The sequence below is a fragment of the Haemaphysalis longicornis genome, unplaced genomic scaffold, assembly GCF_048455015.1.
Source record: "Haemaphysalis longicornis isolate Haplotype H1 unplaced genomic scaffold, Haemaphysalis longicornis Haplotype H1 scaffold_6, whole genome shotgun sequence".
NCBI classification, from domain to species: domain Eukaryota; kingdom Metazoa; phylum Arthropoda; class Arachnida; order Ixodida; family Ixodidae; genus Haemaphysalis; species Haemaphysalis longicornis.
In genome coordinates, this window is record NW_027526407.1 from 193,094,511 (window position 1) to 193,238,689 (window position 144,179).

Sequence of the window (144,179 nt, forward strand, 5' to 3'; positions counted from 1 at the left end):
TCTTTTCAAGCATCGCGTACAGCCCCAAAAATTGTTTTGTGCAGAAATCCTCGGTGAACCTATGCGGAATATAGTCAAAAGCGTCATGTGAGCAGGAAAATACAGAACGCCTACCTGTTATTTATAAGCCTGCTGATGATCACGTTTTCTGTAGATTCCGAAGTCACAGAGGGACCACTTTCAGGGCTGTTTCTATATCTGACGAGAGAGCCTGAAATTATATCGTTTCTTTACTACGATCCTCCTACATGTGCGGTAAACATGTTGGCCTTGCTATTGGAGGTGAATGCGAAGCGCAAGAGAGATACGTACAAAAGCACAGAGGGGACAGTGATACGTCCGTAAAGCTTATGTTCGATAACTTCTATTCGTGGTGGACGCTTCACAAAGTGGCCGTGCAAATATACAATTTTTTTTGGAAATCTGCATTGTAAGCTCTACTCTATTTTTATTACGCTTTGTTAAGTTATGAGGCAATGGTTAGTTTCCCTGTGGTAAATTTTTTTTTGGGAGCGCGAACGGCTGAATGCGCTCAATCACACACAAACAATACAAACCTCGCTAACTTTCCCGAAAAGGAGACCCTTAAAAGGCCATATCCGATTTTTCGTGTAGCTATTTCATTATGTCATGTTACATCTGATCACTCGTTGCATTCTTGGTGAAGTGTTAGCAAAAATTCGAAATGTAAATTGTCACTGTACGTTCCAAGATGGTTACACTCATGGCGGTCAAGCTTAATGTAGATGCGGGATCGTAGCTTCAAACTACCCAGCTTGGTGTTAGCTTAGATGTTTTGCTTCTCTTTTTCAGCTTCACTTTGAGCAGCTACCCTTCAAAGTAGGCATTTTTTTGCAGCTATACTCTTGAGCACGGCAGTGGCTTACGTTTCCTACGGCCAGAAGTCAGAGAGCCTCATCAGTAAGCCAGCGTGTTAGCTTAAACCTAGAGTACCGCGCTTATAAGAAGGTAAACCGACAAACGCTGGCTGGTTCTGTATGCACAACCCATGCATGTACGTATTACTGCCTGCTCCGGTATATCACTCCGGTATATCACTCCGATATATCACTCTGGTATACCTGCTCCGGTATATCACTCTCTTACCGAAGAGGCATCTAGCCACCCTCGTGTAGTAGTTGGCTGCCACCTTCCGTAAATAACGAACTCAACTCTCGGCCCTCAGTCCCCACTATATCCAGAGCACCTGTACATGGTGGTGGTCATGGCAGTGATACCGAAGGCGCCGTTAAGAACTTGGTCACGACAGGCTACCTTTGGAACTTGACCATGGCAATGTTCAACGGACGAACTCTGTGTAGCGAAGGAAACACATCTGCACTACTCGAAGAGCTCTCTGATCTATGGTGTGACATTACAGGTAAAGAGAATTTAAAGTGGCAGCATAAGGCCTCATAATGCTTGCTAGTAAGAACATTCAGTGCTAGAGTCGGCCCCAAAAAATGTAACACAAAAACACGGGGTTTCATTTTTACTCCACAGAAAAATATCAAAAAACATCGATGAGTTTTTTAGCATTGACGAGAAAGTCGTGGCTGTCGTGATCAATATAAACAATCGATATAGGTAAAGCAATTACAGGCGCTATGCGCAATCGACCCACTACAATGATGTAGCCGCAGAAACCTTCTAGGAGAACGCCGATTCATCAGTAAAGAAGGCAACAACAGAGTTCAAGATTGTGATGGCAGAGTTTCAGACAAAGGCCGGAAATAAACAGATGAGAGAAAGGTAAGAGTGAAAATTGCGATAAGAGAAACGCATCAGTCTAGGCGATACAGTGGTGGGATTTTCAAAGAGAAAAAAACCGAAAAATATTACCCCTCTTTCTGCAAACAAATGAACCAGAAATAGACAAAAAATTCACCAAAGAACAACGAAAACAACATTCGCTTCATTTTTGGTGCCAAACCAGGTGTCGCGGACGACAGTGAGGTGCATTTAAGATTAGGAGCGGGGATCATAACATGCTTAGATCAAGCTAAGCCCGAATCTCAGAAGTGAAAGAAACACACTCATGAAAACTAGGAAAGCCCGCCGAGAATCAGTGTGAGATTGAAGGATTTAAAAACCTCCTATAAACTGACACTCGCATTCCAACAAGCCTAACGAGGTCAGAATACACATTTTCAATGAGATCCTAACAAAGTACTCAGTAAATCAGGAGCAGCTGTGGGAGACGCAACATGTAGAGACCAAACTAGAAAACTGAATAAGAAACGAAGGAAATTATTTCCAAACGTAATAATAGGAAAGTGTCAAACATGGAAGACTTGATTTTATAACCTGATATATCAAAACTGATTAACAGCAACAAAATATAGACATCCGCGCCTATAACATGGCAGTGATCAATAAATGCGGCAAATAGGGGGAAGCTTGAAAGAAACTACGAGAAAGCTAGCCATCGATGAAGACAGGATGTACGCACTCAGAGACGAGCAGCGAAATAATACGCACACGTTGGGTGAGATAATTAGAGTACCAGAACGATTCTGCACCAGCCTGTATACCAGCGACGTTGGACAATGGGAACCTACTGAGAATACAAGTCAATTTGCGATGTTCTACTAGTAACTAAAAGGGAAGTTTGGAAAGCTCTCGGCGCACCTCTATTCATACTGCGTAATAATACGCCGTTGCTTTATCAGCAGAAAGAATGATAAGAAAAAACTCAGGGCTATTATATTGACAGACTCTCCCAGCGAAATCAAAGCCCACCATTACAGAAATGCAGCTGAACTCCTAATTGGATATATAAATCACAATTTATAAACAGCCGAAGGACAAAGATACAAAATAACTTTTGCTTGGTTTCTGCCCATGAAAGAATCACTGGAAACGATAGAGCCGATGCATGCGCCACCGGGCTAGCACCGGAATCCTAAAGCAGGAACAAATTCTTCCCAATTAGGGCACGAAATACTTACGGACAAAACTTATAACCAAATTGCAGTCCTTCTAGGATAATAAAACAAACAACAAACTTAAGATAGCACACAAACTCTGTTACAATGTGAATCAAGCAGATATGAAGGACACCTACGAGGTCATTCTATACCAGCTCTGTATTGGACACACCTTACTGCCACACATGTTTTTCCTGATCAAACACGTAATATGAGATTTGCAAAATATGGCAACGATCTCAGACTAAATCACAGCCTACTGTCATCTGCAATGTTGGAGGTCCTCAAGAAACAAGAATTCCTCAGTTATACAGCCAACACAATGCCTTTTCTCAGAGTGTACTGTTGCCATATATATATATAAATATGTATATATATATATATATATATATATATATATATATATATATATATATATATATACAGAAAGAAATATCGGCAGTCTACAACGCCAAAGAAGGCATAGGGGAATGGCTGGACTATTTTTTACAGTAAGTGAAATTATATTTTTTTTATATTAATTGAAGCGAGAAAGAAAGAAAGGAAGAAAGAAAAACACGCGCCCAGAGTGGGGACCGAACCCACGCCTTTCCCCACTCTGGGCGCGTGTTTTTCTTTCTTTCTTTCTTTCTTTCTCGCTTCAATTAATATAAAAGAAATATAATTTCACTAACGGTAAAAAATAGTCCAACCATGCCCCTATGCCTTCTTTGGCGTTGTATACAGCCGACATTTCTTTCTGTATTTCCTAACGAGCCCCTCATTTTCTAACTATATATATATATATATATATATATATATATATATATATATATATATATATATATATATATATATATATATATATATATATATATATATATATATATATATATATATATATATATTTATATATATAGATACATATACATATCTATACATATATACACATATATGTATATAGCGAATAATAAATATAAAATGAGGGGCTCGGTGAAATAAGACAGAATATGGGTTGGGAGTCAAGAAAACCTCGGAAAGCAAAAGGAGTATGCTGTAGGTGATAGAAACGGATGAAGAATTTTTGAGTCAAGAAGACTGTGGTGAAAAAACGTCCGCCGGGTGGGATCCAAACCTACGATCTCCAGAATACCGGTCTGGTGCGATAACCACTACGCTACCGGCGGGGCTGTTTCCCCAACACTTTCTAGGGTATTTATGTCAAGGTATTTTTTGTATCCTGCACTTGGGGGTGGTAGCCAGAGCCACTCGGGCTACTCGGGCTGAAGGGGACGTTTTTTTCAAACACCGGGCCTTGACTCGATTGTCTACAACATGTCAAGGGTGGTCGACCAGCGTTGAACCCTCTTAAGCTACATATGGCACCAAGACTGCCAGAACGGAGGCCCTCGCTATTCATGTAGCGAATCAGAAATCGGAAATGAGGGGCTCGGTGAATAAGGACAGAAAAACGGTTGGCAGTCAGGAAAACCTCGGAAAGCAAAGCGGACTTTGCGGTAGGTCATAGAAAAAGATGGAGAGTTTGTTGAGTCAGAAAGAAAGTGGTGAAAGAAGTGGTGACAGTGGTGAAAGTGGTTGCCCCGGGGGTTAAAAAGAGGTCCCCTTCACCCCGAGTAGTCCGAATGGCGCTGGCTACCACCCACAAGTGCAGGAATAAAAAAAATACCTTGAAATAAATACCCAAGAAACTGCTAAGAAAAGAGCCCCGCCCGTAGCATAGTGGTTTTCGCACACGACCGGTATTCTGGAGGTCGTGGGTTCAGATCCCACACGGCGGGCATTTCTTCCCCACTTTCTTTCGGACTCAAAAAATTCTTCATCTGTTTCTATTACTTACCGCATACTCCCATTTTTTGCGAGGTTTCCTTGAATGCGAATCCTTATTCTCAAGCAGCACAGATAGTCTGTCCAACGACCCGCCCGTCTATGCTCGCTTTGTGGCACGTCCGGCCAGTATCCAGTTTCTGGCAGCCACTGTTTAACCGTTAACAGCTAACATTGGCATCAGCTAACATCGACGCATCAGCTCGGTGGTATTCACTCCCTCGAGAAATGGAGAGCATTGGAGACATCGACGCGGCTTAGTTGTCCGACTAGAAATGGCCCTGATTCACAGAAATTAACTGGCCTCCAAGGGCGTCGAGCAAGCGGCCCCCACGCCGGAGCTCAACCGGCGCCATATCAGAGACTCCCCACCACAGAAATACAAGAGGCGCAAAAGCGCAAGTTGCCTCCAATTCTTCCTGCAATAATGCAGCAAAATCAATGTTGAAATATGTTTTTCGTACTAAATATATCAGAGGCTAAGCTTGTGCATTTGTGGGCTAAACGTCGTGCCTTGTAGCAATTTTTGATCTGATTTTATGACTGCCTATTTAAAAACAAGTGTTACTTTATATTCGCTATCACACAGAGCCTTGTCAGTTGTGAAGCGTGGATTTCAAATTATTTGCGGTGTGTGATGCTGAGCTCAGCTACACTTGGGATACAGATTGCTATGGTTGTAGAAAGTACGCATGAGCGACCAATAGACAAGTGTTCTTAAATTTCTGTACTCTGTTCAATAAAAGTTGGTTGAGTTTTTGCGCTTGTCCCGCTCTTTCTGAATGTATTGTTTTTTCGCGCTAAGTCAGCGTTTATTAATCAAGATGAGCGACCTCGCCCAACAACAAGCTCTTCTAAAATGGCGTGTTTGTGCTCTTGACTGTGCTACTCAGTTGCCTGCTTGCACTGCACGCAGTGGTCGTCCACGGGCCTCAGTACAGTTAACGTACTGTGGTTGAACTCCAATGCCCGTAGCATGGCCGCACATCCGCCAGCCTTAGCCCGGCTGGAGTCAGACAACCGCATCATGGCTGACCTGCGGTGGCCATTCTTCGACCGCTCATGGGAGGCTTTTGAATGGCCGGAGCCGTTGTGCGGGAATCAAGCCGTATGAACGTAAGCCGGTTCACCGGCCGACGGAGACTGGCCATTGGAGAGCCTTTTGAGTACGGCCATGTCCGGCAAAAAGGCCCACATTTGGACACGGGCCGTACGCGTCTGCCGGAAAAAGGCCGGATGGAAACTCACTTTCCAAAGTACATCAGGTTGACTTAGGCCAAACACTCCTTTGCTGCCTGGGTTCTGTCTTAATTCACCGAGCCCCTCATTTCCGATTTCTGTATCGCTACATGAAGAGTGAGGGCCTCTGTTCGGGCAGTCTTGGTGCCAAAGGTAGCTTAAGAGGGTTCACCGCTGGTCGACCACTCTCGAAATGTAGACACTCGTGTCACGACCCGGGGTTTAAGAAGTACGTCCCCTTCACGCCGAGTGGTAAGAATGGCGCTGTCTACCACCCACAAGAGCAGGAAAGAAAAAATACCTTGACATAAATCAACAAGAAAGTGTTGAAGAAACAGCCCCGCCGGTAGCGTTGGGGTTATCGCACCAGGCCGGTATTCTGGAGGTCATGTGCTCGGATCCCACTATGTGGGCGTTTTTTCAGCACTATTTTTCTTACTCGAAAAATTCTTCATCTGTTTCTAGGACCTACCGCATACTCCGCTTTTTTTCTGCAAGGTTTTCTTGACTGCCAACCCTTATTCTGTCTTAATTCAGTGAGCTCCTCATTTCCCATTTATGATTCGCCACATGCATAGCGAGGGCCTTTTTTCCAGCCGCATTGCTGCCAAAGGTAGCATTATAGGGTTCAACGCTGGTCGACCCCTCACGACATGTCCTGAACACTCGAGTCACTGCCCGGGGGTTAAAAAGAAGGTCCCCTTCACACCGAGTAGTACGAGTGGCGCTGGCTACCACCCCGAAGTGCAGGAAACAAAAAATACCTTGACATGAATACCCAAGAAAATTGTGGGGACACAGCCCCGCCAGTAGCGTAGTGGTTATCGCACCAGGCAGGTATTCTGGAGGTCGTGGGTTTGGATCCCACCCGACGGGCATTCTATGACGACTTTCTTTCTGACTCAAAAAATTCTTCATACGTTTTTATGACCTACCGCATACTCCCCTTTGCTTTCCGAGGCATTCTTAACTAGCAACCCTCATTCTGTCTTAATACGCCTAGCCCCTCATTTCCCATTTCTGATTCGCTACATGCATATCGAGGGCTTCTGTTCTGGCAGTCTTGGTGCCATGGGTAGCTTAGGAGTTTTCAACGCTGGTCTACAACTCTCGACATGTCGTAGACACTCGAGTCACGGAACGGAGGTTGAAAAGAACGTCCCCTTCATCCCGAGCAGGCGGAGTGGTGCTGGCTACCACACCCAAGTGCAGGACACAAAAAACACCTTGACATAATTACCCAAGAAAGTGATGGTGAAACAGCCCGGCCGGTAGCGGAGTTGTTATCGCACGAGACCGGTATTCTGGAGTTCGTGGGTTCAGATCCCACCCGGCCGGCATTTTTGCTCCACTTTCTTATATATATATATATATATAAATATATATATATATATATATATATATATAAATTATATATATATATATATATATATATATATATATATATATATATATATATATATATATATATATATATATATATATATATATATATATATATATATATATATATATATATATAAATATAAATATATATATATATATATATATATATATATATATATATATATATATATATATATATATATATATATATATATATAGACTGAAAAGATAAAAACTCACACAGAGCGCGAAAAAAATAAGGTTAGTAGAGACAGAGACAAACGAGAAAGACTTAGAAAATAAAAATAAGTTTACTGACGTTTCAGGGAGAGGACTCCCTTTCTTCAGAGTACAAAATAAGTTCGTTTCAGAGCTATATATACAGAAAATGTAGCAAGCGCGAGGGCAAGGTAAGAGGAGGGAGAGTTTGTACAAAATGGATTCATGGTTGGTGGGTAGCAAAAGAATGAACGGAGAGCGGGAAAATTAATTACAACAAGGATAACAAGAACACACAGTCACGCGGTACGAACTTGGAAAAAAAGAGAGAGAGAAGAACCAAACACAGAGAAAAAAAAATACATAATTAAAAAAATAATAATAATGATAATAAATAACAAGGTAATTTTCCTCCCCCGTGGCAACGGGGGTGAAAGAGGGGTCAAAACAAGATAGGCCCATGCCCGTGTTTGACATGGGCAAGAAGATTAGTCCCGCGGAAGACGTTCCAAAGAAGATATGCACACAAAGGGCGAACATCTGCCCATTCACACCCGTTCTAGGAATCCAAGTAAGGTCATTGAAACAAGAGATACGTGGCTTCTGTCGGTGGGAGGCGGGGGTCGCGCCCAAAAGCAGTAGGACAGGCAGTTTCGACAGGAAAGAGTGTACATTGGTATACAAAGAGCGAAAAAAATAAATAAATAAAAAATAACCAGGTAATTTTCCCCTCCCTTGTGGCAACGGGGGTGAAAGAGGGGTCAAAACAAGATATGCCCATGCACGTGTTTGACATGGGCAAAAAGATTAGTCACGCGGAACAAGGAAACGAAGATATGCAAATGCACACAAAGGATGAACATCTGCCCATACACACCCGTTCTAAGAATCCTGGTAAGGTAATTGAAACGTGAGACATGTGGCTTCTGTTGGTGGGAGGCGGGGGTCGCGCCCAAAAGCAGTAGGATAGGTAGTTTCGACTCGAAATGAGTTTACATTGATAGGGGAAAAAAGACAAGGTCAAACAAGTCATGAAAAAAAAAAAAAAAAAAACAGGCATGTGCACGCGTATAACGCGGCAAGTGGTATTCATCTGCCCGGCGCATGGTGCCAGTTCAGGGAATGCCGAGGCGGTCAGCAACGAATATTAGAAAACAACAATACAAAAAAGAAAGAGGACACGAAAACAATCACACACGCTCGCGTTCACAAATTAATTGCAAGGTGAGAATATCAAAGCTAAAAATGGTACTGCAGCCTTCTACCCAGAACGCAATGTCCAGACTTGTTCATCGAATTTGCTTCAGTGAAGCCATTGTGCTAAAAAACGTCGTGCTAGCACGAAACTAAACCCAACTACGAGAGCTCGCCAACTAATGGGAGAATATTATTGAGGGAAAGAAATGAACAGGCATAACACTAGCCTGAGAAATGCAGCCGAAATTTTAATCGGAGGAAAGACAGGTTAATTTCCCATAACTTTCATTTATGCCAAACGACGCTGATTTAAACTTATAGATAAGGTAAGACTCACGAACCTCGCGATCGTGATGCGTTTTAAAACTAGATTCAAGAATTGTGGCCTTCAGTTGTTCAAAAGAATGACCAGGAGTGTTAACATGCTTTGATAGAGGCAAAGAAGGGCAGGTTTTTGCATGGGAGCGGTGATTGTTAAACCTCAAACGAAAGGGTGTTTCAGTCTGGCCGATGTATTGTTTGCCGCAGAGGGTGCATTCCAGCAGGTATACGACGTTGGCGGAATCACAGTTAAAGTTCCCTTTTACATTCACATAATAGTTTGAAGCTGTGCTGGCGGCGCGCTGTGTGGTGGTCATTTGTGGGCATACCTTACACCGTGGTTTGTTTCGTTACCGCATACCTTACACCGTGGTTTCTAATATTCGTTGCTGACCGCCTCGGCATTCCCTGAACTGGCACCATGCGCCGGGCAGATGAATACCACTTGCCGCGTTATACGCGTGCACATGCCTGTTTTTTTTTTTTTTTTTTTTTCTTTCATGACTTGTTTGACCTTGTCTTTTTTCCCCTATCAATGTAAACTCATTTCGAGTCGAAACTACCTATCCTACTGCTTTTGGGCGCGACCCCCGCCTCCCACCAACAGAAGCCACATGTCTCACGTTTCAATTACCTTACCAGGATTCTTAGAACGGGTGTGTATGGGCAGATGTTCATCCTTTGTGTGCATTTGCATATCTTCGTTTCCTTGTTCCGCGTGACTAATCTTTTTGCCCATGTCAAACACGTGCATGGGCATATCTTGTTTTGACCCCTCTTTCACCCCCGTTGCCACAAGGGAGGGGAAAATTACCTGGTTATTTTTTATTTATTTATTTTTTTCGCTCTTTGTATACCAATGTACACTCTTTCCTGTCGAAACTGCCTGTCCTACTGCTTTTGGGCGCGACCCCCGCCTCCCACCGACAGAAGCCACGTATCTCTTGTTTCAATGACCTTACTTGGATTCCTAGAACGGGTGTGAATGGGCAGATGTTCGCCCTTTGTGTGCATATCTTCTTTGGAACGTCTTCCGCGGGACTAATCTTCTTGCCCATGTCAAACACGGGCATGGGCCTATCTTGTTTTGACCCCTCTTTCACCCCCGTTGCCACGGGGGAGGAAAATTACCTTGTTATTTATTATTATTATTATTATTTTTTTAATTATGTATTTTTTTTCTCTGTGTTTGGTTCTTCTCTCTCTCTTTTTTTCCAAGTTCGTACCGCGTGACTGTGTGTTCTTGTTATCCTTGTTGTAATTAATTTTCCCGCTCTCCGTTCATTCTTTTGCTACCCACCAACCATGAATCCATTTTGTACAAACTCTCCCTCCTCTTACCTTGCCCTCGCGCTTGCTACATTTTCTGTATATATAGCTCTGAAACGAACTTATTTTGTACTCTGAAGAAAGGGAGTCCTCTCCCTGAAACGTCAGTAAACTTATTTTTATTTTCTAAGTCTTTCTCGTTTGTCTCTGTCTCTACTAACCTTATATATATATATATATATATATATATATATATATATATATATATATATATATATATATATATATATAGTCACGAGTGTGTCTGCTATGAGACGTCGCCACAAAGACGACCGCGAGGAAAGCCTCCTCTACGTGGCCTGTGTAGAAGAGTTCGTGGAACGGCTCATCTTTGAAACGCTGATTTGGCTGATCGGCGCTTTGCGTGAGACTACGCCTTTTTGGTTGCTTTCTTTCTAGAGGCATAAGTTCGCCGTTTGTCTTTGCCCCAACTTCGCCTGATGCACTTCTTGCAACGGAACACTGGTAGAGGGGCTGGGTCACTGCCGAGGTTGTTCGAAAATCAAGTGTGAGTTGTTGGACTCCATGGTTTACGTTTCGTTTAGCGAGCTTGACGTGCCTGAGCGTTGCCGTGCATGAGGCCCAATTCAGGTGTTCGGCCCAAAAGGCGACGGCTGCTGCGATGGACAGGCGTGTCGATGAGATGAGGACTGACTGGGCTAGATGAGCTGCTGCCGGTAGGACTGCTGGACATACTCCGCTCCTTCCCAGTGTGTGCACCAGTGTGCACTCTTGACTGGCCTAAAATGGCAAACGTTGCTTGTGTACCTCGATGACATTTTTGTCTTCCGCCAGTTTCGAGGAGCACTTGGAAAGACTTTGCTTGGTCCTCCAGGCATCACGTTCCACCGGACCGAGAAGTGCGGTTTCGGTTACGAGAAGCTCCGCTTTTTGCTCCACGTTGTTAGCCACCAAGGAGTACAGCCAGACCCTGACAGAATTGCAGCTGTCGCTGATTTCCCGAAACCTAAGCACAAAAAAGGCGTGCGCCACTTTTTGGGATTCCGCTTATATTACCGCCGATTTATTCCAGCCCTTTTTCACATCGCAGCCCCCTTAACCCACCTAACCCGAGATGATACCCCATTTGTGTGGAACAAGGAACAGCAAACGGCATTTAATGAGCTGAAGCAGTGCATGCTAACACCGCCGGTTTTAGCCCATTTTTACGAAGACGCAGTGACCACCATCCACACGGACGCAAGCAATATCGGATTAGGAGCAGCTTTAGTACAAAACTAAGATGGTGCCGTAAAGCTTCTAGCTTTCGCAAGCAGGACACTCTCCCATGCTTAGTCGAACTACTTGGCGAATGAGAAAGAATGCCTTGTGGTTGTATGGGCGGTGTTCAAATTTCGGCCTTGCCTGTATGGACGGCCGTTTCAAGTCGTAAGCGACCATCATTCACTATGCAGGTGGACGAGCCTTACAAACGCTTTAGGGCGCCTTGCGTGGTGGAGCTCCAAAAATTCGACATAGCCGTAGTTTATAAATCTGGACAACAAAACTCCGATGCGGACTGTCTCTTCCAGGCTCCAGTAACGCCTGCAGACGATAAAGAATACGAAATTCCGTTCTTAGGAGCTGTGAAGACGACCACCATGTCCCAGAGGCAGCGCAAAGACCCAGAACTGCGACCACTCAGCGCCATTTTGGAGGGACAGACAAGTAGTGTTCCAAAAGCCTTCACAAGAGGGTGTTCATCCTTCTCGTTCGGAACAATGTTCACTTAAATAGGAACTTCACCCCTAATTGCAATACCCACCTCCTAGTCGTCCGTGCAACGCAACGCAATGAAATATGCAAGTGTGTCATGGAGAACCCACCGCGGGTCATCTGGGCTTCACTGGCACAATAGCCAGAATCCAGGTGAAATATTATTGGCCAAGGCTTTCCCTCACCGTTAGAAATTTTGTCCAGACGAGCCCTGATTGTGAACGACGGAAACCGCCACCGGGACGACCAGCCGGTTTGCTTCAACTAGCTCAGATCCTTTCCCACTTTCAACATCTGGGAACAAATTCGTAGTCATTACAACCGACCATCTCACCCGCTATGCCAAAACAAGGCCTTTACAACGAGGAACAGCTGCAGAAATGGCCCACTTCTTACTCGAGAACATCGTGCTCAGACACAGCGTTCCATTGATTGTAATGAGAGACCGCGGAAAAGCGGGACTTTCCATAAAAAGACGCCCGCATACCATCCACAGACCTACGGTTTCACCGAGCGCATGAACAAAACGATCGTGGACAAGCTGTGCATGTATGTGGTTGTCGAACATAAAACCTAAGATACGATTCGGCCACAAGTAACTTTCGGATGCAACACGGTGCGGCAGGAGACGACCCGAACGTCATCCTTCAGATTACTCTACGGTCGCAAAGTGTCGACCATATGGACGCTTTGCTACCACATGCCGACAGCGATGACCATTTGGACACGGAATAGGCACGGCAATTTGCTCGCGTGCGCACAAGCAACCAGGAACGCCATGACGCCCACCGCCACAATCTCCACGACAGGCACGCGGACGTCAAATATATATATATATATATATATATATATACATATATATTATATATATATATTTATATATATATATCAAAGTTGTGGTCCTTATTGCCAGTGCTGTTTCGCGTTTTAACGGTGTTTTATAGTGCCGAATGAGGTATGATTGCATTTTTTTTCCAGGAAAAAATATTTGAAAATTCAAGTCGAGAAAAAATGCGCCGTTTTGTCCGGTAGCGGGAATCGAACCCACAACCTCCTCATAACGCGTGCGGTGCTCTACCATTGAGCTAGTTCCGCGGCGACTCCCTTCTCGACTATACGGCGGGGTTTTGTATTTACGACTGCTCAGAGCCCGGTCAACTAGCGCCGCCCCTCGACCACGCCGGGAAGACGTAGAACGTCTTTTTCCCAGCGGCCGCACGTAAGACGTGGTCGGAAGTCGGGGATAGCCAAAGGCATTTCAGAATGCTGAAGCCAGAACCCTCGTAATGCACTTTGTAGAACAGAGCCGTACGGGACGAGGGATTCCGTAAGGACACATATCAAAGTTTCAGTCCTTATTGGCAGTGCTGTTTGGCGTTTTAACAGTGTTCTATAGTGCCGAATAAGGTATAATTGCATTTTTTTGCAGGAATTAATAATTGAAAATTCAAGTCGAGAAAAAATGCGCCGTTTTTTCCGGAAGCGGGAATCGAACCCACAACCTCCGCATAACGCGTGCGGTGCTCTACCATTGAGCTAGTTCCGCGGCGACTCCCTTCTCGACTATACGGCGGGGTTTTGTATTTAGGACTGCTGAGAGCCCGGTCAACTAGCGCCGCCCTCGACCACCGCGGAAAGACGTAGAACGTCTTTTTCCCAGCGGCCGCACGTAAGACGTGGTCTGAAGTCGGGGATAGCCAAAGCCATTTCAGACTGCTGAAGCCAGAACCCTCGTAATGCATTTTGTAGAACAGAGACGTACGGGACGAGGGATTCCGTAAAGACAAATATCAAAGTTGCCGTCCTTATTGCCAGTGCTGTTTGGCGTTTTAACACTGTTTTGTCGCGCCGAATGAGGTATGATTGCATTTTTTTGCAGGAATAAATAATTGAAAATTCAAGTCGAGAAAAAATGCGCCGTTTTTTCCGGGAGCGGGAATCGAACCCAACACCTCCGCATAACGCGTGCGGTGCTCTACCATTGAGCTAGTTCCGCGGCAACTCCCTTCTCGACTATACGGCGGGGTTTTGTATTTACGACTGCTCAGAGCCTGGTCAACTAGCACCGCCCCTCGACCACCGCGGGAAGACGTAGAACGTGTTTTTCCCAGCGGCCGCACGTAAGACGTGGTCGGAAGTCGGGGATAGCCAAAGGCATTTCAGACTGCTGAAGCCAGAACCCTCGTAATGCATTTTGTAGAACAGAGACGTACGGTACTAGGGATTCCATAAGGACACATATCAAAGTTGCAGTCCTTATTGCCAGTGCTGTTTTGCGTTTTAACAGTGTTTTATATAGCCGAATGAGGTATGATTGCATTTTGTTTTTGCAGGAATAAATAATTGAAAATTTAAGTCGATAAAAAATGCGCCGTTTTTTTCGGAAGCGGGAATCAAACCCACAACCTCCGCATAACGCGTGCGGTGCTCTACCATTGACATAGTTCTGCGGCGACTCCCTTCTCGACTATACGGCGGGGTTTTGTATTTACGACTCCTCAGAGCCCGGTCAACTAGCGCCGCCCCTCGACCACCGCGGGAAGACGTAGAACGTCTTTGTCCCAGCGGCCGCACGTAAGACGTGGTCGCAAGTCGGGGATAGCCAAAGCCATTTCAGACTGCTGAAGCCAGAACCCTCGTAATGCATTTTGTAGAACAGAGACGTACGGGACGAGGGATTCCGTAAAGACAAATATCAAAGTGGCAGTCCTTATTGCGAGTGCTGTTTGGCGTTTTAACAGTGTTTTATAGTGCCGAATGAGGTACACATTGCATTTTTTTTGCAGGAATAAATAAATGAAAATTCAAGTCGAGAAAAAATGTGCCGTTTTTTTCGGAAGCGGGGATCGAACCCACAACCTCCGCATAACGCGTGCGGTGCTCTAAGATTGAGCTAGTTCCGGGGCGACTCCCTTTTCGACTATACGGCGAGGTTTTGTATTTACGACTGCTCAGAGCCCGGTCAACTAGCGCCGCCCCTCGACCACAGCGGGAAGACGTAGAACGTCGTTTTCCCAGCGGCCGCACGTAAGACGTGGTCGGAAGTCGGGGATAGCCGAAGGCATTTCAGAATGCTGAATCCAGAACCTTCGTAATGCATTTTGTAGAACAGAGACGTACGGGACGAGGGATTCCGTAACGACACATATCAAAGTTGCAGTCCTTATTGCCAGTGCTGTTTGGTCTTTTAACACTGTTTTATAGTGTCGAATTAGGTATGATTGCATTTTTTTTGCAGGAATAAATAATTGAAAATTCACGTCGAGAAAAAATGCGCCGTTTTTTCCGGGAGCGGGAATCGAACCCAAAACCTCCGCATAACGCGTGCGGTGCTCTACCATTGAGCTAGTTCCGCGACAACTCCTTTCTCGACTATACGGCGGGGTTTTGTATTTACGACTGCTCAGAGCCCGGTCAACTAGCGCCGCCCCTCGACCACCGCGGGAAGACGTAGAACGTCTTTTTCCCAGCGGCCGCACGTAAGACGTGGTCGCAAGTCGGGGATAGCCAAAGTCATTTCAGACTGCTGAAGCCAGAACCCTCGTAATGCATTTGGTAGAACAGAGACGTACGGGACGAGGGATTCTGTAAGGACACATATCAAAGTTGCAGTCCTTATTGGCAGTGCTGTTTGGCGTTTTAACAGTGTTCTATAGTGCCGAATGAGGTATGATTGCATTTTTTTTGCAGGAATAAATAATTGAAAATTCAAGTCGAGAAAAAATCCGCCGCTTTTTCCGGAAGCGGGAATCGAACCCACAACCTCCGCATAACGCGTGCGGTGCTCTACCATTGAGCTAGTTCCGCGGAGACTCCCTTCTCGAATATACGGCGGGGTTTTGTATTTACGACTGCTCAGAGCCCGGTCAACTAGCGCCGCCCCTCGACCACCGCGGGAAGACATAGAACGTCTTTTTCCCAGCGGCCGCACGTAAGACGTGGTCGCAAGTCGGGGATAGCCAAAGTCATTTCAGACTACTGAAGCCAGAACCCTCGTAATGCATTTTGTAGAACAGAGACGTACGGGACGAGGGATTCCGTAAGGATACATATCAAAGTTGCAGTCCTTATTGGCAGTGCTGTTTGGCGCTTTAACAGTGTTCTATAGTGCCGAATGAGGTATGATTGCATTTTTTTTGCAAGAATAAATAATTGAAAATTCAAGTCGAGAAAAAATACGCCGCTTTTTCCGGAAGCGGGAATCGAACCCACAACCTCCGCATAACGCGTGCGGTGCTCTACCATTGGGCTAGTTCCGCGGCGACTCCCTTCTCGAATATACGGCGGGGTTTTGTATTTACGACTGCTCAGAGCCCTGTCAACTAGCGCCGCCCCTCGACCACCGCGGGAAGACGTAGAACGTCTTTTTTCCAGCGGCCGCACGTAAGACGTGGTCGGAAGTAGGGGATAGCTAAAGGCATTTCAGACTGCTGAAGCCAGAACCCTCCTAATGCATTTTGTAGAACAGAGACGTACGGGACGAGGGATTCCGTAAGGACACATATCAATGTTGCAGTCCTTATTGCCAGTGCTGTTTGGCGTTTTAACAGTGTTTTATAGTGCCGAATGAGGGATGATTGCATTTTTTTGCAGGAATAAGTAATTAAAAATTCAAGTCGAGAAAAAATGCGCCGTTTTTTCCAGAAGAATTCTTCCAGAAATCGGTGGTAGCATGTGCTCAATCTGACAAACCAGTGTACGCCATCTTCACCATTCGTTGTATGAAAAGTGGCGACAGCAGCTGTTTTTAGGGTCATCGCAGACGCTTTGAAAGCTGACCACGTGACCCAATTATTGTGGCATAGCCAATGTGCCACTTTTCTGTCTTTAGCTACACGTTGGCGGAGCAGATTGCTTCCTGAACTGCAGAGACACGCATGAGGTGCTGGCCGAACGTTTTTGAAAACTCCACAACGACTTGCAATAACACAGGTCAAGTCTGTCGTTTTAGCCCACATAGAACAGTGTCCATCATTCGTCAAAAAAGGGAAACCTGAGCACAATCCTAACGAGAGGACCTTAATTTCGTGTAAGCCATGCTTATTTCGTGTAAACGGCTCTTTGGTGATCTCGTATATTCACCTCATTTTGCAAATCAGTGCTGCGAAAATCAACGAATGAGAAAAACATAGCGTAGCGCAAAAGATCGAAGGAGTCGTCCATACGAGGCAACGGTTAAAATCTTTTTTCGTGAAATATTTTTAGCTTTGTATTTGAAGCAAAAAGGAATACTGCCGTATGTATTCACAGCGAGGACAAGGAGGGATGCCTACGAACTCGTCCAAGGCTGGACTGCATTATTTCAGAGCATTTTGTTTACGGGGCGATGAATATGGCCCCTCTTTCGTTTGTCAAAACTCGGTACGGGTGTGAGTGAATGGTTCACTCATCTACGTCCATGCTGATGCGATGTTTAGGAAGTGTTGTCTGGGGCACTTTGAATGTTAAAGCGAAACAGTCGGCGAACGAGTCTATAAGGCGGCAAAGCTGTTGCGACGATTTCAGCGGTGGGCTTACGTCTTTTTTTGCCAACCTTGTAGGATTCGTTATGCAAAGACAAGACATTTAGACTGTGTGGAGTGTTCCCGTCAGTTATTGCGTCAAGGTAATAGACTGCTGTTCTGTGCAATAATTCGTAACGTTCCTTTCTGAAGTTTATAAGAATTGTTTGTTTTGCTGTTAATGAGCTGTGCACACCTGTCCCCGCAGCCTTAGTGAAACTTTTTTTTCAGTGATGCTGCCACTGACCTTAACAGAGCTTGCACTCGAGAGCAACGAACATGCTGGTTCAAGGAGGCTAGGTAACTCTTTCTTCCAAAATTCGAGCACTGGTCTAGACGGGTCCCTATCGTCATCGACAGGCCGATGGCTACTGTGAAATGCGACCTACACAGGCTTAGAAGGCAATTAAGCAGTTCATTCACATGGTCGAGAACTTGTTACACGGGCTCCTGCTTCTTTTGCTCCTAACCACAGCATCCCCACCCCCCTCAACACATAAACCGACATTACACTCCACCACATCCTGATTCCTCGAACCCTACCACTTCCTTACAGCTCTCTTCAACCAGAGGAGACCCACATGTGGCGCATCATCCAAGTACACACCTCCTTCACAGCACAATCATACAGCATCACCACACCCACCTGTTACCCTCACCATCACTGTGGTGCACTGGACACACACTTTCATTTCTTCTACCAGTGCCCCGAATATCTCTACTCACCCCTCCCGACCCCCCTAGCCAGGGAGCAGGGTATGCACAGCTCCGTAGTTCGGACCAGGTTTTAATGACCACCTAGTGTCTCCAGATTGCTGCGGTCCTGGGCGAGCCATCACTGCCCCATAAGGGGGAGCTTCTTTAGTAAACGTTACTTCTCTCTCTCTCTTCCGCTGGCGGAATTTCCGACCATTCTTACTATCTCTCTGAACGGTTTTTGCAGTGGCGTAGATCACCGCCCAACCGGCATTTGTTCGAAGCCGATAATAGGGCGTCCGCCACCGGCCGTCGTTCGCCACATCCGTGGCTGCTGCACTATTTTTTCACTGCATGGGAGTCGACCGTTATGAAGAAAAGCCCGACCATGTCAGCTTAGGTCTGTGAATACTCGGACAAGCTTATTCACAGTCTCACCCATTTCTTATTTATATAGTCAGTCGCTGTCTATAGGATTTTGCAAAGCATCCTATAGCTCAGAGAGGATTAGGCCCCTAAAATATCTTCCAAATAGATTCAACTGCGAATAAGGCCCCCTTTTTCATCACCTTAGGGTCGCACAATCTTTTGTTGAGGTTGGTAGCGTGGCCATTGGATTTTCCATTCGGCTGGGTTGAAGTAGGCTTTATCCTCTGTCTTTGGCATTGTAGAAATTTGACTTTAGGCTGGTATATTCTGGACTTAAAGTACACTCTGCTTGCATTCAGATATTTAGTTGATTTTTTCTATATTTTTGTTAGGAAAGGAGCAGATATAATAAAACCTTAGTGAAATATTGAAGAGAAGAGCACCAGCTACACTGTTTTCTCAGTCTGAGCCTCTCAAGTGCGAAGGTGGGGGCCAGAGCACGACGACGGATGAGTGGCTGCTGGGTATTCTTTCTATGCTCGTTCTTTTAGCCTTAGCCAAGTATTATTGAGTTTTTTGAGCGCATCCACTGATCTCTAGCGACGCGGCGACATCTCTGCACCATTCACGGTTCGTCGGCTATCAACAGGATGACGTTTCTGGCCTGCCCAGTTTTGGATCCAGCTCACCGTTCGGTAGGCCTCACATCCCAGTCGGTGTACCACTGCCGCATTCGGCTACGCGCGTCTATGTGTCACGTGTCGGATAAGCTCAGAATAGCTCAATTCACGCATCTAATAGCAACGCGGACTGCTACAGACGCTGCTACGGACATGGCACTACACGACTCACCACAAATGGAGGTAATGCCATCACTCGCGATCCTGCGGCTGACCTGTCCAGACTAGCGAAGCACCTGCTGGACCAAACAGCTCCAGCAGTCCCGACCGTTGACACAACTGCGCCAACAGCCAAGCGGGTGTGTACACCAGCTGCAAATGCGTCATTACCACGGTTGGATAAAGAAGCCACATCACCGCTGGCCCCACCCCCCAATGGAGTGACCGGTGGTTTCCACTACGCCTAGGGTAAGCCTACAAACCTCTCGACGTACATAATTGCGATCAAGCCTCGGAAGCGCTTCATAATTTTCTCTCTTCCAACGAAGACATTCAAGCAGACGCTCGACAGTTGCCTAGGAAGGTCTGTGTTTACCGGCCACGCTTACCACAACCGCACCAACTTAATATCAGTATGGATGTCGTCTCTGGAGGATGTCGAGCGATTGTGCTCCCTGGATTGTATACCTCTTACGCCTGAAAGCAAGCTGTCCATACAAGCGTACCTCCTATAAGAAACGGATATCAGTCGCTGTGTCGTGTCCGGTGTGGACCACGGAGGAAGTCCAGAAGACCTCCGGTCTGGAAGTCGGTGCACCACCCACCAGGTGCTCCTTTTGGGGTACATGTGCTCCGGTCGTGCTTGCATTGTTACTATACCAGGCCCGCTGGAGCCACCCGACCGTTTCCTGCACAAGGGCTGCGTACGTCGCCCTCGTCTATACAAAGCCGGAGTTGTCCCCTGTTATCGATGATTTCTTCAGGATCAAGAGCAGGTCGTGCCCATTCCCTGCATCGGAACCACCGGGTACCGATGCATCAGAACCAACAGCTACGCCGTCGGCTGAATTGCTACAGACCGAGTTTGTGTGTGGTCTGTGCTCTACAGATGCCCATGCCATCACGGAAAATATTCTACTAAATGCAAAGCCTTTCGGGCTAAGAGACGCGCGTGGCGACGCCAGTCTGGCCCCAACGGAATCCGTACGTCGAACCGGTTTGGTTGCTCGTAGGAGGAGAAAAAGCAGGACGCAATGGTAGAGAAGAAAACATGGAACCTCCAGAGCTCTCAGTCCGTCACTACAAAATTTGGCCGGCTTACATACCGCGACGTTTCCGCCGCTCCCGTCGCCAGCGGACTAAGCAAAGCCGAAGTACAAAGGAACCTCCTCATATGGACGAGGTGGTTGAGGTACACCATCAGTTGGCCTCACTGCAAGCTGATGTCACGAAGCTCAGCCCGCGTCGTGTCGGGTAATTCGCATCCCGCAAAGTCAGCAGCCTCCACAACAAGGTCATTCCAACCAGAACCATTTTTCGTCCTCCAGCCTTACCCCGTCAAAGCCAGTCTCCTCGGCCCTTATCCACAAAAAACTCCTACACTTTGTGGTGTAGAAGCTACTGCACTTGGCGTCGGTGTTAGCAGCCCAACTCGATTATGCCTAAACAACTATACTTGGTGCAATGGAACTGTCACGGGCTCACAACCTATACTGGAGAGCTTCGGAAACGTCTTAGCTGGGAAAAACTTTGTGCTTGGGCATTCCTATTACAAGGGACTATTTGCCAGCCTCACTTTTCCTATTTCTCCGCTAAGCTAATCCATGCATACCTGATAGGCGCTGTGGCCAAACATGCTTTCGGCCAGGCAAAGCCGCAATATATGTACTTACGCCTTAACCACAAACTCTTATGCCCTTACACACGAGGTGCACGGTATGGAAACAGGTGTTTGTGGCTGAATTGCAACTGCCCCGATGCGCTGTTTTTCTTGTATCATGCTATGTGCGCCCAAACCGCGCAAGTGCACCTTGGCTAAGATTGGGCTGGCTATCCTCCCGTTCCCATTCGAACCCACCGTGTCAGATTATTGTGGCTCGGGACTTTAGGGCTCTTCATTGTGACGGGGGGCACACTACCTACAGTGAACGCGGGCGAGGGTTACTGACCTATTTTAGTTATGCCAACTTTACGCTACTTAGTGACATCGCGTACCCTACGCGCCGATGTATTCATCCTGGGAGGCAACCGTACTCACCGAACTTAACATGGTGACTTTGGTGTGATACGGTATTATGGCTGCGACAAGCAGACTCCTAGGGCACTGATAATCACCCTATTACGATTGGGATAACCCCAAGCTCGACGCGTCGCCTTCTGCGAGCGGCACGGTGGTCAGTTGGGTTGACGTTCGGGGTAAAACCGACAGAAACATCATGGTGCTCAGCCAAGATCCCATCGCTCCTATTAGGCATGCTCTGAATGATGCCTCTCAGGAAACTTGAATAGAGGGGTCCCGGCCCAAGCCTGACCTCCGACTTTTGCAGCTATGGGCCCAGCGCAAGCACGCTGAAGTGGCTGCCTTGCGAGAGGCCTTGTCTGTGGAGGCTCGATTACGCTTACAACGTCTAACTACAGCTGCCAGGCGTCATGAGAAACATCTGTCAAGGAAGCGATGGCTTATCTGTTGTAAATCGCTCGGCCCATCCGCGACTACATAATCTATATGGCGGACCTTTCGTGCGACGGAAAGTAGAGGCCGCACTCCGGATGCTGCAGCCTGTGCATGTTTTCATCAGCCAAGACTACCGCCCGGTTCGCCACCGATGTTGCTGGAGCCTTGTATCCTTTCTAAGACATTCTTCCCCATGCCCGTTTCCTTGGTCCCAACAGGTTGGCTTACCGCCCTCTGACAACGCAGTTAACTCAATTCATGTTTCATTTCAATTATTCAAGTATTATGTCATTCATTTATTCCAATCATTGATATTCTGTTGATTCAATTCAGATTTATTCAAGTAAATTTGCTTTTACCATGGCTGAGTTCCTTGCTGCGATTTTACCAGGCAAAACTCCCGACGACTCTGGGACCGGACGGCATTATATATGAGGTATACGAGAACATCGGTGAACCAGCGCTTACCCTTCTCCTCGAGTATATCAACCAGGTTTCGCTCTCTGCCTATATACCACAGTCATGGCTTCCCGCCAGAAAAGACAACCGACCAGAAAAGCCAGAAAAGACAACCGACAATAGTCCCAATTTGCGTCCAATAGCCTTCACATCCACGATTTGGAACCTGTTGAAGCCGATGCTGGCGGGGCGCCTTCATTGCTGGTTAGACACCTTCCAATGGTACAAGCGGCCCAGATAAAGTTTAGACCTCGTCTGGGTACAGAGGATGGGCCAGGCCATTTGTCCTCAATCAAGCTATTAGGTGGTCATTCACACAAAGTGTGGACAGTGCTTGCCAAGGACATCCACAAGGAGTACGATACGCTACCAACGGTGAAATCCTAGAAACTTTACGACGCCTTTGTCTACCAGACAAGGTGTGCGCTTTCATGAAGAGCTTTGTAACTGAAATACAGTCGAGCCGATATACAACTATACCACTTAAAATGAATTTTCGCTTATAACGAACAAACCTCGCGTGACCATCAAAATATACATCAATAAAATGACCGAAAATCCAACGTACAAAGAACGTCTTTGAGCTCTGCCGATCGGTTACAGCGAAGGGCTGGTGTAGTGGTGTGGGTTCAAATCACTGCCTCTGGCCAGCCATGCCGGCGCAGGTCGCTTTTCCGAAACTCCTCGCAAGCAAAACGGGCAAATGGGGATTTCCCCGACCTCATCTCAGGCAATGGGTGGCTACATTGCTTCAAGTGCAGGAAAGAAAAAATACCTTCACATAAATACCCGAGAAAGTGGTGGTGAAACAGCCCAGCTGGTAGCGTAGTGGTTATCGCATCCTACCGGTAATGCGGAGGGCGTAGGCTCGGAACCAACCCGGCGGGCATTTTTTCATTACTTTCTTTCTGACTCAAAAAATTCTGCAACTGTTTCTATGAACCATCAAAACCTCCCCTTTGCTTTCCAAGGTTACTTTGACTGCCAGCTCTTACCTTCTGTCTTATTTTCACAGAGCCCCTCATTTCCCATTTCTGATTCGCTACATGCTTAGCGAGGGCCTCTGTGGTGGCAGTTTTGGTGCCAAAGGTAGCTTAAGAGGGTTCACCGCTGGTCGACCACTCTCGACATGTCGTAGACACTCGAGTCAAGGCACAGGGGTTAAAAAGGTCCGCTTCATCCCGAGTAGTCCGAGTGGCGTTGGCTACCACCCCCAAGTGCACAAAACAAAAAATACCTTAGCATAAATACCCGCGAAAGTGGTGGGGAAACAGCCCCGCCGGTAGCGTAGTACTTAACACAGCAGACCGGCATTATGGGGGTTGTGGGTTCGGATCCCACCCGCCGGACATTTTTTCACCCCTTTCTGACTTAAAAAATTCGTCATCTGTTTCTATCACTTACAACAACCTCGTCTTTGCCAAGATTTTTTTGACTGCCAACTCTTATCTTCTGTCCTATATATATATATATATATATATATATATATATATATATATATATATATATATATATATATATATATATATATATATATATATATATATATATACCAGTGCGCGAGGTATTTGCGAAAGCTTTTACTTCTCGCCATACACACAACCAGCCTCATAATATATATCTAGGCGTAGGGCTTCGTGTTCGTTTACTCCTTATCACTCCTACTGCGCAGTTTCTTCAAAAATGGAAGTGTACAAGATAAAGTAGGAAATAAAACGCCATATATTCTTCGGCGACCTACCCGCGCACCCCAGCGACTTGGGAATTGCCACCTTTCTGAACGCAGTGAAGTCTTTCGTTTACAAGGTTTGGAAATAACTGATGTGTTGTGGCAGCCACGTGGCATATCTGGCGAGAAGAAAAATCGCTATAACCCCTTGATTTCCGCCGTGATTCTGTTATTCGTTGTCCGCAATGAGGGTGATGTCATGCCACTTTTTTTGCAGGACTACAGGTTAATTTTGCAGGCAACGTGTATGTGCTTGCCCCTTGTCGCAAAGCCATCAATTGAAAGTGCTTCTAAAGGAATACCTTTGGTGTTTCAGCAAGATTCGGCTCCTTTCCCCACCGCCTGCGTCCCCCAATAGTGGCATGGCAGAAGCATCTGCGACCCCGTAACCGCCAACTTGTGGCCTTCTAGTTCTGCGGATCCAAATCCGGTCGACAACTATGTCTCGCGCGTCGTTGTGGGAGAGGCCAACAAACGCCCGCATAATGCAAAAGACTCGTTGCAAGGAGCCACTTCTCACTCAATGGCCAACATCTCTAAGTCGCACAAGATCCGTGCATGCAGCCGCTTGCGAAGGCGAATGGAATCGCTTATGGGGCCAAAGGCGGATTAATTCAGTAGTTATGGAAATAAACCAAGAGAAGTCTTTCGCAAAGTTTGGTAAAAATATGTCAGATTTTGCTGGAGATGTCCTGTTGCGCCTGACGGAAGCATTCTGGTCTCAAATAGCGCGATATATATATATATATATATATATATATATATATATATATATATATAGTCGAACAAAAGAAGTTTCCAATGGTCCAGAAAAAATATCAAAAAGTAGAGTCCGACGCAAGTCTCAAAAAACAAAAACAAACATGTTTACTAACGTTTCGACTGGTGGTCCAGTCTTCATCGGAGTAACATTTACAGTACACTGCAGAACGCTTTTATAGGTGCGTGTGGAGAGAGGAGGAAGTTGCGCTACAATGCGCCCTCTTTGAAAGAAATCATACGTCATCATTCAGCAAAACAAGAAAAAACGCAAGACATACACATGAGAGGGAATGCACTGCCCTCCCTCTTTTTTGGGAGAAAAGGTGCGCTACAATGCGCCCTGTTTAAAAGTAGTTATTGGCAGCAAAACAAGCAAAACAAGAAAAAACGCAAGACATACACATGAGAGGGAATGCACTGCCCTCCCTCTTTTTTGGGAGAAAAGGTGCGCTACAATGCGCCCTGTTTAGAAATAATTATTGGCAGGTGGTACAACAAAGAGAAAAGAAAAATGCAAAGGGGCGTCTAGGAAGGAGGTAAATTGGCGCCTCTCCTCATAGGAATTAACAGAAGAAGCGGGGGCGGGGAAGAGAAAGGAGTAAAGGCGGCAGAACGAGATAAGGAAGTGGGGAACGCGCGTCAGCACGTCATCGCTTTTCGTCTTAGGAATGTGTCAACAGAAGAAGCAGTGTACTGTAAATGTTACTCCGATGAAGACTGGACCACCAGTCGAAACGTTAGTAAACATGTTTGTTGTTGTTTTTTGAGACTTGCGTCGGACTCTACTTTTTGATATATATATATATATATATATATATATATATATATATATATATATATATATATATATATATATATATATATATATATATATATATATATATCCTTCCACCATGGCGGCACCCTTCGCTACCCCGGTGGCAGGGCCTTACACGTATGCTACGATTTGTGCGCAGCCACCCCCACAACATTTCAGCCGCTGCAGTACGCCACAAGTCAGCAGGTGCTGCCATATCCTCGTGCAGCAGCTCAAGCCCCCAACCCATGGCGCACGCCCGATAATCGCCCCATATGTTTTGCGTATAACGTTCCCGGGCATGTCGCATGTTTCTGCCGACGCCGACCGCTTCAGACGAGTGACGTTCCTCCAGCACCCGCCTTTGGTTCTCAGCCCCACTCAGCGTCCGTTCCTTCTGGCTCAACGCCTGCTTCGTATTCACCCGACGGGTTTCCCTTTTCTGGCCGCCGTTCTCCTTCCCCATGCCGTCGTTCCATTTCCCAGATGCGCCCCCGTGTGAACCCTGCAGCCGAGGGAAACTAGCAGCCGCAGTTCCTGAGGCACGAGCTGCGAAACTGTCGAACGTGCTAAGTCTTCATATTTCGCTTTGTAATGTAATTGATGTGATTGTGGATGGTACCCCGGCACTCGCGCCTATTGCCACTGGAGCAGCCGTATCTGTGATTCATGAGACTTTTGCCGCAAGATTCGCAAAGTGATGACGCCCCTTTCAAGATTTACTCTTCGTACTGCCAACACACAGCCCGTTCACCGCCACCATTACCATTCAAGCCATTCCCCACATCGTTGAACTTGTCGTCCTACGCTCATGCTCTCACGACGTCATCCTCGGCTGAGATTTTTTGTCACGTAACCGCGCTGTGATCGACGGCTTCCCTTCAGAAGTTGAACTGTTTTCACCTAATGATGGTGCGGCGGAGACTAGAAGCGTGAAATTGGTTGCTGCCGAAGATGCTTCCATTCCCCCATCCTCTTCCCTTCTTGTACCTGTATCGTCACCTGATGTTCCGGACGCCACCGTTCTCTTCACGCCATCCAGTCTGTTTTCGTCGCGTACAAACCTACTCTTGCCGTTCGCTGTCCTGGGCATCAAATGTGGTTCGAGCATAATGTCAATTTCTAACCCGTCCCCTTGTCCGTCTCGAGTGCTTCGCGGCGAATGTCTTGGGTGCGTCGAAGTTGTTGCGCCACACCTCGTTGTCGACATCCCGAACGAGTCAGCCACAGGCCATCTCGACGCGCTAAGCCCTGACACCACTTTCGATCCGGCAGTTTTTCTGCCTTCCATAGATACTGGCCTCACCGCGGAGCAAACAGACCAGCTCCTGGTTCTTCTACAACGATTCCGCACGTCCTTCGACTCCCACCAAACAACCCTAGGGCGCACGTCAACTGCTTGTCGTCAGGTTGACACCGGGAGAGAGAGAGCAACTTTTATTTAGCGTATTTATGCGTGGCAGTGGCTTCTCAGTGCAGAAGTCCAAACGCTATCTTCGCACGTTCAGCCCTGTCCATCAGCATGACCTGGTCGGCGAGGTGTGCGCTGGACAACGCAGTCTCCCACTGCTCGAGGTTCGGGCTAGAAAAAGGGGGTGGCAAGTCCGGGTTTTGACTGCATTTCCAAATTATGGGATACAGGGAGCCTGTTTGTCCGCAGAACTTGCAATGCGGTGAATGCTGGTTAGGGTATTGCTTATGAAGTCGAACCGGATGAGGGAACGTGTTGGTTTGTAGCAGTCGAAGCGTGGATCCTTGGTGGGGATCCTTGGATCCTTGGTGGATCCTTGGCTGGGCCGTAAAGGGTTAACTGGGGGTGGGGCGGTGAACAGATCCTTCGTTCGAGCCTGTAGTGCTGCGTAATGTCACGGTAGGAAACAACGGGGGTGGGGTCAGGATCTCCTTCCGTGGCCTGGTTGGCGAGTGCGCAGGCCGTCTCGTTGGCGAAATCGTTGCCCGCGAGAGAGGAGTGTGCCGGGGCCCATACTATCATGACCTTCGGTTTGGGGGGTTTGCGCTCAGGAGGCGGTGTTCTGTTGGAGTCACAATTCCCGCAATGTATCTTCTGCAAGCCAGCTGTGAGTCAGAGATGATTGTAGTTGCCTGGGTTTTAGTAATAGCCAGCGCTATGGCCACTTCTTCCGCCTCTTGACTCGATGTTTTTGGAATAGTTGCGCTGGTGAGGCATTTGTCTCTTGTCGTCACCACCGCCACCATTGCTTTCTTCTTTTTGCAGCTTGCTACGTCTGTATACACTGCTGCCTCGTCACTGCCATAAGTCTTATCTAGGGCTTTGGCCCTGGCCTGTCGTCTTCCTTCGTGATGTTTGGGATGCATGTTCCGAGGGATTGGCCTGATTTGTATGCACTGCCTCGTATTTGACACAAGAGCTCTGGGTTGTAGCTGACCCTGGGGGGTCCACTGAAGTTTCCCAATGAGCTTTGTGCGAGCTGGTGTCAGTTCAAGCCTTAATTTGTGGCTTGAGAGGTGATCTTCGATTAGCTCGGATGTGGTGTTGTGGAGGCCTAACTTTAGCAGTAGAGCTGTCGAAGCGCTGATGGGGATTCCTAGTGCCTGTTTGTAGGCTTTGCGCATGATGACATCGATTTGTTCCTCTTCACTCTTGGTTAGAATTACGTAAGGTGCAGTGTAAGTAATGCGTGAGAGTATGAAGGCCTGGACCAATCTGGTGGTGTCTTGCTCTTTCAGTCCCCTCGGTCTGGTGGCCACCCTGCGTAGCATCTGAGTGACTTGTTCTGTGATATTCTTGAGTTTTTTAATCAGGCCGGTGTTCCTTGTGTCCGCCTGAATGTCTAATCCAAGAATTCGCATCGCTTTTGTAGGCCTGATAGCATGACCTTCCAGCATGATTTGTATATTGTCCTTGTCTTTCTTTCGGCCTCGCCTGCGCACGACCAGAAGTTCCGATTTTTGCGGTGCACATGTTAGTCCGCACTCTTTACATACTCATTGACAGTATCGGCTGCTTGCTGGAGCGTGTCTTGGAGGCCGCCAATGGAATCTGTGCCCGTCCAGATAGCAATATCGTCGGCGTAGAGGCCGTGTTTTATGTTGGGAATTTGGTCTAATCGGTTCGGCAGCTCAAGAAGGGCAATTTTGAAGAGAACAGGGGATAGGACCTGTCCTTGTGGGGTGCCCGTGTCTCCGAGGGTAATTCGGTCCGAGGAGACATCCCCTATCTTTATGATGGCTTGGCGGTACGACCGGAAGTCGGCAATGTAATAGTACATCCTTTCCCCGCAGCCTGTTTTTGCCAGCTTATGGAGGATGGCTCCTGTGTGACATGTTATGAAAAGCCCCTTTAAGGCCGAGGGCCAGTATGGCCCGGGGCGAGTTTCTGGTGGCAGGGCGAGTATGTCATCCTTGATTTGAACGAGGATGTCCTGGGTTCCCAAGTGCCTCCTGAAACCGAACATGGAGTCAGGCATTTGCTGCGTGCCATCAAGGTGTTGCTAAAGCCGCAGAAGAATTATTCGCTCCATTAATTTTCCCACGCAGGAGGTCAACGATATCGACCGAAGATTATCTATGTGGGGTGATTTTCTTGGTTTTGGAAGAAATCGCACCTCCGCTGTTTTCCACGAGATGGGAAGTTTGCCTGTGCGCCAAAAGACGTTGAAATACTCCGTGAGATCTTCTAGAGCCTTGTCGTCCATTTTAGCCAATATCTTGTTGGTGATTTGGTCTGGTCCAGGTGAGCTGGAGCGTTTGCTGGCAGTAATGGCTGCACGGACCTTGTACATTTCTATGTCCATGTCCAACTCAAGGTAAGGCGTGCCCTCATAGAGAGCAGGAGGGTCTCCCTTTCCAGGACGTAGGTAATTGTTCCTCAGATCTTGGATGAGGTCATCGGTCGTTCCTGGGTACAAGTGCATCGTGCGCGCCATTCTTTTACTGGTTTCTCCCTTGTTCGTAAGAGGGTCGATGAGATGTCTCAGCAAATGCCACGTTTTGCGAGTAGAGAGCGTACCCTGAAGGTGGTCACACAACGTGAGACAATTTTCTCTGCACAGGTGGGCAGCGTACTCAGCCGCCTGTTAACTTAGTTGCGCTATGGGCTTCTTGAGTCGGCGGTTATGCCTCTGCCTTTTCCAACGTATTCAGAGGCTGTGCCTGGCTTCCCAGATATGCAAGAGTTTGGTATCAACGTGTGGCACTTGGTATGTCATGGAAATCGTTTTCGTGTTTGGTTTTGCATCTCTTATGACACTTTCCGCCCACTGTTCGTAGGATTGTTCTGGCGATGGGTCGCGATCTTTCCTTTCTTTCCTGAACTTGTCCCAGTCAGTAAATTTGACCCTACCTATGTGTGACCTGTAGTTCACACCTTTGATTAGGATGTTTATAATGTCGTCATGGGATCCCAAATTCTCCATTGTGTTGGTCCACGTGGTGTCGAGAGAGCCTCGTAGAAGGGACAAGTCTGGGCATGTGTCCCTATTGACGCTATTTCCTGTGCGCGTTGTGGTCTGCGGGTCATTTAGGAGAGTGAGATCGTGTATTTCTATGACGTTGAGCAGATCTTTACCTCTTCTGTTGTTATACGTGTAGCCCCAAAGTTGGTGTGCTGCATTAAGGTCTCCCACTATGAGAAGAGGGGCGTTGCTGGCGAGTTGAAGGTCTTCTGGTACAGTTTCTTCAATGCCTGGTCGGTTTTTAGAGGGTCTGCAGTAAATGTTACGAATGAAGACGCTGTTTTGGCAGTTTGATGTTTTGGCAGTTTGAACGAGCTCTACGAATGTGTGCTCACAATCTCCTTGCGGAGTGAGATGCTGAATGGCTGCTATGTTGCTCTTAACCAAGGTTGCTGTAGATCGTCGAGAGGGATCTGTGTAGGTAATGTATCCTGGAAGCTTACTTGGACTGTTCGTTTCTTGAAGTGCAATGATTTCGGGCGTTGAGGTGAGTGTGGCTAGGTACTGTTGTAGCGCTGCTGATTTCTCTTTAATTTCACGGCAATTCCATTGGAGCAGCGCAGTGATGTCTTGCCTATTTGTTTGTGTAGTCATCGGGGAAGGAGACCGAATCCTTCTTTCACACGTGGGTGGGCGGGAGTATGGAGCCTGCCTTCTGCGGAGAGCAGTGTTTTCTACCATCTCCAGTCTCTGTTCTATCCGGTCGATGCGAGTTCCAAGTTGGTCGACAAGAGCTACTACTTGATCAATGCAGACACCGTTCTCCGCTACCTTAGTCGTTAGCGCCCGTAGAAGCTGGTAAATTTGGTCAGACTGAGTTTTCATCTGGGCTTTGAGTGCCCTGCCTAACTCATCAAGTTGGCTGTTCTGCTTGTCTGAGAACGCTTTGAGCACGTCTTCGAAGGAATCTCGGTGTCCTTGCGATTGAACAGAAGACGAGAAGGCTTTAGTGGTGTCCTCTGGCACTCTATTGTTCTGCAACATTGTTTTTACATGAGCTATCGACGTGGGATTTGTGCATGTCACTGGAGTGGGAGAGGTGGTTGTGTCCATGGCTGCATCATTTTCTGCGGCATTACGTGATGGTCGTTTGCGTTTGTCTGTGACCGAGTCCTCTCGGGATTTCTCTAGTTCTGCTAGGCGGCTTTCTAATGACGCAATAATCGACTGTTGTTGCGCCAACTGTGATCTAAGGGTTGTGCATTCCTGACACGAATGTGGATCTGCGTGTTTTGAGTCGTGGGTGTGGGATCTCCTCGAGCAGTGAGAGACAATACGCCAGCCCAGCTCACCTGTTTCTCGTCATTTCCGGTCCCCGCTGCCTGGTTTCGGGACCCGGATCTGGATCTGGTGCTTTATCTCGCGGACGCTGTTCTGGTTTGGTGTCTGGCTCGGCCTCGCGTTGGCTCCTGGTCCGCTCGCCAAGCTCGCTGATCCGCTTGCGAAGCTGGCTGGTCCGCTCGCGCTGCTCGTTCTTCCGCCTTCTTCCGCACCAACTCCCGTTGACGGAGGATGAAAGGCTCCAGAAAACGTTTCGGGCAGCCCTTGGTAGCCGTGAGATGGGCCCCGCCGCATAGCGAGCAAAGGGCCTTGCAGTCGTGTTGGGGTTGCCGTTCCTTGGCGCCACATTGATGGCACACACGTGTATTTGGCTGAGGGCATGCGGTCTCCCTATGTCCGAGTTCATGGCACTTGTCACACACAGGCACTGTCTTTTTGTACAAAGAGCACGGGTACTCTGAACCGAAGAGGGTAACGTAATAAGGGACTTTGTGTCCTGCGAACGTGATTACAACAATATTTGAATTTTCCACTCTTCTATATGCGTAGATCTCGTGTTTTGATGGAGTCATCAGGCGCGAGTCCGTAGAGTTGCACTGGATAGGTCACGTTGCTAATTTGGATCTGCTTGACCTGGCTCAAGGCTTTTCCAGCGTCCGCCGTTGGGGTGCTGACCGTAGCGATGTTCTGCACCGTGTCGTAACGAACGCGCATGTTGGTTTTGCGCCACGTTGAATGTATTGCGTTCAGCAAGGCAATCGACACCTCGGCTAAGTCCAGTTGCGCTATTTCGAGACCACCTTGTGGTCGCAGCACGAGTTTGTAATCGTCCCTGGGAAGGGGAGCTGGCCTGTGAGCAGTCTTGGGTCTAGTCGAAGGATTTGAAGTAGTCGACGGCGGCGTTAGGCCTACCGCTGTCGTGGTTTTCCGCTCTCGTCGCCGTTGAGCTCGGGAGACGACATCAATTCATTCTGCGTTGAAGTTTGAGTCCGTAAGTTCATCATAGTTGCCTTCACTTGGGTCTTGTAGCATTGCGTTGTCTTCAGTTTGACTTGCGTCACTGCTCAGGAGCACCGCTGAGCGGTCTTGTGGGTCGACGGTCGAGCCCGGCATTGGTCGTGCTCGTTGCTAGGCCTACCCCGCTGACGAGACCTAGCTCGGGCCGTGGTATATAACTGCCGTAGATTGGCTGAAACAGCACTTACAGAGAAGTGAAAGGTGTCCTCCGGTGCACAGAAAGTAGCTGAAGCACGACACGAATTTACGGCACTTTTGTGTGAAAACTGTGGAGCCGATACATAAAACGTGCGCTCGGTGTAGGACCCCTGGTGGCCGCCCTGACACCGGGAACCACGCACCTCTGCGCCAGCGACCATACCGGGTGTCACCCAAGGAACGCCGCGTTATCGAGGAGCATGTAGGCGATATGCTGTCCCGGGACGTTATTAGACCCTCCACGAGTCCGTGAGATTCTCCAATCGTGCTCGTCACCAACGATGGGTCTATTAGATTTTGCGTGGACTATAGACGTCTAAACAAGATTACGCGGAAGGACGTGTACCCGCTACCTCGAATAGATGACGCGCTGGACTGCTTGCAAGGTGCCGAGTTATTTTCTTCATTAGATCTGCGCTCGGGTTACTGGCAAGTACCCATGGCAGAGGCTGACCGACCGAAAACAGTGTTTGTGACACCGGATGGGCTCTACGAATTCAACGTCATGCCCTTTGGACTGTTTAATGCGCCAGCGACATTCGAACGAATGATGGACAATGTTCTGCGTGGGCTTAAGTGGCGTATCTGTTTATGCTACTTGGACGACATTGTCGTGTTTTCACCGGACTTTACGACCTACCTCCAGCGACTTGACCAAGTCCTTACGTGCCTTACTTCGGCTGGCCTGCAAATGAACCTCAAGAAATGCCGTTTTACTGCCCTCAGATTTACTATATTAGGTCATGCGGTATCTAAAGACGGCATCCTACCAGATCCAGCCAAGCTGCGTGTGGTCCGCGAGTTCCCTAAACCAACCACAATGAAGGAGCTTCGAAGCATTATTGAGCTTTGCTCCAACTTTCGGCGATTTGTCCAGAACTTCGCCATTGACGCAGCTTATCATCGCACCATTGACGCAGCTTATCGGTGACGCCAAAGAAGTTTTAAACTGGTCAACGGCTTCCGAGAGAGCGTTCGACAACTTACGAAGGGTTCTGGGATCACCGCCGATATTGCGCAATTTTGATCCTACCGCGCCCACTAAACTTCACACGGACGCCTGTGGTACCGGTCTCGGCGCTGTCCTGGCTCAACGCAAGGCTGGTTTTGACGAGTATGTCGTGGCGTACGCAAGTCGCGCTCTGACAAAAGCCAAGTACAACTACTCCGTCACAGAAAAAGAGTGCCTTGCAATCGTTTGGGCAATTAGTAAATTTCGACCCTACCTCTATGGCCGCCCTTTCGAAGTAGTCACGGACCACCATGCTTTATGCTGGTTGGCATAGCTGAAGGACCCGTCCGGTCACTTCGGCTCCAGGAGTACGACGTTCATGTTGTTTTACCGATCAAGAAGGAGACTCACCGACGCAGACGCCCTTTCTCGTTCGCCATTGCCACCAGAAGACACTACGTTAGCGCTGGTGTCGAATATCGACGTGTCGTCGCTACAAATTGACGACATGGCAACCGAGCAACAGAAGGACCCTTGGATAGCTTCGGTACTAGACTTCCTTGCAAACCCTACAACGCCTTCTGCATCTCGCACACTGCGGCGCCAAGCAGCGCATTTTGCCATTCGAGAGGAGCTCCTATACCGGCGTAACTATTCCGCAGAAGGCAGCACATGGTTGCTAGTAATACCGCGTCACTTGCGCTCCCAGATATACGCATTGTTTCATGATGACGCCCAGTGTGGGCATGCTGGCACACTAAAGACATATCAGCGCCTACGCCTACGCTACTACTGGCGAGGCATGTACACGTTCGTCGCGAAGTACATTCGCTCCTGCACTGACTGCCAGTGTCGTAAGACCCCTTCACGACACCCCACTGGAGAGCTGCGGCCGCTACCATGCCCGGAACGGCCTTTCGATCGGATTGGGATTGACCTCTACGGACTCCTTCCAAGCACTCTATCAGGCAACCGTTGGATCATCGTCGCGGTGAATCACCTGACTCGATACGCCGAAACAGCACCCCTGGCCACCGCAACGGCACGCGACGTCGCCATTTTTCTACTCCGGCGTTTCGTCTTACGCCACGGTGCGCCCCGAGAGCTGCTTAGCGATCGAGGCCGCGTATTTCTCTCTCACGTCGTGGAGGCGCTGCTAAAGCAATGTCAGATTGTCCACAGAATCACGACTTCATAAGGCCCAGACAAATGGCCTTACTGAAAGGTTCAACCGCACCCTTGGAGATATGCTCTCCATGTACATATCGTCCGACCATTCAAATTGGGACATCGTGCTAACTTTCGTCACGTACGCATATTACACCGCCACGCAAGCGACCACAAGCTTTTCACCGTTTTTTCTTCCATATGGACGTGAGCCGTCTTGCCTGATCGACACTATTTTCCCCTACCACCCCGACACCTCTGATTGTGCCCCTGTTTCCGAGATGGCGAGGTACGCGGAGGAATGTCGACAGCTAGCTCGCAAGTTCACATCAGACGACCAAGGACGCCAGAAGTCTCGACATGACAGCTCCGCCGCTGCACCAACGTTTGAACCTGGATCCCTTGCACGGCTTCGTGTGCAATGCCCCACTCCTGGTCTTTCGGCTAAATTCCTTGCTAAATACCACGGTCCATATAGGATTCTCGAACAAACATCGCCCGTGAACTACCTCGTCGAGCCCGTGACTCCCACCTGAGACCTTCGTCGTCGAGGTCGTGAAATAGTGCACATTGAACGTTTGAAGCCCTACTGCGATCCCCTCGTGGTTTCGTCCCCTTAAGTCGCCAGGATGGCTACTCTTTTTGGCGGGGGGTGATTGTACTGGAGATAATAGTCTCCGACACGACGACATATATTGCGGTTAGTGTGCGCCAATCTCCGCTGTACAACCGACGGGGTATGTACCGGGGGAAGGACTATTATGGGCCGCATAATGATGGCAGGCGCAAGGTGCTGCGCGAGAGAAGAAGAGGCACGGTCAGCATCGCGTGGCTCGCTCTAAGAGAACGCACCGAGACATCGGTCTGCGCTCCCTTAACCGTCTCTGGTCTGTGCCTCTTTCCAAGCGTCTTGCCGATCCCCAGCTATAATCCCCCTTACAATATATATAAATTGTGCTAATGGGGTTCTTGCACTTTGGGGAGCGGGTTCCTGGGGAGCGCTCGTCCGTGTGTATTCTTTCCGTCCCTTGTGTTGCTGCTGCGCTACAATAGTTCACTATAAATTACCAACTAGCCAAGTCTACAGCTTTTTATGCACCCCGCCGCGGTTCTCCTGAAAGGCACTGAGCCCCCTCAACCACACCTTTACTGGGAGTCCCGTTATGCCAAGGGCCACTCCCCGGCCGATCCAGCTGCGCACACCTAGTCCCGCCGAGTGCGCCATCTCTTACCCTCGATCATGTCGGGCCACAACTTCATCCTGACCCTGAACATGTGCACCCCGTGGGATTGCCTCCCACCACTGTTGCCTAGTTACCACAATATATATATATATATATATATATATATATATATATATATATATATATATATATATATATATATATATATATATATATATATATATATATATATATGAATATAAATATATATATATATATACAATCAGAAACGGAAATTAGCGGCGAGTTAGAAATAGGCTGAAAAAAGTGTTGGAAGTCAAAAATTTATAAAAACAAAACGGGAGAAGTTGCACATGATTTGTTCTCGTCGAAACTGGTGCAGATTCGTCACAGAACAAAAAGTGGAGAAAGACAAACCTGCCTCCAACCGGCATATATCGCTCCACCTTTTAACTAATATCTTTATATATTTCAACAATATTGAATGACGTACCATTGGCTTTCCTAGGTTTTCTATAAATATATATATATATATATATATGCACAATGTGTGTATGAATTTACAGAGTGAGTTTTTAGACACACAAAAAAAGCATTTGTGTATAACATTTTCTTTTGTGTCTTTCTCGTTTTCGAGCCATCAATTTTGGATGTCTCTTATAAGTAGGCAAGCAAATGGCTACCTTAAGGTGCGCAGAATGCCTACGTACGAAGAAATAAAGTTGTCTTCCTGTTATGAAGTAAACATGGTCTGAAACGCAGCTTATTATTGCCACCTTTTTTGTTAAATGGTGAACATTCTTCAACTGCCACGGCAACTATCACTTGCCGACCTTATGTCGTCTTTACGGGCCGATGCTTGTTTCTATTGCCATTATGCATGCTGAGCAAGCATGATGGTGCATGCTGATGCATGCTGACTCACGACCAACAATCAAATTGAGAGAAAACAAAAATCGCTAATTGCAAGGTAGTACAGTGGGTGCAGTGCGCTTTTAGATACTACATTCACGTCTATGCTGAACGTTTGAATATATATTTTTTGGCAGCGGCATCTGCCGGCGACCTGTCAATGCGAAAAGCATATTCCTTTTAACTCTTTGAAGTACTTCAATATTGAAGCATCGCATCCACCAGAGTAGTTAACTCTACTGTTACGGTCATGGCCAGTGGCACAAAATTTTTTCTTGTTAGGATAATCGCATCACCCACAGCGTATTATACATACCTTGTAAGTTTTTCACCTTCTGCGGTGTTGACCAACTTAAAGATGTCCCACTTTTCGGGGAGAATTTTTGTGTTTTCAGCTTAAATGTGAACCGCTTAGATTCTATATACCAGAAGTGAATATTGCGAGTTGTGGGAGTTCTGGCCACAGGTGAAGAACATAAAACCCTGAGGGTAAACTAACAAACTATACGTGTAATGCGGCAAAACCTTGACTTGCTTTTATAGGTTTACAATGAGCCAAATGTTGCGAAAAACTAGGATAAGAGGTGTTTTGATTGCAACGGTTTCAATTCCGTTCACAAAAGTAGGGCATACAGCCTTAGCATCTGTATTTTACAGAAATCCTCGGTGAGCTTCTGTGCCACATACTGAAAAGTGTCATGTGGGCAGGGAAAGCCAGACCGCCATCCTATTATTTTAGCAGCTGCCGATTATGATAGTTTTTGGGGAGGCTGATGTCATATTTTGACCACTTTCAGTTCTCCTTACACATCTGAAGGGAGAGCCAGAAAATCGATCGTTTCTTTACTGCCAGCCTGCTACACGTGTAGTATCCATGTGGGCCCAGCATTTGAAGCTGAATGTGAATTGCTATAGACACCCATACGAGAGCTTGAGGTTGCAGTCGTACGTTCTAGAGGCTTCTGTTCGAATACTATTCGTGGGGACGCTTTTCGGCAGAGCTGCGCAAATATTAACATTTTCATAAGTAAACTTGCCATGTGACTTTTATTCTCTGCGCAATATTTTTTGTACAGTTCTAGAGCACCTTTTAGTTTCACAGTTATAATCTTTTTTTTTCATGCGAAAATGGCCACGCACGCTGAAAAGTGTAAACACGGAAGACCATAATTTGTTGGCGGAGCTATCGAAACTGATTGACAGAAACAAAACAAATAACCCAGAGAAATCTAGTCATGAATAAATACAAGATTTACGAAGTCATGAAGAGGAGAGAAAGATTACCCACCATTTAGGCGAGATAATTAAGGTGGCAGAAAGATTCTGCGTGGGGCTGTATACCAGCGATGCTGGAACAGGGGAAGCTATTGAGAATACAATTTGAATTTGCGATGTTCCAGTAGTAATTAAAGAGGAAGTTTGGAAGGCTTTAAATGGTCCGCAAATAGCAAAACCTTTAGGTGACAATTATATTTACGGAGGTTTCTTCAATAAGGGAGATCATTAGGTCATAGATCATTAGGTCATAGATCATTAGATCAAAGAAGATCATTAGGATTACTGCCTGTCTATGCCCACTACATGGCAAAAGCTTCTCCCATAGGTCTCTGATTATACTTGCCCTGTTATAACTGCGACCAATTTATACCCGCTAACTTTTTGAGCTCATCTGCCCCTCCTGCCACACTTGCCTCCTCTAGAGACGTACTTTTTTATACTTGATGACCAGCGGTTATCCTGCCTGCGCAATACATCAATGACATCCAGGAAAATACCAAATGAGGACGTAGTTCTGAGCAGGCAGACAACTCACCAATAACGACAGAAGTGAAGAAGGATTTTAAAGAAATGCAAGGGGGCAAACCCCTTGACGAAAATCAGAACAGCAGACCTCTTGATGTGTGGCAGGCAAATGAACTATAACAACTGGCAAACTTATATACACAAAGCGTAATTATTGCGAGTTTAGGGGAATCTGGTAAGAGCGCGAACATCATCTCAATGCATAAGAAAGGTGACTTGAAGGACTTGAAAAATTACAGGCCGATAAGCGCACTGTTAGTCATCAAAGAGGTACTTAATATTGTTATCTAACAACATTTTTGGTGCTTAGGTTCCAGTCAACCTAATGAACAAGCAAGTTCTCGTAAAGGGTATTGAACCCTAGGCCATATTCATTCGATGAATCAGATGATACTCAACCCGCAATTATATCCTTTTTATATTTTGAGAAAGCATTTGATTAGGTCAAAACGTCATCAGTTATCGAGGCAGTAGATATTGTACTGGAGAGAAACAGGGTAAACGTGTTTAAACTAAAAGCGATAGGCAGGAGTCCTAAGTCCAAGATTCGTTGAGCTTTCACAGCCTCAACAGCCCTCAACACAAGCAGGCGCTGGTCATTGAGGTAGGAGCTGGTCAGAGGTCTATCGCAAAGCTCGTGAGAAGAAATAGAGGTATTTCTCGAATGTAGTAGGGCGTGCGCGCCGCCCCCTACCATAATAAAGAGCATACGGGGGTATCGCAGAAGCGGCACAGCGGGGAATATAAGGTGCGGTGCAATATATGGCATTTATAGAAATGGGGAAAAGTATTCGTCTGGAGTGCACTGATATGCCGTCGTCCTCTTTCATTAGGTGTTTATGCGGTGCTGGTTAGGTGATACGTCCCAACTTATATTGGTGTGTTATCTCGTGATACGTGATAAGCGGGGTTGGCATCTTCTGCTCGCTTCCCAAAGTGCGGCGGGATAACTCTCGGGCCAACACGAGCGGGTTTTCTTCGCCCTGGACTGTTGACTGGGCGGGTGCCTTAATTATCATGATGAATCTCTCTGCTTGAGCGCCGGCAGATGATTTAGTGAAATGTCCGGTGAATTCGGCCGCACGAGAAGTTAGGTTACGCTTGCTGCGGATCTGTGGTGATATCTCTGGCTTTAGTTTGCCTTATGGCGAGAATGATTGTTGATTCGTCGTATGTAAGGGGTCGCATCTGTGTAGGGTTAGGATGCTGACGTGCTTATTTTGCTGGACAGCCACGGCTCTCATTGCTTTAAGGCCGGGACAGGAAGACGCGTCCGTGTATGCGGTGGCTGGTTCCCTCCCGTGGTATATTTGGATGGGCTTGGCTTTTGCTTCCCTGTGGCCAGTGTAATGCACGGGTTGCATGTTTCTAGGGAGCGGTGAAAGTACAGCTGTTTACTGATATTGTGGTCGAGATTTCCCGCTTGAGATGTCTGACACTGCAGAGCGGATGTGAGCCCCAGACAAGAGAGAGGATTCCTCCCTGTGCTTTTTTTTAATCCTAGCATCAATCTTTGGCTCGAAAGATGGGGGCGTCTATGAGCTCGTCAGCCTTATTGTGCCATCCGAGCTTCAATAGCGTGTCGGTGGTTGTCCTGACGGGAAGCCGAGGGCCTGTTTGTAAGCCTTCCCAATGATGACATCCAGCCGTTCTATGTCTGACTCTGAGGGAAGAGTATAGAGTATGGCGTATGTAATTTTGGAGGAATCGAATGCTTGGACGAGGCAGAGAGTGAGCGACTCGCGCATTCCCCGGGTTTTGGTGGTTGCACGCCTGATCATAGGTGTGACTTGGTCCGAGGTATGTTTCAGCCTATTTATTAGGATGAAGTTTGTTCGATTGCTTTGAAAGGTCATATCAAGGATCTTGATTTACGAGGAGGGAACAATGGTGTGTCCCTCCTAGTGGATGGTGGCAGTGAGTAGCCTCTGGAGAGTTTCGTTTAGAAACAAGGAGGAGCTTCGATTCTTGTGTAGCCGGTTGAAGGCCGCAAGACTTGGCGTAATTATTCACCGTGTTGGCTGCAGTTTGTAGGCGTTCCTCTAGCTCGCCTTGGTATCATGTCATAGACCAGATGGCAATTTCATCTGCATAAAAGCCGGGATGTATGCCCGGAATTGAGTCCATTAAGGGAAGGAGGCCGAGGAGCGGATTTTAAACAACAAATGGGGATCACTACCCGTTCGGGTGTGCTGCGGCTGCCCAGCAGGATCGTACCTGTGGCTAGGTCTCGCACTTCCATTATTGCACTACGACCTGTGAGGAAATATCCAATTATAAGCCCGCAGTGGAGAGTATTTAGTTGCAAGATGATTGCGGCGTGGTTAAGATTGCGAAACGCCCTTTTATATCCAGCGCAAGGATGGCTGTAGGTGAGTGGCTGGTGGCAGGCTGCATAAGCTCTTTCTTCAGCTGGAGTAAGTGTGTTGCGTAGACAGACGAGGGCGAAAAACTTATCGTGATTTCGAGAAACGTTTGTAGACTGTTTAAAACGATGCGTTCCAACAATTTGCCTACGCATAACGTGAGAGAAACAGGTCGAAGGTTATCAGTACTTGGTGGTTTATCCGGCTTAGGTATGAGCCTGACTTCCTATGTTTTCCTTTCATCTGGGAGTAAGCCTGTCTATCAGATGTGATTAAGATATTCAGTCTTCTCCAGCAATGAAGGGGTGTTCAAATTAGTCCATTCCTTGTTGGTTATTTAGTCTATTCCGGGCGCTGTATTTCGGCGAAGCTTCCCAGAGAGGTCGTAACCTTATGCAGATGGACGTCGTCGTCCTAGGAAATGTTGGGAACACCAGAGTATAGGGGAAAGAGCTCCCTAGGGGGGAGCGGGGAGATAACAGGCCGTAAGAGTGGTGAGCAGGTTTCGTTTGTTTTCCAAGTGTTGATGAAAGATACTGACCATTGTGCGTTGGGATTCCGTATTGCTCTGGCCGGGGTATATAAGAAAGCGCAGCAGCTCCCGCGTATTCGAAGTGTTAAGGTAGTAAAGAATTCTGTCGCAGAGGATAGGCCAGTTTTCTTTGCACAATAAGGCGGCATAGTGCGTAACTTCCTCTGTAAGTTGAGCTATGCGCTTATTAACTTACGGTGAATCTTTTGCTTCCGCCAGCGTTCAATTAGACTGCGGCGAACTTCCCACATGTGGAGGAGCCACGCGTCCACGCACGGGGCGGTGTTTGACGTCTCAATTGTTTTTTTGTGGTTTTGCACGTCCTGGCTTAGACGGCATACCCTTTCTTCAACAGTCAGTGGCTCTGTGCCTTGTATGGTTTTTGACAAGATGGCGGGGTCACTTCCTAAATACTCACCGAGGTGAGCCCAGTCTGCAGTTAGGGATGTGACGACTGATAGCAACATCTCGTGAAGTGTCCTTGGTGACGCTATTGCCCATGCGCGTGTGGGAGGCTAGATTTGTCAGATGAGTTAGGTGATGGTATTTGATGACGGCATGCAAAGCATGACCACGTGTATTAGAGTACGTATAGCCCCAAAGCTGTTGGACAGCGTTTAAATCGCCCGTAATAGGACCAGGATGACTTTCCGCTTTGCGGATGGCCTGAGTGATGAGTACGTGGACGCTTGTGGGAATATGTTTGGGTCTGCAATACATGTTTAAAAGGAAGAGGCTGTGTATTGGTTTTTTATCGCGCGGGATAAGCTCTAGCACGTTTCCCAACTTCCTGTTTTGCTGTAGGGCGTGTTGTAAAGCAGTGATTTGTTTGCTCACCAGCGTGTGAAGTCTATCGCTGGTGTTTTCTCCGTACGTCACGTATCCGGGACGGCGAGAGAAGTAATTGGTCTCTTCAAGTTCTATAATATCGAGGGGTGAGGCAACCACCGTGACGAATTGAGAGTGAGCCGCACTTGTTTTTCAATCCGCGGCAATTCTATTGCCATGTGGTGGTTTTGTGGTTGAGGGTTTGTTTATTTTTATGAACGGCCATCTTCCGTCAGACGATCCTGTTGGGGGGAGAGAGGAGTAGGTTATTGAAGGGCTTCATGTCCCGACCTGTTAGGCAAGCGGGGCGAGTGTGAATGTGAGATTCGAGCTTTACAAAGCGTATCCTTTTTTCTTGCCTGTACTTCAGAATGGTTCAAATTGTGTAATTCTGCGATTTGCGGTGCGGTTGTGAGCGGTGATGGCTTAGGTTCGACCGGGTTTGGTGGTGAGCGCTCTGTCTGTCTGCGTTTCTCTGGAGTTAATTGCAGTTGCGCTTGTTGCCTGATTTAATGGCGAAGCTCACGTAGTTGTTCTCTAAAACTGGTTATTTCTGCTTTAGGGGGTGCATTGCCTTCTATTAGCCGCGCGTTCACAGACTGAATTTGTTTAAGCTTAGCACCAAGAGGTGATGGGGAACGAGGGATAGGAGAGAGCATCTGTGCCAATTCATCTGCGCCATGACGGGTCTCTAGCCTCTGGGTGCTCCGCCGCCTTCCTCGGGAATTTGGGCGTAACCAAGATCGCGAAGTGCGACGCCCCTTGCCCTAGGACAGGCGTCGACCGCTCCGAGATCTGTATCTTGATAGGGATGAGTGGTCACCTTTCTGGCGAAAGGGCGTTCTCGACCTCCGCTCTTTGTTAGGCTTCCCCTGTTTCCTCTGGTTGACTCGTGCCAATATACGCTTGGGGCAGGTCATGCTAGCCGTCGGGTGGTCGCTGCCGCACAGGGAGTATGTTGGTTTGCACTCGTGAGGCTTCGACGTGAGTCGTCGGGTTCCGCTGTCCCTGCAAGTCGACACAGCAGGCGGATGAGGGCATACGTTCATGCGGTAGCCCACTTTGTGGCATACGTTTCAGTGCGCGACGGTGCGTTTGTAGCGATAACATCTCGTCTTCACTCTACCAACATATATTTTGAAAGGCACTTTCTTTCCCGAGAAGGTGGCAAGGATGGTGCTTGAGTTCCCGAGACTGCGGCACGGGAAGGGTTTGTATCCGGTGTGCTGAGATGGCCTCCGTGATTTATTCAGGAGTTGCTTTCTTGTGAATATTGTGTATCACGCCCTTACCGGAGTTGTCGGTGGAGATGCTATACGACGCAATGGCGCAGGCGGTTTCAACAATAGTCAACTTTTTTATTTTCCTCAGCACCATGGATGCGGACTGGTAGAGAGTGCTTGCTACAAAGATGTTGTGGCCCTTATTGATGCCAATATTCATGCCTGCAACATGGTAGCGTTGCTTGGCTTCTCGCAGTATGGAAGATAAAAGAACCATAGGGCTCACCTTGCTCACCACGAGACAATTTCGAGGACAGATAGCCAATTTGAAGTCGTTGGATGGGAGAGTTGGCGGTTTTGGCTTGCGCGTCTGGCAGCTTTATCGTAGAGCTGGCGTTGGCGGAGTTAAGCTTCGAGTTTGGGCTGCGAGGCCTGCTTTACTGTTGCGGCGACTGGTTCGGTTCGTGTATTGAATCCAAAGTGCCGTGTTGTTTTCATCCTCTTCTGTGTCATTTTGAAGGTCCCGGGACATGCGCACATCCAATCCTTCGTCGTCAGAGTTGACGGGTTAAGGCGAGTGGGGTGGCTAGGCCATTTCGGTGGCGTTAGCGTTAGCGGGGCATCTCCGCCTGCAAACACACCGTTGCAGAAGACAGGAAGTTTTTCCACAACCGGCCGAAAATTTGATATCTTCGGGCTCCTGGTAGCTTCAGGGACGTGATAAAAACGTTCTTCGGTGTCTTTAAATGAGCATTCAGCAGATATTGTTCCTTGTTGGGGGGCCGATGTTGCTACCATCTCAATGCTTCAAATGCCGAAGATTATTCCTTGTACTGCAAAAGCTTGCTGTGCATTTTCGTAATCATTGAAGAGTCAGAAAGTGCCCCTAGCCGTGAAGAACGCTAACATTGCGCTGATTTATAAGAAGGAAGATCCCAAGAACCTCAATAACTAAATACCCACAAGCCTCGTTTTGTAGGATGTTTACCAAAGTTTAGGAGAGGGTGCTCAACCGTAGGTCACATCCACGTCGTTGATCAAGTAATAGAAAAATCTGCAAAATACATTAAACCACAAACAAGACTTTTGTAGGTTACTCTAAAGCGTTTTGTTTCTTACTCAGCGCATTCGTTTGAGAACCACAAAAAGACCAGGGAATTGGGGAATCCTACATAAGACTTCTACAATAATATCTCGGTGAAGAACTGCCTGGTTAACGTTTAGGAAGCAAACCCATGAACATCGGAACAGGACGGGAGAAAAACAGAGATATTATTTGTACAAAACGAGTCAGATAATGTCTGGAGGGTGTATTTAAAACATCAGGCTGGGAAAGCACACGATAAGGGATAAAAACAGAATACTTGAGCCATTCCATATTTGCGGACGACAACGTCTTGCTGAGTGAGACCGCATAACACGTGCAAACAGTGCTAAGGAACTGAAACCGGAAAGTATGGACGTAGATCTAAAGATGAGTAATGAGGAGTAAGCATGCAAAGAACGTCTGCATCAGCTCAAAAAAGAAAACCTTAAAAGACGTAGCAGAATATAAGTACGTAGGTCGCATTGTTAGGGCTGACCCGAACTACAAGAGCGAGATTGGGCGCAAAATGGCTATGGGCTCATGAGCACTCGGTAAGCACTCTCTAATAATAAAAAGTAAGGACCCTTTGTCACTCAAAAGAAAAATACACATCTAGAGCATACTGCGTTGGATAACATACGTTGCTCAAACTTTGCGCCTTACTAAACAAATAGAAATCAAAGTTCAGTCGGCTGAAAGAGATATAAATCAAATAATTTTAGAAACAACACAAGGCCACAACAAACATGCTACTTGGATGAGAGAGGAAGCTAGAGATGACTATATCATCGTTCAAATACCCAACAATATGTGAAATTGGTCTGGCCATGCAATGAGATTAACCGACAGGCGGATAATTACAGTAGCGGACTCTACGAAGAGATGGGTATAGAAGGGGAAGGCAAATAACATGATAGATGGATGAAATACCATATTTTAAGCGTAGCCTGTGCACTGGAGTAGCGCAGTGCAGGAGTGGTTGCAGTTCAGTGGGAGAGGGCTTCAGCCTGCAGGGACCTGAGCAGGCTGATGTCGATGAAGAGGATGACCAGAGGAAAAATGGTCTTCTGTTGCAACGTCAGACACTATTTTAGCTTCCGAAGAGTATCTTTTGTATGTTTTTCTGACATGGTGACCCCTAATTGTCTTTTCTGCAGTACACATTTATGGAGCTCAAATATTATAGGTATTCATTTATCTGTAACCATTTGCTTACACAATACGGGCAACATTTTGATCAGAAATATTAACTTGTCTGAGCAAAGAATACATTTCCTCATCGGCCTCATCTGTTATAAAAATCTCGCCTTACAAACAAATGAGTATTTATCTAATTGCTTTGTCTGTAATGTGTAAACTGCCTCTTCATGCCAAGATTCATTTATTAGAAACGCACCAACTTTGTACGGCTGTTTTATCTTTAGCTTGACCAGGCTTAGGCTCTTAAAAATTTTAGAACTTTACGTACAATTGTTTGCCAAAATTTCAGAGTTCATGCACTAAAACTACCTGGCGGGAATAAAGAAAAGAACCATTTACCGAAAACGAAAACCGTGAGGCCTAAAGGACAAAATAGATGCCTGTGAACACCCACAATTACGGTACGTTGTTAAATGGAAGCGGCTATAAACAAACTCTAGCATACCTGAAAAGAACATTTGGTGATTTTTGCGCAGTGTTAATTTTATTCTGAGCCATCGGCCATGCGGGCCTTGCACAGAAACTGTGGAGCCCCTCAGCTCGATGACTTGTAATGATATTGCGGGAATCTACTTAATGGCTTTCTGCCTGCGAAAAAGAAACCTGAATGAGAGATATGCATGCCGAAAAACACGGGTAATTAAACCCAAATAATTGCGTGAAATGAAATCTTTTAAGCAGGAAATATCGCTCCTGTTAATCGCATTGTGTGGGAGTAAAGGAGCCCATTTGACAACCTTTACCTCTAATAACACGGATACGCGGGCTAGTTGGTTTGACATCTTAACGGTAACATTTGCGCACTCGGTACGGGGACACAGAAAAAGGTGACACGAACACAAGCGCAATTAACTGTAATAACACGGATAGGCGGGATAGTTAGTTTGACATCTTAACGATAACTTTGGGTTCGTGTCACCTTATTCTGTGTCCCCGTATTGAGTGCGCAAAATTTACCGTTAAGATAACCTTTACCTCCTATTACCCAAAAATGACAAAAAAGAAAACTCACAAAACGAATCTTTTAGGGATGATAATGAGATGGCCCTTGCGCAACTGAATATCCGTGCGACTGCACACGCCATGTAGTTAACGGGTTTAGAAGAAACGTGGTGCCTTCAACGCAACCTAGTTTAATAAATCCGAGCGATACCTACTACGATAGACTTTGAACCAAGAACAAAAGTAGTTATAATCGAGCTCTAACAAAACCGATGAACGTATTGCAAAACACAATTTTATATTTTTTAATCATTTCAAGACGATATTGCCAGAATATATGCGCCTCTTATAAAACCTTTTGCACAGAGTATGAACAACCATAGTGCTGATAACTCCGAATAACTCCAAAGTAACTCCAAACCAAGGAACGCGTTGAGGCCGGGCACAGAAAGGGAGTAAGGGCCTAACGACGCAAAGCAAGCAAATAGAATTGTTCGTACGTAAAGCAGGTCATTAATACAATAGGCTACACTCACGAAATTGCGGTCTCATCTGAGTCATTCTCAAATTAAAAACATAGCGCAAAAATGGAGGTATTCAAAAAGTTGATTTATTACGAATGGGGTTCAGAAGTTTAAATTAGGCGTTTAGGGGAATAAAATAGGCGTTTAGGGGGAAGATATACGGAAAAAAGTACTCCGGTCGCATGCCGCCGCGCGAGGGACACGAGTAAATGCAGAGTATTGGGGGTGGTCACGTGGCGTAGTTGGCGGTGTTAGTTGTAGTTGTTGTCGTACGGGTGCGTCGACGGCGCTTGAAGGCCAAGTACGACGAAATGCACGAGGCGTTGGAGCACGGGGAGTTTGCGAGCTTGGACGAGTTCCTGCGCGCCTTCGATGTGCGGTCCGGGGAGGAGTACTCAGAGATTCTGCGGGCTGGCGCTTCGCGTCCGTGCGTGCTTCACGCGAGGACCCCCGCCGAGAAGCGCGTGAACGCGTTCAATCCGTCGATAGGAATTGTTGTCGACTCCAACATGGACCTGTAGATCATCCTCGACAACTACGCGTGCGCGGCGTACGTCGTGGACTACGTCAACAAGGCCGGTCCCGGCATCTGGTTCTCGTAACGCGGGGTCCGCCGCTCGCCGCTGACGTTTCGAAGCCGTGTCTCGCTCTCGTTTCGATGGATCTGCAGCTCGACGCTGACGACTGGCGGCGGCCTCTCGTTCACGACGCTCGAGATCGGCAGCTTGACGCTGACGCTTCGCCGCTGCCTTAGCGCGCGCAGTAGAGGGAGAGGAGGTAGCGCCTGCTGCTGCAACGCCTCTTTCAGCGCCGGAGCCCGCACCTGTTGTTGAGAGCGGACAATGCCGAGGGACGACGGGTGACAGTGCGAGGTAAAGAAATGCTCTGCATTTAAAAACTGCCCAAACATGTGAAAGTAGCACCAGGAAGTGTCAAGATGGCAATAAAATAAAACTCAAAAATAAAGGAAAGAAATTCTGGAAAGCATGCAGGCAAATAAAACAAAAACAGAGAAGTTGGTGAAGGAGAGGCAGTGGATGGGAAGGCACTGATAGCAGGGTGTAGACAAGCTGGGATCTTTTTGAAGAATCCCGGCAATGCCTGGGGCTACCATGGTACACGGTCAGATTCCCAGATGAATAAGTGTAAGGCGGAACAAAGATCTTCACGGCTAAAACCCAGCGCCTTCGTGCCGAAAGATAGGATTAGAGAAACAGACAGTAACTGCGAATTTGTCAAACCTCTTTACAATGTATCTTTTCCGTATAGAGGAGTACTGTCGGCAGAAGACGAAACAATATTCAGCTGATTCTCAATCGTCTCAACATTCACACAGTGGTGAAGGGGCAGATTGCAGCACCTCAAGTAATATTTGAAATTTGGGACACCCCCCCCCCGAAAGCTGGTGAGGTAAATTAACAAGCCGGTGACTGACTAATCCAGCACTTCTATAAGTGCCTGAAGTGTTTCAGGCCGTAACTTCCATACGCAGAATAAGCCATAAATTGTAGCAGGTGGAATTTTGGAAAGCGGGCCGAGGTGACAAAATGTATGGGTGGTACAACCTCCACCTCCGGGCCATTCAATGCTATGGCCGCCAGAGTAACTGCCGCTTTGTTGAGACAGGTGTCTGCGTGTCCAAGTACCCTCAACAAACGAAGTTTATGTAAAGACTTAGGCAGTATATGCCATAGGGCTCGACGTACGGGAGATGACTTTGGGCACGATAGGGAAGTGCAAACAGAAAGAGAACCTGTAAGCATAATTGCTTTTTGTGCAGCAGAACCCAGCTTTCTAAGGCCCGTAACAAACCTTAAATATTCAGCATGAAAAGATGTAGTAAATCAAGCAATCGGGGCCAGAGCCAAACTCTAAACCTGGAGAAAGAATGCCAACTCCTGCCTTGCCATTCCGAACCAAGGTGCCGGTTGCAATAATGACATGGGAGGGAAAACCGGTAAGGTGATCCTGCAAAAGGCCTGATACGAGACTCAATGGGAGTAATTTAGCATAGCTTCACACCTAGAGCATTTCCTCTTCGTCGAGGTCTTGACGCTGCCAAGCGTGCTCCATAATTTTTCACACTTCGCTGGCCAATCCTCACAATCACCCTCCCTTTGAAGAGGTTCGTTTTCTCAAACAACCTGCTAACCTATTCTGACGGTACGGAGGTCATCCATCAGCCATGATGCGGAGAGTTCAGTGTCTCTAACATCACGCGCACACACGCAAGCGCGATTCTCAAATTAACCACTGCAAAAAACACCCCCATTGATAAAAATAAAGAGAAAGCTACAGTCGAAGCAACAGTTACACAATTACTCTGACAACAATAAATGAAACATTCATTGCAGTGGTAAAACAAAACAAAGAAAAGTTATAAAGCAAAGTAAAGTCAAAGAAAAGTCATAAGCCCCTCCTTCCGTTGTAGGTGGAAGACTTTTAATCATGTGCAGATGGCCTGCATTTTTAATAGCACTACCAGCCAATACGTACACAAGGAATATTCAAGTTTCACATGCAATTCTTCCAACATTCTGTGTATGCTAGAATGTTCATTATGCCACCAGTGGTACATTGGAGAGAGGAGTCAGCCTACGAATTTACGCCTGAATGGACATTGGGCGCGCACTTATAAAAGGGCTTCCATAGCAGGTGCGCAACACTTCAGCCAGCTGAATCACAATTTCGATTATCTCAAGCTCTATATTCAGCCGTCAAACTTTAAATCTACAGAGGACAGGAAAAAGACAGAATCGTACGTAATCCATAAATTAAATACCCTTCGGCGTGGTGGCATCAATGCATAAAAACAGCTTAGTAACCTTACGGTATCTCAATCACAGATAATAATAGGCCTCGTACAAAAAAAGGGAATTTCGCATTGCAAGATATACATCCCATCATTCCCAAAGCTATTGTGGTGACGGAACTTTTTTTTTGTCCTGTCTTTCCCCTAAACGATTTTCACCTAGCACGAATTGTCGCCTTCTTCGGCTTTCGGCATTTCGCCTCATTGTCAACTTTACATTAATACGAAATATTCCTTTTAAACTTGCGCATAGCTATCTATGGACAGGGCCTCCACACGCCCCTTTAAATCGTCTATGGACACGGGCCTTCCAAACAGGAATTCTTCGTCGGATTATACCGGCTGGCGTTGTTTACGAGTTTTATCTCTTACACGCAGTACAGTAACGTCGCAATGGCCCCCACACGACGCCCCCATTTGGCCCCGAGATTGCGGAAATCTCTTTTAAGATACCCTAGCATCACTGCAGTGCAGCTTAAACCATTCCTTCCTTCTTTCTCACCCCCCCCCCCCATCCTATCTCTATCTGACCTCCGGGGTCCGGTCATATTATTCACATTTCCTGTTCTGTGTCCGTTTTCGCTCCTTTGAAGCGACAGTTGACCCACTCTACTTCCCTTCCGCCAGCCTTGATGCAGACACGCTGCCCTCCTTGCTTTCCAACTCAGCCTCTACCGATATGAACAGTATGCCAGTGCTAAACCCTCATTCTCAACAAAAAGACGAGTAACCTTGTCGAAATGACGGCTGATGACTGAGACCGCTATCTTTTCCAAAGTATTATTTCTATCTTATGGCCCTCTTAAAAGCCTCATCGTTAGTCTCTCTTCTCTCCCTCTCTCGCTCTTTATATATATATACATATATATTTATACATATATATATAAATATTTATGTGTGTGTACATATAGTCGAGTCCACTTATAACGATACCATTTATAACAATATAGCGGATATAACGATGAACAGCTATGGCACCGCCAACTTTTGTATTCTTTCTATGGTAAAATAAACCGCTTATTAAAATGCTAAACTGCCACGATATCAGATGTAATGATTAAATTCGGTGGTATTGTGCACCAAAAGTGCAACAGTGACGACTCTAATGACGCGGTTGCGCAGCTACTCAGGTAGTGTCTTCGTAGGAGGCCCAATGCGTGACACAGTACCTCGGGGAGTTTGTTTCCGCCAAGGACATTTACCTCAGCTAAGTGAAGCACCTATAGATGCTTTTGGAAAAGATTTTCGGTAGTTTCACAAGCAGCAAAGAAATATGACCGACTATATCCGCAAACTTTTAGCAGTAGAACCGCCTTGCTGGAATGCGAAAAAAATGTTTGGAACTCTGTTCTGTCTTTTTATTTCGCAACGCGCTTGTGACAATTGTCTCTTATAACGATGGCATTTCCTTGGCACTTCGATATTGTTATAAGTGGACTCGACTGTATATATGTATATATATATATATATATATATATATATATATATATATATATTAATATATATATATATGTATATATATATATATATATATATATATTAATATATATATATATATGTATATATATATATATATATATATATATATATATATATATATATATATATATATATATATATATTTATATATATATCATAGACACTTGAGTCACGGCGCGGGGATTAAAAAAAAGGTCCCTTTCACCCCGAGAAGTCAGAGTGGCGCTGCCTACCACCCCCAAGCACAGGAAAAAACATTACATTGACATAAATACCCCAGAAGGCGGGGAGGAAAATCGCCTCGCCGGTAGCGTAGTGGTTATCGCACCAGACCGGTATTCTGGAGGTCGTGGTTGCGATCCCTCCTGGCGGGCATTTTTTCTCCGCTTTCTTTCTTTCTTTCCAAATTATTTATCTGTTTCAATCACCTACCACAGCCTCCTTTTTGTTTTCCGAGGTTTTCTTGACTGCCAACCCTTATTTCGGTGATATATATATATATATATATATATATATATATATATATATATATATATATATATATATATATATATATATGTCTGGGTGGTCTCTGTATAGTACGATTTAAAAAGGGAAAACACCGAAACAATATTAATTGAGGTTACTACTTGTGTTTTTTTGTTTTCCCCGAATTTCAGAGTCACTAAAAATACAGCATTTCTGACATACACTCGAGCTTGTTTGGTTTTAAACTTGCTTCTTTTCTAACTACTTACATTTTGTCATTTGAAGGCGACATGCCTTAAATTATGGTTTTTGATTCTACCCTTTGTTATCACAAACTGCGCACTATGAAAATTTCTTCACAAGAAGTGCCCCGTCAACATCTAGCTGTTTGCTTCGGCAAAAGCTTGTTTTCCTGACATACTAAGATTAGAAAAATAGCTTGCGTTGTTTAAAGTTTCAAATATAAAATTTTGAAATGACTACAAAAATTCAACTTCCAAAACATAAAGGCTCGTCATCAGATATGTATTTTTTTGCAGAGAACGACACGCCTTGTTAAGCACTCTTGAGGTCAGAGTGGGGATTTATATGATATTTCCCAACATTATTCTCGTTTAAAAAGGATGGAGAATGTTCTCTGTGGTCACATTTTGTGAGAATTGGTTGCAGTGAAAGCACATTATTTTACAGGCAACTAAAGTATCCGCATATCTAGCATAATTCCCCAATCCCTGGGAGCTATACACCTGCGGCTATGGCAAGTCAAACAAAAATTATTTTTGTTCTGCTTATTGCACTGGAGGTTCTCATCATACACACAACGTAAGTGTCTCACCCATTGTTGCGCAGCCCAGCCAACGTTATGGGTATTTCTCGTTAGTGCCGGGTTTGCTATTAGGAACAATATCGCCTAAATATTGTTTAAAAAGAACGATCTTGCTCGTTGCTGCATTTCTTGCCGCAGATTACCAAACTTTATGCCAAAGAAAAAAAATAGCTATGCCCAGCCAGGTGAACTGGCAACGTTGGTCAGGAGGAAAGGCAGTAGCCGGACATTACCATCCTCGTCTGATGAAGCCGCGGAGTAGCCATGCCTCGCATCATATGGGTGACCCTTACTATCCTTACTTAACATCTTCCAGAAGGTTCCCCGTTTACAAGATTGAACTTCGGTGAGTTTTAGGGCCACGGGGAGTTTTAGGGCCATCCTGCAGCAGTTCTGCAGAACTATCTTTGACTCTACAGCCTAGCCCCCAGGGGATTGGGTTAAAGGCGCTCATCACTTCCCCCAGCCACCGACCAGAACACACAGTGGGCCCTTTCCCTGCTTCAGGTTACAGCGATTCCAGACCTTTCCCGGCCCCTTGGTGCGTCTCTGCAGCGTGAGTGAAGTAGTTGGTTGGGGAGCTAGTTCTGGATAACTCCCTGCCACTCAGACCCCTACCCTACAAGAAATTGCGTTACAAAGGCTCATCAGTTCCCTAGGCTGTCCATCAGCTCGCATTCTGGGCCTCTGCCTGGCTCCGGTTACTTGGGTTTGCAAACCTCCCGGCCCCATGAGTACCATAAAACGAACTGTACGACATGTGTGGAGTGGTTAGTGCGCAACATTGACACCGCGGCCTCCTTTCACGCTGGATTACAAGTACGAGCTACTGTTCCGAGCCGTTGCGCGATTCCCATTTTAGGTGCTTCAGCGTGAGATAGTCATAGTTTAAAACCACGTATCGTTTCCAATGACGCCAATATCTGGAACAAATTATTTCTTGTAGTATCGAACAAGAACAAGTGGAGTTTGAAGAAAAGTGAGTGGTTCTAAAGGCAAAGATTACGTTTAGGACCCTAGAAGAACTGGTTATTCTCCATAGTCCTGCCTATTTTCGCATAAAGAAAACCTAACAAAAACCCATTGAACTGAAAACGTTGGGTACTCCCAAGGGGTACATCACCGGCGACCCAACGTGGTAACCACGTACGGAGTCTGGTCAATATCATAGAGGGAGGAGCAATACGAGTCGTTTCTTTACAGTAAAGGCGATTTGTGTCCTACTGTTCAGTACGTTAATAACGTGACACGAAAGAAGTTCCACTAGGAGGTTCTGTGTTACTGTTTCTAGGTCACTTTTTTTGCGGGTATACAAAATTATAAGGTGCTGGTCGCAAGTAAAAATACGAACAGTTCGAGAATTCAAACACCGAGCTTCTAAATTCAGTCGTTCTATTTTACCTGAGAAGTGTGTCGTTCTTCTGCGCCACCCGCAATGTATTCATTGTCATGATTCCGGCTGGAGCGGTTGCCGCCCCCCCCCCCCGTCCTAATACTTTTGTTTTCTCATGCTACCCGTATAAAGGTCAATTCTCAAACACTAAAATGTCTTTCACATTTAAAGCAGCCGATGTGCTTAACGTCTGTGTTCCACACGTTTTAGCAAGACGAATACTTTTTTCAGCAACACAGTTCAAGCAGCCTATCGGCCGTCGCTTTCCAAGAAGCACTGCTCAAAGACACACGTGAGCAATTTTTCTTCTAATTTTACCAGCTTTTGTGGTTTTCCGAGGATTTGCTGACAATATATACAACATTATACCCCACCTGTTTATAACATTTCTAAAATAGGGCAGATAACGAGGTACCGGGCAAAAAGCAAATACGGGAAAAAGATGTGGGTTTGACGATGCTGAAGTTTTAACTGCACTTTCTTGAAAAAACATTTGCGTAAAAATTATGACCAACATTACACTATCTCCCATAGACACCGTTGCGAAAAATATTAGGTAAACTAACTCTAAGAATTCTTATGTAGTGGGATACATTATCAGATTTTGCCGCTTTTGGTAGGAGGGAAATAAAATGTAAACTTAGATTTATTTCCATACAAATCCACTGCGGCAGCGAGTTTCTAAGAGACCCCTTATACAAGTATTCATCTTTGTTCATCTGATGTGCCTTATTACTTGCCTCCGCAAAAAATTCTAATACCTTAAACAGAGTGCGCTACCCGTCACTGCTACATAAATGACACCGGTGTATTCAAACATTGGGTGCATCATGGGAGAAAACAGGGCGTGTATAAATTTAGTGTTTCTAGTTTGTTAATAAAATTGTCACAATGTACCCTGTTGAGCCCTCTATAACACCATAAATGGTTTCTGTCTTCCTTCTGAAAACATAATTATTAGGTAGCAATGAAAACGCATTGTAGTCCTAGATTTACAAATTAGGCACTGCCAAATCTGAGTTCACAGTAATGTCTGTACGTAAGCAAACGCTTTTTGAAGTCCACTGCAAGAGTCATAAGTATTCAAAATAAAACACAGCATTCTAAAACAAAGGTATCCGGCAAAACGAAAGGCCCATTACTCAAACCATAATTCCCCGCATCCACAAGCGTTCTGAAAATACTGACGTGTGGAATCGATGCAACATGCCGGTTTTATCATAAATGTTTTCTATGCTGACTGTTTCGTTCTGTGTGAGGGCTGCCGCATTGGCAGCCCGTATCCCTGACGCAAAGAGGACATTAACGACCTGTCGTTGTGTGGCAACGTCGCCCCGGTATATGGAGTCCACCCAAAAAGGCTACCAGTGAGGTTGGATGAGTTTAATGAAGAAGACAAACAAACAATCAAATGACATGAAGAAGTAGCACACGAACCGTCCCCGGCTCATGTGAATAAATGAATAGGCCAATTTTATATTCTGCATTCCATATTCGTGCGACTACCGAGAGGTTGCATGTTATGTGAAAGGAAATGCATGTAGACGTAGATATATATATATATATTGTGGTAATCCGGCAATAGTGGCGGGGGACAATTCCACGGGATGGACATGTGCCGGCTGAGGATGAGGAGGTGGCGCGAGAGGAGCGAGGATGGAACATGGCGGACTCGGCTGGGTGGCGGACTCGGCTGGGCTACGTGTATGCAGCCGGATCGGCTGAGCGGTGGACCTTGGCGGAGCGGGACTCCAAGTAAAGGTGTGATCGAGGGGGCTCAGTGTCTTTCTGGGGAACCGCGGCCGGGTGCAAGAACCCCGGTACCACATTTGGCGCCCAACGTGGGGCCGGCCGTGGTTCCTAGGAAGGGCATTGTGGTCTTCTTCCTCGTTTTGGTGTTCCGCGGCAAATGTGACCGACAGCTCGCTGAAGATGTGGTCAGACACGATCGACCTGGCGGACCAGTCTCTGGTGGTGGACATCTCGGATGCCCTCAGCGAGAGGGACAAGGTCAAGTTCACTGTCCACACCAAGACGACGCTGTCGGACTTCCAGAAGCCGGAGTTCTCTGTGCTTCGGCAGCACGAGGAGTTTATCTGGCTCCATGACGCCCTGGAGGAGAGCGAGGACTACGCCGGGATGATCATTCCCCCGGCCTCTCCGCGGCCGGACTTCGACGCCTCGCGGGAGAAGCCCCAGAAGCTCGGCGAGGGCGAGGGCTCCATAACCAAGGAGGAGTTCGCCAAGATGAAGCAGGAGCTCGAGGAGGACAGCTGCTGACGACTGCGCCGGGCACCACCCCCGCGGAGCAAGGCCCGCGGACAGGACCTTGCCACGTTTGGACCTTCTGCGAGGACCCCAGGGTCTTAGGAGGCCACCTGTGGCACCGGTCTACTGCCATCCGGGCTGAGCCGTGGGAGTCCCCCGAGAGTGCCGACGCGACCCGCGGAGCAAGGCCCGTGGACAGGACTTTGCCACGTTTGGACCTTCTGCAAGGACCCCAGGGTCTTAGGAGGCCACCTGTGGCACCGGTCTACTGCCATCCGGGCTGAGCCGTGGGAGTCCCTCGAGAGTGCCGACGACTGCAGCCGAGGGCAGCCAACGTCGGCCTTTTCTTCGGAGGGGGGGAGAGTGTGGTAATCCGGCAATAGTGGCGGGGGACAATTCCACGGGATGGACATGTGCCGGCTGAGGATGAGGAGGTGGGGCGAGAGGAGCGAGGATGGAACATGGCGGACTCGGCTGGGTGGCGGACTCGGCTGGGCTACGTGTGTGCAGCCGGATCGGCTGAGCGGTGGACCTTGGCGGAGCGGGACTCCAAGTAAAGGTGTGATCGAGGGGGCTCAGTGTCTTTCTGGGGAACCGCGGCCGGGTGCAAGAACCCCGGTACCACAATATATATTTATATATATATATATATATATATATATATATATATATTGTAAAGTTTATTATAAATTAGTCCAACAGCTTGGAAGTGGAACTTCCTTCTTCAGGGACAATCCTAGAATGCAGGCAGAAACCTTATGCACACTGCAAGCGAGGAATTTCTGCCTTCCTCTCCCTCATCAACGAGGAGAACACGCCAGAGACAGTAACAAATCTGGTAACAACACGGCACTGGCGGGGCTTGGGACTGCGGAGAGGGTAAAACTAAAGAGAAAAAAGAGAGGAAGAAACGGAAAAAGAACAAAAACAGGAAAGGCAGTGGCTATAGTGAGAAAACGGCATGGGTGGGGGAAAGGAGCGGGAGCAAAGTTTTGTGTCGGCTCACTGCGGCTCTGATGAAATGGAAACTGACGAACAAAATACAGACAACGCATGTGAAGAGATTGGAAGAGCGGAGCGCTGGTGTAGTAAATAGAAATGCGGTTTTGGCCCGGAACTTGTTTTGTGGGTTAGCGCAGAAGAGACCATTAGGCGGTGAGGCATTGCTGAGGCATTGCACGGTCAGGCATTACACGGTAAGGCATCGCAAAAAGTCCAGGAGCATATCAAGAGGAGTGACTTTCTGTGCTGCCCGGCCAATCTGGTGAAGGATGGAGCGTCCCGCCGTAGTTCTGCTCATTCGGAGCTTCTAGATAGAATGATGGCCCTCTATCAGCTCTTCTTCTGTATTGTAGAGGCCCGTGCTAAGCAGCCTCTCTGGGGACGCACTCATGGGAAGAACAATGGCTTGCTCAACCGCCTTTCACATCATTATATGAAGCCTCGTTATGTCCTCCTTGCCGACAAGAAGACAGCGGGTAATGTTATTTATTCTCGAGAGGACAGAAGCTTGAAGTAATCGAAAGGTATTGGATTCCTTGAGGACTCGCTTCTTGGTGGCAACTCGCCTGATAATGTGTATGATTTTATTAATTTTACTGTGTTTGAGGCGCTGCAATGATACGTCAGACTTGGAGTTGGCCTAAAGATGTAGGCCCACGATCTTGATTTTGGGGCTTTGAGTGATGGCCTGGCCATGAAGGCGCATTTGATTATGTTGCTTGAGGTGCCATTTTGCATGAGGCCGCATGACAAGGAGCGGAGATTTTTTGCGTGAACACTGAAGCCACAGGCTTTAGCACAGTGGCGTACTAGAAGTGAGATGACATGGGTTGGTGTGAGCTTCCTTTAATCCCAATCTCGTGGCATCCAGCGAGAATGCAGGGGTAAACCCGTAGATGTGCTTGGTGAGTGCACCACATGTCTTCCCCGTATCCGCGTGGGCTCGTAGCTGAATCGGTAAGACAACGGACTCTGGATTTGTTACTGTATTAGTTCCAGGTTCGGTTCCTAGCGGTGCCAGTGAACTATTTTATTTGTTTGCGAGAGTTTTCTGTTGACACCAACGGTAGCGCAAGAACCGTTGGCGGGTAGAGGTAAGAAGCTTTGCTTTAAAAGGCGAGAGGCTGCCAGCTGCCCTTGATCTATTGCTAAGTACAGGGCCAACCGCGGTACTGGATACGCCGGTCATCAGCGCGAGCGGGGTGTCCGCTTTTGAATGGGCCAAGAGAGCGGCGTCCGCTAAGGCACTCTTGATAGCCGAGAACGCCTCTTAAGCAGCTTGGTCCCAAGGCAGCGCCGAATCACCAGATTTAGTACCAAGAAGGGGGTGTATGGGGGCGAGAAGGGTGGCACAATTTGGTATAAAACGGCGTTAAAAATTTACCAAGCCGAGGAACTGACGAAGTTTCGTCACGGAGGTGGGCTTCAGGAAATCTCTTATGGCCTCAACTTTTGCAGAGAGAGGTCTGATGCCAGTGGAGTCGAGATGATGGCCAAGGAATTGCAATGACGACACGCCGAACTCACTTTTCGCCATGTTGAGGTCGACGCCGTGTGCAGACAGCCATTCAAGAAGGAGGCGAAGATGCTGCAGGTGTTCCTGCAGGGATAACTGGCTACGAGGATATCATCGACGGACGCAAACACGAAGGGTAGCCATGCGTGACGAAGTCGATGAATCTGTGAAAGGACTACGCTCTATTGCGTACTTCAAACGGCTTGCGGACATATTCAAAAAGACCAAAAGGAGTCCTGATGGCCGTTTTTGGGACGTCTTCTTTGGCGAAGGGAATTTGATGATATCCGGAAACGAGGGCTATTTTGGAGAAAATGGTAGCACACTGAAGGAAAGCCGTGAAGCTTTGAATGTTGGGGAGCGGATGGGTCGGGCACAGTCTTGGTGTTAAGGCACCGATATTCCCCACAGGTTTGCCAATCATCTGACTTCTTGGGAGCCATGTGGAGTGGTGAGGCCCAGCTGCTTGATGATGGGCGTATGATACCGAGCTCCAACATGTGATCCAACTTCTTGGGAGCCATGTGAAGTGGCGAGGCCCAGCTGCGTGATGATGGGCGTATGATACCGAGCTCCAACATGTGATTCAACTCGCCATGGGCGACCTTGTCTTTGTCAGGGGCAAGTCGTGGGAGCCTAACGAAGATATGGGGGGGGCCTTTCGTGGATATGTGGTGACGAACGTCATGCTTGACAGGTTTATTCCAGTCGGGCAGCGGTGTCAACTCCGGACATTCCCACACCAAGGCCGCGAATGGCGCTTCGGCATCATTGGATAAGAACGTGCCACATATGTAGTCGCCGGCACAGCAATGCCTTGGATGGAAAGGAATGTGGTAGCATCAAGGAGACGTCGTCGCTTGACCGCTTGACGTCGTTGTTGACAAGGAGGCCGTGATGCGTGAGAAAATCGGCTCCGATGATCACGCAGCCGACGTTAGCCACGATAAAAATCCATTGAAAAGCTCTGCGGAGCCCCAGGTTCAATGTGAGAGAGTGTTGCTTGTACCCAGGGATCCTAGTGCCGTTAACAGCTTGGAGGTACATGGTCGCCGAGGGGGACAAGCGCTCCGACCGTGTAGCGGGCAGGATGCTGACCTGGGCTCCCGTATCGACCAAGAACCTTTTTCCGGTTGTACGGTCAACGACATAGAAAAGGCGACACTCACTGAGGCCTTGACCACTGGTCGCCGTTAGTGTTCGGCCACGCGGTTTCCCGACCAGGACCACTGAAGCCGAGTGTGGCGAGTCTGGTCGCCAAAGTTATGGTGATAATAGCAAACGCCTGTTCCTGGAGAGTTACGCCGGAAACGCTCGGTCGAATGTGATTGGCGGCGAGTGGACGAATGTTGACATCGATGCCCGCCTGGTGTCGAAGTTCCCTAGTGCGTACCGGCCACGATGAGCTGGTCGAGGCGGTCGCACAGCCGGTCCACATAGGATGGAGCATATCGCTGTTTTGTAGCATGGCTGGACGAAGATGAAAGCGCGGCGGCAAAGGCAACTTGAATGGGTGGGGTCACAACGTCTATAACCTTGTCAGCCAGGGCAGCGAGCGCATTCAAATCTGTTGTGGAAGAAGCGGCCAAAACCATCTGCACGTTAGCTGGAGGGCGCAGAAGAAACAGCACGCGCATCAAAGCGTCGTCCCTGGTGTGTGCACTAGGGCAAATAAGTTGCCGCATGTGTCGTAACAACTGATTCCGTCGCCGGTCGGCGAGCTCTTCCATGGACAACACTCGCCGCATAGGCGAGTGCTCGGACAGGGCAGTGCGTTCGAGCAGGGATGCTTTAAACTGGTCGTATGGCCTGGCCGGTAGAGCGGCGCTGAACGCAGCTACAATATCAGCGACCTCATTCACCACAGTGGCCGGAAGAGACGCGATGACGCGGCGGTACTTTGTCGCCTGCGACGTAATCTTGGCCTGTTCAAAACTGCACTCCACATGCAGGAACCAGGTAATAGGATTTTGATCCCAGAATGCTGGCAGCAGGAGCGTCGCGGTGGATGTGGCTAGAGTAACCGGTGGTGTAGGCTGGGTCTGGTCACCTTCAAGAACAGGTGGCAACGGCAGGGTCTGGTCGCCATCAGTCATGGCTCCCCTTCCTGCCCGGTGACGAGAAACGGTAACCCAATCACGTCCGGGTCACCAATTGCAGAGCGCCGATCAGGCGCGAGAGAGACGGCCCTAGACGTCTGTCCGCAACAGGAATGTCAATTTATTCCATGCGCGTGGCTCTGAATGCCCACGCCAGCACCCGTGTTAGATAATGATGATGACGGAGGGTAGGTGATGTTGATGATGGGTGGTGCTGTGGTGAGGATGATGATGATGATGCCGCTACAAAGTAATAAAGGGTATGGTTAGGTGAATTTCACCCCTCTCTGGTTTCACTATTTATAGAGAGATGTGTGTGAATTTAGGCGTCGTCGCATGGGAAATATTTGTGGCTGCCGTTGAAAGGTTTGCTTCCCAACAACATTCACAGAGTGGATTGGCGCGAATGTTTTTTCTCGGTTGCTAAATCCTGACACGAAGATAGCTAGTGATATGGACAAAATACCAACTGCATTTCTGATAAGATACGCAGAATGGGTATCATTTTTCTTTGTTATTCTTTTTGAAAACTCTCAGAAATATTCTATTTCAGAGGACTGGCTCTGCGCAATAGTCACACCTTTGTTTAACGCCGGCAACCAAATTATTATACGCAACTATCCTCCTGTGTCACGAACGTCTGTTTGCTGCAAAGTTTTAAAGCATAATATTTCAAAAGATATTATTATTCACTTGAAGGCCAATAAACTACTTCATGACTGTCTGCTCAGATTTAGAAGCCAAAAAGACCACACTACAGCAATTGATTCAAACAATTCAGGATTTGAGCTCGGCTATAGACAATTGCCAACCGGTTGATGTAATACGTGTTGCTTTTGCTAAAGCCTTCAAAGTCGTCAACCACGCTAAATTGCCTTTTAAACTGCGAGAATGGGGATTCAGTGATGGAGTTTTCAATTGAATTGGCCCCTACCTGAATAACAGCAAGAATGCGGTTAGGATTGATGGTTCCGTACCAGCTGCGCCAGATATGTTTTCAGATGTGCCTCAAGGCTCTGTGCTTGCCCCGCAGTTATTTCTATTGTACATAAATGACAAAAGCTCTATTGTAAAGCCTACTGTTCAGATGAAAGTTCATGCTGATGAATATTTGATTTATATGCCAGCAAGCTGCTGTGATTTGGAATTGTGGTGTTACAAATGACATATGCAAATTACTTCAACAAAATAGCGTATGTACACATCACTAACAAGAAAAATATTATACGTTTTCAGTACAACATCGGGAGCAAAAACCTCTGTAAAACTTCGTATTATAAATACTTTGTGGCAACAATTACGTACAACTTACCTTGGCATCGCCATATTGAATCGCCTTGTTGCGAGGCATTTAAAACACTTTTTTTTTCTACCGGCGAAGTTATATAAAATACCAAAATACGTTAACATTCTTGCATACAAACCATATATTCGGCATACACTGGAGTAAGCCTCCGCGGTTTGGGGCACTCACCACAAACACTTGGTCACCAAATTCCGAGGCTGGTAGCACTGTTTGTAGGATGTAGATACAGCAGGCTGGATTAGGTAACTGATATGCTAGATTCGTGCAATTTCAATCACTTGAAATTAGAATACGGAAATAAAAACCTAAAACAATGTTTTGAATAACTCAAGGTCTGTTAACATAGCTATAGACTAGTACATACGCCATCCCAAAAAACTTAGCGCGAGAGTGAACCGTGATGCTCCAAATAAACCTTTCAAGGCTGGCACTGACATTTTTCGGTGATCACTTTTTCCGGATGCTAGAGACTAGTGGAATCGTTTACCAAACCGATGTGCAACCTTTAGACAGTGCAATCGATGCTTATTTTAGTTATAGTTGAACTACGGCAGTTCTTTTTTCGGTGAAATCGATGCTTATTTTAGGTATAGGTGAACTACTGCAATTCTGTTTTCCTGCAGGCATTGCTTTGTGATTGCCATTTATTGTTTTTCGGTTTTCTGTTTGTACTCACAATTGTACTTCCTCCCTCTTTATGACACTCAATCAACGATTGAGAGCAATAATCAATTATAATAAATAATACAAAATTTGCAGAGGACATTTACGTTTAGGTCTTAAGATGTAACACGCGCTAGCGTTACCTCGTCGTCAAGGGAGAGCTTCCAACAGATCGGCGGAAGTCGCCATTCATGCTCTCCAAGCGCTACATTTTAGCCTAATAACACTAGGAAGAACGAATTTATCCGGCAAAAGGAGCTTCACTGCGCAGGAGCGGCATTTGTCGAAACCACGTATCAGTTTTTTTTTCTCTGCAGCAGTATCATTGTCGGCAAAAAAATACACATAAAATACAAAGCGCACGTGAGCTTGCGCCGTGTCAATGGCCCCTGCTTCTAACAGCTCGCCCTCTGTGATGGAGACAACCCTCGCATAGGACGAGCTGTACCTGCATTACGGGTACAGGTAGCGGTAAAGTGGCTTGTACCTGTAATACGGGTAGGTGCCCTGCACCACGAAGACGCACAAGTGCTCATGATGACTGTCACGACCTCCTTTGCCAGCTCGCGTCAATAATGAGGCGCGACAACAGTGTTTATTTTTGCAAGGTGGGTAGCCAGTCCGCGTGCACAAGTGCCGAAGTCGTTGAAGTGTCTCAGAGTAACTGGGTTTCTAAAACAAAATATTGCGCCAAAAACAAGCAAAAATTCAGCCGATTGTCATTTCGTTCATTCTTAAAATGCCAAACGCAAAATTTTGCATACTCGGCACGTTGTGTTCATTGTTTAAACCGCGCAGGACTAGGCTTATTTGATACGCTTTGCATGTACCCTCAGCGGTGACTTCTTTTTGGTCCACCTAGAGCTCTCGTTACAGCGACAATAACTCCCATTACAGCGACAATAACTGCCAACCGCTACTTCGTGTCCCCCTGTTGTTGCATCTCCTCAGAGTCATTTGTTCCATTTATTGCAGAGTCACCCACTACCCTGTAGTAATATCATCTCTCGTTTTATGACTTTTACGTACAGCGAGACACAGTACAAGGAACGTGGTGTAACGTTCGGGGTATTATTCACAACTATGTTGTTACTTTTAGATAGATTTGCACCGCTTGCACCGATATCTTCTTTTGTTATTTTGTGCAACTTTCTCATTGGCTAGGCTAGTACACAAAAACGGCATCGCAAAGGTTTAACTGGTCGTGGTTGTCCCTGTAATGCGTGCGTCGTATTTCCCGAGGCCTTCGATCATCCAGCCACCGGATACCTAAAAGATGGTGGTAGCGGTGGCGGCGGCATCGAGCGCTTGTCGATAGCGGCCTTGCCGTTCGGTTTGGCATTATCAGAGCACAAATGTTTTAACTTAACTTTTTACTTTAACTTAATTGGGAGCATTACCGACACTTAGTTATTATAGCGTTTTTTACTTTGCTGGATACATTCAATTTAATAACTGTTTTACCTCCAGTCGTTATCTACTTGTAATAAACGAAAGCTATCCTGGCATTGCTCCATGAAGAAGTGGGTATTCTTGTGAACACAAGAACGGTGAAGTCTGGAAAAAATTAGGCAATACCCAAATGCGGAGCGAAACATGGCGCAGTCGAGAAACGCTGGAACACAGTCTCACAATAGCTGAAGCGACAAAATATTGTCGCGAAGTGGAAGTCTGTTGATGTTTTCTGGTGGTTTTTAGTCATGTGCCCGCAGACAAGGCCCTTGCTTCCAAGTGCTTTGTGTGAGAACGATTAGGACGCGGCTAGGCCCTGGCTCCCTTTTTTTCTGAGATACGGCTCCAGCGCATGTGTTTGCCCGTCGGCAGACCAGGAGACGCCGGCTATTGAGGGCAGCGAGCCATCCTCTCAGCTTGTTTTACCGCGCCGCAGTGGCATTCCATTCTTCCCGTGTTGTGTGCGCTGGTCGCGTTCGGGCTCCTTGTCCTCAGTGTTCTTTAGACGACCTTCCTTTTTTGCCCCTTGTTTACTTTAGTGCGTTTTGTCTAAACTACTTTCTTTACACCCATGGTTCCCCGAGCACGCGTTTGCGGGTTCGGCCTTGTGTCTGTGTTTAATTTTTTCTTTTCACTTTGGCGGGCACATGTCTGATTGGAGCTAAGAAGCGTCTCGCCGGTTGGCTGCAGAAAGCCTTGTTTTATTAGGTCCGCACGCTCCAGGATGCACTTTTTCCCCCAATACATCCCCCACCGGACCGCTTGAAGCGAATATAACGCGGCTCCGGCAGCTATTGAGGGCGGCGGGCGGCAGTTGCACCAGGGGAGCCACTTGCTGCCAGTCGTCAGGGCCAGACGCCGGGAGCCCTTCGCCCGCCAACAATGCTTCGTTAAGTACTCTTGATTGCCTGCTTTCTCCTATTTTTATGTATTAGTTCCAACGTTTTCCCTCTATGTTTTAAATCGAAGTGTCAATATTTAAACAAGTTAACGTTTTGAACCTCTAAAATGTTCGATTGCTTCATCGCTGGACTCGTCCTCCAACAGCAGCGGTGCTAGACCAAATTACGCCGTTACAATATTGACGTCAGGTTAAGCAGGATGCAGCTTCAGAAACTCTAAATCAGTGAAATGTATGACATGCCCAACTACATGCGTCCTCTGAATGTTTGCAGTGGCATAACCTTCTTTCTCCGCTTCGGGAGAACACCTACTAGGGCAGGACTTGCAAATCGAGCCTGCTCACAACGACTCTGGATGTTATTTCTGTGCGATGGTTCACCTTGTGTATAGAAATTGTATGGAAGTAGTAGAAAACAAATATGCAACATGATGCGTATTCAAAAACAGTGAGTCCCAGAATGCACCTACTAATTTATGAGATTATTACAAAAACGGCTTGAAAAAACCAAAGTATAAGAGAACAAGCAACGTGTGCATAAAATATTCGCTACAGTAATTTTATGAATCTGTAGAAACTCCCAACTTCAGTTTCTTTCTTCTAGCCATGTGGCAACACTGTATATCCGCCTCGAGCTCGCTGAGTAGGTAGCAGCACTATCGAAATAAATTCAGTCGTTGTTTGTTCCTCCCAAGGGGATGGTGTAGCTCTGTCTGGCGTCTTTGAAAGTTTTATTATTTGGTGCCGAAAACGCGCGAAAGTAACAACGCTTGCCGTGAAACAACGAGGCTATCGGCGGCGACGAGACATCAAAATCCAAGGACATGAAAAACGCACACAGACGTGGAAGTGAAACGCGAGTTCACTCTGTCGCGCCCACGCACGAAGACTAAGATGTCATTCCAACGAAGCCGAAGAGCCAAAAGGAGCCTACCACGCCACAACGGGGCTATGAACGGGTTCAAACAGAAAAGAGCCGCATTGCGAACTCAGGTGACGAAGCTGATTTTCGAAGTGAAGTCAGCGTTTGAATGCCACGCAGAAAAGAAGGTCCTAAACTTTCTAAAGGCTAGGATTAGTGCCCTGAAAATACAACTAAACGGAGTGGAGGCCACCCTTTGTGTTGGAACACGAAGCCGAGAAGAACTACGCCCGCACCATAAAATACGATGACTCGGTCGTCACTTGCACAGCGAGGCTCGAACAGGAGCCCCAACAATCACAAAGAGCAAAAACAAACAGAGAGCGAAGCAACGCGGCCGCCTTCAGGCGGTAACCGGAGCTCTGAGAGTTCGAATGTGACGTTGTCGAAGCTCGCGCTGCAACGATGTAGCGGGGCTGTCACGGAGGGGCAGCTGTTCTAGAGCGGTTTCGGCAGGCTATTTACGATAACGAATCTCTTTCTAACCCGGAGAAGTTCTTGTACCTACATAAAACACTCACTCGGAAAGCTGCATCGGCGGTAGCTGGGTTACAAGTGACAGGAGCGAACTACGCCAACGTCATCGAGCTTTTGAAGAAGTGTTTTGGCCGCTCGGATGTGCTTATCCAGGAACATCTCACCAAGTTACTGGGCTTGCCTACCATACGAAGTGAAAATGTGGTTAACAGCCTACGTCGCCTCTACGATCACATGCAGCGCAACCTGTCGGCACTCACGGCTCTGGGTGTGAAGAGCGAAAGCTATGGAGCGATGCTTTGCTCCGCGCTGCTGCGAACACTGCCAAGCGAACTTCTAATCAAATACCACAGGACTCGTTCCGCAGACAAGGAAGCCAACAGATTGCGCATAGAGAGATTGCTTGATTTTTCAAAAATTGAAGTTGAAAGTAAACAAGCATTGCAAGTTGGCCGACAAGACCACAAGAACCCCAGTGTGAAACCTCGTTTCGAAAATGGGAGCCTGGAGTCTAAAGCGTCAACGGCTTCACCGTATTCAGGAAGTGGGTCGCGGCGTATGGATCTATGTGCAGTTTGTGCTGCAAAGAACCACAGAACAAAGGAGTGTCAAGCACCACTCTCTCTGGAAGTAAAGAAGACCCTGCGGGAGTACGGTAGATGCTTCCGCTGCGCTGTCAAAGGCCACACATAGAGACAGTGTCACAATCAAAGCGTCAGGCGCAAAAATTGCGAAAAAGGCACCTGACTCAGACGTGCGACCCTGCGGGGAAGAAACGTGAGAGCATAGAAACAGAGCTGCGCTTCGCTACGGGCAAGAACGACAAAGCGTCTTTCGTGCTTCTCCAAATGGCGCAAGCCTGTGCAGAAGGATGTGCGCGAAGAGCCCTGCCCCGCATCCTGTTTGGGGGGGTAGGCAGCGTACCTTTGTGACCGAAGAACTTTCTCGCGAACGGCAGCTGGAGATTCTTGGGGAAGAAGATGTCACGATATACGCCTTCGGAGGAGCCGCAAACATCATCAAGGAAAAACGCTAGCGAGGGCGACTTTGGCTCAGGAGCCAATAGTACGGAAAAGAGCCTTCCATTGAAGCTCTAGAAATTCCAGAGATTTGCACTGGCCATCTCATTCTTCCTGAGCATATCGTTCATGAAGTCAAGGCTAAGATAAGGGAACTGGCGCATGTCACCGTGCCCCCAGCCCACTTGACGAGAACTGGCATGTCCATTCTCGTTGGAGCTGACTACTACTGGACTCTCGTTTCTGGCGACATGCAGAAACTGCAGGAAGCTCTGGTAGCGGTCAACACTGCGTTTGGGTGCACACTTCACGGACCAATTCCGCGCAGCAGCTCAAGTGCCTGCTGTTCGACCGCTGCTGTTTTCCGGACCCACGTTTGGGGAGAAACGCACAGCCTGTCTGTCGAACTCAAGTCGTTTTGGGAGCTTAAGAGTCTGGGCATTACCGAAACACTCGCCCAATAAAACAAAAAGGACCATGTTGTCAATCAATTTACATCCTCCATCAAGCTCCTTGACGGACGCTATGAGGTTGGACTGCCTTGGAAGCAAGTGAATTTCTAATTAGCTTACAACGAAGCTGTAGCAAAGAATCGTTTGTCCAACCTTACTAAGAAGCTAGTGAATGATGAACGGATGATGACTGAGTACGATGAGTCAATACCTCAGTACCTGCAGCAAGGATTTGCGGAACAAGTACCTGCAGAGGCTGACCTCTAGCCCGAACAACGAATGAACTACATGCCACATCGACCAGTCTTCAAATCTGTGAGTCCTACGACAAAAATTAGAGTCGTGTTCGATGCATCGTCCAGTGGTGCAAGGTGGGCTTCCCTAAATGAGAGTCTGCAGGCAGGACCCAATTTGAACCCGTACCACCTTTCTGAAGGTGCTACTGAACTTCAGGATTCATCGCATCGACCTCACTGTTGACATTGAAAAGGCATTCCTGAAGATATCGGAGAGCCCTGATGATCGCGATGCTCGGTGATTCCTTTGGTATGAGCATATTCCAACAATGAACGATCAAAGCCCACCGATGGAAGTCTGGAGAATGACAAGAATGCCTTTTGGAGTGACGAGCAGCCCGTTCATTCTCGCCGCCACTTTGCACCATCACTTGTCGAAGGCGGGCGGCCAACCCGAGACGACAAAAAAGATCGCGGAAAGCCTCTACGTGGACTATCTAATCACCAGAACGGAGACTGAACACGAGGTTGAAGATTTCTACTGTCAAACCCTCAAAGTCATAAATCTTTAGAGCATAACGCTACGGAAGTGCAGCACGTATTCGAAGACATTGCAAGGATTGCTGGACAATGACAGGACAGGATGTGGCGAAAGCCTAGAGAAATGCCCCATGGTCAGCTGCTCACGGGTCTTCGAACTCGTGTGGAACAAGGACAAGACTCCTTGGCCTTCTCTTTAAATGCCGTTCTGGACTTCTTGGATCAGAATAGCAATACAAAACTCTTCATCCCTCAGCCATCGGCACGCATTTATGACCCGCTTCGACTCATTTCCCCAGTAACACTGACCGCGAAGTTGCTGTTTCAGACACTCTGGGAGCGGGGACTTGAATGGGTTGCCTCTCTACCTGGAGACGTACAGACAGCTTGGAAAGCAGTGGCACACACAGCTGCATCATTTATTAGAAACACAATACCCAGAAGATGCAGTGGTCTCAAGGACTGCCAAACTGACGTCCACATTTTCCCTGATGCAATCCCCAAGGCATACGGAGCTGTAGTGTACTTGTGCGCAACAGGAACAAGCAAATCGACCATGACTTTATTTTATCAAAGTTACGTGTTGGGCCAATCAAGAAGCTTTTTCTTTCAAGACTGGAATTGATGGAAATGCTGGTGGGTGCCATAATGAAGGAATATTTGACCCAATTTCTGAGCCTACAAATTGCAAGGTGATACATGTGGACAGATTCTAACGTTGCACTACACTGGGTCCGAGGGTCAGCGCGACTCTGGCAACTCTTTGTGGCCAATCGAGTACTGGAGATACAACAGCGAACTGATCTGGATACGTGGAATCACTGCCCCGGAGCGGAGACCCCAGCTGAATTGCTGACGAAAGGAGTGAGCGCTAAGACCCTCAAGAAAAATATGGTTTCGTGGAATGAACCAAGCTGGCTTGTTGAACCACTTGCGGCCTGGCGAAGACATGAGGATGTCGAACTGACTGAAACAGAGGAATAGAGAACACCAGTTCACGTTCAAAATGTAGCAGTCGAAGAAACGGTCTTGACAATGAAGCAGTACAGCTCCCCTTGTAAGCTTGTTCGAGTTGTCGCCTGGGTGCAGCGTTTCTTGCATAACTCAAGAAACCGAAGCAAGAACCACACGGCGCATCTGACAACAGATGAGATTGACCGAGCTCAGAGGCTTTTGATAGCGCAAGTGCAGCGCAAGGGTTTCCCCGAAGAGCTGCAATGTATTCAATGGTCAACCCGCTTGGCAAGCCACTCTCCTTTGCGTCACCTGGGTGTCTACTGCTACCAAGAGAGAATTTTAAGGGTCGGAAGACGTCTTGACGACTCCGCCCCCTCCTACAGCACGAAGCATCCGATCGTTCTCCCTGCTCGCAATCATTTCACTGAGCTCCTGATATGCGCCACCCATCGCCGAGTTTTAGCTGCTGGCGCACTGGACACGTTCCCGGAGCTCAGGGAACAGTACTAGGTGGTTCGTGCAAGACAAATGGTCAAAAAGGCATTGAACAAATGCTTTACGTGCAACAGTTTCAACAGCCGCGCTGCCACCGAACCAGTAGCTCCTTTGCCACGTGAGACTCAGGCTCTGCCGTTTGAGTTGTCTGGCCTTGACTTCCCAGGACCATTGAATACAAAGGATCAGGGCAGGATCAAAACATCATACATACTGCTTTTCGCGTGTGCGGTTACGCACGCTGTGCACTTGTGCACTTGGCGTAGCGTGACTAGTTCCAGCTTTCTCGTTACATTGAAAAGGTTAATATCAAGACGAGGAGTTTGTCGAACCATTCTTTCAGACAACGCCAACACGTTCAAGCGAGCATCACCTGCCAAGACAGGTGTGGAAAACCTTAGTGGTAGACGATGTGCTGGTCGGACGAGATGGACGTGGTACAGCGTGTATGGTGCGTCTACCAAGTGGAACCATCCTCAGAAGACCGATTCAGCTATTGTATTCTATAAAAGGTACCTTAGAATGATCTGAAGCTCATTCCGGGGTTGAGTATGTAGAAACCCCCAACTTCTGCTTCTTTCTTCTAGCCATCTGGCGACAAAGAATATCCGCCTCGAGCTCGCTGAGTAGGCAGCAGCACTATCGAAATAAATTCAGTAGTTGTTTGTTGTTCACAAGGGTTTGGTGTCGCTCTGTCTGGCGTGTTTAAAAGGTTTATGAGCGGCTCTTCCAGGACAAATGGCCGTATGGATGCAATGAAAGCTTAACGCAGAGAAGCTGTAAATGGCCGCCATTTTCGCTGGCGAGTAATGTTCCGGTTTAAAAGAATGTTCAAAAGAAGTACGAATGAAACCATTGCGAGTAATCAAGATGTTTCGCAAAGCAGCTGGAGCAAAATAAACTAGTCATGCTCAAATCGAGAATGTTTCTCGGCCGTGGGCTTGTATACGGTGAACCCGGGGGACATGAAAGGATCGAAATTTAAAGAGTACGTCCGTCAGTCTGTTAGAAATGGCAGAAACCAGACCACATGCCAGAAAGTTTAATACATAACAATGTGTTGAGTAATTTTCTTACCACAGAACAGTACTTTCCCTTGCCTTGCACATACGACAAGGAGGTGAACGGCATAAGTTTCTTGGTTCTGCGTGAAACGGGCGCAACAGTCTATATCGTCCGCCCGTCCTTTAAGCCATTGTACTTTATGAGATGGTGCGTTTTCGTGCGTCAAGAACTAAAGCCAAGGATTTTACAGTAGCCAGACTCACAATGAACGGCGCCTTCTAAGCATTTTAATTTAAACGGCTCTGAAGCTCCCTTAAAAAACATGCTAAAAATACTGATAAATTGTAAAATACCAAAAGAACATACAATGCGAACATGGTAATGGTGGTAATAAGGTGGCGTAGAAGAGCGCAAGTTTCTAGCGCTCTTGGGTGTGTCGGTTCTTGTATAGCCGACACCCAAGACCTAAGTCACCCGTCAAAATCTTCCGTAACGAGCCAACCGTTCCGGCTACTCTGGCCGCAAATAACACTGCTCCCGTCGCTTATTCTCGGGTACGCATTTTCAGGTACTGGCAGATACACACAAAGCAAAAGTTAAAACGCGCAGGAGAGGACTAATGAACGCAAACGTCCTGACAAACATCAAAACCAAAACAAAAAGGAGGGGAGTGTTTTGCTGTCAAAGACAGCCTCCTGTAGCAAAAATTAAAAAGCAGGAAATCCAGATCAGAGATAGACGGGTGGGTTGCTTAGGAATAAAGGAGACCACGACCACACTGTTGAACGAATACTACTCGCGGATGCGCTTCACTAATCTGAGATGTGGGTGCGTCCTTGTTTCCTTTGCGAAAGAATGGGGCGGCCAAACAAAATATTGATGACACCTTTGGCCCAAGTTCTTTATTTGGCGAACCTTTTCATTTATTAGTAGTACAAATGATAAACATTGTCCCAATACAATGTCTTTTATCTCCTACTGGTTATTTCGAAAGTGTTGAGATAATCTCTTTGAAGGGCAGTTGTGCCGCTGGGGCAGACAGTATTAGGCGTAATCCTCTAAAGGCTCCTTGCTCGGTCACCAGATGTTGCAGTGGGGCGCATGTGCAACCGCATTGTCTCTCAAGGACTGTTCCCAGGGAAACATCGATTTGCTTGAGCGACAGTTAAACATAAATGTAACCACATGAACAAGTTGAATAACTATCGAGCATTTTATGTGACCTCAGTGTTTAAAAATACAAAAGGCTTAGTGAACAAAGAACGAATGGCATTTGTTCCTTTAACAGTCTTTCATAGCCAAAAGAATAACGCTCTTGAAGAGAGAGAGACAGATTAACATTTATTGTAGTAATAGGCAGGAAGATGTTCTGAGGGCCTCAACCAAGTGAGAGGCATCCTTATTCTAAAATGCCTTGGAGCTAGCTGGCTGGCCGCCCGCGCCCGTTCCACCAGTCGGCGCTGGTCCGAGAGACTGGAGCTAGTGAGCTGCTCCACCCAGTGCTCATAGGTAAGGTTGGGATTTGGGGTCAGAGTGGGGCCCCTTGCCACTCCCATACAATGTGGTATAGGGTGCCAGCAACAGGGCATAAGTTGCAGGTGGCAGGGTATTGGGTGGGGTATATAGCATTTAGTAGGGTGTTATGGGGATACGAATTGGTTTGTAGGCGACGGAAAGTGGTTTCTTCGTCCCGCGTTAATTTTGAATGAGGTGGCAGGAACCGACGGCGGTCGTTTTTGTCGTGGGATCAGATTTCTGTGTATATGTGTAGTGGTGCGGGCTTTGAGGCAGTTTGGTAGTTGTTTCCTCCGTATGATGTAACGGCCCGGTGTGTATTTGCACGAGCAGCGGCCTGTGCCACCTCGTTCCATTCTAGGGACTGGTGGCTGGTTCGCCAGATGATTATAGTTTCTGGTAGACTTTTCACTTGACGAAGAAGGTACGCTGTGGGTTGAAAATGTGGCCAATTAGGAAGTTTCTGCAGGCGGTTTCGGAATCGGTGATAACAGTAAGAAATTCCTCGCCTGTGGTTGTCGCAAGGCTGATGGCACACTCCTCAGCAGTCTCAATTGAAGTGGTAAGAACGGTCGCTGCTGCTAGTTCTGTGCCTTGCGTGCTAACGACACAGGCTGCATGCAGTTTCTGATGAGGGCAGGGCGGTGCATCTGTGTATCGAGTGCATGGTAAATGCTGATTGTCCAATGAATTATTCGAACTCGTGCCGTGCGCCGTTGTTTGTTGAAAACCGGATGCATATTTCGGGGTAGAGTGCTTTCGACCGCTGCACACTGCTCGAGCATATCAACGCAGGTTTCATCAGCTGTTCTGTCCGGCCGTACATCCCGAACCCGCGGCGCTGTTTCAAGTGCCAGAGGTTCGTGTATGGTACCAACTCCTGTCGAGGCAGAACAACATGTGCCAAATGCGCCCAGCACGATCATCTCTCCGACAACTGCACTGCAACCACTTTCACCTGCCCGAATTGCCAGGGTCCACACGCAGCATACTTTCGCGCGTGTGAAAAGTTTCATCTGGAGAAAAAAATCATTAACTTTAAGATAAACGAACATATCACCTTCTCAGAGGCGCCAAAGAGGTTCGCCTCTTTCCCCCTGGGGAGGTACGCCGACGCAGGTCGCCGGGGGGCGGAGCAGCCTGTTGTTTCGGCGGGGACCCAGTACCGAGAGTCGGACTTGGTCCCACCACCGCCCCCCCTAGGTTGCCTCTTGCAGCCGAACCCGCCTCCACACCGCTCGCTGAGCCAGCAGCGGATGTGGTGGCATCCATGTCCGGTGGGGATGCTGCTGCATCCACCGTTTCCCCCTCTCCACCGGCCCGAAGCACACGGGAGGGCCCGGACGAGATGGAGACGGAGCCAGTCGTAGCGACCCCCTCCCCGCCTCACTGCCTGTGCCATCTGTGGTGCTTCCCACGCCTTCGGCACTGGCAGCGCAGGCAAACAACACCCGAAAGGGTACCACGTCAAGGGGGCCTAGTCCGCTGGGCACCCGCTTGCCATCAGATGACGACATGGACGTCGAGCCCTTCCGGCTGTCATCGCCGCGGAAGGAACGGGCTGCGACGTCCAGGTCAGTAGAGAAGGCCAGAAAGCTCCTCGCAAGAGTCCAAGCCCCGAAAGACCCTACATAAATAATCACACTCCAGTAGCTCTAACACATCATAATCAGAAGAGAAAACATAGTTCAATGGAACTGCAGAGGCCTTCTGAATAATCTTGACGACGTGCATGAGATTCTGCATGCCAACAAGCCAAACAAAGTTAAAAAACGTGGCGCAAACTAGACGGGACAAGAGAGACAAGAAACACAGATACAGGCGCCTTGTCTCTCTTGTCCCGTCTAGTTTGCGCCACGTTTTTTAACTTTGTTTGAACTATGTACCAACTAGCTCAGCAACAAGTTTTGTTAAGGCAACAAGCCAAGTTTAATGTGCGTCCAGGAAACACATCTGAATTCCAAACAAACAAATTTCTTGAATAGTTACCTGGTATACAGGAAAGACAGGGATGGCTGCACACACTCTTCTGGCGGTGGGGCCATAATCGCCCGCAAATCCTTAGCATGCCACCCTGTCACCTTGAACACCGTCTTTGGGGCTGTAGCCGTCCGCAGAATATTTTTAATAGGTTGATAACGGTATGCTCCATTTACATTCCTCCTGATTATGCACTTTCGAGCTCTGTCTTCGAGGCGCTGGTCGACCAGCTGCCCGAACCGTACATTCTAACAGGCGACCTTAATGCACACAACCCTCTTTGGGGCTCCTCCAGAACGGATGCCCGAGGTCGCCTGATAGAGAAATTCCTTACATCTTCCGGAGCATGCCTTTTCAACAATAAACAGCCTACATACCATAACATAGGTCACAACACATACTCACATCTCGACCTCGCTATCGGTTCTGCAATTCTCTTTCCATTTCTTGAGTGGGTGTGGCCACGGTCCCATATGGTAGTGACCATTTCCCCACTTCATTAACGTATATAGGTACAGGCCCCAGCAGTCCATCTTCTTATAAAAGGTTTAATGAATTAAGCGCTAACTGGAATACATTTACAGAGACATCCAAACTACACCACACATCCATAGGACACCTACACGTTGAAGAAGCTACCCAACTGCTCACGGCGCACGTCCTCGACGCCGCCGAAAAGTCCATTCCCCACTCCTCTCGTGCCCCGTGCAACCAGCGGAGGCCGTGGTGGAATGAGGACTGTAGGCGGGCGCGAGAGGCCCAGAACAAGGCGTGGGGTGTCCTTCGTCGGTACCCCACGTCGGGTAACCTCATTTTGTTCAAACGGGCAAAGCGTTAGGAAAACGTGTGCGCCGTGAGGCAAAACGAGAGAGTTGGCGTTCCTTCATAACATAAATAAACTCCTACACAGACACACGAAAGTATGGACAAGAATACGCAAACTCAAAGGACAACAAACGCACAGCCTGCCTCTGGTCAGCACAACAGGGGACACACTCGAAAACCAGGCTGACACCCTCGCACAACACTTCCAACACGTGTCCAGTTCAGCACACTACACAAACACTTTCATGAAATACAAACAAACGGCCGAAAAGAAGCCTATACTAGATAACAATAGGTCAACATCTTGTTATAACTCAGAGTTTTCACTGCATCAGCTGAGGGCTGCTTTGAGCACGTGTAAACCCTCAGCTCCAGGCCCAGACAACATCACATACACAATGATACAACACCTGCACGCAGACACTCTTCTAACACTCTTGCACCTATATAACAAGATATGGCTTTCGGGGAACTCCAAACTCTTGGAAGGAGGCTATACTTGTAGCTTTTCTGAAGGAGGGAAAGGACCCGTCATCCCCCTCAAGCTACCGTCCTATAGCCTTGACGAGCTGTCTGTGCAAGCTCTTTGAGAAGATGGTAAATCGCAGGCTCGTGTACTTCCTTGAGTACAACGGTCTTCTCGAGAGCAGCCAGGCAGGATTCAGGGTGGGGCGAGCGACGAACGATCAACTGGTAGCTCTTGACTCGTACATCAAGGATGCCTTCGCGCATAAGCAGTATTGTTTAACTGTGTTTTTCGACCTTGAGAAGGCATACGACACCGCTTGGCGTTATGGGATCCTTAGTGACCTCAAGTCATTCGGTGTTTCGGGTAACATATTGAACACTCTCGTTTGTTACTTGTCAGACAGAACGTTTCGAGTAAGAGTTGGTTGTGCACTCTCACAGGTTAACTTGCAAGAAAATGGCGTGCCACAAGGTGGCGTGTTGAGCTGCACTCTCTTCATAATAAAAATGAACTCTCTTGGTAAGGCACTGCCACCTACAATCTCTTATTCCATGTATGTAGATGACGTCCAGATATCCTATAAATCATGCAACATGTCAATCTGCGAACGTCAAGTCCAGCTTGCTGTAAAGAAACTTGCCGGCTGGGCAGACAAGAATGGTTTTAAATTGAGTCCTGTAAAAAGCTCCTGCGTTGTGTTCTCCAGGAAGCGCGGGGTCCATATGGACCCAGACATTACTCTTAATGGCGCGTCGCTTCCTGTGAACAAGGAGGACAAGTTTTTAGGTGTGGTGTTTGACCACAAACTCACATTCATTCCGAACATCAAGGAACTTAACATAAATGTCTCAAAACAATGAATATCCTAAGGTTCTCTCCCACCAATCCTATGGTTCCGATAAAAAACTCCTGCTGCGCTTGTATACTGCTTTGGTTGGGTCTCGTTTGGACTAGGGCAGTGTGGTGTATGTGTCGGCGAGTAAAACAGCGTTACGAATGCTTGACCCACTGCTACACTTGGGCCTTCGTCTTTCGGCGGGTGCTTTCCGCACTAGCCCTGCTGAAAGTCTGTATGCCGAGTGTAATAAGTGGAGCCTTGAGAACCAACGGACGTACATGGACTTACTTTATGCTTTTAAAATTTCATCGCTGAATAATCATCCTTTTTATCCTGTCTTTAACGATACATCCACATCTCTGCTCTTTGTAAATCGCCCATCCGTTCCTCTGCCCTTTTCACTTAGAGAGAAAGAGCGAGCCTCGGATCTGAGCGCTTCGTTTTTAGACGTGTACAGGTCATCCTCTTTAAACATTTTACCGCCTTGGCAAGTTCGCCCGGTGTCTTGTGACCTTTCTTTTATGAAACTTGACAAAAATCGGGTACCGCAAGCTGCAATATTTCAGCATTTTCTTTTTTTGCAGTTCAAATACCCACGTGCTGAATTCTACAGTGACGCTTCTAAAACCTCCACTATGGTGTCGTGCGCTGCTCATGGTCCGGATTTTAATGCAGCCAGAACCATTAGCGTGCACAAAACAATTTTTCCAGCAGAAGCATATAGAATTTTACTGATTGTATGACACATTCTTGAAAATCAAATTCCCAATTCCATCAACTATACAGATTCTCTGAGTGTTTTTTGCGCACTGTCATCGCACAAGCCCCCCAAAAACCACATAGTTATTCTTGTATTCAGCACTATCATGTCCGTGTATGCAAAAAAGCATGAGCTGGTCATCTGCTGGGTCCCAGGACACGCAGGGACCGCTGGGAACGAGTTGGCAGACGAGAGGGCCGCTGCTGCTGCACTCAGGAACACTGTAGACATTACAACGATACCCTACACAGACCTCAAGCCTCACATAAGACAACACCTGCGCAGAACATGGCAAACACACTGGGACGAACAGACAGACAACAAACTACACGTAATAAAGCCACACTTGGGACCGTACACAGCTGACTCACACAACGGGCACACGGAAGTCGCCTTGTGTAGGCTGCGGATAGGGCACACCCATGCGCCGCACTCCTATCGGCTTACGGGATCTTCTAGACCCCAGTGCAGCAGGTGCGGAGAGGCCCTATCCGTAGTGCACATACTAATCACATGCAAGGCACTTCACACAACACGACACAAACACTTCAATGAACTCTATAGACTACATATTCTCTTACATCCATCGTTGTTTCTAGGTGATGAAGCCATTGTTTCCGTGAAACGTGTGTTTGAGTATTTGTCAAAAGTCAAGTTTTTAAACCTCATTTCCTATCACGCATAATGAATTCTGGCCCTATACATTAGCCATGCTCATTGTCGTTTTGTGATTTTACTTTTGTTTTTGCTGACGTTACTTAGTGTTTAAGGTTTCACCCCTCATTTATGACTATTGTTTTGGCGCTCTTTGCCTTAGTTGGCCTTGCGCCATAAACATCCAACCATCATCATCATCGAAACGTGTTTACGGAAGACCACGCTGGTCAGCAGTTACATTTAATAGATTAGTGGGAAGACACAATGACAGACAAAGTGGTTACATAGTACCTGAAGATGATGATGGTCGGTCTTTAATGGTGCAAGGCCAATGGCAAAGAGCGCCAGAGATGTTTTTTAATGATTCAAAAAACATGATTATTACTAAGAGGTAGGGGTAAAAACGTGTAAATCGGACATAGCAAACTCAATTAGGATAATCGTAATGGCTCGTGTATAGGGCCAAGTCTGATTACACATGATAGGAAATGAGTGTCAAAAACTGTATCTGACAAATACTTAAAAACGCACTTGACAGAGCCCATGGCATCGTCACCCAAAAACAACGATGAGTGCAGTGGAAAGTGTTGTCCGTAGGGTTGGGGAAAGTGTTTGGGTCATGTTTTGTCAAGTGCCTTGCATAGAATGAGTATGTGGACTACACATAGAGCCTCTGCAAACCTTCTGCACAGGGGTCTTGAAGATCCCGTTAGCATATACTGGTGAGTTGCATGTGTGTGCCCTATCCGTAGGCTAGCCAAAGCGACTTCTGTGTATCTGTTGCGTTAGTCACTTGTGTACCGTCCCAAGTGAGGTTTTATTACGTGTAGTTCGTTATCTGTCTGTTCACTCTACTGGGCCTGTCATTTGCTACGAAGGTGTCGAATTTGTGGCTTACGTTCACTGTGTGGTAGTGTCGTTATGCCTACTGTGTTCATGAATGCGGCAACAGCGGCCCTCTCACCCGCAACCTCATTGCCAGAAATCGCTGCGTGGCCTGGAACCCAGCACAACACCACAACACGTTTTTGGCTATATATACACGTGATAGTGTTGAAAAGCATATTAAAAATTAGGTTTTTGCAATGCTTATGTGATACCAATGCGCGCAAAATTCTCAAGGAATATGTATATATGATAGACTGAAATTTTGTGTTCAATAATTTGTTGTGCAATCACTAAGATACCATAGTCTTCAGCTGACTAAATTGTGGTGTATTTGCTCATGGTTCTGTACGCATCAAAGTTTGGCCCATGAGCAGCGCAAGACGCAATGGTTGCTGTTTTTTATTCGTCACTATAGAATTCTGCACACTGATACCTATACAGCAGGGACAATAAGTGTGGAAATATGGCGGTTTGTAGTACCCTGCTTTTGTCAATTTTCATAAAAGACAAGTCACAACATACAGGCTGAAGCTGCCAGCGTGGTAAAACATCAGTAAAAGAAGATGTGTAAATGCCTAAAAATAAAATGTTGAAATCCGAAGCTTCCTGCCTCACACCAAGTCAGAACAGCAAAGGAACGGACAGGCGATTTACAAGCTGTTGTGATGTGGATGTATTATTACAAAATGCTTGAAAGAACGGTTATTCAACGATAAAATTTAAACAAATTGCGCCCAGCTCCCGCGAGGGGAACCCTGTGTAGATGCGACGCATGGTGGGGTTCACTTGGTGTTTCCGTTTGATTGATTCTGAAATCGCGTGAAACGTGTCGGGAACGAGTATGATTGTTATGTTTTTTAATTATTATTATGTTTTATTGAGCAATCTTGGTCAATCTCTCTACGTGGTATGCTTGGGGCTTCGCTGTCGCAACGACCTTTACTCCATCATTGTTGCTGTAAGTGGGTGCTCCTTTTCTTTTATTGCAAGTGTTAATCATTGCCCCATCTTGCGTTGTATCAGTAGCTTCTTGACGTAGTTTGAATGAGTCAAGGATATAAGGCGCATTCGTAACATTTGATTCTGTCTCGGTTTTGTGGCACAGTGGGAAGAGCTTTAGGTACCTCTCGTTCCGCCCACAGGGTCGTGGGATCGAAACCGGGCGCCGCTAACTATTATTTTTTTATAGTGTAGGGGAGGGGTGTGGACGGGCAACAACGCCCTATGGAGGGACAAGGCGAGTGAATGAGATGCAGTCGCATGTAAAACCGCAGAGGAAGTCCATGTATATTCGTTGGTACTCAAGGCACAATTTGTTACATTCAACGTATAGACTCTGGGCCGGGCTAGTGCAGAACGCACCCCACGCAAGGCGAAGGCCGAAGTGGAGTACGTGAATAAGAATCTTTGGGGTTGTTGTTGATACCGACCCACACACGACACGGCCGTAGTCTAATCAAGACCCACCTAAGGCAGTAAAGACACTGAGAAGCAGTTTTTTGTCTGCACCATAGGATTGCTGGGGAAAGCCCTTCACAATGTTCCCCGCACGGGGCACCTTGAGCAATCTTGGTGACGGTACTGGCGATACCGCGGACCCCGAGCCCCCAAACATTAGCTGGATCCAACCGTGGCAATGTGTTTATAGGTGGAGGGTTAGAAACCACGAACGGTGGACGTCGGAGCCCAGGTCAAGCTCCGGCAGGGAGCTCCGGGCATGGAGCTCCGGGACCTCTTTGGCTAACAGGGTAAGGTCAAAGAAGAAAGTACCCCCGTCTCCCTGCTTTCCAATGTATCATATGGCATTTTCCAAACCCCCCCCCCCAAACGTGATCGGCCCCCGAAAAGGGGCCGCACCGAAGCTTCATTACCACCCTTGCCAACAATTGCATCCCAAAAGCCAGATAACTATCCGCGCTTCTTGATTGTTGAATCTCTTGACAAGTCAAATCCTATCTCCTCCCAGTCAGTGTTCCTTATCACCAAATTTCTTAAAGGCATCCTTGGCAAGTATTTCCAAGCCAAGAAACTGAGAACAGGCGAAGTTCTGGTCGAGGTGAACACTCGCCAGCAAGCCACAAGCCTCCTTACCCAGAATCGCATGGCAGATCTGGACATCAGAGTCACACCCCACCGTAGCCTCAATAGCTCTCAGGGTGTGATTTCTGAGCCAGATCTGATAAATGAGACGGAAGCCGATCTGCTCGAAGGTCTGAAAGGCGAGGGCGTGACGGCAGTGAGGCGCATCACCATGCGGCGAGATGATAAGCAAATCATGACAAAGCATATAATCTTGACATTTGACCGTTCCACACTCCCTGAATCCATCAAAGCGGGTTTCATTCATTGTTCTGTCCGGCCTTACATCCCGAACCCGCGGCGCTGTTTCAAGTGCCAACGGTTCGGGCATGGCACCACCTCCTGTCATGGAAAAACAACGTGTGCAAAATGTTCATCTCAAGATCATGATACAGATAACTGCCAGGCTCAGCAATTAATGTGCAGCAACTGTCATGGACCTCATGCTGCGTACTCCCGCACGTGTGAAAGGTTCCAGATGGAAAAGAAAATAATCAACCTCAAAATCACTGAAAACATCACCTTCCCAGAGGCGCGGAAGAGGTTCGCCTCTTTCCCTCTGGGGAGGTACGCCGACGCAGCTCGCCGGGGGGCGGAGCGGCGTCTGGTTTACACAGGGACCCAGTTCAGCGAGTCTGACCTGGTCCCTCCACCGCCCCCCTCTGGGTTGCCTCTGGCAGCCCAACCCGCCACCACGCCGCTTGCTGAGGCAGCAGCGGTTGTGGTGGCAACCTCTTCCGCCGGGACCGGTGCCGCTCCCGCCTCTGTCTCCCCATCCTCCAGTGCGTTGGAGGGTACCGAGGTGATGGACACCACGGGCCCCGCACCGGTTCCCACCGCCACCGCACCGCCCGTGCCACCTCTGGCGCCCCGGACGCCCTCGGCGGTGGCGGCTCAAACGAAGGGCTCCCGAGGGGGGCCAAGTCCGGGGGGCCCAGTCCGTCGGGCAACCCTCGGACATCCGACGACGACATAGATGTCGGGCCGTTCCTGCCTGCAACGCAGCGCAAGGAACGCGTCCCGACGCCAAAGCCTCCCGACAAGCCAAAAAAGGCGAGAGTCACAGCCCCGAAAGAAGAAACATAAACAAACGCACACACACTCCAGTAGCTCTCACACTAAATAATGGGAAGAGAAAACATAATTCAATGGAACTGTAGAGGCCTTCTTAAAAATCTTGACGATGTATACGAACTACTGCATGCTAATCAGCCAAGTGTAATGTGTGTTCAGGAAACACATTTGAATTCCAAGCACACAAATTTCTTGAATAGTTACATGGTCTTCAGAAAGGACAGGGATGGCTGCACACACTCTTGTGGCGGTGTGGCCATAATTACCCGGAAATCCTTAGCCTGCCACCCTGTCACTCTGAACACTGTCCTCGAGGCTGTAGCAATCCGTATGATAATATTTAATAGGTTTATAACGGTATGCTCCATTTACATTCCTCCTGATTTTGCACTTCTGAGCTCTGATTTCGAGGCACTGGTCGACCAGCTGCCCGAACCATACATACTAACAGGCGACCTTAATGCGCACAACTCTCTTTGGGGCTCCTCCAGAACGGATGCCCGCGGTCGCCTGATAGAGAAGTTTCTTACATCCTCCGGAGCATGCCTTTTCAACAAAAAACAGCCTACATACCATAACTTAGGACACAATACATACTCGCATCTTGACTTGGCGATTGGTTTCGCAGTTCTCTTTCCATGTCTTGAGTTGGGTGTGGGCACAGACCAATATGGTAGTGACCATTTCCCCACTTCCCTAACGTACATAGGTAAAGGCCCATGCAGTCCATCTTCCCATAACAGGTTTAATGAATCAAAAGCAAACTGGAGCACATTCACAGAAACATCTAAACTACACCACACAACCATAAAACACCTACACGTGGAGGAAGCAGCCCAACTCGTCACGGCACACACACTCGACGCCGCCGAAAAGTCTATGCCGCAGGCCTCCAGTGCATCCCGCAACCCAAGGAGGCCCTGGTGGAACGAGGACTGTAGGCGGGCGCGAGAGGCCGAGAACAAGGCGTGGGGTGTCCTTCGCCGGTACCCCACGTCAGATAGCCTCATTTCTTTTAAACGGGCAAAGGCTTTTGGGAAGCGAGTGCGTCGTGAGTCGAAAAGGGAGAGTTGGCGCACCTTCCTCACTTCCATCAACTCATACACTGACACACACAAAGTCTGGACACGAATACAAAAACTAAAAGGACAACAGACACACAGCCTGCCCCTGGTTAGTACAACAGGGGACACACTGGAAGACCAGGCTAACACACTTGCACAACACTTCGAACACGTGTCCATTTCAGCACACTACACAAACACTTTCATGAAACACAAGACATCTGTAGAAAAGAAGTCCCTGCGTGATAACAACAAGTCGCACACTTCTTACAATTCTCCTTTTTCAATTCATGAGCTGAAGGTTGCTCTGAACGCATGTACGCCTTCAGCTCCAGGTGCAGACAAAATCACATACACCATGATACAATACCTACACCCAGACACTCTTGAAACACTCCTACATCTATACAACTACATATGGCTTTCGGGGCACATTCCTCGCTCTTGGAGAGAGGCCATAGTAGTGGCTTTCCTGAAGGAAGGAAAAGACCCTTCCTCTCCCGTTAGCTATCGGCCCATCGCCCTCACAAGCTGCCTGTGCAAGCTCCTCGAGAAGATGATAAAAAGGAGACTCATGTACTTTCTTGAGTACAATGGTCTTCTCGAGAGCTGCCAGGCAGGCTTCAGGGCGGGGCGGTCCACCAACGACCAACTCGTCGCGCTCGAGTCCTATATAAAGGACGCCTTCATTCACAAACAGTTTTGCACAACGGTGTTTTTTGATCTTGAGAAGGCCTATGACACCGCTTGGCGTTACGGGATCCTCAGTGACCTAAAGTCTTTCGGTGTTTCGGGCCATATGCTCAACACCCTTGCTAGTTATTTGTCCGAAAGGACGTTTCGCGTGAGAGTAGGTAGCGCACTCTCAAGAGTTCATGTGCAAGAAAACGGCGTTCCGCAAGGTGGAGTGCTAAGCTGCACTCTGTTCATAGTTAAGATGAACTCCCTTGGGAAGGTACTGCCACCTACAATTTCTTATTCAATGTATGTAGACGACATTCAGGTATCTTTTAAATCATGTAATATGTCCATCTGTGAGCGTCAAGTCCAGCTCGGTGTCAAAAAACTTGCCAGCTGGGCAGACAAGAACGGTTTTAAACTTAACCCAGAAAAAAGCACCTGTGTTGTCTTCTCCAGGAGGCATGGGATCCATCCGGACCCAGACATTATCCTTAATGGCGTATCGATTCCTGTGAGGAAGGAACACAAGTTTTTAGGTGTGGTGTTGGATGAAAGGCTTACGTTCATCCCTCACATTAAACAATTGAAACATAAATGTCTAAAGGCTCTCAACATTCTTAAAATCTTGTCCCACCAGTCGTATGGAACGGATAAGCAACTCCTGTTACGTATTTTCAGAAGCCTAGTGGGGTCTAGATTGGACTATGGGAGTGTTGTGTATGGGTCAGCCACTAAAACAGCACTTAAAATGCTCGACCCAGTGCTTCACTTGGGGCTTCGCCTCTCTTGTGGCGCATTCCGTACGAGCCCTGTACATAGTCTTTACGCAGAGTGTGACAAATGATGCTTATCACACCAGCGAACCTATGTTGACTTGTTATATGCCTCTAAAATTTCATCAATGGACAACCATCCTTTTAAACCGGTTTTTAATGATACATCCACATCAAAGCTCTTTTTAAATCGCCCATCCATTCCTGTTCCCTTCTCGCTCATAGTAAGGGACGAGGTCACTATTCATGAGGTCTCCTTTGTAGACACATTCAAGTCATCTATCACCGATCTTGTAGCACCATGGCATCTTCGTCCTGTTGCATGTGACTTGTCTTTCTTAAAATACAATAAGAACAGGACACCAAAAAGTGGGATTTTGCAGCATTTCATGTATATACAGGATAAATACAAGGCTGCAGAGTTTTTCAGCGATGCATCTAAAACGTCCACTGCGGTGTCTTGTGCTGCGCATGGGCCCAATTTTGAAGCATGTAGAACAATGAATGTTAATACAAGTATTTTTACGGCAGAAGGATATGGCATATTTCTCGTTGTAAGTCACATAGTTGAGCATCGTATTCCTACATCCGTCATTTATACAGATTCGTTGAGCGTCGTCCGTGCATTATCATCCGGAAAGTCACCAAAAAACCATGTCATTAATCTTGTCTTCAAAACAATTATGGTAGCTTATTCCTCAAACCTTGGGGTGACTGTGCGTTGGGTGCCAGGCCACTCTGGCATTGGCGGTAATGAAGTGGCGGATGAAATGGCCGCCAATGCTGCACTCCGAAACACAGTAGACATGGCAACACTACCTTACACAGACCTCAAGCCACACATTAGACAACAACTCCGTAAAACTTGGCAAGCAGACTGGAGCGAACAGACAGACAACAAACTACACGTAATAAAACCACACTTGGGACAATACACTACTGACTCACAGAACAGGCACATTGAAGTTACCTTAGCTAGATGACGGATAGGCCATACACATGTGACGCACTCGCACCTGCTCACGGGATCTCCAAGACCCCTGTGTAGCGGGTGTGGGGAGGGCCTATCCGTGGTCCACATACTAATACAATGCAAGGCACTTGACACAACACGACACAAACACTTCAGAGAACTCTACAGACAACATATTCCCCTACACCCATCCGTGTTTCTAGGTGACGATGCCATGGTTTCTGTGAAACGCGTTTTTAAATATTTGTCAGATGTTAAGTTTTTAAACCTCATTTCCTATCATGAATAATCAAATCTGGCCCTATACACCAGCCATTGCCATTATCTTTATTGATCTTACTATGTCCAGTTTACAGATTTTATACCTACCTTTTGTTGTAATCACTTCTTTTCATTAAATAACTTCTCTGGCGCTCTTTGCCCTCGTCGGCCTTGCGCAATTAAACACCAACTATCATCATCATCATCATCTTCACAATGTTTAATTTTTTGAGGCATCTAGGTTTAAGTTTTTTGATAGTTGGGATGAACGTGAGTTTTTACTCAAATAAGATACGTAAAGTCTTGTTCTCTGTTTTCACAGGAAATAATGCACGCTTAGGAGTAATCTCAGGGTTCGCATAAACCCCCTGTTTGCGGGAGAACACAACCCAAGTACGTTTAACCGGGTTTACTTTAAAACCGTTAATCACCGCCAGCCACCAAGTTTCTTAAGAATAAGCTGTACTTCACGTTCGCAAATTGACAGAATGCAGAATGTACAAGATATTTGCACACCGTCTACGTAGAAGGAAGAGGAAATGATTGGTGACAATGCCTTTCGGAAGAAGTTCACCCTAACTATAAACAATATACAGCTTAAAACACCCCTTGCGGAACACCTATTTTTTGCACATGTATCCCGGACGCAGATGTCCCAAACTAACACGAACTGTCCTCTTGGAAATGTAACTAGAAATGATGTTCAACATGTTACCTTACCCACCAAAGGACTTCAGGTCACTAAGGATGCCGCACCGCCAGGCTGTATCATATGCTTTTTCAGTATCAAAAATACAGTAAGGCAGAACTGGTTATCAACAAATTCATCTTTTATGTACTATTCCAGTACAACAAGTTGATCGGTGGTAGATCACCACACCCTGAAGCCTGCCTAGCTGCTCTTGAGAAGACCATTGTACACCAGAAAGTACACAAGTATCCGATTTATCTTCTCGAGCAGCTCGCACAAGAAGCAGGTCAAGGCAATGGGTCAATACCTAGCGGAAGAGGAAGGGTCTTTCCACTCTTTCAGGACACGTACAACAATGGCCTACCTCCAAGAGTTTGGAATGTGCCCCGAAAGCTATACTTTGGTATATAGGTTCAAAAGTGTTAGAACAGTGTCTGTGTGTAGTTGATCTATCATTCTATATGTGATGTTGTGTGGGCCTGGACGTAAGCGTTTACAAGGGCTGAGAGCAGCCCTGAGCTGATGAAGTCAAAACTCGGAGTTATGAGAGGGAGCTGAGGTGTCGTTTTCAAGTAAAGACTTCTTTTTCGCCGATTGTTTGTGTTTTATGAAAGTTCTTGTGTAGTGTGATTAGCTGGAGACGTGTTGGAAGTGTTGTGCAAGTGTGGTGGCCGCGTGCAAGTGTTTTGCAAGTGTAGGAGTCCTTAAACTTTGTATAAAGGCGTTCGATCCTTAGAGGTGTATTTATTGCGTTTTTGAATTATGAATGCGATGTAGCCGCAGCATCGTTGGAATGACAGACTACACTTACAATTCGAAGGACGTGTCAATAATTGGAAATAATTATGCCAGTAACAAAGAAAAAAAATGTTTAAGGAATTTAAGCGGGCACACTACCCTAACCGGTGAACAAAGTGAAGTTTTCAATTACCACATCAGAAGAAAGATGCACACTTGCGCTTTCGTAAGTGTCCATCGTGTGTTCCGCCGTCCTTCGTCTTCGTAATTTCAATTTAACGCAGTGTTTTGCAGAAGAAACAGGCAAAAACCTCACTTGCAATCCTCTGGTTTTTTTCGGACACATATGGTGCATTATTTAGGTGATAAGCAGTAGGTACGTGTGGACTACGTGCAGAATGGCCTGTTTTTACTTTTAAAAATCTAAATACCTCAGCTAAACACCTATTTGCTAAGCAACTTTAGCTAGATAGGGAGTGCTGTGCATCAAAGCAGTGTGCAATTTCGAAAGGGTGACTATTGTTTATGGCGTCAAACGTGAACTATGCAGATATCGTTCATCTACTGTAATCTGTGTACTTTCCAGTCAGCTGTGATGTTTTGCTTTTTGTAAAAATATCAGATAATGGGCATCTTAATAAGACGCAACAGGTTTTTGACAAAACGAAACACAATGATGAAGCGTGTTTAAGAAACAAAGGGCGTGTACTTGTAAACGCATACATTTAGAGAAATATCACAAAAGTTCTTGGAAGTGTTTTTCGATTATCTTCTGATTTTGTTTTCGTATTTCTTCGAACTTGCGTGCCCGTTGCATCCTAAGCTTTTTTCTGCAATAATATTATCTTGTGTGTTTGTATACAGCTGTTAGCAGCACATCCGAATAAAGTATGAAGGCTGCGATTGAAATACTGATTTGATTGTAGGGTTTATTGTGCCGCCGCAACGCAGGCAATGAGGCGCGCCGTAGTGGAGGGCTCCGGATTATTTTGACCACCTGGGGATTGTTAACGTGCGCCGAAATGTCATACACACGGGCGTTTTTGCTTTTCGCCTCTATCAGAAAAGCGGCTGCCGCGGCCGGGAATCGAACCTGCGACCTCGTGCTCAGGAGCGCAACGCCTTAGCCACTGAGCCACCGCGGCGGGTGCGAGTGAAGTACTGTCTCTAAGGAATACGGTCTCTAAGGATTAGGCTCTCATTTCGAAAAAAATGTGTTACAAGCCATATTAAAAATGTATTGCCAACATACTATACTCTTGCCAGCAGCAAGATTTTTACACAAATTTTCACGTCGCAAAAATTGACAATAAAATTTTTTTATTGGCCCTGAGAAATACTGCGCACCCCTATAAATGGCGGACACGCAAGGTTGCGTAGTGGAGGCGTACAACCTTCCCGTTCTAAACCTTTTTACAGTAGACAAAATTTTTGTGCGCAAAATATCTCTGAATGTGGGCATTAAAATATTCAGGCAGTGAAATAACGTGTTTCAGAAAATTTTAAAAGTACACCAGACACGCTTTGTTCGCTCTAATCTGAAATCACCCTATCCATGCTCTTAAAAATAAAAAAAGTTACCGAGAACATTTGTAGAGGACTTCAGCGATTTGTTCAATTTCTCACCCGATTGAAAAAACCTTGGTAAGATGACATTGAGACGACATCCCACCAATTCTTTCAAATCAGGATGCATAATTGTTCCCTCCTTCATGAAAAGCAAGGGTTTTATTCCAAACAATTCATTTTACACTGAGTGTATGTGACGCAGGAAACAGAGAACGCATGTTGAGCATATTTATCGAAAAAGTGGCAATGAACCTCGACCCTGCATCGACAATCGAAGACTCAATGGGAATAAAAAAGAACACCTTCTTCTCTTAGGGGAACCCTTAGTAGTTAGAGAAGCAGCCATGAAGTAGTCTGAAACCCGCCGCGGTGGCTCAGTGGCTAAGGCGTTGCGCTGCTGAGCACGAGGTCGCGGGTTCGATTCTCGGCCGCGGCGGCCGCTTTTCTGAATGAGGCGAAAAGCAAAAACGCCCGTTTGTACGAGATTTCGGCGCACGATAAAGATCCCCAGGTGGTCAAAATTAATCCGGAGCCCTCCACTACGGCGCGCCTCATCGCCTGCGTTGCGTCGGCGCGTTAAACCCCACAATCAATCAAATCATGAAGTAGTCTGAAGTTCCCATTAGTTTTCAGTTCCTCGTTTCAGAATTACGGCAAACGCCAGTAGGCTCGCTACTTTTCACTTCGACCGATACATATCGCCACCTTTGGCTCACTTGGGAAAAAAAGGAACGTTCGTGTTTTAACATGAGATTAATAAAGAGGACCCAGGCACTTATAAGTAAATGTCCCCAATATCGATGGCATTTCTGTCTTCTCCAACACTTGTCATAAAAAATTGGAACATCTACAGTGGGTATTCCTTCATTATGTAAACCATGCTTTAAATTCTAATTGGAAATTGTCTTGCAAGCCCTGATGTTTACTGCTTCGTTCATGTTCTTGGTCAAGTGAAGCCACCTACGCAGGATGGAGAAGGTGAAGCAATCACTAGCTTTCCCTTCGCAAAAACAAAAACTAGCTTGTGTTTATTTTAAATACAGAGCATTTCAGTAACTCACGATGTCACCCGCGTTGGCGTCCGTGGTCCGCCTCCGAATCGCTCCCCCTACACTATATAAATACTTGCCGGCGCCAGGTTTCGATCCTACGACTCTGCGGGCGGAACGCAAGGTGCACGGTACTCTACCAACTGAGCCACACAGCCGACACAGAACGGAAGGCTACGAACGTGCCTTATATCCTTGACTCATTCAACCGTCGGCCAGAGGTGCGCCCTCTCCCCCGCGTCCTCCTCACCTTCTCTCCACTCGCAACGCCCTCTCTCGCCGCGTTCGGTTCGGGCGCACAACAGGTGGGGACGTGCGCAACACCCTCTCTCGCCGCGTTAGGTTCGCGCGCAAGAACAGGTGGGGCGCTCGCATCGCGCTCTCTCGCCGCGGTCGTTTCGCGCCTAAACCACATATGTCGTTCGCGCGCGCTGCGGTCGCTAACATCTGTGGCGTGATCGTGACGTCAGCATCACGCGTTCACGTGGTGGCGATTTCGGCGCTATAACACTCTCTCGCGAGGGGCATTGGATTGGATTCGATTGGATTGACTTGGATTGGCTTGGATTTGGATTGGATTGGATTAAAGTGGATTGTGTTGGATTGTGTTGCGTCATAGCCGCGCCATGTTGCGTCATAGCCGCTCCACGTTGCGTCATAGCCGCGGCAGGGGGTTCACGGCACGTTTCACCATCGACTTCATTGACAATGTCTACGCTGGAAGACAACAATTACAACAACAACAACCAATACGTAATCCATACGACTTGCAGGCGCCCCCCCCCCCGCAGAAATGCTCTGCATTTGATCGTGCCCCTCGCGAGGGGGATGTTTTCCTTTTTGTATAAGAATTCTTGGAGCGCATCGAGCCGTGTGTTCACGCTGCGTTCGAGCTCGTGGATTCCAGTGTCTAGTCGCGCGCTTAGACGGTCGACCCTCTTCTCTAATTTGTCGATTCTATCGACGCAGCGCCGCAGTCGAATCCGGTCGGCGGCACGCATTCCTTCTTGAGTTCGCATTTCTTGTTCGTCTTCTGCCGTTTGATGAAGTGTTTCGTCTTCTTCTTGGGCCTCCATATCGGCTACGTGGTCTTCCTCGGTCACTCAAGATGGTGGTGATGGTGTTGGACTCCTTGCTTTCTTCTTTGGCTGTGGGTTTGCCGGTGTTGTCGGCGGCGTTGGCTTTGTGGGCGTCGTTGGCTGGGGTTGGTTTCGCGGCGAGAGCGATTGAGGGAGCGGAGCCCGTCCCAGCTCCCATCCTGGTTGGGCCGGCGCTTTCCGCTGTGGTTGCTGCTGCGATTGCTGTTGCGGTTGCTGTTGTGGTTGCTGCTTTTCCCGTGCGGGCAGGAGGCAATGCAGCTTTTCGTTTATGTCGGCCAGTTGTAGTCTCAGTTGCGCATTTTTTTAGTTAGGTGACCGCTATAGAAGCGACATTGAAAACTGCAAAATCGCTAGTAATTAGTCATCTTGCAGACGTTTCACACAAGACCGAGACCGCTATTGTGCTGTGTAAAGCGGCGCAAAAGAGCGCGTTTCCCAACAATAGAAAAATTTGCGCGAGTAAAGCGGTTCTCACGAGAACAGATTTCTGTCTACTTTTCCTACTTCGGCGTGACACAATTGACCGCGATTTAGGCATTTTTTGTAATGAAGTGAAGAAAAAAGACAGGGGCACATTCTTGTCTACGCTAGTAGAGAGCTAACGTCACCTGAGCAGGCCTACCGCACAACCGAAAAGGAATGAGCTTGCCTTGTGTGGCCCCAAAAAAAGCACTTGTGTTTATGAAAAATGACTGTGGTTGTTTTTGAATCATACCACTTCACATTAGTGTGGCTGATCGAAATGAAAAACAAAATTGTCCGCTGGACGAGGTGTGTTGTAGCACTCGAAACATTTCTTTTCACGCTGCAGCACGATACGGCAGACATTATTCCAGAGTTAGCTGATTTACCCGCCCTCCCTAGTGTTTTTTGTTTGTGTACATCCAACTCGGCGCATCCGTTTCTTAATATTCTTTTGCTGAAAATTCATGTGAACTGATCCCAGCAAAATTTGACTTTGAGACTTCACTAAACTAGTTCTTCAGGCTTCCCCCGACGTAATTACTGCTTTCCTAGTGGTCGTTCAGTAAAATGTTTCAGTTTCTGCCGTCCCGGCTGACCAGGTAAACCATGCGCCAGGTGTTCCCTTACCTTAGCCAGAGATTCTGCCTACCTGGCTACTGCTGCCTGTTCGGACACCAAGCTTAATTTTACTTACGGAGCCGGTTGTTTAGTTGAGTTCTTTCTGGGTGTCCAGACCACAATCAGGGGCTCGTTCGAGCCCGAAGGAGGAAAGGGGCATCATCGTCGTTTCTGCTGGCGCCTACCCCAGTGTGACGCCCGTCACACCGCAAACCCAAACGTCTTCATCCAGGCCAAGTGCAAGGACACTGCCACCGCAATGCGCCAGGCTCTAAGTGTTGCTCTTGAAGAAAGGTCTCTCCAATTTCCGCTGCCTGTACCACCTCCAGAGTTGAAAAAGCACCGATCTCTCAAATGCTTTCAATATAGCGTAGATTTGGCCCAGTCTTATTATGCGCAGTGCTTCTCAAATTCGAACTTTGCGCTGGCTAGCCGCTCCCTATTTTCTTCCCATGTTTTGCTTCGCTATGATTGGCGACACAGCGTACAAGAAGTGCCTCACCAAAAGAACAAACGGTTATACTCGTTATGGCGCTTCGTGCATCGTGTTTGCTGTGGCAGTGGGCCATCCTGCTGCGAGATTCGTACTGGAAGCCACCACACCTTTGAATTCCAGTAATCTTTAACAACGACGTCGACAGCGATGTCAAAGAAGGTCTCTGCAGCCGATATAACCGCCAGCAATTCGCTATCTCTCTCTTGACTCCGCTTCCGTTTATGTACTTTTGTCACTGTATACAAAACCGCGGCGCCACGTTTGCAGATAAGACAAATATATTGTCCACCCAATGGCAGAAGAAGGAACACGTCTGCCACAATGTCACTATAAGATGACCCTGCGGACAGTTTGTCGAACACACTACGCCGACGATGCCAAAGGCATTTGACCACCGAAACGTCTGGCTGTGGCATGGTACTCCAGATAGGTGATGTTTTCTGAAACGCCTATTGTGTTTGCGTATTTATTCGGACGAGCACCAGCCGTCCTTCGGAGAACAAATTGGTTCACAGTTATCTGATGAACGGTTTTTATTTACCCCACAAAAATAGCATCGCGAACATAAGTCATTGCGAGGTCGCTACAACTACAAGAAAAAAAGGACCATGTATATTAGCAGAAAACATCCATGCATCCGCTAATAATGGCTGTATACTTCTTGAGAATACATTCGGTCGTACTTCGGCAGTTTTGAAAAAAAAATCGGTACGCCTGACCACAGCCACAAGTGACGTGGAATTGTGACTGAACATTATCAGTACCTTGCTGCCAAAGAAAAATGAAACAAACCTGAGGTATTTTTCGTGGTAAAATCAATACTTTATTCTTACCTCTGTAGCCTAGGAAAATTTAGTTCGGTTTAGGGTGCTAACAAATGCTCAGCAGTGAAGTGCGACCCATAGTTTATGCAAGCGAAACGTAATATTCGGCTTGTAGATCATTTATTTGCACCGTTACATACGCACGCAGATTACGCACGCTATATCGGATATTTCGTTTTGGAGGATTGCTTGAAATCTTTTTTCTTTCACCTCCTGTCACGCTCTCCCCAATAATAAAACAGTGAGCGTGAACGGTGTATGTGCATGTACGCGTTCAGCTTCTACTGATGTAAGTAAGAAGTAGAGCTGTGAAATAGTGTCTGTACTAAATTTGCGAACCACGACGAGAAACTGTATCAACTTACTAAAGCGTTCAAAGCGGGAACAACCCAATGGATAAATACTGAGCGAAAATTTTTACCATTTGTGTTGTACACATTACATATCCCTCATTTGCGCAAACGTAACACAAATTATAAGGTTACGCAGGAGAACAAAACCACAAACCTAACAAAAATGAGCCAAGAGAACTTGAGTTCTCCGTGTCGAAAGTTTACGCGAATCCTGTTAAAACGTGAACTCAGTAAACTTCAGTCATTCGCGAATATTTTGAAGGAAGATTTGAAGCCAATAGTAACATTATTTATATGAACCATAAACAAAAAAGCCCAAACAACTGTGCCCTGAAAAATTACTAAGGTTTAGCAAACATATCCGCGAGAAGAGCCGTTGAGAATGCCCGACTGCCACTTTTTTAAAAGATACTGGTTTAACTATGCAATAACCAATTCATTCAGATTAAGGCCCCAATATTTCCTAACTTGAATCTATATGAAACAAAGTCAAAGGCTTCTTTGAAGTTCGAGGAAATGCAATCAACTACATCAGGCATATCTATTGCAGAAACAAAATCATCCGTTAACTGAACGAGCACAGTTGAGCAACAAAAATTTCTCGCCAATCCACCCTGTGAATGCGGGTGGGAAGCAAAGCAGTCAACGGCGCCCAACTCTATTTGCCATGCGACGATGCTTAAATTCACACGTCGCTATACAAATAGTGAAACCATCGAGAAGTGAAATCTACAACCACACCCTTTATTACTTCAAAGAGACATTCTTGGTAATGTCAAATAAATGCATCATGCAAGAACGGTGGTTATTTGAGTGTACTGTGGCAGCACATAAGTGCCAACTTTTTGGTAAAATAAAGGAAGTTTAAATCCGGTGTTAGGCTAACTTCTCCGTCTGTTCCGCCGCGAGCGGAGGCGACGACATCGGCGGCGCAGACAGAGGAGGTGGAGAAAAAGAACGAACAGAAGGAGTATGAGGAAGGAATGCTTTGATTCAGATTCCTGAATAGCCCAGAGTGCGGACCAGGGGAGTGGTTCCTTCTTCACTAGAGCCCAGATGCAGACCGCACCGCCGGTTCTCTGTCTACCAGCTGAAACTGGTTACGTTAAGAGGGCATGTATGTTGAGCAGCCTCTCCGATTGCTTTTGTTGGGTAGTTAACGGAAAGGGAAGAGGATACCGAGAGATAATGTCGCACACTCCGATTATGTGGTGGAATGTCCCTACCTCTGAGTAACATTTACATTCAGAGTTAAAGCAATTTGGGTGCAACAAGTGTAGACGCATCGGGTGAGGGAAAGAGCCGGTTCTATAAGCCCTAGGATAGTTTTTTGCTCTCAGGACACGTCAGGGTAAGGCGAAGGTAGGGTCTTTTTCTGAAGGCGATAATGCTTGGCTATGTCCCTGAACGAGAGAAGCGGGTGAATTTCCTCGTGCAGCACAGTCGGTAAAAGCGTAGGCGTGTGGGTTAGCGTATTCGTTGCCCTCCATGAAAGCGTGAGCGGGTGTCCAGATGAGCTGAATGGAACCGTTTGGGGACTGCTTTTTCAGAACACACAAGGCAGGTCGCCACACCCAACGCACTGGTAATTCCGGTAGGCTTTTTGGGTATGGTTGAGTACCTCTCGAATCCCTGGTTGAGTGACAGCCCAGGCGATGGCTCCCTCTTCTGCCTCTTACTGAGGCACACGCAAGGAGGTTGGTTCTGGAGGTAGCCACGATGACGGCGTACTACTTTCCTGAATGTTGGCAGGCGACAAGTTAAATAACTGCATGATCACCACCGAGTGTGGGGTTGAGCGCTTGGGCCCCATCTTATCGGCGACCTTGTCATGTGAGGGGTTCACATTTCTAAGCAAATGGAGCATCTTAAAATCTTGGCGCCAAGAGTGCTGGAGTACATCAGGAGGAGTGACATTCTGTGCTGCTCAGCCAATATCGGGAAGGATACGGCGACCCCCGCTGTTCACCTCATTTGGAGCTTCTGGTTAGAAAGATGCCCCTTTATCAGCTCTTCCAGTGTTGGGGAGCTCCGTGCTCAGCAGCCTCTGTGGACGCACTCAAAGGATGACCAACGGCTTGCCGAATCATCTTTCTAGTGATTATAGAAAACATCGCTATGTCCTCCTTGCCGAGAAGAAGACAAGGGGTTGATGTGAGTGATTATGGAGAGGACAAAAGTTTGAAATAATCGGAAGGTATCGGATTCCTTAAGGACTCGCTTCTTCGTGGCTATTTGCCTGATCATGTGTATGAATTTATTGGCGCTGTCTTTGAGGCACTGCAATGATACGTCACTCTTGGTGTTGGCCTGGCAAAGTAGGCCCAGGATCATGATTCTGGGGCTCTGAGTAATAGATTTAAATGCGGTTTTTGATGTGTCGTTTGACGTAAGGGTAGACGGCAAGAAGCTGTGATTTTTGTAGCGCAAGCTACACTGCCCGAGGTTGAGCAGTTTTGCGTCGACCTTAGTGGGACGTGCTGCGCAAGCACGAGGAGCATTGGATTGGATTGAATTGGATTGGATAGGATTGCATTAGGTTGGATTGCACTCGATTCGATTGGAATTACCATCCAATAGGAGTACGAGTGTGTAGAAAATTGGTTCTGCACTTTCGCTGGTTTGCGCATTCCAGGCGAGTGACGTCATAGCCGCCGCAGACGCACTGGCACTGGTGCGTGCCCACCTGTGCGCCTCGGTAGTGCAGTAGCCAAGTCTGACGCTGTGCGGGAGCCGCTTTATAGCCGTTTCGTGTAGCTCCTGGAGAGCCATGTTATGGTGGGTAGCCACCGTACCCATGCTGCACATGGTCGAGGAGCAGTGGCTGTGGTGGACTAGACTGGACCGAACTGGATTGAATGGGCTTGCATTGGAAATGGTAAGCATAATAATCAGCTAATTCTAGACAAGCAGGAACTATGAATAACCAGCTGAACCTTAACCCAGGGTACGTATATCCTGGCATAGCCGAGCTATGCCACTGCTGATTTTTTGCGTGGACACTGGAGGCCACAGGCTTTAGCACACTGGCGTACTAGAAGTGGGATGCCAGGCGTTGGTGTGGGCTTTCTTAAACTTTTCTAACTCTAAGCACACGCGCAAGGTGCGCACAGGGCCACTAGACCTGCCGTGGGGGGAGCGCACAGCGGCGCAAGAGGTCGCCCAAAGCTATCACGTGGCATTGAGCAAAAATGCTGGCGTTAAACCCGTAGATGTGCTTGGTGAGTGCACCACCTGTCTTCCTCGGGTATGTGTGGGTGTCATGTGGTAAAAACCACCCATACTCGAAGGGGGATTGGCCCGAGAAGAAGATTAGGGAAGAAAAGACAAAGAGAAAGAAGAATCAGAGTACGAAATGCGAGAAGGATTTGGAAGGGGCCAATGAAGAACATACACGCAGTGATTAGGAGGAACAGGAGGTTATCTGACCAGCAAATGGGAGCCTGACACAATAGAATGCAAAGCGAAGAGGAGGACGACGAAGTTGGAGTGAACAGAGTGGAACAAGGTCTTGGAGGAACGGTGGCAAGTTCGGGCCGTGCCCCACAACGCACCAGCGGCATCGCACTGTTTGGCAGCGAGCTGCCGGGAACCACCGATTACCAGCGGCTTCGCTCTGCTGGCCTCCTTCTGACCGGCGGCATCGCACCGCCGGCGACCGGTCGAGCCGTGCCTCACGACGCACCAGCGGCATCGCACCGTCTGGCAGCGGGCAGCTCGGGACCACCTATGACCCGTGCTTCGCACTGCTGGCCTCCTGCTGAGCCGCGCTGCTCAGCGAAGCCGTGGAATAGCACCGCGGTTATCCGGACCACAACGCACCAGCACGGGCCATCGCGACGTTCGGGGACGTTCAGTGACGCGGACGCGTACCCGCCGGACCACTTCAACGGCATCGCAGCGGCTTCGACGTGCTGCAGGGTAGGACTTGTTTGACTTCAGCATAGACAGTTCATGTATTATAGTGACGTTTTGGCTAGATTTTTTGGAGTGTGAGGTCGTGCCTGTTTTTTCTGTTTAGTGTGATATGTGTTTGTTCAGGCGCTATAATTCCGTTCGTTTGAGTGGTTTTGTTTTGTAAATACATTGTGTGGAAATCCAATGTTTCAAACCGAGCCTCATTTCTCTGCCGCGTGAGACGCCTGACAGTGGGCTAGTAGCTAAATTGGTAGGACAACGGGATCTCGCTTTGTTACTCTGTTGGTTTCGGGCTCGATTCCTGGCAGTGCCAGTAAATTCATTTATTTGTTCACTTGAGTTTTCTGTTGACACCAACTGTCGCGAAAGGACCCTGGGGGTTGAGGTAAAAAGCTTTGCTTTAAATATTTACCGAAATCTATATTTACTAGGACGCTGGTGATTAGGTTTAACGAAATTTGTCATATTCCAAGTGTTGCTGACCTCACCTTCAAATACCGCAACTGAATTATAATCAAGCCTTCGTAATTGATAAGGCTCTATTGTTATCGCAAACTTGAAATAACACTTGCTTTTGAACACGCAGTCATCAAATCTGATTAATATACATACATCAGAGCTCGAAGTTGATCTTACAAACTTAGGCACTTAGCCTCTTCTACGTTTAGTGCGAACAAACTGATGCAACGTTTTTTTTGGAGTATTGTTGTCAGAATATTTGCCGTAAACTTGCCCTTTTGCGTGCGCTTGCCTATCTATGGTGGGGAGTCCGTGACAAGGCGCTGGATGAGACCCTGAGTGATGACCGCTTGGTCGAATTTCTTGTAGGCCAGTTATTTTAGGTGAACCTAGGCTGTTTGGCGTGGGACCTCTATGCCGGGTCGATGTCTCCAATGCTCTTCATTTCTCCAGGGGGCGAATACCCTCGAGCAGGTGCGTCGACGAGGCCGCAAGGCGTGGCGTGGTACTACCATGACTGGTGAGGCATAGGTCACCCGTCGGTGCAGCACAGTCTTCATATGGCAATAAATCGTATTTCGATGGCTTAAAGGTCAACTATAGTAAGTCATTGCAACTTGGTGGTTCACCTAGTATCACTCATTACAGCTTCACAAACGAAATTTGTTGATTAAACGAGTAGAAACGCCAAGCAGATGAAAAACGCCTATGCATCGATCGACTTCCCAAGGGCTATTTCCTCTCCGAAAGAAAAACCGGACGTACCTCAGCTTTCCTTCCTCCAACCACTAGTGGCCACAAGTTCGTGGGTTCTCGGCGCTCATACGCATGGCCTTGTTCGGCTGTTCACCGATTAAAGAAAGAATGACAGATTACCCGAGACGTTGTGCCGGCTGGTCACCTCGCGAACCCCGGTTGCCAAGTATTGGGTGGCCGTTCACTTGCGGTAATTCGGCCGAAGACCGCAAATCGAATGAAGAACGTACATTGTGGGGCGGTAAGTCAGCCGGTCTACTTTGAAACACCCGTTGCCCGACGAAAACAAATATTCTGCCGCCGGACGCATGGTTCACCGCTGAAAGAGCGAATGGGCAGCAACCGCATGAAGGCCGGCCTCCTTCCGAACCGCAACTGCCACAAGAATACGAATATTTTATGGTCAGTCGCTTGCCATGCTTCGTCTGAACGTCCCGTCCGGAAAGGAAAAGGGATTCCCTAAGGCCTTACGTAGGCCGTTCTTTTTCTGTACATCGGCCACCGAAAGTAATCTGAATATCGACCAGCCCGGTACCTGCCGCTGTGTGTCTGAACAGTGGTGGCCAGAAAAATATTCAAGTGCTGGTGGCCGAATGTTATCTGTTCAACATATGATCAGTGGCTGCCAGAACCTTGATGCTGGCCGGACATACTAGAAATAGGCGATAAACGGGCAGGTCTTGCGACACAGTTTTGAGGCTGCCTGGGATATTCCTGCGGCGAACAGTAACATGAGCAGCCAATTGCAAAGGAAAAAAAACTTGCTGTGGTGAGAAGTAAACCTGCGTACCTGGCGTTAAGAACCTGGTATCTATCCTGTGAGCTATCATCGCATTCCGAGCACGCAGCATTTCCGGTGGGTTAGTAGAACGGGCGTTTGCTTTTCTCTTTCCCGCGATTTCAAGCGCGCGTGCGCTAATAGAGTCCGCATTGGGAACGAAGTGAAAACCTTCAGAAGAAATGATTCGGACCTTCAAGTCCTGGACATCCTTCTCCGGCAAGTTCAGAAATAAATTAAGGTGTAACAGCCGGACCTCGGACAAAGGTAGAGAGCCGGCCAGTTGTGTTCTTTCCCAAGCCTTGCTCTGTTAGTGCAGCTTCTTCCATAAGTCGACTATATACACCTACCACTTAGTTCTGGTAGCTGGTGTAACAGCCGGACCTCGGACAAAGGTAGAGAGCCGGCCAGTTGTGTTCTTTCCCAAGCCTTGCTCTGTTAGTGCAGCTTCTTCCATAAGTCGACTATATACACCTACCACTTAGTTCTGGTAGCTCGAGCAGCAAAGTGTCCTTGCTTACTTTATCAGCAAGATTTTCTGAAACACAGACACACGGCGTTGTGTATTTCCATATCCTGGCATCGACTATACTGATTGATTTCGTTTATTTGCCACTGCAGTTTATAAATGGTTGACGCTGTGTGCAACTCCTTGACCAATTTTATTCTGCGAATTTATTTACCTTGCTTCGGTATCATTTCTTTGATATTTCCGCGAACCATGTATGGGCTTGCTTATTTATTGTTTGTTTTTACTGCCGGGCAACGCCCGGCTGTGTTATCTGCGTTCCAAGCAAAGCACGTCTTCCATTCTTTATTTTTATGCCGAACGGGCTATCACATTCAGATAGGCAAACTGTTTTGCCCTAACGTCGCTAGCCCAGAATATTCGTCTGTGATCTAAATGTTCTGGATGTGAATCGACGGTTCCAGACACACTCGCGCCGAAAGATAAAAAGTCTGCAGGGCAGATGTTTCGGCATTCGTTTCTGCGACGCTCGCCGACGCAAGTCACTTTGTTGACAGCTGCTTCGCCGCCTCTGTATTCTTTTGAGTTGTTAGGGGAGCACAAGTTCGCTCCAATAAACTTTTTTCTCCTTCAAGGCAACTGCCTCGTCCTTGGCTTCGTGACATCTGGTGGAGGAGCTGGGAATTCACCCTTTCAGCTCTCTACGACATCTGGAAGCAGCCAAGCCAGCCCAACCAGAGAAAGCCGCCGACAGCAAGGATTGCTCCCCGAGTTCGTTGTCATTCCAGAAGGGCCCAAGAGAAGGAACGCTGCAACCAACATCATGGTGCAAGAAACAACGTCGCCAATCGTCCTGCAGCATCCCCGGGAACCGCCATCGTTCCAGGGAGCCCCCGCTGAAAACCCCGAAGAATGGTTGGAGAAGCTGGAGCGCGTCCGCATCTTCAACAGGTGGGACGACAAAGAAACTTTCCGGCATGTCTTCTTTTACTTAAAAGAGGCTGCTCGAAGTTGGTTCGAGAACCATGAGAGTTCTTTGACCGACTGGACTCAATTCAAAAGGGAGTTGTTTAAAACCTTCACTACCGTTGTGAGAAGAGAGCGAGCTGCGCTTTTGCTTGAAACTCGACCTCAGCACCCCAACGAAGGTGTCGTGATCTTCGTTGAAGAGATGAAGCAACTTTTTCGCCCTGCGGACCCCGAAATGACCGAAGAAAAGAAGCTCAGGTTTCTAATGCGAGGAGTGAAGCAAGAGCTTTTTGCTTGTCTAGTACGTAACCCGCAGAAGACGGTGGCTGAATTCGCGTCTGAGGTGGCCGCGATGGAGATGACGCTAGAAATTCGAACGAGGCAGTACGACCGCCCTGTCAACGCGCTGTTCTCGGAGACCATCGGTGCCGCAACTGAAAGCTCCGATACATTGCGCGAGACCATTCGAGCAGTGGTCAAGGAGGACCTTCACAAGCTTTTTGCAACAACGCCGCAACCTCAAGTGGCTTCTCTGGCTGACGTAATCCATGAAGAGGCTCAACAGGCGCTGGGAACTTCTATGCCTTCAGAAGCACCCCGTCTGCCCCAAGCGATGACCTACTCCACAGCTTTTCGTCAACCCTGTCCTGCTCCAACCCGTCGTCAAGAGTCCCAGCCATACCGCCGTCCAATGCCGCCCGCCCGACGCCCTTTAGACCAATATCAGACGCCAAGGAAGACGGACGTGTGGCGAACGCCCGATAATCGCCCTCTGTGCTACGATTGCGGAGAGGCCGACCACATCTACCATCGCTGCCCTTACAAGAGGCTCGGTCTGCGAGGATTCTCCGTCGACGGACCCCGCCCCCGACCCGGCCAGCGCCCTAATGAGATCGACGAATACCTGTCCAGCACGAACCGAAGACCTCCCGCTTCAACCGTTTGCCGTCGCCCTACCGGTACCAGTCGCCAAACCGCCATACCACCGCTGACTTCTCACGTGGAAGGTCCCCCAGCCCACGCGGGGGAAACTAATAGCAGCAACTTCTGGAGGTGAAGTTGCAGAACGGCGAAAAAACGAAAACCCTCCAACGACGCATGGCCGCACCGAACACCGTACCTGCAGCCCAACGGCTCGATCTAACAAGGACGTGACTCCCGAACCCGAGACGACACGACGCAACACGTACCCAAAACGACAGAGCCTGCCGCTGAGAAGATGACGAGAATGACGACGCATGGTGCCCGACCGTCAACACGCACAAGCCGAGATACAACGCCCCGACGAACCCAAAACTCGAGGAAAGCGGCGTCCGACGTCCAGTTGTCCATCGACGGCTTAGACGTAGTCACCCGCATTGACACGAGAGCCGACTACTCGGTAATCAGCGTCTCATTCGCGTTTAAGCTGAAGAAAGGTATGACCAGATTGGACGGTCCGAACATACGCCCAGCAGGAGGCCACCTCGTGATGCCAAGTGGAACGTGCCCATCCAGCGTCACAATAGAGGGCACGACGTACCCTCCCGTGTTTTTTGTCTTGCCTAACTGCTCCCGCGAAGTAATTATCGGAATTAACTTTTTGACGGACAACGGCGCACTAATTGATCTGCAGACCAAGTCGATAACTTTTTCCTCCGATCACTCCACGACGCCGCAGCCGAACCCCGATAACAATGCTGCTGTCAGGATCGCCGACGATCACATCACCCTACCACCCCACGCAAGCTTGATGATCACCGTCTACTGAGGATGCTGCTTCTGACATCGACACTATCGTAGAGAGTGATCGAAGGTTGCTTCTCGACCACGGTGCCTCCGTCGCAAGAGGTATTGTCCACTTTGAGCAACGCCAATGTCACGTTTTCGTCACTGATTTCACTGACGAGTACCAGCAGTTAAACAAGGGAGCTGCAATAGCGTTCCTCGAAGAAACGCAAGAAGCAAGTGAGGTGATCGCGGTCGCCGACTTTGAACGCACACTCGATGACACTTTCAGTCTTCCGCAGCTCTTCGACATGAATCCGGCGCTACCGAAAGAACAACGGAACAAATTATTGGCTCTGCTGCGTCGCTACAGCGAGTGTTTTTGTCGAGTTCAAAATTACGTCAGACACCCCTAGCGAAGCATCGTATTATAACTGAAGATGGAGCCCCACCTACCCGACAGTCACCATATCGCGTCTCTTCGCACGAACGGGAAGCCATCCGGATTCAAGTCGACGACATGCTCAGCGACGACATTATAGAGCCATCGAAAAGCCCCTGGGCTGCGCCGGTCGTACTCGTAAAGAAAAAAGACGGCACATTAACGTTCTGAGTTGACTACCAGCGACTCAACAAAATCACCAAAAAGACGTGTATCCCCTGACACGAATCGACGACGCCCTTGACCACCTCTGCCATGCCAAGTACTTCTCATCGATGTATTTGAAGACCGGCTACTGGCAAATTGAAGCGGACGAGAGAGACCAAGAGAAGACTGCGTTTATAACCCCGGACTGCCTATACGATTTCAAGGTGATGCCTTTTCGCCTGCGCACGGCGCCAGCAACGTTTCAAAGAGTCATGGACACTGTGATAGCTGGCCTGAAGTGGCACAATTGCCTCGTATACCTCGACGACGTTGTCGTATTCGCCCGGAATTTCGACGAACACCTTGTAAGGTTGGAGTCTGTACTCGAGGCCATTCGTACATCGAGGTTAACGCTGAAACCTGAAAAGTGTCGTTTCGCGTATAAGGAGCTTAAGTTCTAGGACCACGTCGTCAACGCCGCGGGATTCCTACCTGACCCGGCCAAAACTTCGGCCATTGTGAACTTCCCAAGGCCGAAAAACAAGAAGGGCGTGCGAACATTTCTCGGACTGTGCGCATACTACCGGCGCTTCGTCGGAAACTTGGCCCGCATTGCAGAGCCACTCACACGGTTGACGAAAGATAGCATGCCTTTTGGATTGGGAAACGAACAAGAAAAGGCACTCTGCGAGCGGCAAAAACGCCTGCAAAGCCCTCCCGTGCTCGCTCATTCTGAAGAAAACACCGAAACAGAAATGCACACCGACGCCAGCGATATAAGCTTTGGTGCCATTCTCGTCCAAAAGCAAAGCGGTAGCGAAAAAGTAATGGTCTTTGCCAGCCGTGGTCTGTCGAAGGAGGAGAGAAATTACTCAGCCTCTGAAAAAGGGTGCCTCGCAATTATATGGGCCATTTCAAAATTTCACCATACGTGTATGGTAGACCATTCAAGGTTGTCACAGACCACCATGGGCTGGGTTGGCTCGCCAATTTGAAGGACCCCTCTGGTCGTCTTGGGCGGTGGAGCTTGCGCCTGCAAGAGTTCGACGTTACAATCGTCTACAAATGCGGCAGGAAACACTCCGACGCAGACTGCCTGTCCCGCGCCTCCATCGACCCGCCACCACTAGGCTCCGATGAAGACAGCGCGTTCTTTGGAGTCGTTACGGAGAGGGACCTAGCCGCCCAGCAGCGTGCCGACCCCGACTTGCGCGTCGTGATCGACTACCTCGAAGGACGAAATGTCGCCGTGCCTAGGGCGTTCAAGCGGAACTTGCCAGCATTCAGCCTCAAAAACTCCATTCTCGTGAAGAATTTCAGCCCCGGAACGAGAACGCATTACCTACGTGTCATCCCAGCAGAGCTCCGTGACGAAATTTTGGAAGCGTTCCATGGCGACCCGTCTTCCGGACATCTCGGCACAGCTCGCATTATTGCAAAAATCAAGGCGAAGTACTTCTGGCCCAGCCTTACATCCGACGTCACCCACTACGTTCAGAGTTGCAGTGACTGCCAGCGACGAAAATCGCCGCCGACAAGACCCGCCGGCTTTCTGCAACCGATCGCAGTCCCGTCGAGGCCCTTACAACAGATTGGAATGGACCTTCTAGGCCCGTTCCCTGCGTCACAATCACAGAACAAGTGGATTGTCCTGGCGACAAACTACATGACGTGCTACGCAGAGACCACCGCTCTTCCGAAGGGCGGTGGTCTCTGCACAGGAATTTGCAAAGTTCTTCATAAGCCAAGTTTGCTGTGACATGGAGCCCCGGAAGTCCTAATCACGGACTGTTGAATGGCCTTTCCTGAGGAGCTGATGCAAGGAATATTACGCTATAGCAACACGGATCACAGAAGAACGACGGCGTACCACCCCCAAACGAACGGACTAACATAACATCTGATACAAGACAATCGCAGATATGCTGTCAATGTACGTTGATGTCGAACATAAGACTTGGCACGAAGTGCTCCCGTATGTCACCTTTGCCTACAACACGGCTATCCAGGAGACGACGCAGCTGACGCCGTTCCAGCTTGTCTACGGAAGACGGCCAACTACAATGCTCGACGCCATGCTTCCGCACGTAGAAGACGACGACCTCAACACCGACGTCCAAGGATACCTTCAGCGTGCGGAGGAGGCCCGCCAGCTGGCTCGAGTTTGTACAACGCGCCAGCAGCTGGTGGATGTCGGGCGCTACAACCTCCGACGCCGAGACGTCGAGTACAACCCAGGGGACCGTGTTTGGGTTTGGACTCCCATCAGACGACGCGGACTCAGTGAGAAGCTTCTGCGACGATATTTCGAACCCTACCAAATTCTACAACGTGTCGGCCAACTTACCGACGAGGTGATCCCCGATGGTGATTCCGGAACATCACGACGACGCACGCGGCCCGAAGTCGTCCACGTGGTTCGCTTGAAACCTTACTATGCGAGATGACGGACTATTTTTTTGTTGTTGTTGTTCGTTCGGACTGTCTTTTATTTTAGCATCGGGTCGATGCACTCTTAGAGGGCGGGGGTAATGCCGCGAACCATGTATGGGCTTGCTTATTTATTGTTTGTTTTTACTGCCGGGCCACGCCCGTCTGTGTTATCTGTGTTCCAAGCAAAGCGTGTCTTCCATTCTCTATTTTAAATTCAGAGCATTTCTTTAACTCACATGTAGCGTCCGCCGTCCGTCCACAACAGCTCAGCGCGCAGGTGCGCCCTCTCCCCCACTCCTCCTCTCCCGCATCACGCTACCCTCCTCGCTCTCAACAACAGGTCCTCACCCCTCCCCCTACACTATATAAAAAAACAATAGTTATCGACGCCTGGTTTCGATCCCACGACCCTGTGGGCGGAACGCGAGGTACATGGTGCTCTTCCCACTGCGCCACAAAAGCGACACAGAATCAAAGCGTACAAACGCGCCTTATATCCTCGACTCATTGAAACCACGTCAAGAAGCTGCTGATACACGGCAGCAGTTACATCGATCTCGCCTTCACCAGTTGCTGAAACGCACGACCACTGCTTAAAGACCCCTTAAAAGTACACTTTAGCGACCACAAAGCCGTCGTTCTCAGCGTCCAATACAACGACAACAGCAACAAATAAATACATAACGATTTACAACAACCTACTCCTTGCCTTCACTTCTTGCGTCACAAAAAAAAAAAATTGGGCCCATCTCTCCACGAGGGGGGACTCGAGTAGCAAAATCACGAAAGTAATAATTATTATATGAAAGAAATAACAATAATTATTAGTAATAAGCAATAATAGTTAACACATTCACTACCACTCCATCACCACCCCCCAAACACTAACGTTAACGCAATACACCCACCCGCTACGCGACGCATTTACTCGAGTCCCCCTCGTGGGGAGATGGGCCCAATTTTTATGCCGCACGGGCTATCACATTCAGATAAGCAAACTGCTTCATCCTAACAGCGCCAGCCCATATTAATTGTCTGTGATCTACAATGTTCTGGATGTGAATCCACGGTTCCAGACACATTCGCGCAGAAAGATAATAAGCCTGCAGAGCAGACGCCTCGGCATTCGATTCTGCGACGCTCGCCGACGCAAGTCACTTTGTTGAGAGAGAGAGAAAAGACTTTATTGAACGAAACCGGCGTGCAGGGTTACACCGGCCACGCAGGGCTCGGTTTCACCCCTGTCGTAGACTTAGGTAAGAGTCCTAATGTCTCGGAGACTTGGGCCCGGCTTAGCTCCGGCTACTTGGGTTCCTCCGTCCTTCCCACCCTCCCTGGCATCGCTGCCGGGAGGGGTAGGCGAATTGGAGATCCCCTTTCGCCTTTGCTTCGCCAGGGCGTCTTCGAGCCGCTGGATCGCCCGTCGCTGTTCTTGGAGTTCCACGGAACCCACGCACACGCGCACTTCCAGAGGGTATGTGTTCGTCGGGCACAGCACATTGTCCCCCCCATCGCGCACAGCACTGTTGCATCCCCACATTATATGGGCGAGCGTCGCTGTCTCCAGTTCACAGACGCTACACGTAGCACTCTCATAGAGTTCCGGGCACACGTGACGCGCAAGCACCGGCGTGAGCACGGTCTCCGTTTGCAATTGTCGGAACTTCGTTGCCTCGGCCTGGGATAATTCCCTATGCGGAGGTGGGAAAGTTCTTCTTTGGTCGCGGTGCCAGCGGAGCACCCCGCCGTAGTCGACGAGGGGCTTCGCTTCTTCTTCTTTGTCTTCCTCACCGTCGTCGACGAGGTGTGGCGGACGATCGGCCGCGGCCCGGCACGTGGCGAGACCACGAGCCGCAGCGTCGGCCTCCTCGTTGCGGTTGCAGACGTTGGGTGCCAGCTCCCTACCCGCGTGGGCCGGGAACCACTTGATGACGATAGTCTTGGCGCGGTCCTGTCGTGCAGCCCGCGAAGCCTCCAGGGACTCCGCCAGTCGCGCCGTACCGCTCCACACCACGCCGCGCGCGAAGTTGCGCACCGCCGTCTTGGAATCGCTCAGCACCGTGCGGGTGCCCGGTAGGCCCGCGGCCGCGGCGATCGCCATCTCCTCCGCCTGGCCGGCCGTTCGAGCTCGCACGCTGCTCGCCGTGATCAGCTCCCCTGTGCTCGCCCGAATTGCCACCGTCACGTACGCGTCGCGTCTTCCCCGGCACCTCGCGGCGTCCACGAAGACTGCGCCGTCGTCGTTCTCGTACTGCCGGGCGAGCGCAAGAGCGCGTGCCGCCCTTCTTCCGCCGTCCCGCTCCGGGTCCATGTTCTTGGGGAGCGGGTAGACCACTAGTCGTCTGACGAGGTCGTCCCGCAGGGGAACAAGCTCGTCCGTCGTCGATGTTGTCGTCGGCTCTTCGCCCGGAGGCAATAGGCCGGCTCTCGCCAGCAAGCGTCGGCCCACGGCAGTACTGCCCAGGCGCGCCAGCTGGGACGCTCGTTGTGCCTCGCTGATCTCCGAGAGCGTATTGTGTACTCCCAGAGACAGCAAGGCCGTGGTCTTGGTTCCCTGCAGGAGCCCGAGGGCCCCCGCGTACGCCCTGCGGATGGCGGCGTCGATCTTCTGACGTTCCGCCTGCGTCCAGCGGTGGAAAGACACCGCGTAAGCTGCGTGACTGACCACGAAGGCCTGCAGCAAACGCAGGAGGCTCTCTTTCTTCATGCCTCGCGAGCGAGACGAGACCCGCTTCACAAGGCGCGTGGCGATGCCCATCTTGGTCGTGATGTGTTTCACCGCCGTGCTGTTGGTTTGGACGGCGTCCACGAACATGCCCAGGACCCGGAGGCCCGGGACGTGCGGGATCGGTTCGCCGTCTCCGGTGCGGACCACGATGTTGCGGGCCGCTTCTTCGGTCGCCTTCTTTCTGTGCCGGCCGGGTGGCGGAAGAATCAGGAGCTGCGATTTCTGCGGCGAACACCGGAGGCCCGTGCCCGAGAGCGCGGTCTCGACGGCGTCCACCGCTGCCTGCAGGCCGGCTTTGACGTCGCCTTCGCTGCTGCCCGTCGCCCAGATGGTGACCTCGTCCGCATATATGCAGTGCTTGATGTTAGGTCCAAGCTTCTCCAGGCCCCTCGCCACCTCGATCATCACGAGGTTGAAGAGGAGCGGGGAGATCACCGAGCCTTGCGGGGTGCCCACGTTGCCCAGTTCTCGCTCTTCTAGCCTGACTCCTTCCACCTCCAGCCGAGCCGTGCGACGAGAGAGGAAGGACCGTATATACTCGTAGGATCTTGATCCCAACCCGAGGCGCGACACCTGGGCCAGGACCGCAGAGTGACGCACCTTTTCGAAAGCGCTCTGCAGATCCAGGCCCAGGATCGCGCGGCTGTCGTTCTTCGGAACCCTGCCGGGGGGCTCCAGAATCTCTCGTTGAAGCAGCAACATTGCATCCTGGGTGCTGAGTTTCGCCCGGAACCCCAGCATCGAATCCGGGTACATCCCACGGGATTCCAAGTATCGATTCCACCGGGTGTTGAGGACGTGCTCCAGCACCTTGCCCACGCAGGAGGTAAGCGAGATGGGTCGCAGGCCCTCTATCCCCGGCGGCTTGTTGGGTTTCGGCAGCAAGATGGTCTTGGCCGTCTTCCATATCTTCCGCAACTGTCCGCTGCGCCAGCATTTGTTGAAGAAGCTGGTGAGCGACGAGATGGCCGCGTCGCTCATGTTTCGCAGCGCTTTGTTTTTTGCCCTGTCGGGGCCAGCGGCCGACCGGCAGTTCAAATCTTGCGTGGCTTGTCGCACCTCCCATTCCTCGATGTCTCGGTCGAGTTCGGGGTTGGGCGAGCCCGCGTAGTCTGGATGATCCTCTTGCTGGGTGGACGGCAGGTACTTCTCATTGAGACGCCTGTGCATTTCGTCCTCGCCCAGCTGTCTTGCGGTGGTATGTAATATCTGCGCCATTCGGCTGAGCTGAAATTCGCTGCTCTTGGTCTCGTCCATGAGCTGTCGCAGTAACTTCCATGTACCGCCGCGGTGCAGCTGTCCGTCGGCTTGGTTGCATAGCGCGAACCATTGTTGCGCGCAGAGCTGGCGGCTGTATTTCTCGATCTCGCGACCGAGATTGGCCACCCGCTTGCGCAGCGTCCGGTTATGGCGTTGTTTCCTCCATCGCATTTGGAGCGATCTTCTGGCCCCCAATAGGTGAGGGAGGCGGGGATCCATCCTCTCCACGTCACCCGGCGCCTCGATTTCTTCGGTGGCGCCCTCTGTCGCGGCCACCATGTTGGCGGTCCACGCTTCGATGTGTACGACTTCTCCAAGCTCCGTTTCGCGGAACTTGTGCCAGTCGACCAGTTTGTGCTTGGTAACCTTGCCGCCGCTTCCCTCGCGGGAATGGCTCAGCGGCATCGTGATCTCGATGACGAAGTGGTCGCTGCCCAAGTTGTGGCCCGTGTTCCGCCACCTCGCGGTCCCGCCGTCGGGCAGGATCGCAAAGGCGAGGTCCGGGTTTGTGTCTCGGGCAGTCGACGTTCTGATGCGTGACGGGTGCGCCAGCTTCGTGAGTAACGTGTACTCGGCTTCGCTCGCGTCGTCCAGCAGGCTTCTGCCCTTGGCCGTCGTGTGCGTGTAGCCGAGTTCGGTGTGCTCTGCGTTAAAGTCGCCGCAGACGATGGCTGCCGCGTCTCCTATTCCCGCCACGTCCCTCCCCGCCTGAAGGGTGGCTTCTTTGACTTTGTGAAACAGCGTCTTAAATTTCTGTTTCCCGTGTTGCGGATTACTGTAGACGTTGGCAACGTAGATCGTCGTCGACGTCTTCCCCTTTCTTCTGCTTCCGCTTCGCCGTCCCGTTATGGCCAGTTCGGTTACACAGAGCTCTATCGCAGAATCCCGGGGACCCAGCAATTTGTCGTGCTTGATGTGCGCTATGCCTTTGTGGACGAACGTGCACACGCCTTGCGCCGCCCCCTTCCCGCAGGTGCGGGCGCTCGACGGGCAGGCGTGTGCGCGGTATCCAGGCAGGGTCTCTTCGTGGAATCTTCCGCGTGCGTCTCCTGCACCGCTATTACGTCGGGGAGTTCCGATGCATCTAGCGATCGCAGGTGCTGCTGTAATACTGCCTTTCGGCACCGAAACCCGTTCGCGTTCCAGTGCCAAATCCTGAGTTGATCGCCTTGGGGTCTTCTATCCATGTTTCGGAGTCGGACCCTGCTGTTGTTCCTGGTTACCGTGGCCTATCTTGCTTGCTAGGCCCATGATGAGTTGCTTGAACTCTTCGATTGATTGCTTCGTTTCGGCGAAACCCTTCTCCACTCTGACTTCCAGGCTACTCACTTGCTCGTCGAGATGGGTCACCTTCTCGTTCCGAACCATGATTTCCCGCTCGTGCCAATCGTGCCTTTTGTTCATCTTGCGAATTCTGACGACGTAGTTGATGCCGGCGTCCGATGAGGTCTGAGAATCGCCCGAGCTGTTTTCGCCCATGGCGCTGTCGGTTTCGGTGTCCGATTCCGGTGCCTTCCTCCTGCGCAGCTTTGCTGGGGGAGGCCGGATCTTCTGCTGTTCCGGCGCCGGTGTAAACGGCATGGCCGGTGGCGTCGACGGCTCCGCAGCCATCGGTTTCACCCCGAGGGCCGTGAAGCTCGCCGGTTTGGGGACCGATCCGAGCGTCCACGTGAACGGGGACGCCGGCTTCTGCGCTGCCGTGAGCTTGTTGATGGTTTACTGCTGCTGCTTAATGGTCTCTTGCAACATCTTGATCGTGTCCTCCAATTGCGTCATCTTTGACGTCATCGGGTCGTTCGGTTTCCTCGCGCGTTCTCCGCCCGCGTTCTCCGCTTGGCGCGGTGCCAGCGCCGCTAGGGGCGCTGCCGGCTTCCTCGCGTTGCCTAGCAACGGTCGCCCAAGTCGCGCGGTTGCGTGATTGGCTCCTCTTCCGCTCTCCGCTCTTCGCTCTCTCTCCGCTCTTGCCGCGGCTCTTGCTGCGGCTCGCGTGACGTAAGCCCGCTTCTCGGAGGTTCGGGAATTCTTCCTTTCCGGGAAACCGGACCTTGTTTGCCTGGCTGGCAGATTTTGCCACCTTTTCGGCCACCATCTTGCGCTCGTGCTCACGCTGTCGGACTAGAAATGGCGTTTGAACTTGTTCTTGCAGTTGCCCATGCCCGATGCGTGCGGTCCGCCGCACAATTTGCATCTCGGCTTACATTCGTTAGCGTGGTTTGGGCCCGGGTTGTTACGACCGCAGGCGGAACATATTCTGAGCTCCGGGTGCGGGCACACATCTTTGCGGTGTCCAATTTTCCCGCACGTTCTACACACTTCCTTGTGCTGCCTATACAGGCGGCATCTCACCCACACGCCCGCGAAGTTAACGTACGACGGGACTTTGGTGCCCTGAAACAGCACGATCACAGAACTGGAACTTCCAATCCTATGCGCGGCAAGCACCGTGGGGTTACGGTCTTGGATAACGCACTCGTTGATGGTTTCAGCCGAGTGTTCCGGGGAGATGCTGTCTATAACTCCCTTAGCCGTGTTCTCCGGCGCAACTCTGTAGGCAAACACCGCGTAGCTGCGGCCTCCGACAGAAATCTCTCTCACGCGGTCGTACAGACCGGCTCGCTCTTCGCTGGCCGTTCCGATCACAAAGATGTTCTGGTTCGCGTTTGGGCATGCATTGTCCGACATAAAGGCATTCAACTCGATCTTGGCTGCCACCGCCATGGCTCGCACGAGCACGAGCGGGTCCAATTTCCCCACTAGCAGCCCGCCACGTGGCCGAACAACCACCTTATGCTCTCCAATGGGCATGTTAGGCATCCTTGCTGCTTTCATAAAAGCCGCGTTCACTCTCTGGGCAAATTGCGCTCTCGATGGTTCTGAAGTCGAAGAACGCTTACCGGGCTGACGAACCTGCTGCGAAGATTCGATCGAGTCCCACTTAGTCGGTCGGCTGCGACGATTCACAACCACCCATCCGGCGTGGCTTCCCAACGGCGAGTCGTCGACGTCTAAGCCACGCACTGCAATCACCGTGCGGCCTGAGCCGCGGTCCAGAAATCCATCATGGACTTCCGTTTGAGTCACTTCCATGTCCGTCGAAGGTCCCGACGACGTCATTTCTTCTCCGGTGAGGCCCGAGGCGAGCTCTGATGCGGCCGAAGCCGACGGCGGAACACGCCGGCCCGTTAGTCCTAGCGCGCTCGCAACCTCGATTTTAGAACTATGGGCCTAAAATGCCCAAAAGTGCAACGATTTGCAAAATTCTTTCAGCAGGACGTAGATCTCGTCAAACTGAATCCGTACACACCTTTCGGGTCGAGCTGGGGCAATTTGAACCGCCGAAATCTTTCATTCCTCGCGGAGCCGATGTGAGGTGCGTCCGATCGCCAGCGCACGTCTCACTTTGTTGACCGCTGCTTCGCCGCCTCTGTATTCTTTTCGATTGTTAGGGGAGCACAAGTTCACTCTAATAAACTTGTTTCTCCTTCAAGACAACGGCGTCGTCCTTTGCTTCGTGACAATATCCTCATACTTGTCACCCCAAAAAAATTTACCGAATTTTCTCTCTTCTACACAGTCCCATGCAATGCCATTAGGATCTCTAGTTGAGTCGAAAACCATTTTTAAGAGATTCAAGCTAACTTCTCCCGTGTTACTCCAAAGCCTGCGTTCTGTTTCTGTTGATCCTGAGACTTTGTGGTGCGCTTAGTTTCGCCTTTCTGTTGCCTCTTAGTTGAATCTTTCACTGCTCAAGTGAGTGCTCACTGATATTACAACATTCGTTGACGTGAGAATCTCTCCCGGATTAAGTAAAAGCCAAAGCTATCTTGGTAGCCTCAAAACCCTTATAGGCCGCTGTAACATACCTTTGAACCCACTTTAATTTATGACCGTAAACACGATGTGGAAAAGATGCGGTAACCGAGTTTCAGATGGCAAAAGACCACATAGCAGCCTAAAATCCTTGCAGCAGCGTTGACGTTTCGCCATTCACAATACCGCCCAGCAAAGTATGGAGGAACACCAGTTTGCAAAGGTTGAAAAATTGTGGACGTTGAATCAGGCACCATTCCGTAGCGCGTGCAGTCACACACTACCGGTGTATGAAGACGTGAGACAGCCGGTAGTACTCCCTTTGTGGCAGTTCTAGTGCAGCTGCTAGTTCACGTGGTTTTCTGATAACAATGGCAGCACTAGCAGCGATATAGCGATATGGTAAATCACTTTTGCGGAGGACGCTGCAAAGATAGCGCCCGTTTAATCAGGTGCAGTTGCGAGAGAATGCAACAGCAACCCCCTCTGCGCGAAGACTTGAAGTCTCAAATATGACCAGCACCGTGCCATTCTCGGTGTTAACGAATGTGCTTATCGCTTTTTAAGAGCATCACCTGCTTACCATGTCAAACCACTACAATACGGGAATTCTGCAAAGTTGTTAGATATTAGCAACTTAATTCTTCTGTTTACACTATTGTCCAATACCTTTGCTCTCTAAATGTCGACCGCTCAACATTTTCACCAGGATAAGCTGCTTGCGCGTCTTACTTGTCTGGCATAGCTTCTTGTCTGGTATAGCTTTCTTGTCTGGCGTAGCTCAAACAAAATTCCCCGCATTTCCCCGAGGGGAATAATGTGAAAGTGCGAATGCAGGAGTTGAATTTGCGCGGTTCGGTAATGTTCGCGAAAGGGAGATCACACACACACAACTACAAAGAAAGAAAGATGCATTTATTCACAGACACCTATTTGTGTTGTCGTTGTACTTGATTGCTAGAGCGGATCTCAGCTTTGCAATTTCGTGTCAGTACTCCTTTAAGCGGGTGCATTAGCCCTTGTCACGCCCGATTCCTGGCCAATCCCCCACGTGGGTATGTGCCATGTCAGCGGCCAGGCAGCGCGCACCCATCTCCCCCCGTTGCCAATGAAGACGAGGAGATTCCTGGCCAATCCCCCACGTGGGTATGTGATGCGGACATCGCCGGTAGACGCAGGTTCAGGGTCGCTTAAGAAATGCATTGCACTTAAAATCCCTGCAGGCGCAACCCATTTGTTTGGGCTACGGAGATGTGTATTGACTTTCCGGCTTTAGGGGCGTCGCAATGCAGCCGTGAACTGGCTAAGAAACATACCGTCTACTTTTGTACTTGCCACGTTACAAGACACTTTCTTCCGTCGTTCTTCTCCTGTTATTGTTTGTTTCTTTTACCACGCGGTCTTCGTCGACATCGGCGCGCGGGCGCGTGAGAAACAGTTCGTCACAGCAGCTAAGTTGCCAGGCTTTGAAAATCAAGGCAGGTTCACTGCCGGTCACTAATGTGAACATCAGTAAGGAAGTGTTTTAACAGGTTGGCTTTATGGTAGTGGTTGGGCCGGATAATGTGCGCAGGAAACCGCACCGAGCGATGACGTCATCACCTGGGCTGGCGCCGCCTCCCCATAGCTTGCATCCCTACTCTCGGGCGGAACTCATGTGGCCACCTGTCACAGGTGCGATAGAACTGGTACAAGTGTGGTGGAAGAAAAGAGTCCTGGTGAGGTGCGAAGCAACCGCTGCATGGACGGTTTTGGAAGCGCGTCGCGGGATGGATCACTGTAGCAACTGTTGTGACTGGGGTGCTATTTTTATGGTTAAAAAAAAAAAATTCCAAAAAAGGGGAATCCAAAAAGGCTGAAAAGCGATAATGTTAGTTAACTTATTTAGGGTGGCACACGCCAGAGATCACACAAACAAACGTTGGCGGGTGATCGATTATAAAAGGTTTTACAAAATTATATCCCGTAGCACCTTCTGCAACTCTTGTATTTTCCCGGCACTGCTAAGGGCCACGCGTAGATTGTACATACCAAAATGGCCGAGTGACCATTGCTCTGTGCGGACCTGACGACGACATCATGCTAGAAACGTGACCAAGTTTAAAACCACAAGCACCCAGAATACATGACCGATACTCCCAGCGTAACCTCACATAAACTGAGCCCAACCGAGAATATGCTAGGCGGGGACGGAAGCTGAGGTATATGCCCAGTCTTCGCAAAGCTAGAACGAAGCTGACCAAATTTTTTTCAGCGTTACATCCAAATCCACAAAATTTGATTGCGCCCATTTTTTCTTCAAAATTTCTAGAGGGGATTGACTTTGCACACCTCCGCATGCATTTAACTTCACAGCTTAAAGACCACACTTTACACATTACTAATCTACTAACACTGGGATTTTTAATGACATCGGTGTCACTACTTCGGTTTACAGGTGCAAGCCATTTCAGGTTAAGGACACAGCGAAGCACCGCGCACTCCTTTTCTTGAGGTAGTTTACATGTCACCTTCCCTAACGCCTACGGCCTCTGCTCGGCTGGCGCATCGTCATAACAAAACGTGCCTCCTGTGGCGCTTTTTATTTAACCTGCCTAAGCTTGTCTGTATCGCTTCTCTCGCAAATGCAGTTTGCGACATAATTTCCCCGAATATTCAACACATATTTTCAAAGGCATATGACCGCCTAAGGCTGGCAAATAACTGATTAAATTGAAAGTTTTGGTCCTTTCGTGGTATACTTCGTACGATGCGTAAGCTTTGTTTTGGGGACGTAAAAATCTTTCTGGTGTGGAACCACCGTTTCGCTCTTCTAGGTGGAAAAAAGTAGAAAGAAGTCATCGCAAGATTCCAGCTGGCCACATAGGTCAGAGCTCGTATTATTGATATTCAAAGTTTGTCGTCTCCCGTAGCAAAAAACGCTGTTTTGTACTTCAGTAGAGTAAAATATTTCACGTTCGTCATATATTTTGCCCCGATACTCTTATTGCATATCTGCTGGTAAATGCTTCTGTGTTTTTTTTAGTGCAACCCGAAAGCCTCTGGAGATTGCGGACCATATTGCTACTGCGATGGAAAGCGTTGTAAAAAATATAAAAAAGAGAACAGCCGACCACCTTATGGAGGAGTTGTCAAGCCTAAAGCACTTTAGCATACACGTTCGGAGTTCGTATTGTCGAAATACATTCCAAAGAAAAAAAGCTCGGCTTTTTTTTTAAAAAACGACAGCATCTTAACTTTGATACGACAAATAAAATTGAACTCTGAATGGGGTGTCGAAATTATTGCGAGACATTTTGCACATAACTTGTGTAGATTCAACATCATCATGTATATTAAAAGGGACAAAAAATATTTTAACACGTCTTTTTAGGCTGACCTACTTTCGTGGCATCCTTTGCCTTATGACATGCTGGGTACTTTCAAGGTCGACTATCTCAAGTGTCTATTAAAGTACCTTGCTCAAAAGTGTGCAATTAATAAATGCACTTGCTTTGAACTTGTGAGCCAGTCCAGTGATATTCATCAAACAAAGCTAGCGTAAATAAAGGCACCTTTTTATCTTCAATCTCGCCTGATGCCTGAATAATTTCTCAATAGTAACCAAGAGATTCTTGCAGATGGTTGATCTAATTTTAACTGTTTTTTTAGGTCGGCTTCAAAGAGACTCGCCGCAACATCTATATTGCAGTGAATCATGCATCGGGTTTGTTTTGTTTTTGTCGACTGGCTGCGAAGGGCTGTGTTATTTCTGTTATCCGTATGCTAAGTGAAGGCTGTGTTCCATTCTTTATTTTTATGCCACACGTGTTATCTCTTTAGATAAGGAGAGCATTTAAAACTTTCGTCGGCAGCCTAGAATAAATATTTTTTGAATAAAAGTGTTTTGGAAAGAAATCGACGATTCGAGAAACACTCGCGCCCAAAGATATGTTCCCGCAGAGTAGATGCCGCGGCGTCTCGCCCATGCTCGACTGCGCACGTCACTTTGTTGACTGCTGCGTCGCCGCCGGTGTATTCTTTAAATTATTAGGGCAGCACAACTTCACTCCAATGAACTCGTTTTCATTGAAGACAACAGCGCCGTCTTTGACTTCGTGACAAATCAGGAAACTCAGAAATGGCGTCACCGCCGGTTAAACTACAGTTAAATAATGGTAACTCGCGCAGCGTAGTGAATGAAACTAGCAAGGTCGAAATAATGTTAATACAGGAAGATTCCCACATTGCAAGATTCACGAAAACTTTTCTTCGTAGTAAAATAAAGGATGAGGGTGCCCACCCCGAATACACCGCGTTCCAAAAAGACCGGTCGTCTATAGAAGGAGGGGTGTCAGTCATATTCAAAGAAAGAATTGAGGCCTTTATATTAGAAAAGGTGCTCGAAATAGAGTGCTTATGCACAAAAATAACTGCTAGGGCCACATATGTGTTTTATATGCTCTTTTTTGACCTCCGGACGCCACCATTGATTACCGATAACATTTACAACTTCACATGGAAAGACATGTGCTGAGCAAAGTCATACTTGCTGGCGACTTTATTTTGCCAGACATCGATTAGTAGCACCTGCGGGTGGGTGCACATAAGAGCCAGCACGTAAACGTGTTTTTTGATGGTATGCTCACGCATGACAACGAGCACCTTGTTCATAAGCCACTTCGTGTTCAAGGCGATTGCCGTTCGGTTCTGGACCTAGTGTTTTTTCCTCGCTATTTTGTTGAACTCGTCGCATCATTTCAGCGAGGCCTTTCTCACCACCAGCTTGTGAGCATTAACACACCCTTTGTACCCTCGAAGATATATAAAAACTCAGAAATACGTACCATCAAAGACTACTCTGGGGGTAATGACGCATGTATAATGGAATATCTGGAATCCTGTCTCCAGGAATTCGGTCACAGTGACAGTGATGCTTGCTTACTTTGGAACCGCTTGAAGTCAATTTTTCACTTCTGCACAGATAAATTTATTCCCGATAAACGCAAAAACGTTTGCAAACACACGCCATGGATGACACGTGACATCATTTACTTGAAGCGCAATATGAAAAGACTAAAAATAAATAGTCCTCTACAAGACTGATTAGAAACCCACACAACAGCCTTCTTTCTAAAAGCGATAGAAAGCCCCAAAAATTACTACTTTATTACTTAACTGCCAATTTTTCAACAGTGATTCTAGCCAGTTTTGGAACTACATAACCGAGAAATAGACCAGTACCGCAAAAAAACCCCGATGTGTCAGCTATTACTGATGAGAGAGGCATTACTAAGCAATTTAACAAACACTTCCACGATGTATTTTCTTCTTTCGCTACACATGTGACTAACGATGTAATATCAAGTTCATTTCACATATATTTTATTTCCTACACTGGTGTTTTTTGCGGCTCAATTTTAAATCCAAAACCCTATGGTACAGATAATATCCCGGCGGCTTTCATTCGTCGTTAACCTGATATTCTCACTAAAGCTTTAGTTTCTGTTTTCTGTGATTCCTTGCGATCAGTCCAATTACTGGAAGACTAGAGGATGGCCCAGGTTGTGCCTATATTCAAAAAGGGAGGCCGTTTATTGATAGAAAATTATGGCCCAATACCCTTAACTTCGTCATTTTGAAAAGTGATAGAACATATTATATGCCACAACATAATAAATATTTAGAAGAACACTCAATTTTAACAAAATTAAAGCACGGGTTTAGAAAGGGCTACCCTACCGTTACCCGCTTTATTACGATTATCCATTCGCTTGCTTCCGCTATAGATACAAAAGGCCAAGTTTAAGTCATTTTTTTTGTAATTTTTGCAAAGCTTTCGAAAAGGTATCTGCCAAATAAACTCATTTGAAAACTTAAAAAAAACTGCTGTCCCTGAATAATTTGCCTCTTGGAGTTCAGCTTACCTGACCAACCGCAAACATTTTCTCGATGTGGCGGGCAGGACTCGGGCTGTCTTCCAGTCACTTCTGGAGTACCACTGGGAAGTGTATTACGTCCTATGCTTTTTTTTTGTATAACAATGACATTGTACATGTAGTTACCCTGGTGTTCATATTCGACTCTTCGCGGATGATTGTATCTTCTATACAAATGTAATTGAGAAACTAATCAAGACGACCTGAACCATATCTTAGAAACATTCTGAAATAAGGTGATGAATGGGGCATGATTCCTTATGCTAACAAGTGTGTGTTTCTTCTGTCACTCGTAAAAATACCAACACTCAGGCATGTGTACAAACTACTTCGTTGCGGCTGGAGGGGTGAATAGCTATAAGTATTTAGGAATGACACTAACAAATAACTTGTCATGGAACCTTCACATCAACAGCGTTTGCTCTTCTGCCTTCCGAAAGCAGTATCTACAACAAAATCTTAAAAGTGTCCCGCCTAGCGGTATACGTTTAGCTTACGCCGCATAATTAAGACCCAAGCTCAAATATGCATGCACCGTTTTCTGATTCGTATACAGAAGTTATCATTGATAACCTTGCACGAATTCAAAGAAAAGTTGTGGGGTTTATACATAACAAATTTTCCCGAACTGTCTCACCCATCGAAATGATAATTAACAATCTACCCTTGCAAAAATTTAGAGAAAGCTATTCTGACTTGATTTTTTTTGCCTGATCATTGGTAACAAGTTAGCACTCGTCCGTTCACTGTTTGTAACGCCCTTAGCAATGAGAGTAAACCAGCACCAACAACCCCCGCCCTTACTCCTTACTTTGCACAAACTAATCTTTTCAAGTTTTTTTTTTTGCACGCACTATTAGTGAGTTGAATGACCTAGCCACCACAAATGTACTTTCATGAAGTAGTGTATAACCAATAATATGTGTTCACTCGTTTCGCCCAGCCTGCTTGGACATAGTGACCGTAGTATGTGATAAATAAAATAAATAAATATTAATAAAGAAATTGGCATAAGGCGTGTACTGTTAGTGTTTTTTTTTTCAATTCAGTGACCTCCTTCAGTCCTTTTGTTTGCAATTTCAAACATAGGAGATTCTGTGATTTGCTGTAGGAATACGTTTAGGCTAAGTGCCCCAACAAAGGATCAGAAACTAATGTGCTTCAGTTCTCTAATTTGTTAATATAATCAGGGCATTTTATATATCTCTGGAGAAACTATATTTCAAAAAAAGTTTACAGACAGTTTTCTTTTACAACTTAGAGTTATTAGCAATGAAACTGTTCAATACATCGCCATTTATTTGACATGGACATTCAATCTTGTACGTACAAATATTTTTTCTTGAATAGACAAACTAACCAGCAAATAAGACAACAATTTTTTGTAATAACACCACTGTAATATACATCCTTAAAATATTCTAAAGGCGGTGCCTGAATTTAAACGAGGCATGACTTGATACCGTATTGTTTTGTGCAGATTACCGAGACTGTTTATGAAGCTCTTGCGTTTACAAGTTTCTTTAGTCTCATTATATTTTAAATGATTTAAACTGATTACATAGGTCTCGGTATAATTTTGGAGTTAAAAAGAACATATTTATTAGTTTTGTGGCGAAATAAATCAGGTAAAACGCATAAAACAGTATTCATAAAGTAGCAAAACAACCCGATTGCGCATACAGTGTTGCTATGATGAGACACGAAAATCTGTCAAAAAACTTCATAAGGCTTTGTAATTTCCATGGCGCATAGTTATATTTAGCCTTGTTCCAAAGTAAAAGAGTGCAGTGCAATTATCTTTTTTTTAGAGATTCCACTGATATTCTCAGTTACGTTTGAGTCCTGTTTTCTTCTATTATTTTTGATGTCAGCTAACATAACATACGATACCAAAACCATGCCAGACGTTTCTTTACCTAATATTGGCCGTATACGGCGCCCTGGCTTCATTTGTTGGCAACCGCCCAATACGTTTTCTGAGTTATTGCCGGCTTACTCCACGCTACACACACACTGCCAACATGGTTTGTCACCGCTTCTTCAAAGGGACACTGAAGTGAATTTGTCAAGCTCCCGTTTTGGCTTGCACTGCATAGACTGGTTCAAATTAGCCCACTTTTCATCGTTTATCCAGTTGACAAATCGGTAATTATTTTACACAGCGCGAACGAAGAAAAACTACTATACGCGGTTTGCGGCGGCCGCACCAACTAAAGCTGTGACGTTGGGAGGAGGGATCACCGTGATTGGACGTTGCCCAAGGTTAGCAATCAAACAAGTTTTGGTTTCGGTTTCGGTTCCGTAAAACACTACCGATGGCGTTGTTGGATGGGCATTCTCAATATCTCAGTAATCATCGTACCGCGCTTCTGCCATGTTGTCGGCTGTAAAATGCGTAAGGTAAGCCTCCCAGGACAGGTTGGAATCGTAGCATTCACTAGCCGAGGCCTAGGCAGGGGATGAACGCCCTCCGCGTCCCCGCAGACGCTCAAATGCCATGCACTTTTCCCCTATATTTGGAGCTTGCCTCACTTATGCCTGTATCGTAAAAAGCGTGTTCGCACCAGGACAAGGGTCTGTTGATTCTGGCCTGTGCTTACTGCCCGCAAGCAGTCGGTGCTTATGGCAACAGCACGCCAACGAGAACTCGCTAGCGCACCAGTGACAGCCTGCGCGTGTTCTGTGAACTACTTCGTGGAGCAATGAACGTTGCAGCCCAAAAAAAGGTGAACTCAATATAGAAAACATCGGCGGAAAACGAAAACGTTAACTTATCAAAGAAAAAAGCACGCACCCGCGGGGATTCGAACTCGCGACTTGCCAAAACTTGCAACGATTACCCAGCGCTTTAAACCACTCAGTCACGGGGCGGGCTCCTCTGCCCTTCGTAATAATAGGTATATATTGTATAACCAGTTTACACTTTTATTTAGTTTTGGCATTTCAAGCAGCTCAGGTGGATATTTGTTGTTTTGCGCTCGTGCAGTAAGCATCCCCCAAGTTTGCACAATATGTCACGTCTAGCAATTGCATTTCTTAGACAGAAAAGCGTTCGCAGATGCGTAGTCGAGCTGCTGACCGCTGTGCTTGTTCGCCCAGCGCAAAAAAGTGCTACGCGCACCCTAGTTTTACGCTCTACGGTAAAAATATCAGTTGATTTTATTTCCTTAGTACCTATATTGACTTCGCTGACTCTTGTCCCGCCTTCAAGAGGCCTTATATTTTCCTACTGGCGTACCAGTCAGCGAAGCGTCGCATGTGCGCTTGTGCAGCGCTTGTGTGAAGCGACCTTGACTTGGAGCTAGATACAGTGTACAAACTAACCAAGTAAAGAAAGGCACATTATTCCATTCACAACTGAGCGAACGAATTGCGACGACCCGTCGGCGGCCGGCGGACGAAACGCTGGGCCGACTGACTCTGCCTGAAGGCCGGGGAGCCGTGCAGTAGCGCAGCCAATTGCGAGCTCGGCTCCTCCCGACGTCACACGAAAACCCCACAGAAAATGGGCGAGCGTAAAGAGAAGAGGACAGCATTTTCGAATTAATTTTACTACTAAATAAAATCGCGTAAACGCGCCCAGAGTGGTCGAAACATGGCCTGGGGACTTCGGACTACAATTTGCGCTAGTAATCCCGCAATGTTTTCTTATCACTTCAGTGTCCCTTGAAGCACCCACGCAAATGCCGTCAGTTGTCATTTCGCTCTTTGCCCTCCAATCGACATAGTTTGCTGTGCTAACTCTTTACATTGGCTGGTAAGGGAATAACACAGCCATAGATTTACTCGTAGACTTCGCGTTTTAGCCGCAATGATAAAAATATTCCTATTACAAATTTTGTGGTAATCCCTTCAGGAGGCAAAAAAATGTCTCTCCGATTCGAATTTCTGTTTGGGGTTTGTCCTACCACCAAACATTTAGCAGTAATGGAAATAGAACTATTTGGCGTAGCGAAAAGGTGCACATGCGTTGATTTAAATTTTATTGTACAAATATTCAAAGAAACGCTATTGTTGTGTCAATGTTAAAGAAAACACAGTTGTCTTCTTTCTTAACACTCTGTATTAGTTGTCTGATAAAGTTACGGAAATTTATCCGAGTCTAACACCGCCGAATTCAGTGTTTTTGCTGCAACAGATGGTCGATAACCTTACTTTTATGGACTTTCTTACTTTTTATCGTCAAGAATTTATTAAAAAAACGTTTCACATTTTAAAACACGTCCATTGTGGTTCGATTGAACAGCGTCTTTAATCAGCATTCCGCACATGGCATAATACTCTTACAGATGCAGGGCTTGTTAGGCTCCCTAGAAGTAATTATTACTAAAAAAGTGCCTGCTTATATGCGTTGCACTAGTCGAACATTTCATTTTGTGTAGACGCAAGTGAATCAGGGCATCCATCTTTTCAGTGCATGAAACATAACTGTCCACCTAAATATACCAAAGCATATTTTATTGTGTATAACCCTTAGCTTCCACAAAAATGCCTTTCACCATAAAATCTTCTATCAATATATGTAGAGTTCAAAAAACAAAAGTATTTGTTCATCTTAATCTTTAGAGGTATTTCATTAGGCTTTTAGTTTGAACACCTCCCGCAAGAGTTACCAAATACTGTTTTTTGTATATATAATGCTTTGTTCTCACTAGTAAATATATTGATTTCCACAAAGTTCACACAAAATTGTATCTTGTGATGCCGGATTCCGCCTACAGCTTGTTTCAATGCTTGAATTTTCCATCATTGGTCCCACAAGTTGAGGTATTTCTCCTAACACCGCAGAGATTGGGTGTGGTGGGGCTGGTGCCAGACGATATGGCTTATACCCTTATCAGGGGAATTGCCCACCAGAGGGGCGTTCACCGAGAGAAACTGTATACTAACCACGTAAAGAAGTATTCTTAACGAATGAAATTAAAAAAAGGCTATATGGCGGGAAAATATTAACATTAAAAAAACTGCCCGAACAAAAATTGCAGCCCCCAAAAGCTTTAGAACCAATATACTACACAAATAAAAAATAAAGAATAAAACATGACAAGATTGTAAAAAAATAAAACAAGAAGAGAAGCAGTGGGCAGGAAGCTGGTGATATCAGTGATCATAAAGGCTGTGTTGTTTTTTTGGGTAACCCGGTGTAGCCATCTGGCAGCTAGCACCGGAGACAGCCTGGTTCCAAAACCAATCGGTGTGCCGCGGAGAAAAGTTCTGCGCGGCTAAAACACAGCACCTTCACCCCGAAGGATAATATTACAGGAACATACAATGAAGGCCCATTTGAATAAATGTTTTCCAAGTGTAATTTTTTTCAGAGGAGTAACATCGGCCGGACGGAAAAATGTTTTGTGGTCTCTAATTATTTAGGAGTATTAGATCGACCATCATAGAATCACTTTATCTTATATGCTCTCTTGGCTTCTTGAAAACATAATGTGGCCTACAGTATTTGTTGACAATCACTGCTGTATGTTTTCTCTTATACCCTGTTTAAATATCCAGCTTTGCTTTCAATCGTCCTGCAACAAACTAAGCGATCTTTATGACATTCAGGTGGTTTCATTTCCGAGCCACGTTGATAGTATGTCAACCTGTTATAATGTCACTACTTCATTTGATACTACCACATCTTTTATGGACAAGTTCTTTTTGCTAGTTCATTCAGTTGATTCATTTGTATGCTTGTTTAAAAATACTTTTTTGACAACTATTACTTTTCAGGTTTTCTGGGGGGATCTGTTTACGGCGTTTTATGAGCCTTTAATCTTTGCAGCAGTTTTCCGTTTAGGGAGCGGTAAGCTTGCCCTCCCAAGGAGATAGCGCGCTGGGCTCAACAGGACGCGTTGATGTAGATGGGTAACTGCAAAAAAATATCATACAATAATGTAAAAAATAATGTTTTTCTCCACCGAATTGGCTAATTGTATAACTTGCAATTACCGCCTGTTGTTAGTTCTCGATGCTCATTTCAAGCCCATACACCAAGTGTATTCTAATGCACACGGTGTGCATTTCTATGGCAATGAAAAAGAAATCTAAGAATTTCTTGGTTTTCAAAGTTAGGAATAACTTGATGTTACTAACATGTAGGGTGCATCGCGAACACGCTATAAAACTTCATTTGTCGCGAATGCAGTCAGTAGCAATGGGTTGTAAAGTGGCTTCTCTTGCCGAAAATCCCCCCGCTACGCACAAGCTGTCAAATAATTGTTGGCCAAATATCAATAACCAAACATCAAAAATATTGTTGAACGAATCCTGGGTAACTTAATATATCTTCTGGTTTCAAGAAAACCGATATTTTCTCTAACCGGAAAAACAATTAGGTCGGACGTAAAATTTCACGAACACATTTGAACACCTTGGACCCAGTGTGTTAAACTGCAGTGCAACTGCCACCCCTTCTAAAAGCCATAGTCGAAAATTACTAGTAAAAGTCATTTCTAAAGAATGTCCTTTCGTGCCGTCCTTACATAACGAGCTTCTCACAAATGGTCCATGCTGTGAATCGTCAACTTAAAAGGAACAAACTTTAAAATTTGGTGTCTACTGCTAACACAGCTTGTTTTGCCAAACAATCTTTGCCAAACCTGCCAAACCTGCAGTAAATCTTTGACAAACCTGCAGTAAATATATAGGCACCATTTTGCGGATGAGTACGATGAAGGCTAAGAACCTCGCGATCAGTGCTGGCCAGTGAAGCTGCGGCGTGATAAACTCAATTTATCAACAAATTAGTTTTAGCAACAAGTAAATGAAGTGATAAAAAACCGGTAACTTGTTGTTTTATTCAGATAACCAATGTTAAAACTGTCCACCTTAGCCTGTCACCAAAGACTCTTAATCTTTCTATTTAGGCTATCGCACTTAGCCCCAAAACAGAAAAGCAATATGCGGTTCCCTTGCTCTGCGTGTAAGCCTAATTTGGAGCGTTGTATCCTTGCAAGACAGGCGTTATCATTCTTTGAAGAAGAGATTTGCAATCTTTACCATTTAAATTCACTTCCCATCGGAGAGTGAAAAAGCACGCCAAATTGTTTCGTTCACTGAGTTGTGCTGTATTGGACTGTACGCAGCCGTGCGAAATTTTTTAAATGTAATATTCAAAATATAATACGAGTTGTGCATCCACAAGACTTTTAGTAGTAATTCTCTACAGGCGTACCTATATACTTTTCCCACTGACACTGGCTAGAGCACCAAAAAATAAACAACAAATTTTTTGGCTTTCTGTAATAAATACACAATTTTCAAAGCACGGGGGCGAGCGACGATTTTGGCAACACGTTCGGCCGCTGCGATGCTTGATGATACTTTCGTTGCGGGTGCACGTTGCAACACTTGTGTCATCAGAAACGCTGCTATTAGGCTAGAGGTGAATGCAGTGCCAATTATATGTCGGCGACTTTTATAGAATCAGTTTCTACGTGTGTTATAAGTCCACAATACAAACACTCAAAGAGTAGTGGAGAATAAAATTTATTTGTCAAGGACCGGCACACCACGCAGCTTGAAGAGGAGATACAACTTTCAATTGGGGACGCATGTTTACTCTGCGTCGCTGCAGACTATCAGCAAGCAAATAAGGTAAGGCGGAGTTGATTTTGTACTACATGCCTATGACTTAACAACTGAGTGCCCAGACGACGCTGCACCTCATATTTTAGTGGGCTTTTATGTGTAGATTCGCCTTTCAGGGCGCCTGTCTACGTAAAAGTTGCGCAACGTAACTGGCAGTCGCATCATCACTGGCAGCGCCCACGTCGCTCTGTTTGTTATTGAGGCGAAGAAAACAGCGTCTGTAACGCGGAAACCACTGAAGCAAAAGAAAAAGACAATTTCCGTGGCCGGTATCAAAGTTCGGTCCCTCACGTTAGGGCAAACGCAGTCCAAACTCACACGACAACCAAACAATCCATCACGACGAAGCTTCGGGTTGAACCAACTTCGTCGTTTGAAGGACGGGTGAATGTTTTAATACGTGTTACTTCTTCACAATGCCTACCCTGAAGCGGTCTGTGTATAAATACATGTCGCCGCATGTGTAATATACAACTACTCATAAAGCTCGCATATTACCGGCCGACTAGTGCGTGACTCCGAAAATACTGGAGGGCAATAGCCCTAATAACTTTAAATTCTTGCACCTACTTTTAAACTGGATTCCTTGAAGCGTTTTGTAGTAATCTTAAGGGCAGGGATCAAATGGTTTCGAAGAAAGATTGCTTTCACGAAGGCACTGCTCTCAACACAGTCATAACAGCACCGGGAAACACGACATGGCTACGCATCTATTTTAGCACCATTAGGCCACAGCAGTACCTCTTGCATCATGAATTGCACTAGAAATTATCCGGCATATTGTCAAGAAACCAAAGATTACACAGTAGTCCTGAAAGAAATACAAGTATATTGGAACGAACTTGCGCACCCCTAACAACTCAAAAAATACAGAGGCAGCGAAGCCGCAGTGTACGAAGTGACGGCGTAGGCGAGTGTACGCGAATGGAATGCTGCGGTGTCTGCTGGGTGGGCATTTATCTTGCGGCGCTGGTGCTTCTCAAACCGTCGAATTACATCGGCAACACTGTAGACAAAAGAAGACTATTCTAGGCTAGTGGGGTTGGAACGAAACATTCTTTCTATCAAATGAGATAATCAGTGCGGCATAAAAAGAAAGAATAGAACATGCGCTTCAGTCGGGACACAAATAATGCAGCCTCGGCGGAGGTGGCCGATAAAAGCGAGAACATGAATAAACAAATCCAAAGCATGATTCGCGGCAATATCGTTGTGTAGTCAAGGTGCTTCACAAAGCTTGCCAAAGTTACATTTTATCGCGTCAAGCAAACCGGTGGCTCCACAATCAGATTTTCTTGGGGATGACATTGTGCAGATAAAAAACTGCCTTTTGCATTTCACTTCAATTTTTAGAAGCCCTACTAACGTGAACTGTGCTAGTGTTTTCAGCAATGAAAGTACGTGGCAGTGTGCGCTACTTTAGAAAATTCTGCTTCGTAAGTCCAGCATTGCGATATTTTGTTTTGCGGTGTAATTGGCCTATTTTTTGCATAGCAAATATAGTTGCCTTACCTCTGCTCAGTCCTTCTTGTTGGTATAGGTACATGCCGTTCTGACTTTTATTTGCCCAAGCATAAAAGTGTTAATTGAACAATTAGAAACCCTTTAAAAGGACAGGCGGCATAGTCAAGGAGTACCGCGTCGCAGGACGATATACGTCGGCTTTTGACATCATCAAAGTTTGCCCCTGTATTTAATCAGAAGGTGTGGTCGGCGTAGGGTTGCCGAACCCTACAACACAAAAGAGACCCTCAATGGTTCCAGCGATCAAGTTTATACGAATTTTTTTTCTGATAAATTGTTAAGTAACAATTTATACACCTTGAGATAGAGTACCTGTAGCAATATCATCTATGCTAATAATCTGCTACACTAAATAGAGGCTTTAATAGCCTATGCTTGACCTTGCTGCATTTTTCCTGAGTGTCACTGAAATCTAGAACAGCGTGCACTAATAGCACAGTAAGACCGCTGTCCCCCAAAAGCAGATTTGCAATTGCAGTGAGTAGGGTGACATTTTTTAGTTACTTTATGGTCGTGTTTGTTTCTGACATGACATTGTGATGGAGCCTCTTGCTGCCCTGCGCTACGAGGAAGTGCTGAACCCCAACCCCGGCCTATCTCTAAGCAGCTGCGGTCTCCTTGTGAATTCATCGTTTCCCTGTTCTGGGGCATCGCCTAACCGGATTGTGCTCGATTCTGTTCAAGGTTCCTATGGTGTCCAGGACATCAATTTTCTTTTTACACGACATTTCCACCAAGCAAACCAACTTGCCGCGGTCAATATATGCTGTGATATGGATGAAGACAAGCCAAACCTGAAGTGAGATCACCTGTACTACTACCAGCTGCACGGAGAGATCAGAGTGGCTGGCCTTACATAGGAGAGACTTTGTTGTATACGGGTTTGATTTCATTTTGATTGAAAGGGTGAGGTTTGACCAGGGGGAGTGGGAGAGCACAAGAGAAACCGTAGATAACTTTTTTCTGCTCTTTGCGGCCATACTTGTACAGCGCGTATGCGAATGAAGTTTTTTTTCTTGTTCTAGGAGTTTAACCTCCCAAATCTTGTCCTGGGCTAAGCGCGGTAGTGTAAAGGAAGGATGTAGAAGAAAACTGACTTTATGCTGATCTGTAACACGAGCTTCAATCAATCTCAACACATGGGTGTTAACACTTTTTACTAAATCCGAAAAGAAACCACCGTAGCCGGGATTGAACCCAGGTCGCTGAGCTCAGCAGCACAATGCTTCAGCCACTGAAACACCAAGGCGAATTGTAGGCGCATTGAGGGTACCTCAATGATGCTTTTCACTAGTTATGTACACACAGAGAAACGTGCAAGGTTACATCTAATAGGCAAGTAATAAAAAACTTTGTTCAAACACTAGTCTTGTTTGGTACGGAGTGGGCTCAGCGATCTGACAATGCAGCTGACAGACATAGCGGCTGTAAATAACTGATATATTAAACTTTCTTGGATAAAAACCAGCGCGAATTCACAGGTAGACAGAAGGAAGTAACCACAGGGACAGCCGCTGGTCTAACAACTCAATTTTTAATATCAGAAAGGATGAAACAAAATACTGAACACAAACAATAAAGTAGAAAAAAGACAATTCCCATGGGCAAACAAGTTTGCAAAGGTCACGTTGATACCACAAGTAGATGGGCGCATGTTACAATCAAGGTATACACAGATACGCAATCTCTTTTGGATGGAGACACATGCTTGTTTGGCTTACACACTTGTCACCTCCTTCAGCTATGTGGAATGCCTCCATGATTTCGCTGGTTGTTTGATTACGGTGCCGAAATAAAATGTTAGTGGCAGGAAAATTAGGTTCGCATTGGCTGCAGTTAGAGCAATGCGAAGAAAGATGGGATGATACAGGGCCTTTCAACGACAATTCATGTTCTTTTAAACGCTCGTTGATAGTGCGGCTAGTTTCCCAAACATAGGTTCGCGCCACAAGGCAAATGAGTGCTGTACACAACTGCCGTTGCACATGCGATATACCGGTTCTTGTGGTTGACACCACAACCAACCCCTTTCTTCTCACTTACCTGGTTTCTATCCAGGAATGTCTAAATTCCAACTAGCCCAGCTTGCAACCCTCCTATATTAAACTGTTCCTTTGTTTAGAAGAATAAGAGAATAGCTGCCAAAAAACTGCTCTTAAATTTATTCCTAGCTTCGCAATCTGTACTGTTTTTTGTCGTTACTGGAACTGTTTTTTTTAAAAGGCATTTGACTGCTTGGGCACCATCGTTCTGGGATCAACAGTTCAAAACAAGACTCCAGAGAAGCATGTCTGGGCTGATTTCTAGTCAATGCTGTGGAACGTAACCGATTTTTCGTGGTCATGCTCGATGGCAAACATCAGGTATAAAGTTTTGTGGTGAAATGTGCATAGAGAAATCAAGCATTTTTTTTTGCGTTCTGTGATAAAATGGCATAAAAGACTTTCGACGAGTCGCTTTATTTCTTGTGTAGCTTGCAAAATTCCCGGATTTCTTTTGTGTTTATGCGGGTGAAGTTTCGAGATAAAATATCCGGAAAGAGTGGGACGGGCTCAGATTTTGAAGTTTTAAGTCTGCGCACTGGACTACAGCCTGCGTCATTTAAACAAACCACTGTGATGGTGCTCAAGATTTCACATCTAGCTTCTAGTGTGAATCTATTTAGCCTGAACGTAGCAAATAAGATAATAGAAGTCAGCGACAGTCTTACTGTTTCCTAGAGCTTTGCTGGGTAGTTCATCATGCTTAATCTGGTTTTTTTGTAAGAGGCAGCCAGTCTATCGCACTTTACTTTCCATTATACTGCTACTCATATTTTCTCTTTATTCTTCAGTGTATGTGGTTTGTAGTCAGTTTATTCTTTTTTGTAAAGTAAATGCTTTTATTGTAATGAAAGTCTGTGATTGATTTTATACATAAAAAACCCTGCGTGTAAAGCACAAGAAATTGGAGAAATCAGCTATGGAGTAATAAGTGTGTAGGAAAACTCAGAGGGATCAGAAGAGGAAGGTCTCTTGCTAGACGCCATTTTCATTAGCTCGATTTTATTGTCTTCCTATTATGGTGCCGCAGTTGATCCATAGAACAAGACCGTTTTGTTTTGTGTTGACTCTTAGTCCAAACATGGTTTGTGTCTTCTGTAGCTACCATATGCTCAAATTACTCCTCCATACCTGAAATACATGTCTCCAACATGTTTATAAGTGGAAGGCCGCAATTCATTTATTTCAATCCCGTTTTTGCTCTAAGAATAATTTACCTGGTGTATCAGGGTAAGGCTTTCTTTAAGGATTCGGTCAAACATAGCCATTGAGTTGGGTAGTGCTTTCTCTGGGCTGGGTTGTGATTGATCGGCTATGATTTTGGATTGATTGGTTCTGCATTTGGGTTGGTTATTTGTTGTTTTGGGGTTCTGAATTTTTGTTTGGTTTATTTTAGGTGGCGACAAACTTCGCATCCTCTCACTGTTATCTTTAGGGAGGGTTAGAATAGCTTTTTTAAGCAAGCAAAGTACTGTAATTCTCAACCAAACGTCCCGTGTATCGTGGAGCAGCCTTTCCTAAGTGACTACCCACCGGTACGTATGGACTTATTTGAGCTATTGCAAATCTTCTCTCCTTCGAATTTATCGAGGAAAAGTTCAGAGGCTGCTGCATGTACTTATTTTCTTAAGATATTAGAAGTTGCTGGGCCTATAAAATTGCTAATGGTGTAATAAATGCAAAAGTAAATAATTAAAAAGATGGATAGTTTTAAAAGAAGTTGCTTTTATATCTTTTTTGGTTCGGCCGAAATTCTTCATCCAAATAACAACGTTCACCTGAAAATATTTTGAATCCAGCTATAGAAAATGTTTGTAACTTTTTGCAGTTCAACCGCAAAGTGACAGTTCTGTGCCCATCAGTATGTTAATGCAGGAGAACACCATTCTTTTCATTGATTTATTTAGGGCGCTATCCAGGCTCTGCCCAGCGATGAGTCGGAAGTTTATTCCGAATGGTAAGCTATTTCCGGAAGAACCTTACTAACTCAACTGTAAGGAATTGCCGGCAGTAAATAAAATATTTAGTCAAATAATTTTGAAGGCTTGATTTGGGTATGTGTTCTCCAAAGATATAGCTGCTGTAAAAAGAACATTGGCCATAAGGATTCTGCAGCAAGAATAACGTGGCGTTTTGTGAGGGCTTTAAGGCACGCGTTAGCAGTCAGAAGCAGTATTGAAAATATAGATGCAATATTCGAGCTAAGCACCATAATGTGGGCTTCCAGCAGGCCTCTTATACATTTTGCTTTTAAGAGAAATAACGCGGTGAGATTTGAAGCCAAGAACACGCCGATTCCCTACCAGCAAGCAAAAACAGTATTGCCAAACGGTGGCTACCACTAGACCACAAACAAGAAAGTAAAAACAGTTGGCCACAAGTACAATCTTATGTGAGGCCATACTCACAACCCACAAGAATAAAGAATTTTTAGCCGTCCGACGTTTTTTTCTGGTCCGGTTTACTGTGAAACAAAACGGTGGATATGTGTCATTCGCTGCGAAGTAAAAGTAAACAAACAATAATTCTTGTAGACAAAAAATATTACCTTTATAGTACTTTCTGTACAGAAGCATCTACATATTTATTTATTTGAGGATGTAGTACGCAAAGGGTGAACACATGACGATCATTTTGTAGTGCTGCATGCTAAGTAAAAAACGCTGCAATAGAATTGTTATCAGTAGTTGTTGGTCAGCGACGACGGCAAACACAAGGGCTGTTTTTTAGCTCTTGGAGGAAGACGAGGGTGATGTCAGATTCCAGCCTCCCTAGCTCTCTTCTGTAACACCGAAAATACACTGTGTGTCCTCTTTTTATCCACGCAACATCTTCGGTTTTGTGTGCGGACTCGTTCCCATCCTCCACCCCAGATCTGCATTTTCTATCCCTGGACACAAGCGCCCAGTTGGGGTGCCAAGCCCTACCAACAATTACTCAACTAATCAGTGGGCGCACACATTCTGTGTCGAAAACGCAGCAAGGCACTCAAACACCCGTGCCAATGTCTGTTCCTCCTGTCATATTCTCCCAATCCTGTGACCCCGCTATGCTCTGCTGCCCTGATACCACCGACGTTGACGACTGCCTGAACATGCGTGAACGCGTCATCCTCCAGAACAGGTGGGACCCGAGAATCGCGTTAGCAAGTGTGATGTATTACCTAAAAGATACCACAATTGTCAGATAGAAGACTGAGGAGAGGACCATCACAAGCTGGCACGTGTTCAAAGGTCAGGTACGCAAATTGTTCTGCCAGTCTACTGGTTTCCAGGTTGCAGCGACGACATAACTTGCATCCAGGTGCCAGTATACAACAGAGCCCTACCTTTTATACATCCCGACGAGCTGGCGCTTCCACAAGGTTGATTGCAAGATATCCTACTCGGAAAAAGTCAGCCACGTGAATATTGCCAACGATCTGCTTGCGTTTTAAGAACTGCAGAATTTGCTTGTGTTAAGACCTGTACAATCCTGAACACGGTAATTGCTCAGTGCCGACGCTTCGAGGAGGCTTTGAGGAGCTTTTCACCCTGTTCCGAATGCTGCGGTAACATGGATGTGTAAACTACAGCCTCTACAGCATCACGAAGGGCCGCAGTTTCGGCCAGTAACCAGACGTTTCCACCACAAGGCCGATGCTATGTCCTCTACTACTTTGCCACAGTATCTGCATTAAATTACGGCCTCTTCTGTGTTACTCAGTCAGGCTGTCCTACATGAAGACACTGCAGCGGGTGTGTAGAAGTACTGCATCCGTCTCACGTTTAGAATGGCCGTGGTTCAAATCACGGTTCGGCCCAGTTCGCACCGTATCAAAAATGTGCGTGTTGTTGGAATCGCTGTAGGATGTTTGGGGTGCGGCCTCACCCCAGCAACCATTTCCAGTAACGGCTTTTTCACCAGAGCAAGATGAGCCACCCTGGTGTACTAATGGCCAAACCCTACACCAATACGTAAATTATCCGCGGCCATGAGCCCCCAGCGGCTGCGAAGTAACTTACCGTGGAGGCAGTCTCACATGTAACGCCAAGAGGGCACTGACAATCCCTAGACCCGGACACGACGCCACTGAACTTTGAACTTTGCAACGTTTAGCACAAAAACCTAATAATGCGAAGCGAGTATACAGATGTTGGCAGAATTCAATGATATTTATTGAGATTTATTACTGCCTAGTGAGGTTAGGACATTAGGCGAAGGCTTTGCTGTGATAAAAAAAGAACACGCAGTAGCTTTCCCTGGTATAGTGGGCGGAAAAGATCTGGGAGAGCGATTTCTAGTCAATAAAAGCATAGCTGGCAACATGCAATGAGTGCAGCCGTGATGTATAGGTAGAGCATCCGCCTGGCTTGCAGAAGGTCTGTGGTTCCAAAACTGGGGCCGCGCATTTCCCAAAGGATAAAAAACCTCCGCGTATTGATTGAATTGCATTAGGAGTCTTAGGTACGGCCTGACCTTGGCGCCCATTGCCGGTAACGCACTTTCTCACCATAGCAGGATTATCCACCATGATGTAGTAATTACCCGAATCACAGATGAATAGTCCAATTACCCTCTGCCATCAGCCCCAGTAGCTGCGAAGCCACTGACCTCGACGGTGCGCAGAGCTGTGACGCCGCCGAGGACGCAAAGAATCCCTGGATTCAGACACGCCACCGTTGGAATCTAAACCTGGCAACGTTTACACGAGAACTTCATCTATGGAGGTAAGTCAAGAGGTATTGGTCAAGGTATTAGAGGGCGTCAAATGGGATGTATTAAGGTTCAGTGAGGTTAGGAGAACAGGCAGAGCATTTACAGTGCTGAAAAATGGACAAGTTTTTATGTTGCCGTGACCTAGTGGACAGAAGAGAACTGACACTGCGATTTCTAGCCAATAAAAGCGTTGCAGCAGTATGGAGAAATACTTTGGATATATTGAAATGGCAGCTAGCCTTGTAATTAGGCCTAATAAGATCTGCAACTTTAAGGGGGTACAGCACTGGCAGCCTACATCCAGCGACTATATCGAGCACATTTAACCTTGCTATGAAGATGTGGAATCCGAAATTGCTAATGAAAAACAGTACAGCATAGCTATGGGGGACTTCAATACTAAAGTAGGCAAGATGCAGGCTGGAAAACAGAAAGTTGGCAACTGTGGCCTCTGTCGTAGGAATAAAAGGGGGAACTTATTAGTAGAGTTCGCTGAAAATAATAATCGACGCATCATAAATACTTCCTTCTGCAAACAAAAGAAAGAGCCAGAAATGGACGTGGAGGAGACCGAGTGGGGGCATAAAAGTACAATAAAGTTCACACTTTTCGAGAACCCTGCCGTCATGCAGGATGTGGTAGTGCTCGGAAGGATGTGGTTTAGCGAACAGCGTATGGTAATATCTGGAATCAGGCTAGATTTTCGGAGGAACCGCAACAAGCTAGACGAAGAAGCCTATTATCGAGCAGAAAGAAAAGTTCAAGAATTTAGGGTATGCTGCAGAACCGATATCCAGCTGTAACCGTGGAAGCAGAGTTTACGACACATTAGCCCAGCGACAATATTACACTCATAATCATGGAGTGTGCAGTTGAGTTGGAGGTTCGATCGCTAGACATGATACTGGTAAACTTTTCCAGGAGGTAAATATAATAAATAGGCAATGGCAAAGGATTACAATATCTATTTTAGCTGAAATAATTGAAGTAGCGAAGCTTTCGAAGGTAATCAGTGAGCTTAAGGCGGCTGACTTGCGCTAGTATACCGTGGACAGAATTCAGCATGCTGTAAAGAACAGAGACAGACTGAAAGCAGTGTAGAGACGTCTATGCATCGGTAAAAATCAGATGTATGCACCTAAAGTCAATCAAGGCAATATCATCACAAATACAGATAAAATCGTTATACTGACCAAGGAGTCCTATAGAGATTGGTACAGCAGCTGCGACACTCAGGCTTCATATCTGAACTTTTGTCCCTCTCTGAATGTCCAACTCTGAATGTCCATCTCTGAACTTCTTCCCTTACGGGTAAGAAGATCAGAGATGGACATCTCTCTACTAAAGACGGAAGAAGTAAAGAAGGCTTTGAAAGAAATTGAAGGGAGCAAAGTACTAGGGGAGCATATATTAACAGCAGACCTGTTGAAGGATACCGGGCAAATTGTACTATAAAATCTGGCAAATTGCTATACGCATTTCCTAATAACGGCAAATGTACCATAATCTTAGTAAAATGCAAACATCACCTTAATCTACAACAAAGGTGACATGAACGTCTTTACAGGGCGATCACCTTACTGACAGTCATATACGAGCTACTTACTGAGGTAATCGCTAACATAATTTTTGACACCTTATATTTGAGCAACCTATTGAACTAGCGGAATTTCTTAAAGGCTATTCAACAATGAACCATATACAACTGATAAATCTGGTTATATAAAAATGCGCGGAGTTTACTAAACACCTCTATATAGCCTTCATAGAGCACCATGTGACTTTGTCGTAACCTCAGCAGTCGTTCAGGCATTGATTTAGCAGGCTGCAGACGAGCGTAACGTAAGAACACTAGAAGGTATCTACATTGGGTCAATAAATACGTCGTCCTCTATTAGTAGAACAGTAAAACACGTAAAAGGAAGGGCGTCAGCGAAGGACGCACAATCTCTCTAATGTTACTCACAGCAAGTTTACATGATGTATTCAAAACATTGAATTGTGTACAGGTGTGCGCAAGAGTTAATGAAGAATGCCTCCATAACCTCAGATTTGGGGATGACTTTGCACTAATGAGTAACTCAGGGGACCAATTGGAAAGCATGATTACCCAACAGTAGAACCAGGCTAGAACCGTGAGCCTGAACTTTATTATACAGCAAACTAAAGTGGTGATCACTATCCTCAGCAGAGCGTAGCGATTTAATATGCGTGGACAAGCAGTGGAAGTGGTACAGAAATATCTCTCCTTAGGCCAAGTGCTGACACCGGAACCCAACTTGACTCAGAGATAACTAAAACTATAAAAAATGGACGCAATCTCGCCCTGCAAAAGTGCATGTCCAGCGCCACTGTTGTAAACCACTACACACACTGATGGGGGATGGTATCAAATGTTTATTGGTGTCTCGATGGTCCTTTCAACTTGCGGTCTGCTTCTGTGGCGGCAAATGCTGGGTCCTGTGCATGCGCTACGCGTATTAGGTGTGACCTACCGGTACTGCCTGTCTTGACGATTGCGCTAGCCTTCGAATGACGTCAATCCCCCCCCCCCCTTTATAGAGCCACCGCAAATGTAACCGTTACAAGAACACATGGGGTGAGGGGGGATCCCACTGTTCACCGCCGCTTTATGATCCATTATGCGGTTTCGACGCTTCTTTTGGGGTATTTTTTCTTTACACGAATACTGAGCTGTATGCTGCACTCATTATTGGCCTGTCGCCTTCGATCGCCGTCATGGGCGAGAACTCCTGGATCTTCATGGGGTTTTGTTTACGACACAAAACTTCCCGACCAACGACAGGTTAAACACTTCGCTGTAAAATGGGATGGCGGGCATTCTGCGCACTCTCAGATAACTAAAGACAACCTATCATTATGCCCGAAGACGAAAATGTGGGACAGCCACCGCTTACTGGTACTCACCTACGGGGAAGAAACCTGGAGGCTCACTAAAATGGCTCAACCTTAATTTGTGGACGGTTGAGTGAGCAATGGAACAGAAGATAATGAGTGTAACATTAGGAGACAAGGAGAGCGTGGTGTGGGTCCCAAAACAAACGCGTGTTTAAGACATGTTATTAAAAATTTAGAAGAAATAGATTTTGGCACGACAAATAATACGAGAGCAAGATAACCGTTGGTCAATAAGGGTAACAGAGTGGATCCCCAGAGAAGGAAAGAGGGACAGGGTGCGGTAGAATTAAGCTGTGCAGATGATACCAAGAACTCTGCAGCACAAATTGGTCGTAGTTAGCACAGAGATTTATGGGATCAGAGATTTATGGGAGAAGACTTTTTCAAGCAGTAGGTGGAGATAGGATGATGTTGATTATTTGGATCATTATGATTATGATTGTGATAATGGTGGCGGTAATGGCTTCTTGAGGATAGGAGGACAGTGGAAGCATTTACAGTGCTAAAACAAGAACCCGTCCTATTTTACCGTGGTCTAGTGCAGAGTAGAGAAGTGGAAGCGGATTTCTAGTCTATAAAAGCATAGGTGTCAACCTAGACGGAAACTTTAGGGCAGCAAAGGGTAGTCGGTTTTGTAAGAAATATTAGAATGTACAAATATAAGGTTGCACAGGGATACCTTCATAAACCCAATGCGAGTACCGCCGATTTGAATACTTATATGAAGATGTACAATTGGCAATTGCTAAAGTTAAAACACAATATATCGCAGTTATGGGAGACTTCAAGACTAAAGTAGGCAAGAAGCAGGCTGGACAGAAGAAAGGAGGGAACAATGGTCGGGGTTGTGGGAATAACAGAGGGGTCTTATTAGTATAATTCTCAAAATGAAATATTTTACGCATTATGAATACTTTCTCCCGCAAACGGAAGATACGGAATTGGTCGTAAAGGAGCTGGAATAGGATGCATATATACAAAATATACTTCATACTATTCTGTAACCGAGACGTCGTTCAGGATGGGGAAGTGCTCGAAATGGCGAAGAGTTGTGAAATTCACATGGCAAAATGTCGAATTAGGCTAGATTTGACGAGAGAAACTAACATGCTAGTACAAAGAAGCTGACTAATGAGCTTACAATACGACGGAAAAATGAAGAATTCGGATTCACACTGGAGAACCGATATCCAGCTCTAAGTGAGGAAGCAGAGTTTACGACGCAGGACTTGACCGACAATATTACATGCAATAATATGGAGTTTGCGGAAGAAGTCCGAGGTATGATCGGTGGACAGAATACTGGTAAACTTTCCCAGCAGATGAAACATTCAATTGTTAAATGAAAAAACGTGATTCTCAACCCCAGCTGACAGAATTGAAGAAGTGGAACTTTCGAAGTTAATAGCTGCAAGACAGCTGACATGCGGAAGTACAATTTGAGAAAATAGAGCCTGCAGTGGAGGGCTGAGGCAGCCTGAAAGCAGTGAAGTGGCGTCTAGGCATGGGGAAAAATCAGATGTATGCACTTAAAGACAAGGATGGCAACGTCAATACATATCTGGATAAAATCGTTAATTTAGCCGATGAGTTCTATCGAGGACGACATCGGGGACAGTACCGAACGGAAAAGTTGTTCAGTGCAAGTAGACATTCCACCAGGACGGACCGGAAAGGCAAAAATGGCTTTGAAATAAATTAGATCTGGGAAAATAATCTGGTGGGGATCAGATAACAGCATACCACTTCAAGGATGACGGGCAAAGTGTTACTGAAAAAACTGGCAAACCTCTGCACGCAATTCCAAATTACCGCGAGTATACCCGAAATGTTAGAAAAACTCGAACATCATCCTAATCCGAAAAAAAGCTGACGTGAAGGACTTTAAAAATTACAGGCCAATCATCTTGCTGTCAGTCCTCTACAATGTACCTAGCTAAGTAATCGCTAACAGAATTTCTGCAACCTTACATTTTAGTAAACCTAGACAAGAAGCAGAGTTTTTTGAAGGCTATTCAACGATGCAACATATTCACACCATCAATCACGTGAAGAGAGAAATGCGCGGAGTATGCTCAACACCTATTTATACCCTTCGTAGAATATAAGAGACCACTTGCCTCCGGTCGAACCCTCAACCGTCATTCAGGCATTGTGCAAGCTGATTGTTCAAGAGCGTTACTTAGGAATTCTAGAGGATATCTACAATTGGTCCACATATACCATCGTCCTCCATAGGGGGGTCGTACAATACCTGGATTGTCACTTGAATGAACTTAATATAGTTTTCGTCATTCTATCATGACGATTCCATGTTTATTCCCTATTCTTTTGTTTGTAAAACAACGTATCCATCAGGCTCATGTTGGCCTTCCTGCATATCACCCAAGTATACCTCGTCTTTGCTCCCCCTTACCTAATCGTCCTCTACAGAGAAAGCAGTAAAATACCTATAAGGAAGGGCATCAGAAGAGCAGACACAACCTTTGCAATGTTATTCACAGCATGTTTACAAGAGGTATTCAGAACCTTAGATTGGGAACAGATGAGCATAGCGAATAATAGAGAATATCTCTGTATCCACAGATCTGATTGTCTTTTTAAGCAAATCAGGAGGCCAATTAGAAAGCATGTGTAGCGCACTGGACAAGCAGATTGAAATCGTGGCAGGGAGAGAATGTTATGGGTTCTAAAAAGGACTAAAGCAAGGCGTAAAAAACATAAGAGCCTGATGACCTCAACTTACGAGAACAGACAAGTTTATTTGTTTTCCATTCCTCTAGTACCTTCTTTTGTGGTGGTCATACGTTTTTATGTATTTTTACAATCATAAACGAGCTGAACCAAAAGCATGTTTTGAAGAGAAAGGTGCTTTTAAAACTCGCAACAATTTGGACATATTTGTTCCCTTTACAAACTGTGAAAATAAAACATCCACGTTGCGGAACAACATATTCCAGCACATTTACTTTTTACGCACACCGCTCTAAAAAATAAAACCTATAGTTTTAGGCTTGTTCGAAAATTTTGTTCCAACCTGAAACGGCTCCTCGCTCCTGTTTAGTGGTAGCAATTATGATTTAATTGTCGGGGACTATTGCATGGCAAAAAAAAGGAGGACGAACTGGGATAAATGTTTTTGATACCGCAGTTACAGTGGTGTGAAGTAGCAAATTGTGTGAGCTCAGGCTTCATCGGTTTGCACAAGAATGAAACCCATGGCTAAGTGTTTAGTTAGGAGGATGTCTTCCTTGGTTTACTATGCTTGCTTCGCAATCTGGCTGCCTTTTTATGAAATTTACCCGTACATTATGAAATTCCTGAGTAGCGGTATTACTTTGAAGGTAGCTTACACAGTGTGTAGAAACAACGAGATACAACTAAATAAGAACTATTTTGTGTTGTTATTAGAGTGTTTGTGCCTGTGTTTCACATTCAGAACAAAGGCGCAAAGCCACTTTGTGATTTGTGCATTTTGAATTTCTGCTTTTCGAAAATAACTATTGAGCAAAAAACAAAACGCCACAAAAATGTGAAAGGGTAAACATGTAAACACCACATAACAAGTGAGAGTGTTCAGAAGAGACTATAAAAGCCATAACTGGTCATTTCCTAGAGTGGTGTCTTTATGATAGCTGAATGTTCAGCAGTTATAAGAAGAAAGCCAATCGCATTCGGTGAAACTAGGATACCTTACTACAGCTATTCCTCTGCTCTCGGTGCATTGCATGCAGTTTTAGTTTCTGTTTTGATAAATCCTTCGCCTTTTTTAAAGCGCATTATTCCTCACAACCACTCAGACACCATCGCGCATAATATAGTTTTGATATTGACAGAGGGCTCTTGCATACCTCTCAGTGCTTGTGATGTTACCTTAAAAATAAGACAAACTTCAGTACTGCTTCTCTTCAACCCACAATAAAACACGGTGTTGTTCCAGGTTCTCTTGCAAACAACACAAACAATTTGTTCCGAAAATTTATTTGCATTCCAAATTCTATCCTATCAGCCTTGTCTCCTTTTTAATTACTTTTGTGCATTACAAGGCTAGGTTTTTATCCAATTATTGTATTTTAACTTCGCATGGCTGTTAGTCTCACTGTTATCTTAAGGCCTAGTTATTAGCTGAAGCCGAGAAAACCTAGCGGTGGACATGGTGGACTTGTCCTGGGTCGAACCAACGTAAATTTTGGGCGACTTGTAGCCTACTCCACGTTTGTAAACTGAAAAAATTCGAAAGAGATAAAGCAGGATGACATGAACTTGTGCTACTTCCAACCACGATTTATGTGTAGAGTACCATTGCAGAAATACCGTCCAAATTTGGACACAAGAAATAGGGCAAAATCAACACGTCCATGCAAATAGGGGTTATTGGTAAAGTGCACTCGGGCATATGCTTCAATAAAAAGAATAAGTGCATATCACTAAAAAGCATAGGTTCGAGCACATTGTGATGGATTTGTTTGGCCTTGTACGTGCTTAACGTACACGAACGAGACTCCAGAGAGACGGCAATAGGGACAAAGTATATTCAAAGTGGAATACCAATACGGGAAAATGGTATTTTAATGGCCAAACATAAAAAATGGGTCAAAAATTTATAATTAGACTTCATGCGCGTGTAAAAAAACCAAACGTTCTCATGGCCCTCTTGGCGATCGATGGTAGGCATTGCCAATGGCGAGTCATCGACCGTCCCAGTTGCGGTGAACAATTGACTGTTGATCGCCAATTTTTGCCCTGGCGAGGAAGGAAAAACAACACAGTGCTCTACGTTCCGGATGCAGTGGTGGTTCCGCCCTAGGCCATGGTATCGAACATCCACAGGTCATCGGCGGCCCCCGCAAGCGTTGCGGGCCCTCAACTTGTGTGTCCGGAATTACTGGCACTCCAACCACTGGAGCACAGGAACTGCGTGTCCACCTACCGTCCTCGTCTGCGCAAATCCCGAGTCCTGAGAGCGAGAAACGGAAGCAAAGTGTAAAAATTGAGCCACATGAAAAAAAGTCCAGTCGAAAAAGTTCAATCTTCTGGTTGAGGTAACTTTTGTTGAAGTTTCTAATTTTTACATTTATTTATGTTGCCCCATTTTTATTTTTTCTTCTTTTGACGCCCTACTATTCCTTTCATCTGTGATTGCGTTGACCATAGCGTTAACGTTTCGG

The 144,179-nt window shown here is 47.1% G+C and overlaps 1 long non-coding RNA gene across 1 annotated transcript; it reads left to right on the forward strand.

Moving 5' to 3' along the window:
- Window positions 1–52,749: 52,749 nt before the first annotated feature.
- On the forward strand, window positions 52,750–117,591 carry LOC144142139 (uncharacterized). Its single transcript, XR_013316855.1, has 3 exons — window positions 52,750–53,000; window positions 54,629–54,689; window positions 117,349–117,591. It is a non-coding gene; the product is annotated as an uncharacterized LOC144142139 (long non-coding RNA).
- Window positions 117,592–144,179: the final 26,588 nt, after the last annotated feature.